The 144179-nt window shown below is 41.2% G+C and overlaps 6 protein-coding genes across 8 annotated transcripts; 5 read left to right on the top strand and 1 right to left on the bottom strand.

Moving 5' to 3' along the window:
- Nucleotides 1-11006: 11006 nt before the first annotated feature.
- On the bottom strand, nucleotides 11007-12552 carry LOC148103372 (nuclear factor 7, ovary-like). Its single transcript, XM_087839113.1, has 2 exons — nucleotides 12517-12552; nucleotides 11007-12415 (listed from the first exon to the last, which is right to left on the bottom strand). The coding sequence occupies exon 2, from the start codon at nucleotides 12396-12398 to the stop codon at nucleotides 11007-11009; it is 1392 nt and encodes a 463-aa protein (XP_087695239.1). The 5' UTR covers nucleotides 12399-12415; nucleotides 12517-12552.
- A 34843-nt stretch (nucleotides 12553-47395) lies between these two features.
- cysltr3 (cysteinyl leukotriene receptor 3) lies at nucleotides 47396-56469 on the top strand. The gene is made up of 5 exons (XM_087838101.1): nucleotides 47396-47432; nucleotides 47590-47773; nucleotides 51962-52129; nucleotides 52441-52608; nucleotides 55803-56469. Exons 1-5 carry the CDS (start codon nucleotides 47396-47398, stop codon nucleotides 56317-56319), a joined length of 1074 nt encoding a protein of 357 aa, XP_087694227.1. The 3' UTR covers nucleotides 56320-56469.
- A 9216-nt stretch (nucleotides 56470-65685) lies between these two features.
- On the top strand, nucleotides 65686-101710 carry LOC102776858 (kinesin-like protein KIF1C). Of its 3 annotated transcripts, none has more exons than XM_087832369.1 (28): nucleotides 65686-66264; nucleotides 82399-82524; nucleotides 83458-83534; nucleotides 83637-83715; nucleotides 84059-84159; nucleotides 84270-84335; nucleotides 84411-84589; nucleotides 84928-85039; nucleotides 85127-85204; nucleotides 85312-85377; nucleotides 85476-85551; nucleotides 86129-86207; nucleotides 86339-86487; nucleotides 88664-88783; nucleotides 88884-89011; nucleotides 89351-89430; nucleotides 90670-90745; nucleotides 91372-91451; nucleotides 91980-92074; nucleotides 93904-93987; nucleotides 94168-94348; nucleotides 94480-94552; nucleotides 94622-94720; nucleotides 94805-94966; nucleotides 97202-97522; nucleotides 97604-97693; nucleotides 97765-97999; nucleotides 98171-101710. In XM_087832369.1, the coding sequence occupies exons 2-28, from the start codon at nucleotides 82419-82421 to the stop codon at nucleotides 99058-99060; spliced, it is 3882 nt and encodes a 1293-aa protein (XP_087688495.1). In that variant the 5' UTR covers nucleotides 65686-66264; nucleotides 82399-82418; the 3' UTR covers nucleotides 99061-101710. The 3 variants fall into 3 exon arrangements, with proteins under 3 accessions (XP_087688495.1, XP_087688491.1, XP_087688494.1); XM_087832365.1 differs by having other exon boundaries at nucleotides 85473-85551; XM_087832368.1 differs by lacking the exon at nucleotides 65686-66264 and adding an exon at nucleotides 68756-68786 and having other exon boundaries at nucleotides 85473-85551.
- Nucleotides 101711-104876: 3166 nt separating this feature from the next.
- On the top strand, nucleotides 104877-111076 carry gp1ba (glycoprotein Ib platelet subunit alpha). Its single transcript, XM_006809616.2, has 6 exons — nucleotides 104877-105081; nucleotides 105935-106030; nucleotides 106140-106331; nucleotides 108102-108197; nucleotides 108322-108501; nucleotides 108817-111076. Exons 1-6 carry the CDS (start codon nucleotides 104920-104922, stop codon nucleotides 110131-110133), a joined length of 2043 nt encoding a protein of 680 aa, XP_006809679.2. The 5' UTR covers nucleotides 104877-104919; the 3' UTR covers nucleotides 110134-111076.
- A 10725-nt stretch (nucleotides 111077-121801) lies between these two features.
- LOC148103370 (uncharacterized) lies at nucleotides 121802-128724 on the top strand. The gene is made up of 7 exons (XM_087839112.1): nucleotides 121802-121869; nucleotides 122537-122572; nucleotides 122696-122956; nucleotides 123036-123281; nucleotides 123367-123534; nucleotides 123677-123766; nucleotides 128681-128724. The coding sequence occupies exons 1-7, from the start codon at nucleotides 121839-121841 to the stop codon at nucleotides 128722-128724; spliced, it is 876 nt and encodes a 291-aa protein (XP_087695238.1). The 5' UTR covers nucleotides 121802-121838.
- Nucleotides 128725-136755: 8031 nt separating this feature from the next.
- On the top strand, nucleotides 136756-138605 carry LOC148103369 (E3 SUMO-protein ligase ZBED1-like). Its single transcript, XM_087838100.1, has 3 exons — nucleotides 136756-137011; nucleotides 137565-137907; nucleotides 137972-138605. Exons 1-3 carry the CDS (start codon nucleotides 136759-136761, stop codon nucleotides 138603-138605), a joined length of 1230 nt encoding a protein of 409 aa, XP_087694226.1. The 5' UTR covers nucleotides 136756-136758.
- Nucleotides 138606-144179: the final 5574 nt, after the last annotated feature.

Here is a 144179-nt window from a genome sequence, read left to right as displayed (position 1 = left end):
TTTTGTTTTTCTTTATATTTTTAGACTCTGATTTAAGCCAGATGTGTTAACCTGATCGCTGCGAAACACCAGCTCTGCGTGGATTTTGACCGCGAGTGACCGGATGTTGTTTCCGGCCTGAGGTTGCCTGAAATGCCGTGAGGCTCGTTTGAAAGATTGCGCCCGAGACCAACTCCGCCTCCAAGGCGTGCCTACCTTTAGCTGCCACCATTGAGATATCAGAGCCGGGCTCCACATATCCAATCAGGAGCACGAGCAAGACAGCTTTTGCAGACTCTCCAGAAATATACAAGTCCTTACCAACTGCTCTGCAACCCAGGGTTTCTGGTCCCCTCACCAACATCGCTTTTTGAGATATTTTTTATGAACCACCAAACAAGCAATTTTACCCCACAGTACAGAAGACTGCATCTGGATCTGAGGGCAGCAGCGGGGACAAATGATTGTAATGAAGCGACGGACATTTCATGGCTGGTCTTAGATAATCGTGAGTTATTGTGTCTTATGGTGAAAAGTACATAGTTTTGCAAGAGGCATACAAGCACTGTGGAAAAAGTAATCATAAAACTGTTTTTGTGAACACTCTGCTCCCTACGTTATGCTTTAAAGAATGTGATCATGAAAGAACATGATTTTTTTTTTAAAAAAAAAACCTTTATTCTTATGCTTTTAAAACTATGTCAGATTATCATAAAACACTTATTTGTATGTTATAATGTTTTTCTTACACCATGTGTAATTTTTATAGACACCCTGTTCATTGTATCAATGTGTAATTATGTATCTTTGATAAATAAATAAAATATTTAATCTTGTATTTGTGTACTTTCTGCTGATTTGATAAAAAATTAGTCACACATCGCTCTGATAAACACAGATGTCTGAAATAAATGTTTGATGGGACAAAGGAAACAAGTGTCTCGCTGCTAAACTTTTAAGTCACCATGGTTTAAAAGAGAAAATGCCACTAGGAAACTAGCAGCCCTTTATGTAAAACATGAAAAACTCCATATCAGTGATATCTACAAAGGTGTACTCATTTCTTTGTTATGGTACTTTACTGTTCCAATGAAACAAAAAGAAAATGTCATTTTTAAGGTACATTTTTCGGCCATCCTAACCTATTTCCAGGGGCAAGAATGTTGATGTTAGACTGTGTTTTAAATCAGGTTGTGATCTTAAACTAACTATCACAGCATTGATTTTACTGATTACAGTTGTAATCTCAATTGGAATACCAAACTGGCTTTTCTCCAGTCAGTGTTATGGTGAAATTGAACTTGTTCTTTTGTGTAATTGCACATGGCCCATCACAGGACCCCTTAGTAAGCTGTACAGCATAAGTTTTCAATTCACTTTTGTCAGAAAACTTCACAGTATGAGAAGTTACAGCACAGTTTCTCCAAGTGTGTGCTTCTTTTTCAGTCAGCGTGCTTTTAGAGCATCTACATTAGCTCATATAGTAAAAGTACAATCAGTAAGTGTACTTTAACATTTGAGATTCCAAGTTACTCTTGCTTAGATCGTGTGAACTATGTCATGAGCCTTTTTCTTTTTTGTATAATGCATCAAACCTGTTCAAATCAGTTTATTTTCAATTTATTTCAACTAATCTAGAGGCAAGCAACTCCTTTTTAGCTTCTGCTATGCATTTACCTCTCACACGTTAAACCAAATGTTAGTGTTCTCAGAGTTAACATGTCTCATGTTGTATTTCTAATACCCAGCCTCAGTGTTTCGCCCTGTTGACCCTCAAATCCAAACATCATTGATCTAGATACTCACAAAATTCATCACGAGATTCTTAAGGTCATTTTACTCCACACACACACAAACACACATTTGGAAAATCACATAGTTTGACCATAAAAATTCCCAGAATAATTAGTATTTGAGATTGCTGAAGCAACATCACTAAAGAAAAATATCCTTGCATCCTAACAACAAAAACTTAAGACCTTAAGAATCTCGTGATGAATTTTGTGAGTATCTAGATCAATGGTGTTTGGATTTGAGGTACTAGGTAACCAGTATTCAGGAGTTGAGCCAGGAGCGAACAGGCAGGGAATATTTGTGCTCTGGTAGCGGATCGATTAAGAGCAAAGGGAGAACTTAGACTCTGTGTTAGAGGTAGCTGGTAAGAGGGGTCGTTTTGAAGAAAACAGACTAAGGACTTTTCAGGACTTTTTCCCTGGTTATTTAGTCTAAGGATCGGGGTGAATTTGAGACAAAAGACTAAGGTTTTTTCAGGTGTTTTGGAGAAAACGCAGAGGATTTTTTAAGGAGTTTTTGCTTTTCCTCCGCGGAGGATCGGGGTGGGAGGGGAGACAAAAGACTAAGGATTTTTTCAGGATTTTTCCCCTGTTTCCGAAATATAAGGTTTTGGGGAATAGAGGGGTACCTATCGGGGTTTTTTGGAGAAAAAGAGTTTTTTATGTTGGGAGCCGCGGTGCGGGAGTTTTTGGTTTTCCTCAGCGGAGGATCGGGGTGGGAGGGGGGACAAAAGACTAAGTATTTTTTCAGGATTTTTCCCCTGTTTCCGAAATATAAGGTTTTGGGGAATAGAGGGGTACCTATCAGGGGTTTTTTGGAGAAAAAGAGTTTTTTATGTTGGGAGCCGCGGTGCGTTTTTCGGTGGAGTTTTTTTTTTTTTTTTTTTTCACGATTCTGAGTTTTATTCTAAATCTCCTTGTTCGGATTAAACAAATACATATAAATTGAAATAAAGTTTTCCCCCAAGGCATGCAGCCTGTATTTTTGGCCATACTGAACGTTACAAAGCACAAGTTTAACTAAACAGTTTCACTATTTTACTATGTATTAACACGTTTTTCACACATAAGCACGGAGCCCGAAAAACACAAAGTCCGGAGACACACGCGCGCGCCCTGACGCACAGCCTCGGGCACGCGCCCTCGCACACACGCTGAGCCACCACCAGATGGCGTTTTTAAGCATAAAAAAAATAAACTTTTTTTTATTGGATTAAAAAATAAAAGAATGCTATTTGATATAAGAAACTTAAATAATCAATTAGTTAGGGTTAAGGGGAAAGAGCTATGAACTAGCATATTTTTATGAATATCATATTTTTATGAATATCATATTTTTATGAATATCATATTTTGATTACTTCCTTTATTACTTTATTACTTCCTAGGGCCATAAATCACTCTAGGGGGTCATAAATCACTCGGTTTGACATAAGGGGTATAATATCACTCTCTAGCCTGATTTGTTTTTCATGTCTGTTATCAGGAGAGCAGACAGCAGGGGCGATTTTAGCCCATTTTTGGGGGTGCTTCAGCACCCCCAAAATGAATCAAAGCACCCCCAAAGATTTCTTACTTTTTTTGACAATATTTGCTGTTTGTGTGACACACTACTAAAAATATAAAAAGCATACAGTACTGTACTTGTTTGAGACGTAACATTTTAACAACAAAAGTATAGATAACCCCCCCCCCCCCCCTCCTCCCAAAATGGTTTGTTCCAGCTCGCCCCTGCTCTGGCTCTAGCGCTCTTGCTGCCAGAGCGATGGTGGCTGAGACACAGCGGAGCGGAGGTGTGAGTACCTGGCTTAAAACAGGACATATTAGCTGCATTTAACCTTCAGTTACTCTTTATATAGTTAGGTAGGAGTCAGACCATGTTTCGTTTTAACTGAAAAACATTACACCAGGTAACCTGCAGTGTTGAAAACGTGTTTTCCGACAATGTTTGCTACCCTACAATCCGTCCTGCTTTGTAGTAAATTCAGCGACATTTCACCGTCCTGTTCCTCCCATTGAAATGTATACAGCCTATTTAAAAATCTAAAACTTTAAATTTTCCGTAGCCTAAAGTTGTTACCACTGTCCTGTTTTAAATGGATACTAACTAGCTAACTGACTGAATGCCCATTAACCTTATAACTCCTGTTGTGTGTGTGTGTGTGTGTGTGTGCGTACAGAGACAGCCAGGTTCATAATGAATATGAGGAAGTTTTTTCAAAAAAAAAGGAGCCACATTCAGGTAAAAGTGTAAAATCAAATGATCCGTCAATCAAGAATAATGTTGGATCAGTGTTTCAATATTTATGTTTTATTAGATGTTCATGTGGTTTGGTTATTTGCCTTTTGGTTGAAAGTACACTGAGAGAGGACTTTTTTATTAGTGATCTTAATAGTATTTTTTCATATTAATTTAATTTTCATCTAATTTAATACAATCTATTTGTGTATGATTGTCAGTCCAAAGAGGGAGAGAGGAAAGAGGGGAATGTGAGGAGAAAGTACAAGGTCAGGAAGAACCAGGTAAGAAAACAGACAGGGAACAGTGACAGGCACAACAGAAACTCACACAATCTGGAAGTTGTGTCCTCCCTATATTAAAGCTGCTATACAGAATCTGCAAAACAAACTGGGTTGAAACATTTTTGACCCTCTTTAACAACATTCCAACATAACATTATAATTGATTGGGGAGATTAAAATTAATGATATATTTTTATGTGGTTCAGCCACAACTCTTCTAAAACCTCAGCCAGTAATAGGTAGGCCAGCTTTTGGACCGTCCAGTTGTCTGTATGACTGCTGCAGTACGTACATCACATTTGCACACTATCAGAAAGTGCCAAACAGCCCTGGTGGAGTGAGGAGCTGTAAAGAGAAGCAGAGTGCTCTGTTTATATTCTAAAAATGTTTTAAGCTTGTTTCAAAGATTCTGTACAGCAGCTTTAAATGTTTTCCAAAAGCACACATACACTTCTCAGTGTTTCTCAAACCTTTTACAGTGTGTACCACCTGATAAAATGTCAAGCTCTCCTAAGTACCACTATGAAAGCATGAAACTCATAAATCTTACAACAGAAAATTAGTATTATTAAATTAGTAAAATTAGTATCTGCATACATTGTACACATTGTATACATTCTACCACAGGCAAAGTTGCCTCCATTTTTATAGTTTTTATTAATATTATGTAATAATTTATTTGTAACAATTTATTCTGTTTCGGGAGTGTTTTTTATGTATCTGTATTATATTATACATACACATTAAATGTGAATCTCTGTCCAAAAAATGCACTCAGTTTACTTCTTACTCACTATGAGCATCATTCATTATTCTCACCCAGTAATTAAGGTTAGGATATGTATTTTTTTTATTCCAATCCATTCTTCTTTAGCAGCATTTAAATAACCTTGATCAGATTTGATGGTTTTGTTACAGACTTTTCAAAAAAGTGTTTTGCTTTTCTTTCACAAATGTGGGGATTAAATTGTGTTAAAATGTACAAAACAGTGATGTCATGTTTTGTGACGAGGACCCAGGCACAGAGAGACTTGATGAATTTAAGAATCTTATGATTTAATAAAGAAATTTGCAGACTTACACAGAGATGGTAAAATTATGATGACTGATAATGGAGATGAAGACAACAGACGATGAGGACAGGGAGGAACAGGGGTTTAAATGCACCAAAGTGACAGTCAGAGAGAACTCGGGACAACATTTAAGGATGCAGGGACTGACAGAGACAGGTTTATCTTGCCTGGCTGGGCAGCTCTCTGGGTGCTCAGCACCCCCAAAGCTCTGATTCTAGAATCGCCCCTGGCAGACAGTCAAAGTACAAGAATTCAAACAAACACAGAGATTCTACTTACAGAGCAGACACAGCACAGATGTTTCCTTCATCGTCCTTCTCACTCATTTGAGCTTTTTTTCATTTCTCTCACTGACACCAAGTAAAGCCCGCCCTCTTCCTCTGAGTCTGTGGTTGATCTATAAGTACAAAGACTGTGGGTGTCTCACAACATGTGATAAAATTATGACATGCATGTATATATTTCTGTCACTGTCACACCAAGTAAAGTCCTCCGTCTTCTTCTGAAGATGTCCTGTTCCTTTCTTAGTACAGACACGGTGGTACAACTGATGCCCCGGAAGTAGTGGTGAATATCCGTTTCATTAATGAATCTATTCTTAAATATGTCACATTGCAATGCCCATGTATTATAAAAAAGAAATAAGTTTTATATGAGGATCAATAAAGAACATTGTACTCAGTGAAACTTCACAGTTTATTCACAAACTTTAAAGAGGATCTAATGTCCTCTGCTCTCAGTGATCTGTAGTTTGGTTAATGAACAAATCCATGTCCATGTAGTGGACGTCCCCCTCAGTGAGAGAGGCAGATATGAGCTGAAACACAGGAATCAAACCAGGGACGCTGCTGTTATGGAGCTGAACTGGAACCATTCAGACACTGAGGCCCTCTGAACACATTTTAATTACAGCTGTGCAGAGACACACTGATGACTGATGGGAACACTATGATTTACATTTTACATTAACACCATCCTCACACATGTTTATATATGACCACTAGAGGGAGATATTGGACTTTAAACACTTTAATGAATACAAGCAGATCATCAATGATGCTTCCTCAGTTTGTTCTGAGGAATAAACGAGCTGATCATGTGCAGTTCCTAATAAAATGTCAGTATTTTATTCAACTCGTTATTAAAAAAATATGTTTAGTTAATTAAGTGTTCATAATTATGATGATCAGACTAATTTTTAACATGTATGGGCATCCTGATCAGCTGTACAGTACAGTGAACATATTTAATAATCACAGTCAGAAGTAAAAAATGCTTTCTTTTTGCAGACTGCAGACTGTTCTTTGCTGTTAATGTGCAGCCACTGAGTTTTAATGCTTGCTTAAAAGTTGCAGCACTGCGTGGATGCATTTATTTGTTTGTTTGTTTAAAGAAACTAATAATGTCCAATATAATGTGATCCAACACTGATGAAGATTAAAGTACACTAAAGTACATTGATTCTGCAGTAAATGCACCCTAATGTTTAAACACATGATGTCTGTGATGCACTGTGATATGATGCACTGTCTTCCAGGTAACCTAACAGTGAGCAACACTGCCACCATGAGGTTCAAGTAAAACATTACATGATATAATTCGGCAAAAAGACATTTCACTTAAAATTTAGGGAACTTTAAATTGTTTAAAGTTTAAATAAATGAATAAAAAACGTTATGAATCGGCTTTAAATAATTTCACTCTTATATTAAAATCTCTGACAGATTAAACGTGTTCTGTGTGATGTGGATGACTAAATATTGACATTTCAGAAGAATCTGTCACTCAGTTTTAAAGATTAATAATGAAAAATGAAAGTCTTCTAGTTTTAATAGTCAGCAGGTACGTTCACAAGAGTGATGTAACTGTTTCAAATGTTTTATAAGTGTAGAAAATGTGTGTCTGAGTCTGCAGAGGAGCACTGGGCCATCAACGCTCAAATATTGTTCTAACATATTTTGTTGGTGGACACAGGCTGAAGCTGGTCCAGATGCAGATCATTGCATTCTTTTCTTTTCCCACTGAGAGAAAACTGCACAACAGTGGGGTCGAAAACAAATTTTAGTTTTTAATAAGTAACCTTTGACACCTAACCTGTACTTTGTTACCTCTTAAATGAAGCCCCTGTATCAGGTGTTTATCTTGCTGTACTGAGATGTTGTCATGGTAATTTCATTTTGCAGCTGTGACAAAGATGGACGAGGCAGGTAAACACTACTCAGATGTGATGCCATGTGTGAAATTTAAGAAAATTAAATTATAAAACCATCACAATTACAACAGAGTTCAGTGCATGTTGGAACTGTCCACCCATGTCAACATACTAATAGAAAAACATCAAGCTAGCTAAACTACAGCCACATCTTAAAGATGTAAAAGCCTGGATGACTTTAGTTAGAGAGGAAAGGTTATGATGGTTTGGACGTGTGCAGAGGAGGGAGAGTGGATATCCTGGACAAAGGGTGGTGAAGATGGAGCTGCAGGCAGGAGGAAAAGAGAAATACAACAGAGGGTTGGTTAGAAGGAGGAGGATGCAGGGATGGAGGCTGACGAGTCACTATGGAGACCAGTAAAGTGAACATCCAAAAGAAAAGGAAGGAATTCACAGAAAACTGAGGTTACTGTAAAAATCTCAACAACTAAACATGATGCACAGCCAGATACTTCCTCTGGATGCAGTAGCGGTTTTAGATACGGGCGACATGGGCGGTTGCCCGGGGCGGCAACAAAAAAAAAAAATGCTCGTACTCTTGCTGCCCCGACATCAGCCAGCGCATATTGGGAATGGCAGAGGCACAATCAGAATCAGAATACTTTATTAATCCCTAAGGAAATGAATGTGCGTTACAGTTGCTTCAAGAAGAAATGGTAAAAATAGTAACAGTAACAGACTAAACTCCAAACATTATGTTACAGATTTTAATATTAATTAGTCATTGTCAATTGTTGATTTGTCCTGTTCTCATTGTATGACGTATTATGATGGCTGTTTGGTAGCTGTTTGCATACTATGTATACTCTCTCTCTTCATATGTGTGTGTGTACAACAGCTTTATGTTAATGTACTATCCTTAATATGTTTTGCCTGCCAAACAGGCTAGGACCGCCACTGAACACAGTCATTAAGTTGTCGTCACATTGTGAATGTTGAAACATGCAGAAACACAGACAGGTGAGTGTGTCACCTGTGACAGTGATCCAGCTGTTAGTGAGGGGAGGGGCTGTGTGTCTGTGAAGGTGTGTCTCAGCTGGAGGAGCCAAAGATGACATGATGTAGTGATGGTAAATTTGATTCTTTTTACTGAATCGAGTTTTAATGAGTCACTCACCAAAGTGAATCGGATTTTTTGAGTCATTTGATTCACTGAGTCAGTTGACCAGAGAGTGCAAAAAATTTAGCACAGGAGGGAGGGGGTGAGTTAGTGAGTGAGTGAGTGAGTCATTCGCTCGCTCTATGATTCAGCACAGGAAGGGAGGGGGTGAGTAGCTCAAATGTGCTGTTAGCATGTTAGCAGAGTGATGCTACTGTGAACCGAGGAGCTATTTTCTTGATGTGAGCTTCTACTCAGGGTTTTTTCTTCCAGTTCAGAGCAGACATTTTTTTGTTAAGAAACTAGCTGTTGTTTCCCCCCCACAATTTTAATTATAAGCTAGATATATTTCTACTAAGCAAATTAGTTTGCTAACAGCAACAGGGATGAGTCAGTGAGTCAGTTGGGCTTGTGAATCATGATTCACGAGTCAGTAAAGTGATTCTCGAGTATTGAACGATTCGTTCACAAATCGAACATCACTAACATGATGGTGTCCACATTGTTGCAAATGAAGATCTGATCTTATATTCATTTAATATTGATTTATTTTCAGAACCAGTGTGAGTCTGTTTATATTTTCAGTGACTAACAAAGAAGCCACATGCTGATTAAACATATGTTGAAGAACTAAAAAATATTATAGACATATTAACTTTCAAATGAAATCAACAGATTTTGCTCATGTGTGTCAGCTTCACACACACTTGAAAATAAGAAAACAATTATTTAAATTTTTTTTTAAAAACGGTCTAAATTCTTTCATCTTTAATAAAATCATTAGTGTTGCTGCTTTACCAGGTGTAACTATGAAGTTTAACATCCATGAAAACAGAAGTTGTTAAATTTAACGGAGTTAGAAGTTAGCAGGAAGTTAGCTCGCCAGTTTACACCTAAACATTTCATACCATGTTCTGACTGAGAGATTTTTGAAACTAATTCAAACGTACAGCTCTGCTATCACTTCTAACATAAATAAAGACAGAAAACTAAACAGCAGTGGCGTTTGCAGGGTTACTGAAGTTGGACTAGCTGGTATATAATGTTGTGCTACGTGATTGCTAGCGACACAGCTATGTTAGCATAACATTAGCACAGTGAAGCTGGAGGATGAACGCCAACTTTTTTTCCACTCGATAAAAGTTAACGACATAACTGCATACGTTTCATAACTGCATAGTTTTAGAAAAGTTTAATGTCTCACTTGAGCATGTTAGGCTTAACCATTCGTTTTCTTTGTTATCTGGTGTTCATTTGTGTTAAACTTTGTTAAGCATTAATTTTGAATTAAAACTAAATTAATTAAAACCACAGAGCATGAAGGAAACATGCATGACCAGTGTTATCAGCCAAACCCAAACACACTGCAGCAAGAAGCTCCATCAAGTCACTGATGGATATAAAGGACGTTTTATCTGTTCAGTCTCTTCATATGTCTCATGTTCACATGTTCCATATCTTAACTGTGTGTGTACCGACAAACACGCATGTGTGGGCCTCGTCTGAGCCCTGACACTTATGGCTCAGTCACAGCACTGCTGAATGTGATGTCATCCAACAACAAATACCTGCTGTAGAGCTGCAACAAAGTCCTTCTAGAAGCAAATCCACCCACTCTGTCTACGTGGCTGTGGACACAATTTAAACACTGAGGCTTCAAAATGCAGCATCTACAACACTGTCACTCTGCCTCCATCCAGCCTTTATTTAGATTTGATGCATCAGTCTCCATGGTGATGAGTACAATTGGCAGCTGAAACTGTTGTGAACTTCTCCATGAGTCATATTTCCTGTTTCAGAGCTGCTGATTGGCTCTTTGGGCCCTTTACCTTCAGAAGTCATGGACGAAGCACTGAAGTCGTTCACAGAGAGAAGTGTGAACTGATCAAGCAAAGAAACTGAAACATTTCAAACGGAAGAAACTGAACTGTTTCCTAATTCCTGTGACTCTGACCTTTGACCTGTGTGTTTATTATCTTTATTATTTTTTAAATCTTTGATGTTTGATGTTTCTGCTCCTCCCATTCAACACATGTCAGTCCATATCCCAGCAAACTAAATCATCTCCATTTACACATCAAATAGAAACATGAATCACTTGTAATGATTAGAAACTTGATAGAATTTCAAATCTAGTTTGGGGAGTCATTCAGTGAGAAACAGTGAAATGATTTTCCATGTGAAAAGGTGGACAGCAGAAACAGAAAGAAACAGTGAGAACTAAAAGAGAAACAAAGAGCTTTGGAACAACGAGGCAGCAGGAGGACAGCTGCAGTTTAACAGCTTCAATTCACTGACAGGAAACAACATTAGAAATATCATCATCCTCAACTCATCTGCTGCACTGACACTGACACCTTCAACGGACACACCTTCACTTTAACACCAGTGTAAATGTATGGAAACATCCTGTGAGTGAAAGTGTGTGTGAAGGTGTGTATGTGTGTGTTAGTATCAGGATCAGAGAACGACAGCTTTCCTCTGTTCCAGTCCAGATTCACTCTGATCCTCTGGAGCTTCTTCTGGACTGAGAGAACAGTGAAACCAGCTGATGGTGAACATTCTGAGTATTTACCTTCATAGAAACATATTCCCCATAATCCAGACTCTATGCTTCCCTTCCTCTGCACAGACTCTGCTAACACACACAGTCCCCACCCTGTACTGTCTCCAACATCAACATCCCAGCTGTGAGTCCCTGAGTTAAAGCCCTCAGAGCCCAGGACAGAGAAGATCGATCCATCAAACCTCTCTGGATTATCAGGAAGCTGCTGCCTCTCTCCTCCTCGTCTCACACTGGTCAGATCTTCAGACAGGATGAGGTTTGGATGAGCAGTGTTTGGGTCCAGAATGAGAGGAGTGTAGGAGACCATGTCCTTCATGTTGTTCCAGATGTTGAAGGTCAGGTTGCCCAGGTGTTTGGCCTGGTCTATCAGAGCTCCTGAGGGCAGCTGTGGATCATCCAGCAGGGGGCAGCGCTGGACTCTTTCCACTGCAGCCTTGTAGTTGTGCAGGAATGAGACGTCTTCAGCTCTCAGCTCCTCCTCTGTGGCTCTGACTGTGTCTGAAAGAGCTGCTATCTCTCTGCTCAGAGCCTCCATCTTCTCCTTCATCATCCCACTCTTCTGCTCCTCTTCCTCCCTCAGTGCAGCCAGCCTGGCCTCCTCTTCTTCTGCTAGAAACTGGTGAAGCTTCTTAAACTGCTCCTTAATCTGCCTCTCTGTGTGTCGGGCCTGGACCTTAATGTGTTCTGCTGTTTGATCAAACTTCACTTGAACTTCTTCACAAACCTTTAACTTCTTCTTTAAGAGCTCCAGAGTTTCCTGAAGTTCCTTCTTGTGTTGTTGTGCAGCTTCATCGATGGGTCTGAATCTGTGATTGGTGTGTTTTTCTGAGTCTCTGCAGACGAGACACACTGGCTGCTGATGGTCCAGACAGAAGAGTTTGAGTTTCTCAGAGTGCAGACTGCAGAGAGCCTCTGAAGCTCTCTGATCTCTCTCCTGTAAGAACGAGTCACACAGGTTCTTTAAAGCCAGACATAAAGGTGGATCCTTTGAAGATCTTCTCTTACAAACTGGACAGTCGTGTGTTGGTCTCTCTCTCCACCATCTCTTCAGACAGTCTTTACAGAAGCTGTGGCTACATGACAGAAGAACAGGATCTCTGAAGACCTGCTGACAGACCGGACAGCAGAGATCCTCCTCTGATCTGGAAGCCATTGAGTCTGTGAGTGAAGCTGAAAAAAGCAGACAGGAAGTACAGTCAGTCCTGGCTCCCCTCCCTCCTCTACCACCTTCACTGAAACTTCCTTTGAGTCGTGTTTTTGCTCAAACTCACATTCAGTGTGTGGAGCGTCAGCAGCTTGAAGCAGCAGTGTTGGAGTTTTCCACTTTTCTCTCCTGTAGCTGGACTCACTCAGAGGAAGCTGCTAGTTTGGTCTGAGCTCAGTCTGATCGTCTGTGCGTCTCTCTTTACTGAGGACGAACAACTTCCTGTTTCCTGGTTTGTCACATTTGAGTGACGTGAGGGGAGGAGACAAATGTTGCTGTTTGACTTTTAACTAAGGTGTGTTTCAATCCTGCCTGCAGCTCAAAAACTGTGAAACAGGTTTTGTGTCTTTTCACCTCCACAGGTCACAACATGAAACCTGTTGTGAAGTTTATAAAATAAAGTGTCACTCGGTGGTGCAGCTGTTTGTCAGCTTCTATTTCAGACTTTGTTCTGGTTCTTGTTCAGGTTCCCAGCAGTGGGAGTGTAATGCAGTCACACACACACAGGTGGTGTTAAGGTGGATTCACTTAGTTACAGACAGTGGTGTTATTTCTTGTAACTAAGGGTGTGTTTCACTCCAAAGTTCAGACATTAACCTGCCAGAAGTTGTAAAAGTTACTAATAAAGAGCTTTTATCTCATTTCACATGCAGGTCAGAGCATGAAAGCTGTGATGCAGCAGTTTGAGAGAAATTGCTGCTGATATAAAATATTTTTTGTGGTTTTACAAAATATATAAAAGAGCAGAAAGAAAAGAAATACGTGTAAAGAGTGCAGCAAAATGCATGTTTTAGTGTGAGTTGGTTCATCTGATCTGGTTGTGTAAAAGTCACTGCATGACACTGAGTGTTACTTTTGTGTTACTGACACTCATCTCTGACATCTCTTTCTCTTACTTTCTTTTTTCTGTTATTTAGTCAAAAATCTTTCAAAGAAATAATGAATTCTCCACACGTGTTTGAAGGTTGCTGATACGTTCATCTAGCACAGACCCCGTTGCTGGAACGCCAAGACAATTCTACTACAATGGCAAAAACAAGACGCAAGTCACCAGAGCTCTTTGTGTTGCTCGTGCATGAGGGAGAGAACTGTGACGAGCATCGTTCCCTCCAAGTAAGCAAATGAATGTTAATAGTCAAACATAGAAATTAACATTTGCAAAATCATTCCAGCTATGTGGTGCATCTCCTCCAGGTGTGTAAATCACACATGCAGAGTGGTTTGAGTTCCTCAGAGCTTCATAAATGTCTCTTCCAGTTGTTTCTATCACTGTCCATATGACCAGAGTCCAAATGTATGCAGACATGGGTATAACAAACATACCAGTTAGTTTTGCTGTTTGTCAATGTGGCTTTCAGTTATCTTCAAGGCTGCAGGCCTTTGTCAGCACTCCTGTTTTATGGCCTCTATCAACCCTCATCACCTCATTTCATGCATTCTTCCTGTGGGGGGATACTTATGACTCCTCTATATACTTATGACTCCTTTCGTCTCTGCAGAAAACCTTTTTTGGAAAGGGTATTGGATTCAATTATTTTACTGCTGTTATAACCCCACCTGTTGAGTCACTTCAGCAGTCTTGTTCATGATGCAAATGACAACAACAATGACACAAAGGAAGACCCTCTTCAGAGTGTCAAAGTATGCATAGCACAGTGACACAGCATTAGGTGATGTTCATAGGAAATTGCTGTCAGTCATTCCCCGTCACCACCATAGCTTCTGGTTTCTGTTCACAGAATAATGATGCCATCCTTGAACTTCCTCTCTGCACGGTCGATTGGAGCTTGGAACGCTCCCCTCATCCTTCAGATCTCCATCTGTTGTCCACAATCTCCTCGTGATTACCTCTGGAAAGCCCCGTGGCACAGCTCTCCATCCAATGCAGCTTTATGGTCATTGCTGTGGTTCCAGAATCTTCTCATGATGACCAGTAGGTCCCCAAACAGCATGACCTTTGACCTCAACCCCTGCCTGGGCTGTCAGCTATGGTCCCTACTTCTCGCTGGGTCTCTGAAGATTTCTCAGGAGATTCCACGCTTGGGATCATTTCTTCCAGCAATGCTCTGCTGCACCTGTATCTCCTTACTAGAGGAAAAACTTCTATTTGGAAAACATGTCAACCATCATCAAACCAAATTTTCCTTTCAGTTCAGTGAACTTCACTTATCAAAAAAATATAATTATTTATTATTTATTAATTATATTATTCATTTATCACGTTTTCACTTTCACTTATAGGCCATCAAAGTGTTTCTTATCTTTACCCAAATAATTGGAGCAGAACTTAAAATCTATAAGCTGTAAAAACTTTATATTTGAAGACTGAAAGAGACCCAGGAAGTGGTCACAGGACGAGGGTGACAGACTGTCTGAAGTAGTTAGAACAAGACAAGGCTGTTGGACCAGGTGTGCTTGCTTTTGAAACTGTGTCTTAATTCCACCTGTTTCACATACAAGGGTCAGTTCTACAGGCAGGAACATGGGTGTGCCGTGGGCTCCCCAGTTTCACCCATTGTGGGTAACTTGTATATGGAAGACGTGGAAAAGAGGGCTTTGCTATCCTACCCTGAAACACCACCAAGTCATTGGTTCAGGTATGTGGATGACACCTGGGTGAACACACAAACCTCCATCTCTGGTTTCTTTGACTGGAGGGTGTTGATGATTTGATGATTTCACAACACTGTATGTGATGTCACTGGTGATGTCATCTTCTCCATCTGCTGAAATGAGTTAAAGTAAACACTTTTATGATTTAAGAATCTAAATGGACCAAATTATGATGACAGAATGGAAACAAAATACCACAATGAATAAGAATGAATATGTACAAACCTTCAAGTTTCCTGTGAACACATCGTCTCACCAGCAGAACCAGTAACACCAGTAGAACCACAACATAGACTGATCCAACAGGCAACAGCACAGAGAGAAGAGGAGGAGAGATGGAGGTAGAACCAGGAGGAGGTGTGTTTGTCTAAAATAAAGCAAACACTGCCAGTAGCGGTTTTAGATACTGGCGACACGGGCGGTTGCCCGGGGCGGCATCGTGGTGGGGGGCGGCATCACGGGCATCGGCAAAAAAAAAAAAAAAAAATGCTCGTACTCTTGCTGCCCCGACGTCAGCCAGCGATTATTGGGAATGGTACAGGCACCGATCGGTTTTCTATCGCCCATTTGCTGGGAGTAAGAGCGCCCTCCGTTTGCGAGGTGCGCCTGCTGCTTGCAGCACAGGGAGGAGAGGTCGGGGCGGCGGGGGATTCTCTGCCTGGCTGGAGCAGCGTCAAATAACCAAGTCTCAAAATAAAACAAAATAAAAACAAACCAACAAACACGAAAACACCAGACATTATGATACAGACTTATAATTTGCACCGATTTTTTTTTTCAAAATTCTATACATGAAAAGTGAGCGCGAGAGCCCTCGGTGCGCCTGCTCGCTGCTGAAGTCAAAGTAAACTTTATTGTCATCTCCGCTACATACAGTCCAGTATATAGAGAGACGAGACGACGAGGCTCCAGTTACAGCAGTGCAAGTAAACAAACAATAAATATAAGAAGAGTAAGAGAATAAATATAACTTTAGGACTCGGGGTAAAGGGATCAAAAACAATTTATAATTTACAGTTTGATGATTTAAAGTCTCACACACAACCCGTCGAAAGGGGAGGGGGGCCGGCTGCTTCCAAATAGAGCACATTTCATTCATAATGTTGTAAATCCAAGCCCATTATGTATTCATGATTTGAGTCCTGGGTTGTGTGAAATCTCAGAAATAAACCTTAGACAAAGTGAATCTGTGAACTAAGGTGTAGGTGTGTTAGATCATGTTGTGGTGATCCTGGGGTTGAGGGATGGGTGTTCATACTGGAGTGCAAAATTAAAACCAAGATGGACAAGTAAAGTTCAAAGCCATCAGGTCCTCAGTGTTTCTACTCTGGTCGAAAGAATCCACGCTTCGTACTGATGTCCACAATTCTTTTATTCCTCTCACAATCATGGAGCACCGTGAAAACTAGAAACAAGTAAAATAATATCAATAGCACATATAATATTCATCTCAGCCACTTATTTCGTTTCACAAAGTGCACAAGTATTAAACAAATAACAGCATAATGATTTTTACCGTGTACGCCTTGAAAATCCAGCAGTAGAAAAGTTGTACATTCCAAAAAAAGTCCGCCGTGTTACTGTTCTGTCTTGTCTCTCCCGCGCACAACTTCCGGTTCCCGCGACTCACAGGAAGTGACTACTTCACAATAATTTTTTAACAGAAACATTTCTTATAAGAAAGATGTATCACTGGATTCATAGATTATCTTTTGCAACTGCAAATGTACACAAGCATGAGAAGCAAATAAAGAAAACAAATAGAAAACAATAACGATCTCAGACGCGCTTTGGTGTTGTCATGGCAACCCACACAAACATTTCAGCGTCAGCTACACTCCCACCAATTACCTTTGATTATTACAACTGTGAACGTAAATACACTGGCATTGCTCATTAAATCAATGGTAATTCCCAAGAACCATGTTGTTGTTTTAAAACACTCTTGCATTGACATAAACAATATTCTTTTCTCAACAAATGAATTCAACAATATGAACAGTAGAATTTACATCTCCATAACATGTGCATGAAGTACAGCATAATGACAACTTCTATTTTAGAAGGGAAATCTAATCAATGAATGGCATTTTCCCAATTTTAGCTGTTTTTCAACAGGACCACTAATTTCTGAATGGGTCTCTGAATGATGGAGGGTTGGACGAGGCGTTCGCCTCCCTTTCCTAACTTCCGATCACCAGTCTGGATTGTCACCTTCCGTACAAGTCCATCATCATCCTCATGTGCTTCCACAACCCTAGCGAGTTTCCATTCATTGCGAGGAATATCTTCCTCTTTGAGAATCACAATGTCACCCACCTCCACATTACGTCTTGGTGTATGCCATCGCTGTCTCAGAGCAATATTGGCCAGGTATTCCTTTCTCCATCTGTGCCAAAATTGCTCAGTCAGATACTGGACCCTTCTCCACCGTTTCTTAGCATACAGGTCCTCCTTGACAAATTTACCTGGAGGTGGAAGTGGGATTGAGGATTTCATGGTGATCAAGTGGTTCGGTGTGAGTGGCTCCAAGCTTTTGGGGTCATTGATGTTATCAACAGTGAGAGGGCGGTTATTCACGATGCACATGGCTTCATAAAGGAATGTCCTTAATGAAGCATCATCCAACCTTCCCACACTGCAGGCAAGGACTGTGCCCAGTACGCTTCTCACTGTCCGGATTTGACGCTCCCATGCGCCTCCAGCATGACTAGAGTGGGGCGTATTCATCTGGAAGTCGCACTGATTTTCTGCTAGGTATGCAGTCACTCTTTCCTTATCAAGTTCTTTCAGAGCCTTTGCCATCTCGTTTCTTGCCCCCATAAAGTTAGTTCCCTGATCAGACCTAATGTGCCTAAGAGCTCCACGAAGGGCAATGAAGCAGCGCAAAGCGTTGATGAACGCGTCAGTCGTCAAATCCTCCAACATCTCTATATGCACTGCCCTTGAGCAAAAACATGTAAAGAGGAGGCCGTACCGTTTTTGGTCTTTGCGACCTTGTTTGGTGTGAAAAGGACCAAAGCAGTCCATACTAGAGATGGACCGATCCGATATTACGTATCGGTATCGGTCCGATACTGACCCAAATTACTGGATCGGATATCGGCGAGAAATAAAAAATGTAATCCGATCCATTAAATATCAAAAAAGCACCTCACAAAACTTGCTACACTGCGTAACTCGGCTCATAACCGTAGCACGTCACAGCAGTATGCATCACGTGATAGAGCAGCTGTGTGTATTTGTAGCCTTGCTAGCAAACCAGCATTTCATCTCCAAGGACGTTATCCCAGAGAGAAGTAAAGCAAGTGTGTAAGTTCATCTCTGAATGTTTGTAAAGCATTCCCGGTAAGCTTAACAACCGATATATAGAGCAACTGCCTCTCTCTCTCTTTCTCTCTCCTGCTGCTACTTCAATCATGAAACTGATCAATGATCAGCTGATCGCCTTTTCTGTCACGAGTCCGTTTCTCTTCTTAGTTTTTGGCCCACTTCTCACCAGAAAGAGGAAACCAGCGGCTGAACAACAGCAGCACGTTTAAGCTTGATAAGCTGTTGTTAGAATTTATTTATTATTACTTTCTACACCAGGATCTTTTTCTACGCAGCTGACGGCTGGTAACTGTGCAGGGGCGGATCTAGCAAAGTGTAGCCAGGGGGGCCGATAGGGGATGAACAGGGAAAAGGGGGCACAAAGACATACTTTTCTTTCTTATTCTCATTTAAAATGTCGAGCTTTTAATAAATAATTATCTGAATCTTACACCCAAAGTTTTAATCTGATGTAAAATATATAGAAGTCCATTACTATATATAGTAACTGTTAAGTCTAATATACCCTAGTAAGCTACAGTACTTTTTCCTTTGGGTACCATCTGTGCAGTCTGCAGTTCTGTAGAAGAAAGATGTTGAATCTATTTAATTATTCTTGAAAAATAATTTATTTCTGTGCATTTTCCCCCTGTACCAAATTAAATTAGATTACATCAATTAAGCATCATGAGGTGGAGGGTGGTTCCCTATTTTTTTTTTTGCTGGGAGTTTGCAACCCTATTAGTTGGGTTGCTTAATATTTCTGCTAAGTACTCTTTAAAATACCAGAATAGGGAGGATGGTGCAGGTTTAAGTTTATTAGATTGATCAGTTTTGCTGAACTATGAAATATAGTGCAGTGTATTTTTTACATACAGGTATAACAGAATTGCTTTAGTGTTGTTATTTATTTAAACTTGAGTATAAACTTATACAAAATGCAGCAAGATATTAAAAAAACGTTTTATTGATTAAAAAACACACTATATCGGATTCATATCGGTATCGGCAGATATCCAAATTTATGATATCGGTATCGGTATCGGACATAAAAAAGTGGTATCGTGCCATCTCTAGTCCATACCACAATAAGTGAATGGTGGTGTGGGATCAACACGGTCACGGTCTGCCATCCGTTGCTCCTCTGGTGGCGCGCGGGCTCTCCTGCACTGTACGCACTGCCTGATGTATTGGGCTACAGCCTTACTTCCACCAGCGATCCAGTAACCATTGGCTCTCAGTGCATTGAGGGTTTGTCCTCTGCCTTGGTGTTGTATCTTGGTATGATGGTGTGCAATGATGAGGTTTGTAACAGCACCATCTTTAGGAAGGATCACTGGGTGTCTTAACTCGAGAGGCACAGATGCCTTCCTCAGTCTTCCTCCTACTCTCATTATGCCATCTTGGAGAAATGGGTCTAGCTGAAAGAGTTGGTGGTTGCAAGACAGTCTTCCTAGTTTCTGGCTGAGCGTGTTTAACTCCTCTTGAAAAGCATCTTGTTGTGCAAGCTTGACGAGAGTCTGTGGAGCTTGCTTTCTCTCTTCCACGTTTAAAGGCTCAGCAGTCCTGATCCTCTTTGCCAGCCGCTGGATACAAGCAATGACGTTGACAGCTGTAGTCCATCTTGAGAACCGCAGCAGATGCTTCTGGATGTCAAACTGCCTTGCTACATCAACCTTCAACACCTGAGTAGTCCTCACCTCTGGGTCCCCCACCAGCAAATCTGAAGTAGCCTGTTTTGTGGCTATCTCTCTTTCCCATAGAAAGCTGGGACCAGAGAACCAATTTGACTTGATGAGGTCAGCTACTTTGAGGCCTCTCGAGGCATGATCAGCAGGGTTTTCTCCTGTGTCAACATAATACCATTTCCGTGCATCGGTGGTTTCTCGAATTCTCTGCACGCGGTTTGCCACGAACACATGGAACCTTCTTGCTTCATTATTGATGTAACCAAGCACGACCTTTGAGTCTGTCCAAAAATATTCGTCATCAATCTTGAGCTCTAGCTCCCCCCTTAACATGCTGCTCACAGTTGCCGAGGTTACTGCTGCAGTTAACTCAAGTCTCGGTATGGTAACTATTTTGGTTGGTGCAACCCTCGCCTTGCCCATGACCAAGGAGCAGAATACCCTTTCTCTGCTTACCACTCTGATGTAAGAGCACTGGCCGTACCCTTGACTGCTTGCATCGGAGAAATGATGAAGCTCTGCTCTCTGAATCTCACCAAGGCTGTCAGGTATGAAGCATCTTTGAATTTCAATTCTTTCCAGGTTCTCCAAATCCTTCATCCAAGTCTCCCACCTTAACTTCAAGCCTTTGGGTAGTGGCTCATCCCACCCTGTGCCTCTCTGACACATCTCTTGCAGCACTCTTTTCCCTTCAAGAATGACTGGGGCAAGAAACCCCAAAGGGTCATACAAGGAGGCCACAATTGAGAGAATCCCTCGACGCGTTGCTGGTTTCTCCCCAAGTGACACCTTGAAGGAGAAGCTATCATTTTCAATGTTCCACCTTATACCTAGCACTCTTTGAACTGGTAAATCATCGTGATTAAGATCAACATTCTTTACCTCCGTAGCACGCTCTGCAACATCAACAGAGTCAAGGACCTCTCGGCTATTGGAGAGAAATTTGTGAAGGTGCAGCTTTCCTTTGGCACACACGGCTTGGGCTTCTTTGACCAGTTCAATTGCCTTACCCACCGACTCTACACTTATGAGACCATCGTCGACATAGAAATGCTTCTGGATGAAGCTAGCTGCGGAGGGGTACTCTTTCTCACATTGGATGGCAAGGTGTTTCATGCCATAATTGGCGCAGCCAGGGGAGGATGATGCTCCAAACAGGTGAACCTTCATGCGGTACTCTCTGGGTTCAGAGTTTGTGTCTCCATTTTCCCACCAGAGAAACCGCAGGTAGTCTCTATCATCCTCGTTCACATGAAACCTGTGGAACATTTTCTCCACATCACACATGACTGCAATGGGATGTTTACGGAAGCGGCACAGCACTACTGTTAGGCTATTTGTGAGGTCAGGTCCTGTTATCAGATGGTCGTTTAAGGAGGTGCCTTCATACCTTGCAGAGCAGTCGAAAACCACTCTGATTTTGCCTGGTTTTCTGGGGTGGTAAACTCCTTGATGTGGGATATACCAGACTTTCCCCAGCTCTGCTTGGTTTTCCACTTTCTCTGCATCTCCATCCTTGAAGACACCTTCCATAAATCTCACGTAGTCTATTTTGAATTTGGGATCTCTGTCCAGCTTCCTCTTTAGATGCTTCAGCCGTACTAACGCCAGCCTTTTGTTGTCTGGGAGATGCGGACGTGCTTTGAAAGGGAGAGGCATCTCCAGGTGACCATCCTTATTTTGTTGGATTCTGTCTTTCAAGATCTGCAGGAAGGAAATATCTTCTTGAGATATGCTTCTGTCACCAGGTTTTGTGTCTGCAAAATCGGACTCCAGGGCCTTGATGACAGCAAATGGTGTTATGGGTGGCACCTCTCTGACAGACACTCGATGGCAAAAACCAGTCACATCTTTAGCCTGCACACACTGTGGTGCGCTTCCCACAATACTCCAACCAAGGTCCGTCTCAATAGCATAAGGCTCATAGATGCCCCCAGTGATGACCCTTCTTGGAATTAATGCTCTGGAGCAGTCGTATCCAATCAACAATCCAACACCACAGTCCATCAACGGGGGTATCTCCTGGGCCATGCTTACAAGATGTTTCCATTTGTTGGCTGTCTGGCAAGTGGGAATATGTGTGCGGTCAAGAGGAATGAAGTCCCTTGTGTAGGCAGGAGGCAAACTGATGGAAACATTAGAGGAAAATCCTCTAACTTTGAGCTCGCATACTCTTTGACTCTTCACGACTGAGTCTCTCCCCATCATGGTGGAAAGTTTAAGTTTCACTGGTTCCATTGTTGCTTGTAGCTTTTCGCACACCTCCTGATCAACAAATGTGTGACTGCTTTGAGTGTCCAATAGTGCATACACTAGGGTTTCAGTGTCCGGAGCACTAAGTGTTGAGATCCACACTGGGACTATCATCGACGTACTCCCACCTTCACCTCCACTCACACAACATGATAATGACGACGTACTTTCTTCAACTGCGCCTTGTGTTGATGCTGCTGTAGAACGATCTTCATGCAATGGCGTTGGGTGACTCTTTCTGCATATGCCACACATGGCCCTGTTCCTACAGTCTTTAGAATTGTGACCCTTTCTTAGACATGCAAAACACAACTTATTTTCAAGTATGCATTTTTTCTTATCCTCTACAGACATGTCCATAAGCCTCTTGCATTTATGTATGGAATGGTTCTCACTACAGCAAATACACTGGCCATTATTGGAATTTTGTGTTGGTGTGGTCCATTTCTTTGGTTTCCCTGCATCTCCCAACTTGATTTCACCAGGGTCAGATTTGGCGGTGGAGCTTGATGGAATTGGGGGTTTCACATTTGTGGCAAACGTGTTTGCTTTTGAACGCTTCATCTCTCTTGGTGGTGCCTCTGCAGAGTGCCTTAAGGCATGTAAGGATGACACTGGATTGCATGCTATGCGTGACTCCTTAGAGATAAAGGAAGCAAACTCATGAAAGCTTGGATAGTCGTTGCCCCGATCTAGCTGCTCTGTGACATAACGGTTCCATCTAGATGTCACCCAATCAGGAAGCTTGACTAGTATTTTCTGATTCTCCTCACAGTCGTTAAGAACCTGTAAGCCCTTTATGTGAGGCATGGCATTACTACATGTTTGGAGGAAATCACTGAACTCTCTTAACTTCAGATATTCCTTTCCACCAATCTTCGGCCACCCATTTAGCTTCTCTCTGAAAGCCCGCTGCACTACAAAGGAATGGCCATATCTAGCATTTAACCTATCCCATGCTTGTTGATAGGCTTCTTCATCTTTTCTGTAGAAGCTGCCTTCAAGAGAGGATTTTGCCTCACCTGCTATGTACCTTTGCAGGTAGAATAGCCTGTCTGCAGGGTCAGAGCATCGTCTCTCTATGAGGGCTTTGAAGCTTATGCTCCATTCTGTAAACTTCAGAGGATCGCCCAAGAATACAGAAGGTTCTGGAGTTGGCAAGCGAGTGAGAGCTAATGACTCTTGTAGCGATTGGACCAATGATGTCTCGTTTTGCACAACCTGCCGTTCTTGATCTGGGATGTGGTGAGTGAAGGGGTGAGCATCACTCACTTTGCTGAATGGAGGACTGCGTGTCCCATCCCTTCCCTCTTCTTCAGTGTAGACATTTAGCTTTGCCTGAATTACATCAATGTCCCTCTGATTTTCAAGTTTTCTCAACTGCTGACGTTGAGCTTCGATGGCAGCTTCCATATCAATTTCGGCTCTCTTTGCAGCCAGCTGAGCAGCCACTTCCGCCCTCATAGCTGAAATGCTAGGTGACTCTGAGAGATGGTTAGAATTGTGACAGCTGGGTGCAGTAACTCTGGAGGCTGTGGATCCATATATGGACCTAGCGTATTCATTATCAAGTAGCATGCGTAGCCTTGATCTTTCTGCCACCGTGTCAAACTCACCTTCGTCTTCAGTCAGACGCACTCTCATCAGCTGCAGCAAGTCGGCCGTCACGGCTGAGCATGCATCGATCTTTCTTCGAATTTCTTGACTTGGTGAGGTTTGGAGTCGAATTCTGTCATACTGTTCCTTTAATTCAGACTCTATCTTCTCAGCCTCATCCATCATATCATACATGTCACTCTCAGAGCATACTTGCTTTAACCTTGTGCGAATGTCTCTTACGTTGCTTTTCCATTTCTCATATGTTGCTTTGAACCTCTTCTCCTTTTGAGTTAACGCTTGATCTTTCAGTTCCTGCATTTTTGGCGTTAATCGCCTTTCACGAGAGGATTTTCTTGTTTTTGTCTCAGATTTCTCGGACACTACACTTTTTTCCTCTTCCAAATCAACTGCATCTTGTACTTCTGACATAACATCAGGGTGACTATGACCATCTTTAGACATTTTCAGACTTTAAAGGGGGTATCTTATGAAGAAGACAAGATATCTAAGGTAATTACAAGAATGGAATGGATGTAATAGGCGGAGAATTATTAAAATTAACACAAAGGCACTTAGATTCTTACGTATGACAGCAAATAAATCTTCAATTTCAGCCTTCATGAAGCTTGCAAACAATAGGTAAGAAAACAACAATTTCCAGAACTTTAACAGATTGCCCCTTTTTTTTTTTTTTTTTTTTTTTTTTTACACAGTCTGAAATTTGAACACTATTAATTTCTTGTCCATTATAGCAAATTTGTAGCTCATGTTCTATCCATCAACTCATAAGGTATAATAACTGCGCAATATAGCCTGAGGACTCACGCTTTAGCCTGAAACCGCTTCTTGGAGTGTCCGCTGAATCTGCAGCTCCCGATTGGTTGTTACAAAATGCAAAGCAACGTGTCCACTGAAGCCTGTAGCTCGCTGCAGGATGAGAAGCAACCGATAATTGTAGCTTGCTGCAGGATGAGAAGAGCTTTGCACACGGAAGCCTGTAGCTTGCTGCAGGAGGAGAAGAACTTGCACACCGAAGCCTGTAGCTTGCTGCAGGAGGAGAAGAGCTTTGTACACCGAAGCCTCCAGATGGATTGGGCCACGTTTTCACTGATTCTACTCTGGTCGAAAGAATCCACGCTTCGTACTGATGTCCACAATTCTTTTATTCCTCTCACAATCATGGAGCACCGTGAAAACTAAAAACAAGTAAAATAATATCAATAGCACATATAATATTCATCTCAGCCACTTATTTCGTTTCACAAAGTGCACAAGTATTAAACAAATAACAGCATAATGATTTTTACCGTGTACGCCTTGAAAATCCAGCAGTAGAAAAGTTGTACATTCCAAAAAAAGTCCGCCGTGTTACCGTTCTGTCTTGTCTCTCCCGCGCACAACTTCCGGTTCCCGCGACTCACAGGAAGTGACTACAACACAATAATTTTTTAACAGAAACATTTCTTATAAGAAAGATGTATCACTGGATTCATAGATTATCTTTTGCAAATGCAAATGTACATAAGCATGAGAAGCAAATAAAGAAAACAAATAGAAAACAATAACGATCTCAGACGCGCTTTAGTGTTGTCATGGCAACCCACACAAACATTTCAGCGTCAGCTACACTCAGTTTAGAAAAAAGAGAAAAGAAGAGGAAGAGAAACGAGCAAAAGATGCAGGTAAGCAGATGTGTGATTGGATAATGGCAGGTCATCCTGAAACAATCAGAATCAGAGTACTTTATTAATCCCTAAGGAAATTATGTGGATTACAGTTGCTCCAAGAAGAAATGGTAAAAATAGTAACAGCAAAAGACTAAACTCCAAACATTATGTTACAGATTTTAATATTAATTAGTCATTGTCAGTTGTTGATTCGTCCTGTTCTCATTGTATGACGTATTATGATGGCTGTTTGGTAGCCGTTTGCATACTATGTATACTCTCTCTCTTCATGTGTGTGTGTGTGTACAACAGCTTTATGTTAATGTACAATCCTTAATATGTTTTGCCTGCCAAACAGGCTAGGACCGCCACTGAACAGTCATTTGGTTGTCGTCACATTGTGAATGTTGAAACATGCAGAAACACAGACAGGTGAGTGTGTCACCTGTGACAGTGATCCAGCTGTTAGTGAGGGGAGGGGCTGTGTGTCTGTGAAGGTGTGTCTCAGCTGGAGGAGCCAAAGATGACATGATGGTGTCAGCTTCACACACACTTGAAAATAAGAAAACGATTATTTAAATTTTTTTTAAAAAACGGTGTAAATTCTTTCATCTTTAATAAAATCATCAGCGTTGCTGCTTTACCAGGTGTAAACAAAGTTTAACATCCAGGCACCCATGAAAAAAGAAGTTATTAAATTTAACGGAGTTAGAAGTTAACAGGAAGTTAGCTCGCTAGTTTCCACCTAAACATTTCATACCATTGTTACAGGCATGGCCCTTTAAGGGTGAAGCCTGATGGGAAATGTATTTTGGGATGTGTGTAGCGGGACTGCTGGTGTGGGTGTGTGGAGAGAGAGCGGAGAACAGTGACAGCGCCACCCTGTCGGTGGCGCTGTCACTTGGTGTTCGCTCGCTCTGTGGTATAGTATCACTTCCTGTTCCTGCTCAAACACAGTGGTGTTTCTGAGTAGCTTATTTGCTTAGCAGTTTAATTAACAACTTCTAAATACATTCTTTTTTTCACAGTATAATCTTCACGTGCTTCATCCGAAGCACACTTTCTGTGTACTCACTACCTAATTTATAGCCAAAGTATTCACTCACTGTCACTCACTGTCTCTGTACTGTTTCGCTAGCTTAGCTCGTAGCCGACCCGTTAGCACCATGGCTACTTCACCTGTCCCTTCTGCACTTTCTTGCTCATTGTGTCAGATGTTTAGTTACTCCTCGGCCTCCTTTAGCGGTAATGATATCTGTAACAAATGTAGCATATTTGCAGCTCTGGAGGCCAGGATTACTGATCTGGAGACTCAGCTTCGCACCTTGCACTCACCCTTAGCTAGCCAGGCCCCTGTAGCTGGTGCAGCCGAAGATAGCGTAGGCCCCGCTAGCTGTTCCCCGGCAGATCCCAAGCAGCTGGGGAAAGGCTGGGTAACGGTGAGGAGGAAGCGTAGTCCTAAACAGAAGCCCCAGGTACACCACCAACCCGTTCATGTGTCTAACCGTTTTTCCCCACTCGGTGACACACCCGCTGGGGGTCAAACTCTGGTAATTGGTGATTCTGTTCTCAGACATGTGAAGCTAGAGACACCGGCAACCATAGTCAATTGTCTTCCAGGGGCCAGAGCAGGCGACATTGAAGGAAATTTAAAACTGCTGGCTAAGGGTAAACGTAAATTCAATAAAATCATAATTCACGTCGGCAGTAATGACACCCGGTTACGCCAATCGGAGGTCACTAAAATCAATATTGAATCGGTGTGCAACTTTGCCAAAACAATGTCGGACTCTGTAGTTTTCTCTGGTCCCCTCCCCAATCAGACCAGGAGTGACATGTTTAGCCGCATGTTCTCCTTAAATTGCTGGCTGTCTGAGTGGTGTCCCAGAAACGATGTGGGCTTCATAGATAATTGGCAAACCTTCTGGAGGAAACCTGGTCTTGTTAGGAGAGATGGCATCCATCCCACTTTGGATGGAGCAGCTCTCATTTCTAGAAATATGGACAAATTTATTAAACCCCTCAAAACATGACTATCCAGAGTTGGGACCAGGAAGCAGAGTTGCAGTCTTACACGCCTCTCTGCAGCTTCTCTCCTCCTGCTACCCCCCCAAAAACCCATCTCCATAGAGACTGTGTCTGCTTCCAAAAAGACAAAAAACAAACTAAAAACCAGCAACAAACAACTTAAACATTTACAAAGAAAGAACAATACAGTATCCACATCTGAACCAAAGAGTAAAACAGTGAAATGTGGATTATTAAATATTAGGTCTCTCTCTTCCAAGTCTCTGTTAGTACATGACTTAATAAATGATCAACAAATTGATTTACTCTGCCTTACAGAAACCTGGTTGCAGCAGGATGATTATGTTAGCTTAAATGAATCAACACCCCCGAGTCATTCTAACTACCAGAAATCTCGAAGCACAGGTCGAGGGGGCGGTGTGGCAGCAATTTTTCACACCAGTCTATTAATTAATGAAAGACCAAGACAGACTTTTAATTCATTTGAAAGCCTGATGCTTAACATTATCCACCCCAGCTGTGAAACTCAGAAACCAGTCTTACTTGTTATCATCTATCGTCCACCTGGGCCTTACACAGAGTTTCTGTCTGATTTCTCAGACTTTATATCTGATTTAGTTCTGAGCTCAGATAAAATAATTATTGTGGGTGATTTTAACATCCATGTAGATGCTAAAAATGACAGCCTCAACATGGCATTTAATCTGTTGTTAGACTCAATTGGTTTCTCTCAAAATGTAAAAGAACCCACCCACCACTTTAATCACACTCTAGATCTGGTTTTAACATATGGCATAGAAACTGAACATTTAACAGTGTTTCCTGAAAACCCTCTCCTGTCTGATCATTTCTTGATAAAATTTACATTTACAATAATTGATTACGCAGCAGTGGAGAGTGGACTTTATCAAAGTAGATGTCTTTCTGAAAGCGCTGTAACTAAGTTTAAGAATATAATCCAGCCACTGTTATCATCGTCAATGCCCTGTACCAACACAGAGCAGAGCAGCTATCTGAACGCTACCCCAACAGAGGTCGATTATCTTGTTAATAATTTCACCTCCTCACTACGTACGACTCTGGATACTGTAGCTCCAGTGAAAACTAAGGTCTCTAATCAGAAGTACATGACCCCGTGGTATAATTCTCAAACACGTACCCTCAAGCAGACGACTCGTAATCTGGAGAGGAAATGGCGTGTCACAAATTTAGAGGATCATCATTTAGCCTGGAGAAATAGTTTGTTGCTTTATAAGAAAGCCCTCCGCAAAGCCAGAACAGCTTACTATTCGTCACTGATTGAAGAAAATAAGAACAACCCCAGGTTTCTCTTCAGCACTGTAGCCAGGCTGACAAAAAGCCAGAGCTCTTTTGAGCCAACCATCCCTTTAACGTTAACTAGTGATGACTTCATGAACTTCTTCACAAATAAAATTTTTATCATTAGAGAAAAAATTACCAATAATCATCCCACAGATGTAATATTATCTACAGCTACTTGTAGTTCCATTGATGTTAAGTTAGACTCTTTTTTTCCAATCGATCTTTCTGAGTTAACGTCAATAATTACTTCCTCCAAACCATCAACGTGTCTTTTAGACCCCATTCCTACAAAACTGCTCAAAGAAGTTCTGCCATTGATTAATTCTTCGATCTTATATATGATCAACCTATCTCTAATAATCGGCTATGTACCACAGGCCTTCAAGGTGGCTGCAGTTAAACCTTTACTCAAAAAGCCATCTCTAGACCCAGCAGTCTTAGCTAATTATAGGCCAATCTCCAACCTTCCTTTCATATCAAAAATCCTTGAAAGAGTAGTTGTCAAACAGCTAACAGATCATCTGCAGAGGAATGGTTTATTTGAAGAGTTTCAGTCAGGTTTCAGAGCTCATCACAGCACAGAAACAGCTTTAGTGAAGGTTACAAATGATCTTCTTATGGCCTCTGACAGTGGACTCATCTCTGTGCTTGTCCTTCTTGACCTTAGTGCAGCATTCGATACTGTTGACCATAATATCCTATTAGAGCGATTAGAACATGCTGTAGGTATTACAGGTATTGCACTGCAGTGGTTTGTATCATATCTATCTAATAGACTCCAATTTGTGCATGTAAATGGAGAGTCCTCTTCACACACTGAGGTTAATTATGGAGTTCCACAGGGTTCAGTGCTAGGACCAATTCTGTTTACATTATACATGCTTCCCCTAGGCAGCATCATTAGAAGACATAGCATACATTTTCACTGCTATGCAGATGACACCCAGCTCTATCTGTCCATGAAGCCAGATAACACACACCAATTAGTTAAACTGCAGGAATGTCTTAAAGACATAAAGACTTGGATGGCCACTAACTTTCTGCTTCTCAACTCAGATAAAACTGAGGTCATTGTACTCGGCGCTGAAAAGCTTAGAAATTTGGTATCTAACCAGATTCTTACTCTGGATGGCATTACCTTGGCCTCCAGTAACACTGTGAGGAACCTTGGAGTCATTTTTGACCAGGATATGTCCTTCAACGCACATATTAAACAAATATGTAAGACTGCGTTCTTCCATTTGCGCAACATCTCTAAAATTAGAAATATCCTGTCTCAGAGTGACGCTGAAAAACTAGTTCATGCATTTATTACTTCCAGGCTGGACTACTGCAATTCATTATTATCAGGATGTCCAAAAAACTCACTGAAAAGCCTTCAGTTAATCCAAAATGCTGCAGCAAGAGTACTGACAGGGACTAGAAAGAGAGAGCATATTTCTCCTGTTTTGGCTTCCCTTCATTGGCTTCCTGTTAAATCCAGAATTGAATTCAAAATCCTGCTCCTCACATACAAGGTCTTAAATAATCAGGCCCCATCTTATCTTAATGACCTTGTAGTACCATATCACCCTATTAGAGCACTTCGCTCTCGCTCTGCAGGCCTACTTGTTGTTCCTAGAGTATTTAAAAGTAGAATGGGAGGGAGAGCCTTCAGTTTTCAGGCCCCTCTTCTGTGGAACCAGCTTCCAGTTTGGATTCGGGAGACAGACACTATCTCTACTTTTAAGATTAGGCTTAAAACTTTCCTTTTTGCTAAAGCATATAGTTAGGGCTGGACCAGGTGACCCTGAATCCTCCCTTAGTTATGCTGCAATAGATGTAGGCTGCCGGGGGATTCCCATGATGCATTGAGTTTTTCCTTTCCAGTCACCTTTCTCACTCACTATGTATTAACAGACCTCTCTGTATTGAATCGTATCTGTTATTAATCTCTGTCTCTCTTCCACAGCATGTCTTTATCCTGTCTTCCTTCTCTCACCCCAACCGGTCGCAGCAGATGGCCGCCCCTCCCTGAGCCTGGTTCTGCCGGAGGTTTCTTCCTGTTAAAAGGGAGTTTTTCCTTCCCACTGTCGCCAAAGTGCTTGCTCATAGGGGGTCATATGATTGTTGGGCTTTTCTCTGTATCTATGAAGCGCCTTGAGGCGACATTTGTTGTGATTTGGCGCTATATAAATAAAATTGAATTGAATTGAATTGAATAGAAGAAAAAAAGTAACGGTTAGCTACAGAAGAGACGGAAAGAAAATAAATTAAAGGAATATAATAACTCCCTCGACAGCCAGAGTTGTGTCGGCGATGCTCGCTGTGAGTAGACTGTTTCAGCCCACTGTACGCGGTGTTCGTGCCTTGGAGAAGAAATAAAGTTCGGTGAAGCAGTTTCCTACGCCTCCTTCGATCTTTTTGCTAGCAGAGTTGACCTGTATAGTAAGCTGTTACTGGCTACGAGCCAGTTACGGAACTTTCAAGTAACTGCCAGAGTTTCTTTACTACGGTTCGGGACCGTGGATCTGGCGCGGTAACACCATGTTCTGACTGAGAGATTTTTGAAAGTAATTCAAACGTACAGCTCTGCTATCACTTCCAACATAAATGAAGACAGGAAACTAAACAGCAGTGGCGTTTGCAGGGTTACTGAAGTTGGACTACCTGGTATATAATGTTGTGCTACGTGATTGCTAGCGACACAGCTATGTTAGCATAGCATTAGCACAGTGAAGCTGGAGGATGAACGCCAACTTTTTTTCCACTCGATAAAAGTTAACGAGGGATTCTGGTGGTCAGGGACAAATGCAATCGCATAGCAGGATGCTATACACGGGCCAATTTTTGGTTTTTGGCTAGATAAGTAAGATAAGTAAATATAGTTTGTTTCCTGAGCGCAGAGCTCCTGGAGCTTGTGTTTCATTCAGAGTGACTGACCTGTGTTAAAGATGACAAACGAGATTTAAAAGGAGGTGATGGACACTGAGAAAACTAGAGTACTCGAACCACGGACCAACTTTATCAGCGGCTGATATCCGGTCACCGGCACACAGCTTTAAAACCTCCGCTGAGTTTTAGCTCTCAGTGATTAAACACAGGACATAATTCACTCAGGTTTTGTCTGTTGGGTCATGTTTACTTCGCTGTTTTATTTACAATTGAGAAAATCGGTTTGGCTGAGGTTAAAGTTACGTTTCATAACTGCATAGTTTTAGTAAAGTTTAATGTCTCACTTGAGCATGTTAGGCTTAACCATTCGTTTTCTTTGTTATCTGGTGTTCATTTGTGTTAAACTTTGTTAAGTACCCACTAAACAACGGCCACCAGGCAAAAGCAATGGTTATGACTCAATCAGTGTGAACCCCGCCCCCTGACTTGGCCACCTGATGGGTGAGGCTGACAGATAAAATAAATTCTTGAAGACAGCCGCAGGGCCAGGACTGCCATAATGAATTAAATAAATACATAAATAAACTTAAATAATTAAGTAAATGTGTCAATTTATTAAAATTGGAAATAATTGAATGAATAATTTATTGACATTTTAAATGAAATCAATGGGCATTTCATTAATTATTGTAATGTTTATTTAATTAATTAATTCATTCCAATTTTAATTAATTAATGTAACATTTAATTAATTATTTAATGGTGGATTAACTTAATTGATTTTGGTACTCCTGGCCCACCACACTACGGCCCCTAGAAGACTGTGGTTACTGGTGTCTCTAGCTTCACATGTCGCAGATCAGAATCACTGCTTTGATTCCCGGTGGGTGTGCTGCTGAGTGGTGAAAAACTGTTAGACACATGAACGGGTTGGTTGTGTACCGGGGGATTCTGTTTAGGACTACGCTTCCTCCTCATGTTCCCGGCTGTCAGGGACAATCTGCCAGAGGTAACGCTACCTTCGGCTGCACAGCCACAGTTTTTTGTGAAGCCAAGTGTTCAGTACAGAGCTACAAATAGGCTAGATTTATTAAAAGTGTCTTTATTGCTAAAGAGGCCGAGGAGTAACTAAACATCCGAAACACTGAGCAGGAAAGTGCAGGAGGGACAGGTGCAGAGGCCATGCAAACCCATATGGAAAAGAGAACTTATAAAAGATTTGCATCAGATGTGGCCTACTTCATATAGTGAATCATATAAGGCTTACATGATTCACTCATGAAAGTGGCCACTTTCTCATTACTTTTATATATTGTTTTAGTAAGTATCCAAAACATTCAAGTTTCATTATATAATTTTTCAAGAGATCTTATATCTGTTTTCACTCTTGTATGCTTTTCATACAAGTTTCACACAAGACAGATACAAACTTTATCAGATTTATATATATCTTTTCCATATGGGTAGAACTTGACTGCATGCAGAGGTGGAACCCCTAACCCTACTCAAGTAAATTTGAATAAATGTATGTCAATGGAAGTGTTTGGAAAAACGTACTTCTAAAAATACTTTTATTTAGTTCATTCACTCATGAGCTGCTGTAACATGAATCAAAAGGGTGATTTGACACCTCAGCATGCAGTCACGTTCTATAGAGTTTTGCTAATGACCTAATCATTTTATTCAGGTGTGTTGCAGCAGGGACGCATTCAAAAGTTTCAGGACACCGGCCCTTGAGGACTGCAGTTGGAGACCCATGCTCTTAGTGCTTCTTATGGTGTGTTCACACCGAACGCGATAGTCGCGAACGAAAACGCCCCAAACGCCCCTAATTTGACGCGTGCACATTCGCACCTCAACGCGTGTCCAAGAAAAATCCATCGCGTCTCAAAATTGCATATTTTGACGTGCGTGAACCGGAAATGTGGGAGGAAGTTGTGCCAGACCGGTATCTTTGCTAGATGGCAGCTGTGGAGCTAGCGTTTGAAGAGAGAGTCTCCCTTCTCCCGTTGTGGTCCTACAATAAAGCTGCCTTTTCAGTTAAATTCCCATATGAGAGTCCTGCATTTGGGTCCGTCCTCCTGCCAGCCACACAGCCAACTGCGACAATCACAGACCAAATTTATCTACCGGCTTGACTGGTGGCTGCAAAACATTGCAAGATAATCTTGGTCAGGTATTCTTCCAGTCCACAACTTTACCACGAGTGTTGTTATATCAATTTGGAGGGATGACTCTATTATCTATATAGTCCACTTTGGATGGTCTGATTTAGAAGAGACGATTTCCAAGAGTTGAAGTGGGGCTTCCTGACAGAAACACAATTCAAAATCTATTTTATTTGACAGGGAGATGATGGATTAAATATCACAAGGATAGAATAATCCTTTAATTGTCCCACAAGGGGAAATTTGGGTGTAACAGCAGCAAGAAAACACATATACAAACAAACAGTACACAAGACACAGAACAGAAACATACACAATTCTTACATATTTACATGAAGGACAATGGTTACCAAAAACTGAGTACCATACTGTTGTTAAATTAAATACAATTAAATACAGATAAGAGGCAACCCTGGTTATAGTGTGAATCGGTTGATAAAATAGTGCAAGAAACAGCGCTGATGTAAACATCTGTGTTTGTTGGGAGCAGTTCTGATTGTACAGTCTGACAGCTGCAGGGAGGAAGGACCTGCAGAAACGCTCCTTCATGCATCGAGGATGCAGCAGTCTGTCACTGAAGGAGCTCTGCAGTTCAGCAACATCTACATGCATGGGGTGGGAGACTCTGTCCATCAGAGATGTTATTTTGGCCAGAGTCCTTCTGTCTCCCACCACCTGCACTGGGTCCAGGGTGCATCCCAGAACAGAGCTGGCCTTCCTGATGAGTTTATCCAACCTCTTCCTCTCAGCTGCTGATAAACTGCTGCTCCAACATACAACACTGTAAAAAATGACAGATGCAGTTCTCACTGCTGAGTAGACCACAGCTGAATCAGTCTCTGTGCAATAAACACATTAAAATTACTGCAACAGTGCTGTGATATTATTACACTACAGCGATGGAGACATTTCATTCTGTTCTTTTAAGCTTATTAAAAGCATTAAATGGTGTCTTTTTATAAATTTATAAATAGCAGCAACTTTTCACAGTTTTTATTTTTAATCTTAACACCTCTGCAAAACAGTGAGAACAAAGAAATCAGGAAGTTTCTGAGAAAAAGAAGAAGGACGACCACAGAGCTGCAGACTGATGCACTTTTACCAGAGAGCATGAAGGAAACATGCAGGACCAGTGTTATCAGCCAAACCCAAACACACTGCAGCAAGAAGCTCCATCAAGTCACTGATGGATATAAAGGACGTTTTATCTGTTCAGTCTCTTCATATGTCTCATGTTCACATGTTCCATATCTTAACTGTGTGTACCGACAAACACGCATGTGTGGGCCTCGTCTGAGCCCTGACATTTATGGCTCAGTCACAGCACTGCTGAATGTGATGTCATCCAACAACAAATACCTGCTGTAGAGCTGCAACAAAGTCCTTCTAGAAGCAAATCCACCCACTCTGTCTACGTGGCTGTGGACACAATTTAAACACTGAGGCTTCAAAATGCAGCATCTACAACACTCACTCTGCCTCCATCCAGCCTTTATTTAGATTTGATGCATCAGTCTCCATGGTGATGAGTACAATTGGCAGCTGAAACTGTTGTGAACTTCTCCATGAGTCATATTTCCTGTTTCAGAGCTGCTGATTGGCTCTTTGGGCCCTTTACCTTCAGGAGTCATGGACGAAGCACTGAAGTCGTTCACAGAGAGAAGTGTGAACTGATCAAGCAAAGAAACTGAAACATTTCAAACGGAAGAAACTGAACTGTTTCCTAATTCCTGTGACTCTGACCTTTGACCTGTGTGTTTATTATCTTTATTATTTTTTAAATCTTTGATGTTTGATGTTTCTGCTCCTCCCATTCAACACATGTCAGTCCATATCCCAGCAAACTAAATCATCTCCATTTACACATCAAATAGAAACATGAATCACTTGTAATGATTAGAAACTTGATAGAATTTCAAATCTAGTTTGGGGAGTCATTCAGTGAGAAACAGTGAAATGATTTTCCATGTGAAAAGGTGGACAGCAGAAACAGAAAGAAACAGTGAGAACTAAAAGAGAAACAAAGAGCTTTGGAACAACGAGGCAGCAGGAGGACAGCTGCAGTTTAACAGCTTCAATTCACTGACAGGAAACAACATTAGAAATATCATCATCCTCAACTCATCTGCTGCACTGACACTGACACCTTCAACGGACACACCTTCAGTTTATCATCAGTGCCAATGATTGGAAACATCCTGTGAGTGAAAGTGTGTGTGAAGGTGTGTATGTGTGTGTTAGTATCAGGATCAGCGAACGACAGCTTTCCTCTGTTCCAGTCCAGATTCACTCTGATCCTCTGGAGCTTCTTCTGGACTGAGAGAGCAGTGACAGCTGATGGTGAGTATGCTGAGTACATACCTAAAGTGCACCCTATTCCCCAATATCCAGACTGTATGCTTCCCTTCCTCTGCACAGACTCTGCTAACACACCCAGTCCCCACACTGTACTGTCTCCAACATCAACATCCCAGCTGTGAGTCCCTGAGTTAAAGCCCTCAGAGCCCAGGACAGAGCAGTAACGATCAAACCTCTCTGGATTATCAGGAAGCTGCTGCTTCTCTCCTCCTCCTCTCACACTGGTCAGATCTTCAGACAGGACACACACTGGCTGCTGATGGTCCAGACAGAAGAGTTTGAGTTTCTCAGAGTGCAGACTGCAGAGAGCCTCTGAAGCTCTCTGATCTCTCTCCTGTAAGAACGAGTCACACAGGTTCTTCAAAGCCAGATTTAAAGGTGGATGTTCCATTGAAGATCTTCTCTTACAAACTGGATACTCGTGTGTTGGTCTCTCTCTCCATCATCTCTTCAGACAGTCTTTACAGAAGCTGTGGCTACATGACAGAATAACAGGATCTCTGAAGACCTCCTGACAGACCGGACAGCAGAGATCCTCCTCTGATCTGGAAGCCATTGAGTCTGTGAGTGAAGCTGAAAACAGCAGACAGGAAGTACAGTCAGTCCTGGCTCCCCTCCCTCCTCTACCACCTTCACTGAAACTTCCTTTGAGTCGTGTTTTTGCTCAAACTCACATTCAGTGTGTGGAGCGTCAGCAGCTTGAAGCAGCAGTGTTGGAGTTTTCCACTTTTCTCTCCTGTAGCTGGACTCACTCAGAGGAAGCTGCTAGTTTGGTCTGAGCTCAGTCTGATCGTCTGTGCGTCTCTCTTTACTGAGGACGAAGAACTCCCTGTTTTGTTGTGAGTCTCTGGAAGGATGGACACATTTTATTGCTCTGAGTCATTTTGTAGGCCACACTTAAGTTATAGTTTGTTAATTCCCAGATTGAATAGAATTTTTTATAATTTTGTCACAGATCGTAAAACAACCTGTAGCTGCCCTCCAAGGTGCTCAGGAACTTTTACTCCTGCACCATAGAGAGCATCCTGACGGGAAACATCTCAACCTGGTTCTGGAACAGCACCATGCAGGACAGACGAACTCTACAGAGGGTTGTGCGATCAGCTGAGCGCACCATCCGCTCAGAGCTCCCTGACCTGCACTCAATCTACAGCAGGCGGTGCTGGACCAAGGCCAGGAAGATGGTGAAGGACCTCAGCCATCCCAACAACAGACTGTTCTCTCTGTTGAGGTCAGGAAAGCGATTCTGCTCCCTGAAGACCAACACAGAGAGACTGAGGAGGAGCTTCTTCCCGCAGGCGATACGGTCTCTCAATCACACCACCACACAGTACTGACCCACACATATGGTTCTTACACACACACTGGACATTGTTTTCACTTCATCACTTAAATCACTTTAAGCATATTTGCACTGCACAAGACACTAAATAATGTGGATTGCACAACACTGGACATTATATTTTTCATTTCCATTTAATACTTGTACAGCTGCTGTTATTGTGTATATATATTTATATTTCTTCATACATTCTTATATATTTCTATACTGTGTATTGTGTATTTTGTTGTACAGTTATTTTATTTTCAACTTTAATTTATATATTTTATTTATTCCTTCCTAGTTAAATTGACCCTTTTTAATTTTCATATTTATTTCCTATCTTATTCATAGACTTTTCTTTTTTTCTTTAGGTCACGAGCAGTTGTGTAAGCATTTCACTGCATATCGTACTGTGTATGACTGTATGTGACAAATAAAAATTTGAATTTGAATTTGTGATCCATGCAGAGAAGGGCGAGGACCATGGTTGGTTGGTTCAAAGATCTGCTTCCTTTGGTCGGCTGTCAGTCTGAGAACTGCCTTGTTTTAAACGTAGGTCAGGTTTTATAGAGGTCCGACTGTCTGACTTATCTGAACATGTAGAGAGCGTCGCTGCAGCTTCCTGTTTGGCCCCTGATGAAAACACCAGAACAAACGTGCTTATCGCAGGAAAAAAAATCTTTTCCTCTTTGATAAAGTTTTTGTGAGAGCTGGACCGGAGGGGTTTGAGGTTTGATCAAGAATCAAAAGTATGTTAATTGAAATAAAAGGAGAATAAAAGGAGTGCGACCGTTGTCTGTTAACTCCCAGTGCTCATCAATGGGACCAATGACAGGAAGGTAAAAAGATAAGATTACAGCCAAACATCCAAGTGCTTGATGATAGTTTGGAAAACTTATGAATAATGTGAGTCCTGAGCCACTCCTCGTGTCCAAACATTAATGAAAATACAGCATAAAAGGCAAAACCAGAGTCAGGTTAAGAGTCCATATTTGGTGTGCCCACCTTTGTTCTACAGCACAACCTGAACTCTCTTAATCAGATCTCTTGTAATGTCTTTAAGTCGTCTTTAGGAATAGTTCTCCAGGTGTTTTAAGTGCTTTTTGTTCTCTGTGAAGATGATCCCACGCTGCTTCGATAAAGCTCCGGGTTCTGGGGAGGCCAGTCCATGACCGATAGTGTCCAGGTATTTTATTGCATTGTTAGTATGTTTAGGTTCATTGTCATGCTGAAAAATAAAGCTGTTTCTTTGCAGAAGGTATTACACGGTGGCTCAAACAACGACCGTATGTTTATTCATTTATAATTCTATCAAGTTTATCACGGCCTCCAACCCCTCTGGCTAAAATGCAACCATGCAAACCATGACGGAGCCTCTACCATGTTTTACTTGTGTAGTTTGGCATGCCGCATTTCCTTGACAACTTCTTGGCAGACATTTTTCTACTGAGACCATTTCTGATGAGGCTTCAGTTTACAGTCAGGTCATGTGTCAGCTGTTTGCTGGATCTTTGCCTACTTCCTGATAACATGACTTTCAGACACTCCTCAGCAGTGTTAGGAGCTGGTTTTATGCTTTAATGATTCATGGGACTGGATTCTAGGATTTAAGGACTGGACAGGAAATGTAAAAAAAATAAATAAAACAAAACAAATAACACTATTGCTCAGAATAAATTTACAAGAAAGCTTCCAAAGAGATTTCAGGCTTTGCTGAAGAATAAAATACTGACGTTGTAGCTTGTTATAACTGTACAAACTCTCTTTTTGCCGTACAAGCTGTATTCCCATATGTTTCAATGGATCAATGCATCTTTTTTCCATTTTCCTAATGAAATATAAAAACATGAGGGGAGGTTTGAGACTTTGGGGCATCTCTGTAACTACACAAAATGTTCTCCGCTCCATTTTCTTTTTCTCACTTCCTTTTCCGTTCTTTATTAAGCCCTCATCCCAACTTTTGTTTTAGATGTGTGGCTGCCATCGAACTTAAAATTAAGTAATACGTTTCCTAAAATGATACTGTTCTCAGTTTGTACATTTGATATTGTCAAGTCCGGCTGTGTGGCAGGATCCAGTAGCAGGACAAAAAGCTAAACTAAGTGCGGCAGCTTTATTGCTGTAGCTTGAAAACTCAACAAAATACAAAAAAACAAGAAGTCAGGCAAGAGGGGAAAAGCCTGAGTGAACGACACAACAAGGAATCGAGGGAAACTGAGGACATAAATACACACAGGCTCAGGAGAGGATGGCCAACAAGTGGGACTCATTACAGAGTAAAGTGACACAGGAAGCAAAACTGAAGATGATGCTGGATCAAAATGAAACAGGAATGAACAAACACAGAGAGCAGGACTAAGACATGTGAACGTGACCCTGGGGCTAAGGATGGACAGACAGAAGACAAGTGGGATGACATATGGGACAAGAAGGGAGAAAACACAGGGAATACAAACATAAACCTAACCTGAGACTGTCATGGTCCTGGGTCATTTTGACCGTGTTCTCAGTTTTCCTGTGGTTTTGTATTTTGTTCCTTATGTTCATTGGATTGTTTGGTTTGGTATTTGGATCCCCCCTGTGTCCATGCTGTTATTGTGTTCTGTGTTCTCCTCATCCCCTCGTGTATTCATCCTTGTTCTCTGCCTCTCTCTCTCTGCTCATCTCTGTGTACTGTGTTGTGTTTAAGGTCCACATCTCGGTGTCAGTATTTTCAGTTTCGTGTCCTCCCCGCTCGGTCATGAGTAATTGTCCTCAGCTGTGTTCCCACTTCCCTCATTACCTTCTGTGTATTTATGTCAAAGTGTCCCTTTGCTCCGTGTTGCGTCGTCCCTCTAGGTTGTGTGCATTTCCCGTGTCTTCCCAGCGCCTCAGCTTCAGTTTCTCCCAGTATAGTTTTGTATGACTTCTTATGTTCCTGTTAATAAAGACCTGCCTTTGAGTTCATCCCCGTGTGTCTAGAGCCGTGCATTTGGGTCCTCTCTTGCCTTCACACAGCCGCCGCATGACAGAGACAGGACAGGAAATGCAGAAAGACACTAACATTATGAGGAACCAAAGGACTAGAAGCAAAGATAAACTCAGAAAAAAATATTATACTTTATACTAAATAATACAAACTGAACATAAATCATCACTTTAATCCAGAAAAAGTCAAAACAAAAGTCTAATTACTGGGTCAGAGGACAACAATGTTTTTATATGTTTTTATTTATATGTTAGTCAGCAACTAGTTATTCTTCATAACTACTTCCCTGAATCGGCAGTGGGTCATTTATGCACCTGCAGCTTTCCTCGCATGTGGTCATTTCTCACGGTCAAGAAGAAGAGAGAGAGCCCACGGCCCTCATAGGAGTCGTCTTTGAATAACATCACTACTGTTAGTCAAACACATTTATAATTTTGCTGCTTAGCAAATTAGTTGGACTCAAAATACAGAAGAAAGAGGAAGAGACATTATTACAATCAAAGGGATGTTTCATTTTGGAAAGTGTAACTTTAAAAATTCTGTATTTTTTTTAACCAATTTACATTATTTGGTATTCATTCAGGTGTTGGGTTTTTTCAGGAGAAATATCACACTGTGGATGTGGAGGTGAGGACGACTGAGTTGTGTGACGTTTTTCTCTAAGATGCCTTCAGTTACAGGTAATTCTCAGAGTGGATTTCTGGTTAATCTTCACTCGGTCATGTAAGCAGTTTGGTGCTTTCCCCTAACTAAAATGCATTTCCACTTTTAGAATTGGATTTCAGTTTAAAACTGGTATGTGGACCCACACAGGTGTGGAGCTGCAAAGAGGAAGCAGCTTTAAATGTAAGTGAGTCTATTTTTGTCGGCAGATTCGTAAGAAGTCATAAAAATAAGAAGCACGTTGACTGTGTGTTGGCTCTCTGCCCAGACTGTAAATGTGTGTGTGTGTGTGTGTGTGTGTGTGTGTGTGTGTACACGCCTACTTCCAACTAAACCCGCACGACACACCCACAAACTCAGTGACTTGGAGAGCGGTGCAGTGCAGCCGTGAACACACACTACAGGACAGACGGGTAAACGATGAGCCTGTGACGAGATGAGCGGTGAGTGAAAATGTTCAGTTAATTAATGGAGAAATTAAAAAGCTGGAAGCAGCGAAGGGTTAAAAGAAACTCTTCACCCAACAGGCTCAGATTGTGCTTTCCTTCACAGCCTTACATGGACTTCAGTAGCGTTAGAAACTGACGCTCTGTGTTCTGTTTCCTGACACATCAGCTGCTGTCTTTGAACTTCTGCCTTTAATTTTAACTGGATCAGGTGGAAACCTGTGTCATCTCTGTGTCTTAAGTTTGTACTTTATGTTTTTAAGACATTAAAGAAATGACAGAAAAATGTAAACAGGAGCTCAAAGATGTAAAAAAAAATAAGAAGAAGGAAAATAACTGTGAAAAAAGCTTTTCTATAAGAAGAAACCTTTGAAATGTAGTAAGTCTCTGTGATTTAAAAAACCTCCTTTCTCCTTGTCATCATGGTGAAACAGAGCTTAAGCTTTTGAACAATGAGTTATGCTGAAATCGGTGAACCTGATCTGAAATCCTCAGGTGCAGCTATGTGAAACCTGATGCGACAGAGAATAAACGGGAAATAAAGCAACATCAAACATAGAGTGCTTCCAGATGGGCTCTTTCATAACATTGAGAAAGTGGCATCCTGGATCCATTAGAGGGGCCGTAAAGGTGGGCAAGGTTTAAAAAAGCATTTTATAGTCTAACAAAAATAACTCAGCACCTACAGACAGAATGATGTAAATGATAACAAAGCAAACAGAAGAGCCAAAGGACTTCAGGAAGATGCTAAATAACCTGAAGGAGACACAAAACGACCACATGAAATACCACAACGAGCTTTTATGTGACTGCAAACTCAAAGTGACGACAGTGAGAAACACAACAGGTTGAAAGCAGCCAGGAGACAATAAAATCCTAACATAACATGATCACAGAGCCTGTTTTTAATCACAAATCACTGCTTTTTTACAATTGAATAAGGTTTGCTAAAAAGGGTAAAAACACACTATAAAAATAAGACTCAATAAAACATGTTTGCCTAAAAACGTCTTCATTATTAAACAGGTTGTAATGAAAATGTTTACTCCACTGCTCTCAACCTGGTTGTGAAAACAAGTCTGGGTGTATGGCAACCTGTGGGTGCGGTCGAATATTCAGTCTTGCTTGGGAAGTTTCCCAGCTAAGACAAGTGGCCTGTTATTAGTTGGGTGGCAGCCATAATGAGAGCTGTTTGAATTGTCCCAATGCCACAGAAAGGTGCTTCAGTGCTTATGTCATCCTTCAGCAGAGGAAACAAGGCTTCATCCTTTTTGACGGAACAGGAGGCAACTGCATCCTATGATTCATAGCTGTGCACCATTTTTTAAATGATTGTGTGTATATTAATAATACGTTTTGTGCTGTAACCTGTAGATCAGTTTAGAATTTGTGGGCGACCGTGGCTCAGGGGTTTGGGAAGCGTATCTGTAACCGGAAGGTCGCCGGTTTGATCCCCGGGCTCTCTGTCCCGGTCGTTGTGTCCTTGGGCAAGACACTTTACCCTACTGGTGTTGGCCAGAGGGGCCGATGGCGCGATATGGCAGCCTCGCTTCTGTCAGTTTAATTTAATTTTTTTATTTAAGACCTAAGATTCAATTTAAGACCTTGTATGTGAGGAGCAGGATTTTGAATTCTGGATTTAACAGGAAGCCAAAACAGGAGAAATCTGCTCTCTCTTTCTAGTCCCTGTCAGGACTCTTGCTGCAGCATTTTGGATCAGCTGAAGGCTTTTCAGGGAGTTTTTAGGACATCCTGATAATAATGAATTACAGTCGTCCAGGAAGTAATAAATGCATGAACTAGTTTTTAACGTCACTCTGAGATATTCACAAAAAGTTAGTCAGTGGTGCTAGTGTCATTATATATAAATTATATAAAAATGTACTGTTTATAAGGTTGGGGAGACGGAGAAATAACTTGGATGAGTGGCAAAGCATTTCCCCCACTGAAAAACCTACATCCAGATGAACAAAATCTCTTTGCCTGTATGATTGAGCACGCATCAAGGCATCTGAGACAGGATGTTTCTAATTTTAGAGACACAAGAAAGCAGTCATCCATATCTGTTTAAAACCAGCTAAGCCTCAAATGGCTTGCTGAGATTCCTGCTTGAAAATGACATGCACAAAATGAATAGAGTATTTCTCTGCAATAACAAACTCTGTGTAAACAGTCTTGGCATAAAAATGAAGCTTGTGAAATTTCATCAGAAGTGTAAATATTAAGATGAGATGAAATTATACTTTGTTACTGAACTTAGAAGAACAGAAAAAGTAAGTAGATTTTTTCCTCGGCTAAACTTTTTTTTTTTTTTGCATATAATATTACATTATTAGTACATGCTTTAGTTCACATTTTAATCCAAGAATTCAATAATCAAAATAGAAACATAATCTGAGCAAAGATTTATGCTAGCAGAAAGTTAGCAGCCATCCAGGTCTTTATGTCTTTAAGACATTCTTGCAGTTTAACTAATTGGTGTGTGTTATCTGGCTTCATGGACAGATAGAGCTGGGTGTCATCTGCATAGCAGTGTAAATGTATGCTATGTCTTCTGATGATACTGCCTAAGGGAAGCATGTATAATGTAAACAGAACTGGTCCTAGCACTGAACCCTGTGGAACTCCATAATTAACCTCAGTGTGTGAAGAGGACTCTCCATTTACATGCACAAATTGGAGTCTATTAGATAGATATGATACAAACCACTGCAGTGCAATACCTGTAATACCTACAGCATGTTCTAATCGCTCTAATAGGATATTATGGTCAACAGTATCGAATGCTGCACTAAGGTCAAGAAGGACAAGCACAGAGATGAGTCCACTGTCAGAGGCCATAAGAAGATCATTTGTAACCTTCACTAAAGCTGTTTCTGTGCTGTGATGAGCTCTGAAACCTGACTGAAACTCTTTCAAGGATGTTTGATCATAGTGTGGCTTATTGTGTATATTTGGTGCGTGTGCTGCTATGTCATAATGACCAGAGAGATCTCTATCATACACAGAAGAAGCTACGCCTTTAGCCCTAATGTTTCCTTAGTTGAGATTATCATCAGATACAGAATGACCACACAACAAAATCATTTGAGGGAGCAACTGCAGAGCTTTGAAAGTAACAGAGATGATTTTACTGTTGTTGTTTTGTTGTTGTTGTTGTTGTTTTTTGTTTTTTAGCAGAGTGCAAATGAAAGCAGCTGTGAGACCTTCTATCTGTAGCCAGTCACTGTGGGCCAAATGCAGTAAACTATTTTCCAAAGAGTCAAAGGTCGCAGCAGTCAGGCCGAGCGGTGCTCCAGTATTTGTATTCAGTGGATTAAATATATATGGGGCGATCAAAAGTAAACAATGTTCAGAGTTTGATGCTGAGAAGAGAAGAGTCAGAGGACAAACTGTTTCATTGTTTAGGTGCTAAATGATGCTGAAGTAATGAAAACTAAACTGTATGTAAATGATAGATATTTCACAGACACAGAGAACAGAGTGAGTGGGAAACACCAACGCTTACTTTGGCAGAGGTTTTTTTTTTTTTCAAACCAATGCTATGTGCATGCTTTGGAAAGGATTGCTGGCTTTTAACCTTTATTATAAATGTGTCAGTTTATATTTAATATTTAATGGTATTTTGCAAAGCTCATATAAAAGCTACGTACTCGTCTTTTGATGAAAGGTCATAAGCATGTTAGCTGCTAGCTCTGTTAGCATGCTCATAATATGGATGTGAGGTGGAAATTTTAATGATAAATTCCATCTAAATACAACAGGCGAGTGAATGCTTCTCTGTTGACTTTCATTGAAGTTTTAAAATAAGATCAGAGCTTTTAAATCTACAACCTTTTTTCCTGAGGTCTCTACATTGGCCTTAATTTCTTCTCATTCATTCTCGCATCAAAACACTTGATTGGAAATATTAATCTTTTTAAAGATTTTCTATTGACTCTCATCCATTTTCAGACCCAAAACACAAAACCACTCATTTTCATTCAACATAACCTATTAGCACCAAAATTATCAATGAAATCTCTATTTGTATGAGATCTCTGCATGAGTTTTAAGGTATAACATCTGAACCTTTCTGAAACTATGTGTGTTTAGCATGTGGCTAAAGGGCAACTGTTGGGTTTCAGTTTTATTTGAGATGAATAAAATCTTTAGTTTTTTACTGATAGAATAATTACTTAGAAAGCTGTAGACATATCAGTATAAAAGAATTTGTGGGGGCAGCTGGAGACACGATAACTGGCGCCTGATAACGGTCATGGCCACCAGTACCTGCAAAACAAGCAGCTTGTTGCACATTCTCTACCTGCTACTTTCATTTTAAAAAAAGCATAACTCAAACTGTTGTTGTTCATCTTTTTATATATATTGTCAAAGCTGCTGGCTTTTACTCTAAAAGCATACTAAAGGTCACCAAGACACAGGTCTGTCTTAGCCAAGTATGTTAGCCTGCAACATTCTTCTTTTCCATTGGTATTTTCTTGAATGTAGTCACTGATCGTTAAAGTGCTGCTTGTTTCTGTTTTTGTGGACACACCTTAAAAGGCTGGTGTAAATGCAGTCCAAAATGCAAAGGTTATATTGCAGTAGGGAAATGCTCTGGGAAACTTTTCATGAGAGAGGTTTTATTACAAACTCCAGAACATGTTTCAGCTCTATAAGGCTACAAAGTCACACTTTCACCCCATTATAAGCAGATCTCTGCCAAACTTTGAGTTAAATTTAAAAGGATGAAATATAATCGTTTATGCCGCCTCCTCACAAACAGTGGATTTCATAAGCTATTTAAGTCCATCATTAGATCATTTTGCATCAACAATTTACATTTCATGAGATAAGCATCCAGCTGGACAGCCTGAATTCAAATATAGAGTGCAGGAACAAACAGCGCTTTTTTCCTGCTGGACCTATTAATAAAAGCAGCTTTATTTAAAACAGGCTGGCTGTTTTGGTTTTGTATACCTCATATAGATGCACAAGAGTGAACAGTTTCCTGGTTGTGCCTTTTTTGTTTAGGTTCATTCAGACATCTCAGCTCTTATCACAAAATTATCTTCAGTTGATTGGCATCTGCAGTCTGACCAAAAATTCACCCATGTGCTTTAGCCCTGAGATAACAGCTGCACGAGGAGGAAATAAAGCAGTATTTTCCTTTTAGCTGGATTTTAATAGAAGCAAACATTAGACTAAAAAGTCCGTCTTCTGTGACCTGAAACTTAAAGGTGAAAGAAATGCATAATGTCCCCATCACCAAAGTGTTCCTAACTGTTTCTATTAACCAAAGCTTTTGCTCTGAGGGCTGCTGACTAAAAGCGAACCAAATATTGTTTTTGTTCATTTACAGAGCCACTAAATATTTATCCTGCATAAAAGGAGACTGTACATAAGCCACCTGCTTCTGAATTTTTGGAGTCTCATTATTAGCATTTTGCCACAACAATATTAGTGTGGTGAAGCTGGATTTGAACCTATTTCGATATTACATACCAGCTAAAACAAACTAGCTTAGTTAGCTAAAAATGGGTATTCCAGTATTTAGCCACATCCTGTCCATTACCATCAAACTTGACAACAATACTAATTTAAATAGCGTTTCCAAAGAAAAAAGAAACACTTTATTCAGTTCTACAATCTTTTAAAGACACTTAGCTGGGCCTCAGTCATGCTGAGCTTTGCCCTGTTATTTGAATACACTAATGGTATGTATAACACTTCTGATTAATTTTGTATTAAATGGTGCGTTAAAAATTAAATTCTATTGAGATTACAGATGATTGTAATCAAAAGTGTTCGTAACATTCACATTTCTGACACAAAAAATCGTCTTCTGCTAAAAATATTTGTGTGTTTCACCAGCACGACTGACGAGCATGACTGTTGCCACGAACAACAACGCTACAAAGTCCCACTTGGAATGTTTCTACAAAGATGATGCCTTCAAGTACAGCGCGTACAGATACACGTATCTGCTCGTGTTCCCTGTGGCGCTTATCTGCAACATCGGGGCGCTGGCGGTGTTCTTCAGGCAGAGCAGCCGCAGGTCAGGACATGCAAACACACAAACATGTACCTCTTTTTTCTTGGTTCTATGCATTGACTTATATTCAATTTACTTTATTCATATATGTTTTATTGTATTTCATATATATGTGTGTGCAAACCCACAAACACACATCAAGTTTCTCCTGTTCTCATTGTTTACCATTACAATAAGCAATTAGCAAACAAAAAGCATGTCTCTATCTCCTGAGCACTGAGATTACTGTAATTTGTTCTCATTATATAAAACTACTATGAACATCCCCGTGGTGAGGTGTGCGCACACCCAAATACAAATCCCAGAGGCCAACTTAAACATAAAAAAATCCCTTTACTGAGGTGTTACAGGCCATCTGGAAGGCAGTAAATAATCATACATCTAGGGGGAGCTCATACTAGGGAGGGCAACAAGTATGCAAAAACAAATAGATGCAAATTGAGGCTCTAATAGACACACAAGGTAAACAGGGAAAGGACGGCTAAGTGGGGAGGTGAATAGGACCATTGTCTCACAGCAGAAGACCAGGATTTGAATCTAGTGCTGGGCCTTTCTGGCATGTTTTCTATCTGGTTATGTTCCCCAGTCCAATTGCATGCATGGGGTTAGTTTAACTGGTTATTGTAAACTGGCTATGGATGTGAGTGGCTGTCTGTCTCGGTGTCTTAGCTCTGCAGTAGATTGACAACCAGTCCAGGCTGTAACAGGTGTGATGCACTATGACAGCTGGGATAGGCTCCAGCCCAACCACAACCCTTTGTCTGACAAGTGGAAGAAAATGGATGAATGAGTAATCAGGGACAGTGAAAATACCAAGTTGACAGTTGAAACTAAGACATTAACAAAAGAAGTAAAAGTAATAAGCCCCAAAAGACAAACACTTCTAAGATAATAAACAAAATCAACATAAAGAGGATCATTACAAAGATGAAGACATCCAATGAGATCCAAGAAAACATTAAGGAGGTTAGACTAACTGGTAGTCTCAAAACTAAAGAAAACCACACTGTAGCAGAATCACTTCTTGCTAGAAAAGTAGCAATGACTAATAGTCTGGACCGTAAACAGAAACTGGAAATGATAAGTGCAACCATCATACGTTTACTATAATTACAGAATTCAAAGAAACGTTAAATATAAACTTAGAAGTTCCCACAGAAAACTCAAAATAACCCCACAGATCCCCACAGGCTGCGACACTGTGACTTACAGCCATCGTCAGAGCGTTGTGTCAAAGGGGGTAAACAAGAATCAAAGGGTCTTCTCCACTGACATCCATCCAACTCAATGGGTGGATGTCAAAACAGACAAACATGTGTCTGTAACTGAGATCTAAGCATCGGCTGTAATCCGCTGAGGTTATTGTTGCTGTTTATCATTAAAAGAAGTAAATATTTCTGTTATCTGCACTTTTGCTCTCAGTTCAACTTTTTTTTCACCCAGCAACATCAGAAAACTCAAGTATGTTTATCTTTGAGGACTTCAGTGACTTCCATCAACTGCTAAAATTTTAAAACATGAGACTTTTACTGTTTAGTATTAAAATATTTTGTGTTTATTCAGCCAATCCCAGAGGAGCACTTTGGTGTCGTACAGTGAACCATTGTCTAAAAAACTCCAAGAATCTGAAGCAGAAAGACGTCATTTTTTATCTACGGATTCATTTCAGGAGCATGAAGTTCTTTTTCCTCGATGTTGGCGGAGGACTTTCTGTTTACTCCGGCTGCTGTTTAACTGATGGGCTTTCATTTTTTTATGGATGCGGAAGAATGTCGTTGAACTTTCACGGCTTGATGGTATGCGGGTGGTTCTTTGTCTCGTACTGCTCAGCAGTGCGTTGAAGAAAAACACGTTTTTTGTCGACAGGTTTGTTCCTATTTCACAGTACTGAAATACATCACACAGCAACTTTTGCTTTTAAAACAAAGATACACCAGTAATAAAGTAAGCTTAAACCTGTAGTTCCTGTTTCATTACATCAGAATTCCAAGTGCAGAAAACAAACCGGTGGCTTTCATAACAACGTCATACTGGAACTGGCATTTTTCCATTATTTTATGGGCAAACGTGTTTTCCTAGCTCGCATCAGGTTTACTGTAAGGTAACCAACCTGCTGCTCTTCCTCTAACAACTCACTGCATGTGCTCCTTCTTGTTTTTCACATCCCTCAATTTCTCATGCAGATCCTCTCTCGACAAAGGGTCCAAGCCAGACAGATATTTACATATTTTCATATTATATTGTTACAGCCCTGCTCACAAGCTGCAGCAAGTAAAGAGACCTTCTTTATTTGAAAAGAATTAATCATTTAGATGTAAAACAAAAAAGCAGGTGGCAGAGAGCAAGAAGTGTTGCCTTCATCCACACTTGATATATAATGTAGACAGTTAAATCCAGGCAACACCCAGAGAAACTTGCACTGCCACTGCATGACCAACTTCTAAAGCAGAGCTGTGCATGCTAGTGTAACAGAGAAACACCAATAAGTTCCTATAAATACTTCATCAACGCAACGCTGCAATACTTCATCGGAAACATCACTGCGTTACCTCATGTTGGACCTTGATAGACTTTTATTGAATCCTTGTGTTCAGGTCTGTTTGACCTGTTTTCATAGTTTATCAAAAGAAAAGTATCCAATTATTTATTATTTGAAACTCTGATTTCTTTCTTTTGAGTTATTTCTTACATAAATAACATATTCATGTTATACACTAGGTGTTTGGGTCTTTGTGTGTATGTGTGCCGTGTCTTTCTATTCCAGCCTTGCCTACACAAAGTTGCAGTACTATATCCTTGCATTACATTTATTGCTCCCACATCCATACCACACACATTTCTTCTGGTACACAACGGACAAGAATTCCCTGTGTGGTTGTGCAGGGGCGTAATTTCCAGGGTGGTATATATAACCCCCCTCCCCCTCCCCCCAATAAAATTCTGAATTATCTTACATAAATAGGCTCTTGATTGTCTTTACTGATTTCAGGTATTAATAGCATGTTTAACCATCTGGGAATTTACCCAGATTTATTTATTTATCTATTTATTTATTCAGAGATCTTGACACCCCCCCCAATTTTCAGCACAAAGTTACGCCGGTGTAGTTGTGTATAGCCACGAGCTTTGAGACAAGCAGGAAGATGATGAAGAGCTTCAGAGCATGAGACCTTTTGACTTCACCAGAAAAGATCTAAATCTCTAAAAAGTTAAAGAGTTATTAATATCTAACAGTCTGTGATCGGGCTTCCCTGACACGTGTCGGCGTGCATGCTGTACTGAAGGCCGACCTCATACGACTGCGTGAAATGTCTGTTTACTTTTTGTTCATTTCGTGCTCGTTGGGTTAATTTGCTTATCAAATTGCATACAAATTAGGGGCAATATCATCGCTAGCAGCTTGTTTATGCACCATGCAAACATGATCTCATGATAAGATCCAAACTTGGGATAACCGTCACGCTCTGTAATTATGTGCAGGTGCGTTCACAATAAGAGTTTTATGTAGTTAACAGTTACCTCCATGCAGCCTTGCTGTGCCTGTGACTGACACCTGACATATGTGAGTGATGAAGCCTGCCCACATAAAGGCTCAGCTCTTCATTATGCAATGTGTGAAACTTGCAAAGTCACAATATACACAAAGATATCAGTAAAATTCACTGCTGTGTCTGCTGATGAGATCAGCCTGGAGTCTCAGTGGATGATGACGTTTGTGAGCAATGCTGTGATCTGTAATGAGTAGGGAACAGGTGGAGGAGAGCCTGGAGAGGTGGAGGCATGCTTCAGAGAGAAAATGACTGAAGGTCAGACAGTCAGGGTTGGTTTGGAGACAGTGGCACTGACAGAAAGAAAGGAGGCAGCAAAGCGGAAGATGTTCAGATCTTCATTGGAAGAGAGCAGGATGGACAAGTTAGAAATAATGCATCAGACGAACAGCTGATTTACGCATTTCCCCTTAGAGAGCCCCTCTCCTGTTCTCTGTTAATCTACTGGCCTACAAAGCTGTGAGGTAACACAAGCCTAGTTGCCTAAAACCGAACCTCTTATTAAAATCCACATCCGGTTGCTCTTCAGCTGTAAGTGCTTCAATAATTAAGTGAAAATGTCAAAAAACAAAACAAAAAAATGACTTTTTTTTTGTCCCTTTAAGAGACTTTAAATCATCCATCTTTTTCCTTGTCCCCTCAGGAGGTCGGCCTCCTGTGTGATCATGATGAACCTCGCCATATCAGACGGCAGCTTCTCCCTGACCCTCCCGCTGCGATTGGCTTATTACTTTAATGAAGGGAAGTGGTTCTTCCCAGACTGGATGTGCCGACTGTGCGTCTTTGGCTTCTACGTCAACCTGTACACCAGGTAATTCACATTCACTGATCGTCACATCCCTTTAGGGAGCATAATTAGGTTTATTTGTAGTCCCCCAAAATATGTGTGAAATCATTATGTTCAGAATATGAGTATATATAAAAGTAATAAAGTATAATAAAAGTAAAAAACAATCATTTAGTGACATCAAACAAACATTTGCATTATGGGGACGTTACGTCCTCAAACATAGGATGAGTCCATGTGTAAGACCTCACATCACCACCTATACCAGTAGACAAACACACACACTTAAAACAAACGACAGACCTTTACTAAAATAACCCTCTTCCGTCCTTCAGCATCCTCTTCCTCACTCTGCTGAGCGTGCTGCGCTGGTTGGCTGTTGCTCAGCCGCTCCGTCACCGCTCCTTAGCTACGCCTGCTCGAACCTTATGGATCTGCCTGGGAGTCTGGGTGTTTGTGGGCGGATCCTCTGTGCCCTTCCTGTCCAATGGGGTTGTACATAGGTGAGACATCCTGCAACATGTTTTGTTTTCTTCTTTGTTTGTTTTCTTTTTTACGAGACTTTTTAATAGTTTAACAAATACTTTATTTCATGATAATATCTATGAATTGTTTTTTTCATTATTTTTTTTAATTGGATTTAAAAAAATGTTTAGTGAAGGTTCATTTTAAATGTTTGGATTTGATATTATAACTTTTTTTTTCAAATTTTACATATGTAGATCCTTACAGCTGAAATGGTTTGATTTTCAGGTTTTAAATTAAGGGCTCAGGCCTGAAAAATGTTTATTGTGATAAATCCAGTTGAAGGTGTTTTCCCTTTTTTGCATGCCGTTGTTCATTGGATTCACTGGACGTTTTAGAGAGATATAAAAAGTTGCGTCCATGTGGTTTTATCCTTGATTTGGCTTTAATGCTTTCGCACAAACTCAGGAGGAACCTTGTTGGAGTGTAATCAGATTAGCTGCTGACTGATCCCATACTTCCTGCTTTGTCTCATTTTTTTCAATGACAAAATTAACTCACTCTTGAACAAGTTTTACAAGGTCTGAAAACCTTTCCCTGACAAATGAACCCCGCCCCAGGTGTTTTCATTTGTTACAGTTCTCTCTCACATGTGAAATGAATAAGAGAGCAGATTTAAGCACATCCCAAGGCCTTAAAACCATTAAACTGGTTTCCGTGTGGTTTATTAGTAGGCATTGTGTCTTGTGTTTGGATTTCCAGTAAAATTAACTGTGATTTCACGCCTGTGATCAGTTTGTGTATACTTATCATGATAGATTTCGCCCGATATTGTCACGGTTACTGGAAGAACTTAAACAAACAAGGAGGCAATGTTTACTATTAGCAACAGTACAGCAAACCTTCCTCACATATTTTCCAACTGAAAAACACAACATTGTCATTAGTTACTATCTCTCCTCTGCACAGCCTTTTCATAGACTCGATGGAAAAGACAGACTAAGCTTTCCTATCTGACAAGGGCTGAAAATACAGACGTGTCTTGAAATGCCTGCAATGTGCTGTCTGATAGCATCAGAGTCTCAGAGCAAATTCTTTTTATAATATGAATATAAATAAATACAGATTCTTTTTGGATCATTAATCACATAAAACTGCTTTAGTAGAGTCCTAAAATAGAAGTGTATAACTGGAAATGAACTAAATCGGCCCACTTTCCCTGACAGTGGTCTTTGTCAAATTGGTCTGAGGTGCAGGGAATGTATGTCTTCCTGTGTACAGGAAAACTAACAGTCCTGATGTTGAGGGGAGATGATAAAAACATCAGGGAAATGTCTCCTCTGGGAGGTGATGATAGAACCGAGTTCTTGTCCACCTGAAGATGCAAGATTCCCAAATGAAACAATCGTCTCTTTAGACAAATGTCCCCCTGATCAAAAACTGACTGAAGATCTTTTTTTATCTTTACAATATTGTGGTATATCATAAATTTCTAATCTGTAAAGTAAATTTGCCTTTGAAAAATAACTGAAAAAGAGTATGAAGAAAAAATATTTAATTAGCATATTTACCAACTGTTGGTTCTCATCACTTGTCAGCCAGTCAGACCATTTCCCCAATATTGGAAACCTTAAGTCTTAGCACTATTTAAACGAGTGAAAATGTAAAAAAAAAAAAGTGACGGCTGGTGGTAAAAATTCTTTCTGGGGTGGGGGCACCATTGGGTCTGTCGACTTTTCATTCTTTTCTTTGACTGAGTGCCTTAAAAATGTTGCAGTAAATAAACAATCAAATTTTACTTTTACCGTTTCGTTTTTGAAGTTGCCATCCTCAGTCAAAAACTAGCTAATGAGTTAGTCCTTGTTCTTCTCCAGGACAAGAGTTCCTGTGCTGTGGCGATGTGTGAATGTGTGAATGATGCTAAACTGTCCAATCAAATTCTTAAACAAGGCAGTTTTTAAGGCAAGTGGTCAAGGACACATAAACCAACTCCAGACTTCCATTTTGCGGCTTCCATGGAAGGAAGTCGATATATATGAACTATCATGGCTCAAGAGTTGGGAGTTCGCCTTGTAATTGGAAGGTTGCTGGTTCGAGCCCCGGCTTGGACAGTCTCGGTCTTCACCTACCACCTACTGGTGTTGGCCAGAAGGGCCGATGGCGCGATATGGCAGCCTCGCTTCTGTCAGTCTGCCCCAGGGCAGCTGTGGCTACAACTGTAGCTTGCCTCCACCAGTGTGTGAATGGGTGGATGACTGGGTGTGTAAAGCGCTTTGGGCTCCCTATGATTAGTAAAAGCGCTATACAAATACAGGCCATTTACCATTTAATGCATAATCTAATGAAGTTTGACCACTACACAACTACAGATGTTATTTAAGCAAACTGTACTTATTTATAACGTCGTAAGTTTGGAATGAATAGATTGTGTGTGACGAATGTTACGTCCCCTAAATATTTTTATGGGTTAGTGCCCTAGCATCTTCTATTGACAAGCTTCCTTTGCTCTACACATAGTTTCTACCACTGAGACCGAAACACTTTTTTAATATGAGACTGTAAACATGTTTATTTCTGCTGTAAAGTTGCCATTTTAACAGGTGAGTCTATGGACCCCCCCTACTTTTAGAGTCAGCCTCAAATAGACACCTGAGCTATGGCTTTTTTTTTTTTCTTTCAGCCACTGCACACATGGTGTCACAGCTCACACACCAAGATGCTTATTATTTTTAATGAGCAGAGTTGTTTTATTTATTCAGTGTTAAGCTTCCCTGCAGGACTCTTAACTTAACAGTTGAATGTTTCTAGTTCAATAGACGGTGACTTATGTTGGAAATCTTTGTGCCAGTTTATGATTTTCTAACCATTTGTGAGGTGGTTCAGTTGGATTTCAACACATTAGCTTTATCTGGTAATTCTGAAATATATAATAAATATTGATACGCACTAACGCCTATAACACTGCACTGCCGTAGAGTGATTGAATAAATAAAGTTCAAAAAGGTGGCGGCTGGGCTGTGGGGTTTTTATTCATGCCTTTCCTCCTGTCCCCTTGATTGTATTTGGAAACAGTCTGACATGCTGCAACATGCTCAAAGAAAACATGTTCAATACTCGTGCCAATGTTAAAACAACAAAAATAAATATAGGTTATGGTGCTTCTAAAAGGTGCTTCCTTAAACCATAACATATGTCAAGCTAATCCAAAGTTAATAATCTGTCTCTCTCTCAGGAACAATGCAACTCGCTGCTTTGAGCCAGAAACCCCAAAGTCCTGGTGGATTATCCTGGTGTTAAACTACGTGGCCGTGACTTTTGGTTTCCTCATACCTTTCCTCACCATCATCATCTGCTACAGCAAAATCATTCGACAGCTAACGGCCGACTCGAGCCCCAGCGGCACCAACCTGGCCAGCAAGAATCGCACTCGCAACCGGAGGCGCTCGGTGCATTTGGTCAGCATGGTGACAGCGACCTTCCTGCTCTGCTTTCTGCCCTATCACCTGGTCCGCTCGCTGCACCTGCACGCTGTGTGCAACCGCTGGAACTGCAACATCTTGCTGGCCCTGCAGCGAGGGGTGGTGGTGACCCTGTGTCTGGCAGCGTCGAACAGCATGGTCAACCCGCTGCTGTATTACTACTCTACAAGGACGTTCAGGGAAAACTTGAGGGAAGCCCACTCCTCACTGCGGTCCAGCAGAGGAGGGTCCATCAAATCGGCGAGCATGAAACGGAGGAACACCAGCTGAGGAGGCTGTCGAAGTGAGGCTGCTAACAAGGTTCCTCATAAACGCTTTGAGTTAGACTTTGTTTTATCTACTCCAGTGGAAATATAGATAACATTCCACTAAAGCTCTGAATCTTCTTTCCTAATATGGAGAGAAAAGCCGGTGGAACTACATGACTGAACTTTTCACTAGGACTAAGAGTCCCTAAAGGGACAAACGGACCAAAAAGCTACCAGGAAGGACCTGAAGGACTGTATGGAGTTGAGAATGGTTCATGAGTTTTAATGGACTCCTAAACCCTTCTCAAAGGACTTTAATGGGTGCTTCTGAAGAGGTCTTTGAGTTCAAGGGTTACCCAAGAGTCTGAGAGGTTGTGAAGTTTCAGGAGTTGTTGAGAAATTCATATCAGATTGATAAGAATAATTCTGTTCAAATGTTGCTTTTGCCAAACTGTAAAGTACTTCTAGAAGCAACTCTTGCCATTCTTCACATTCCTCTGAGCACTTATTTCACCAGTTATTTTGAAGCAAATTCCGTTTTAATTTTATTAAACGTGGGTCCATAAAAACTGCATGTAAAGAATCACCTGTCAGATCAGGTAAAATTCAGCTTCTTTCTTTTTATTGTCCTCTCGTGTGTTTGGTGTAAAAACCAGAACATGGAAAAGTTGCAGAGTAAAAGCAGCCCCCATTTCTTGCAGAGTAACAGCGCCCTCTTCAGGCATTAGTGAAGTGTTTGGAGAAGTTACTGAGTCCTTTTCTTAAATTAAATTAAATTATATGCAGCAGGAGACTGCAGACCATAAGAAGCAACTCTGAGCAATTTTGACTTAGGGAGAGGCAATTAATTACATTTTGATTAAAATTACGAGTTTGGGTTCATTTGATCATTTTCATTGGAACATTATTAGAACAAGATAACTGGCATGAATGCATTTATTTTTTCTTTGCGATATAAATCAAGTGGACCATTTTGCTTTCCAGTGGTGCATTTTTGTTCCTTGCTAAGCTCAACCTCAGTCGCTTTTTAGTTCAGCTCTACAAATATCTCATCTAGGGGTCTTGAACCCACAACTATTTTGGCAACGAGTAAACTCGATCAATTACAAATGAGAAAAATAGTTTTATGAAGTTTATGAAGTCCATCACAGGCAACCAAAAGTTTGAAAATCTTTTTAATTACAGCAGCAGGTGAAATATCAAGTTAAACACCACAAATGTAGCTTAACAACAGGATATTATCATAGCAAGACTTGTTTGTGGCTATTTCGTGGGATTCCTTGGGTCTAGAATTGCTTAAAATATATTTTTTTGATAATGAAGGTTGCTCAGGTGAACCAGTGGAAAGATTATATATATATATATATATATAGATATATAGAGAGAGAGAGAGAGAGAGAGAGAGAGAGAGAGAGAGAGAGAGAGAGAGAGAGAGAGAGAGAGAGAGAGAGAGAGAGAGAGGGGGGGGGGTTAAAATACACTTTTCATAAGTTTAATGAAAATCTATGGAAGGTTTCAAACTGTGAAACAGCTTATACTGAAACACTGTTGTTTATTACTTCTTCCACCTCTGACTTCATCTTTTTGAGGACTTTGGATGACATGATATGTACTAACACTGCGCTTTGTTCCCGAGTGTGAGATATTTGTTTCCGTGTGTCATTATTGTTGAAACATATGACGCCGTTTCCAGTGAAGAGTTGTTGTTTACATGTTTATTTATTTGCAAATAAAAACTTCAGGGACATTTCACATGAAATGGAAACATCTCTGTTCCCTCCTTTCCCCCAAATTCATCTTCCTGTTTATTTTCCACAGAACAGAATTTGTTTTCTTTGGATTTACTACATGACTAACTTACAATACTAACGCACAATAAAATGTGTGCTCGCTTTCAGTTTTAAGGTTTTAGATATCAGAACATAATGCAAAGTCTGTTCATCACCTCAGATTAACAAAAACATCCATATTCCACCATGTCCTTGTTTATTTAACATGCTAAAGAGCTGCTAATCAAATGCAGTTGATTAACTGATGATCAGTGAGATGATGGTCAGATAACCACCTGTATACAACCAGAGTCACAATATTTATTGTCATTGTACAAAAGCTAAAACCGAATTGTATCAAGTCCCACTGAGTGCAAAGAGAGCTGGGTGGGATGTGTCCTTTGGGAGACTTTACTGTGGCAACTGTGATGATCTCCTGTGCATTCAAAAGAGCATTTGTAGAAGAACAAGTGTAGCCGCTAAACTGGTGGACCTAACTCTTAACCACCACGTCCGTATATATACAAGCGGAAAAGGGAGTGAGTGGGTCAGCGCTCGGAGAACAGAAGCTAAGCCAGCTTTAAACACACCATTTATTTTCAGGGTAAAACACAGTCGGAACCCCCAAATACAGGCTAAAATCCCCGCTAAAAGCCCTGCCGGCAGGAATAACTATACACTAAAAACCAAAACTAAATAAATGTTTTTTTTGTATGATAAAAACTTCCCCCCAGAGTCCTATATTCCCTCTTGTCCAGCCACACACATGCGGGCAAATGTTCCTTAGATGGAGACGAGACAGGAGAGGAACTCCTCTTCCGGGATGGTAAAACTCGCCAGCAGCAGACCAGGGAGGAGGCTCCCATCTTCGCCTGACGGTACGCGGCCGCACAGTCCAGCCACTCTCCGCACCTGCACACGGCCTCCCTCGCAGCCCCGCCCTGAGACAACAGACACGGGCCAGCAACGTTGTCGGCGCAGCCGCTGTTATCCTCCCCCGGCAAAGCTACGCTTAGCGCCCAACAGTGGGAAAGCGATACTCACAAATGCAGGCAGAGGCGTCCCCCTGCCCTACTGTGGATTTCACGCGTTGCCTCCCACTGTTGCTATTTTGTCCGTCTGGACTGGATCGCCGGGTTATGCTGGCCGATCGTCGGCTATCTCGTGCCGTCCCACAGGCAGGCCGGTCTTTCTTTGCAGGTGCTGGGCTACACATGTTTTGTTTCCTGCTCCTCGTGTGTCTCTCCTCTCCTCTTTGTGCTCCCCATCTCCCTTAAGTCCGTTTGGTGGCTGATAGGCCACCTCGGGAAACGCCCCCACATCACAGGTGCCTACAATTGTCCGCTTAATACACAGTGGAAAAAAATACTATACAACACCAAACACGCACTATAAATATGGGGATAAAATCATGCAATAAAAATATCAATAAAACATGCAATATCCCTATTACAATAAAAACATGCAAATAAAATCGACACTAAACAAAATATAAAAACACAATTTTCCACTGTGTGACACAAGCAGCTCCTCAGCTCGGGTGATGTTTTACCTTCTTGACTAGTGATGTGATTTTAGTTTTCCAGAATAGATCATCATGCAGGTGCAGGCCCAGAAATCTGAAGTCAGAGACCCTCTCCACAAAACTGCTATTCATGTATATAGGCTGAGGGTCACATCTGTTTCTCCTGAAGTATTTCCGTAGTTTTTTGTGGCATTGAGGACCAGGTTGGTGTTACTAAAGAGTGTACAGTAAGGATTCAGCATCTGTGGGGAGCCAAAGTGTAAGCTGAGTGTTGGGATGAGGTAGGGCCCTACTCTGACACTCTGGGTCGCTGAGGACCCCATTAATTCAGAAGCAGGTGTGTAGCCAAGGTTGATCATTTTTGTAGGCAGTTTGTTATGCGTTAAACATCTGGCTAGAGTCAGTGTAAAGAAACTCAGTATAATTGTATTCCAGATTCAATTCAATTCAATTCAATTTTATTTATATAGCGCCAAATCACAACAAAAGTCGCCTCAAGGCGCTTCATAGATACAGAGAAAAACCCAACAATCATATGACCTCCTATGAGCAAGCACTTTGGCAACAGTGGGAAGGAAAAACTCCCTTTTAACAGGAAGAAACCTCAGAACCAGGCTCAGGGAGGGGCGGGGCCATCTGCTGTGATTGGTTGGGGTAAGAGAAGGAAGACAGGATAAAACACATGCTGTGGAAGAGAGACAGAGATTAATAACAGATATGATTCAATACAGAGAGGTCTGTTAACACATAGTGAGTGAGAAAGGTGACTGGAAAGGAAAAACTCAATGCATCATGGGAATCCCCCGGCAGCCTACATCTATTGCAGCATAACTAAGGGAGGATTCAGGGTCACCTGGTCCAGCCCTAACTATATGCTTTAGCAAAAAGGAAAGTTTTAAGCCTAATCTTAAAAGTAGAGATAGTGTCTGTCTCCCGAATCCAAACTGGAAGCTGGTTCCACAGAAGAGGGGCCTGAAAACTGAAGGCTCTCCCTCCCATTCTACTTTTAAATACTCTAGGAACAACAAGTAGGCCTGCCAGATGGGTAAAAGCAGTTTTGGGTTGATGAACCTTTCAGAACAACACAACGCCAAAAGGAAAGATATAATCTTGACAGAAGCAGCTATTGTTGCGCGTCAGTCTCAGAATAGTTATAAATCCATTTCCAAATAATCTACGGTCCATCATCTTGCAGTGAGATAGATTATTCTCAAGTGGAAAACATCCAGGAAAGTTATCAGTACTCCCAGGAGTAGACATTCCAGGATTTAATCCCATGGTCATAGCGTGCAATGCTCAGAGAACATGCAAAAGCCCAAGAGCTACAACTCAGACTCTGCAGACCTCGATTAGCATGATAGAGGTTAAAGTTCATGACAACACAATTAGAACAACGCTGAATACGTTTGGGTTGTTTGGAAGGGTTGCTAGGAGATTGGCTATAAAAAAATAGGTTCTGTTGATCTGGACGTAGCGTTTCGTGGGAGAAACTTTTCGTCACTCATCCAAGTGACTTCTTCAGTGTCAGCTGACTGCAGGTTTCCCCAATCTTATAAACAGTAATGTACATGGCTACGTGGTGGCAGTTTGATGATTTAGCTTGTTCAGCAGTCACAAGACCTGGACACCGTCAAGCCATTCAGTGGACCATGAACTCCTCTGTATGCAAAGGTATTCTAGAGTCAAACATGAGGCCATTTGTACACCTATTGGCTCATGCTACAGGACAATGATCCCAAATGCAGCAGCAAATCTACAATTTGATGGCAGAAAAAGAAAAGGATCAAGGTGCTGCAACGAGCCAAATTCCAGATCTCAGTCTGATTGAAGTCCTGTGCCAGGACCTTCAGAGAGCTGTGCAAAAACAGATGACTGCAAACTGCAATAAACTGAAGCAAAGTTGTAAAAGTGAGAGGGCAAAGATTCCTGCATCATGATGTAGTGACTGCTAAATTTGTCCTGGACAAACTTTAAGTTGCTGCTGCTAAAGGTGGTTCTACAAGCTAATGAATCCTGAGCTATTCTCAGATTTTCCACACACACTTCTTCATTTTGTCTTTGTTTATTTTTATTTATTTTTTAAATAATTTTAGAACCTTTTAAAGAGCAGAATGTTTTTCTAATATGTCCTAAAACACCGAAACCTTTTCCACTGCTGTATTGTTGACTGGATGATTGAAACAGCTCAGTTAGTTTGAAGCATTACTTCAATTAATATTACTTTCAGAGATCATAGGGAAACTGTATGGAAACAATCAGCTGTCAGGGCTGGTGAAGTTCAGTGCTTACTGCTGTGTGGCTACGACATGGAGCGGACGAGACGCTGCAGAGTGAAAGCTGCTCTTTTTCCTGCAGAGTAAGAGCGCCCTCTTCAGGCACTACACTCAAAAACAAACTCTGGAAAGTCTGATTTCCTTTGCTGCCTGTTAATCTGGTTTTATTTGAGGCTTTTAGCTTTATGAACAAATGTCAACATCAAGAAAATATTAAAAACACCTCGTCAGACAGGCAGTAGATTTATTCAACTTAAGATAATCCATAGGTTGCATCGAACACCGCAACAATTGTATAAATGGAACCTGGCCTCTACGGACGAATGTTGGAGATGTGATGGTCAAAATGCTTCGATTTTACATATCTTATGGAGCTGTTCGGCACTTCGGGATTGGTGGGAAAATATAATGGAGGTAATTTTCAGTGTTTTAAAAAGGAGATTTGGTATCTCACCAAAACTGTCCATACTTGGTATAACCACAGAACTTTCTGATGGAGATTTTTCCAGTTATACAAAAAGATGGATTATTCTGGCTCTTACTACGGCCAAACGGGTCCTGCTAAGACATTGGCGGAAAAAGAACCCTCTCCCTATGAAGAGTGGCTAAAGACAATGGCTAAGTTGGCGTCTTACGAAAAAGTGACTTATGGTTTATTAGACAAATTGCATCAATATGATTGTATTTGGTCCCCTTTACAAGCTGGCTTTCTGTAACTTGAAGAACAGAAGAGTAATGGCAGAGTGGTGGTGTGGGGATTGGTGTGCGAAGAAAGAATAGGATAACTTTCCTTTGTTTTGGTTTTTGTTTTGGGTTTTTTTTTGTTGTTGTTGTGTTTTTTTGTTTTTGTTTTGTTTTTGTTTGTTTGTTTTTTAAACTATTTATCCTTAAGTTCTGTTATTGAAGTTTAAAATGAAATAAATAAAAATTGTTGATGACAAAAAAAACTCACCTCTGTCAGTACTTTATTATTATTATGAATATTATCATTGTTGTTGTTGCTTTTGAACTGTTTGATCCTATACTTGTATGGATATGTTGTGTCTTAAAAGCAGAACCAGGGGCAAGACCTACAAATTAGCTTTGGCTACAAATCCTGTATGCACTGCATCAGCTGTATACGTGTTTAAATGCTGCAATGTTAATATGTGCCATCAAATAAACACAAATACAAAGCTATATGAGTCTCTGTGGTGGCTCTGAGGTTGGAAAACAGCAACAAAAACGAGGGGAAAAAAACAGTAAAACCTTTTAAAATATACTTTAAAGTTTGTGTAATGATAATAATGATAATATTTCACTTTGTGAAAATGTTAGGGGCCAGGTTTTGTTTTTGTTTTGTTTTTTTCACATAAAGAATAGTTGATGCAGAACTCTAAGAAGCAATTCTGAAATACTGAGGAAGTGGCCATGAAATGGATTTTGATTTAAGCCATTTGAGTCTTCCTGTGATCATTAAAACAAGATAATTAGGATTTTTAATAAAAGTATTTTTGCTCCGGTTCCTTTTGACTTGTGTTAAATGAAGAGCACTTATTTACTTTCTGGAGATGCATTTTCGCGCCAACCTAAAAATCCACTCACTGTTTAGTTCAGCTGCAGCCTCAAACATCTAGAACATCTCAAACCTCCAGGTCCATGTGCTTTTTTATATCAATAAGAACAAAATTTAATATGTCATATCTGAGGCCATTTTTAAATAATGTAATTCTATAATTTAGCGAATAATTTAATTTAATTTAAATAATTTTAACCCCTCATTATAAAACATGAAATCCAGAGAGTAGGAGTTCTATAAAGTTTCATGTTTTGATTTTGACTGTATCAGTAGTGATGCAGACACTGTGCTGTAATGTTCAGTGGTGTCCAGCAGAGGGCGCAGCAGCTGTGGGGATTTTCCCTTTAACTCGGCAAAGTGTTGACCTTTGACCTCTGAGCTCCACCTCAAATTTATGACATCACAGGACAATCCCAGGCCTTCCTGAAGGAGGCAAAATGTGGACCAATCCACATTCAGCTATGCTATGAGTCACAAGGAGGTCAAAGGTCAGGCACAATCAGCAGCATGTTGACAGAAACTCTGTATGTAATGTATATGTGTGTGTGTGTGTGTGTGTGTGTGTGTGTGTGTGTGTCTGTTTCCTGACTTCCAGGTGTTTCCTGACTCCACCTTCTCTTGTTTTATAGACACACACACACTCAAGCTCGTACTGCTATCTTTGTGAGGACCCTCCCTGACACAATAGAGTCACATGTCCTTGAAAACCAGAACTGACCCCTCCAGCAGTCCTTTAAAGGTCCCAAAGGAGGACTGCCCACAGTCCTCACAAAGACAGAGAAACAATAGACACACAAAGTAGTTTTTTGTTTTTTTTTTTCACTTCAGAGGACGTCACACAACTTTCCCGGGACTCCCACCCTAAAGTCCTCACCCAGAAACGGAATAACCTGTCTTATGGGGATGTGCTTTTTGTCCGTTAAAGGAAGTCAAGTCGCCACAGCATGACTGTGTAAACAGCATAAAACACACACAGGCACACTTGTGATGTTTTACCTTAAACACACATACAGAAAGACACAAGATAAGAACGTGTTTACTCATCAAACAGAGACGTTAATTTACTTTAATCACACTGTGGTGCTGTTCACTTTTAAGCATTACACAGAGATGTGTTTCTTAACACAAATACAGTCCTGTATTTTTCAGACTTTTCCAGTTGTTAAGGATAGCTAAATTAACTATCAGTAGCTCCTGTGTGCAGTAAACCCATGAATGTGCACACAGCTCCCACTACTATACTCTGAACCTAAAAACTGACAGATTCTTAATGAAGTTCTGCAACATCTGCTGAATCTAATGTAATGTATGCATTTTTATTATAGTGGACATCAAAAGCGATGGTTTCTGTAAAAAATGAAGATCACATTGATCGTATCTTTGCCGGAGGCATGATGCTGCACGTTTCCCACAAAACACTAATATTTGACATGACTCTGTTCAAGTGTGGCTGGAATTTATTATCTTGATTAAAATGATAAGAGAGCAGTTTTCCTACAGTATCTGAAGCGCTGCTCAGAAGTCCCTCTTAGATTGAATCACTCAGTTTGGATTGCATCAGTTATAACAGCTGATTAACTCTCAGGGTGACTGTGGTCTGGGAAACAGACGGACGGCTCCTTTAACTCCTCCACCATCAGGGGACAACATGGCGCCAGAGATCGTCTCGGAGTAAGATGATTCACTCCAGCAGTCCTTCAGTTAGCGATCCTGTAGACTCAGAGTTCATTACCGGCTCATGCCTGTACGTTCCCCACTAATCCCAGAGCAAGTCACCACTGTCACGGCAGGACTGGACGATTTTCAGCTTTTAATTAAATTATGTATGTATTCTGAATTATGTGCGTTATTTATTAAACATAAAAGTTTTTAGTTGAACACAAAGAGAAGCAGGTTTAAAATGTAATGCACTTTTTTATAGAGAAGCTCAGATCAGCTTCATTTCAACATGGAAACACTGGCATGACGTGTTCAACCATAATGTAGCTCCTTGTTCCGGTTGTCATGTTGCTTGTGAGCATCTTTAATGATGAACGCTTTTACTAGTTTTTTCATCAGTGTTGGTAAAAGTAACACTTTGTTACATTTTTGTTACAAAGTCCCGCGCGGACAACTACAATGTAACTAAAAGTATCATAAGTCACGTGTGCGAGCAGAGTGAGACCTCTGTCCGTCTGTCTGTCTGTGAGCGTCCCAGCTCCGTCACGGGGACGCGCCCCAGCTCCGTCACGGGGACGCGCCCGCACTCACACGCACTCACCCGCCGCGCGGCCAGGCCACCGGCCAGCCTCTCCGCCTCTCTCCCCTTCTCTTCTCTCTCCTTTTCCTCCATTTTTCCGTTCAAACTCTCCGCTCACTCCCGGCTCGCCGCTCGAGGCCCGCTCCACGCGGACAGGAGCGCGAGGAGGCGGACTGACCACCGGATTAGCAACTTTTTCCAGCGACGGGCTGTCCCGGAGCTGCCGTGATTCACCGCCCCAGCAGCCAGCGGCGGGCCTCAACTTTCCCCAGCCTGGACTCACCGGACGGTGACGTCAGCCCGGAGAAAAGTTGAGCTCGAGGCGCCGGTGCGGCCGTTATTCCCGGGAGCAGCTCCGGTTAGTGTACGCTGGAACTTTTCTGTGAGGCAGCAGCGCCCCCACCCAAATCCCTCCACCCCCACCCTCTCTGCCCGGCTGTCCCGGTACCGACAGGCCCGCACCGGGACCGGAACCAAGAGAGGCTGCTGCCCCGCGTGCCTTTGTTTGTTTGTTTGTTTTTACTGAAGGTGGACATGGAGAGAGAGTGAGCGGGGCATCGTGTGGCTTCCACGAGACTCACGGTTTCCTCCGGTCCTGTACAGGTGAGTCATCTCCGGTAACGGGATCCAATCAGAGCGGAGCACGCGCACACATAGTAATTAATGCTGTTATTATGACTGAGGTACTTTTACTGCACTTTTCCACCTTTATGTGTTATTAATTCATTTAAGCGTAAATTCTTCTTTTCATGTATTCATATTGTCGTTTTTATTCATTTGGAAAACAGATTCGGTTAGTTTAGAAGTTCAACTTTACAGTAAATAAAAGTTTAGAAACTTAAGAACAGTAAATACAAATAAACAACCTGTGGATTTAGTTCATTTCAACTCATTTTTATTCATAATTTAAAGTGTGAGGGGTTTCTTGCCCCCATTTTTCATTATTTTGAGCACAGATGTCACCATTTGTTTCAAGCACAATCCTGTAAAGAATGCAAATCTCTGCGGATTTATTTATTTATGCATCTGAAAAGGAAGACCTGCTGATTTATTTCCTCTTGTTTTATTATAAAGTGAATAATGGGGCTGGAGCTAAGACTAAATGAGATGCATCACCTTGAAAGCGGCACCATGTCTCAGAGTTAAAGCTGCCCGCTGATAATGAAAATGATAATAGTTTGCAGTAGTGCTCTGTGAAGGTCAGGCTGTGATAATCAGTGTCATGTTTTTTGGTATTCTTGGTATTCTCAGGTAATCTGCAGTTTTATTGCTAAATGTTAGTTGCAGCTCCATCTGTGCTAAAGAACATTTTCATTATTGATTAATGTGCAGATTATTTTCTCGGTTAGCCGTCTTGTCTGAATCAGATAAAGATTATCAGAAGACACAAAGTCTGTGATGTCAGCAGGGATTGATACAAAATATTAAACATTACATCATCAAATTATAACAAAAACTAAACTAAATCTACTTTAAACACATTTTCATTCATCAGAACCAAAGCCTGTATATAAAAGATGGACACAGCTACTGCGACATCGCCCACTGGTTTCTGGATCCAGAAGTGATGTCTGTCACTAGAACATATGCACCAACTTTTTCTAAACATTGGCAAAGCGGGTTTCTTCCCGTTCCTGCATTTCACAATAAAAGCCCTCAGATGCATTTCAGCACTTTTACACTCACCTAATTGGTCGCTTTGTGCACAGTGATGTAACAACAGCTTTATACCAGTTAAATAAGTGCTGAATAATCTGTGACTCTTGGGGTTTGTATTAGTGTTAGAACTAGGGCTGTGCGATATGACCAAAATCTCATATCCCGATATAAGACATCTATCATCCGATAACGATATAAATCACAAAATGTAACATTTTCTGTAAATTCTGTGAATCTCGGGCAGCTCGTCTTGCGTGAAGTGTTTCCAGCTGCGCGTCATGTAGCTGGAGTCGAGTGTTTTAACAGATGCATGAAACGATACTTTTTTAGACATAAGTTGTAACGGCCGCCGTTTTCTTTGTGAGTATTTTTTACACAGCGTGCTGCGGGGAAAAGCCTGTTCTAACGTTTGAGTCTAAGGTTTATTTTTTAGCACCCGACGGCTCTTTTTTTACTTCTCATCCGTAAACACTCTGCATTTTTCACGTGATTCAGTTTATTTTGAAAAGTCTCAACAGGATCTTGAGCTTTATTGTGAAAGGTTTATGTGGAACATAAACAAGCGGACACAGGATGGTTTTACCGTCGTTGTTGCTAACCACAACGCATAAAAAAAGCGCTTGTCCGTCTGTAGTGTGGTTATATTAAATATAAGAGAAAGACAGAACTTTAAGAAATAATATAGCCACTACAGTGACCATCAAAACATGAAAAAATATTGCCGTAAACAGTTTATTTTGCAACACCACGAAACAAACGATAGCATAAAATGAAACGATAGACGTTTTTATATCGTCATCCGATATGTATCGTTATATCGAACAGCCCTAGTTAGAACATATTAAAATAATAATAATTTACACATTTAGACCAAGCTGAACAAAAAACAGCTCTTTACACTGGTCATTGTGCATTATGTGAGTTTACATTAAGGTAATTTACATTAGCACAATGCTTCTGTGCATGCATGTGCATCGACACAAACATACAGATGACAGCTTATTTCATCCGTTCGCTTCTCAGAAACAAGAGAAACAAGGAAAAGCTTGATAACTCTGAACTGAGACCCTGAACTGGTCGTTTGCTACAAATCACTAAAGATACAGCTCATGTGACTCACTCTGTTCAGGTATTTACTTTGTATATACGCATTAAAATTGTCTAATGTTCATCATACAGTGTAAAGCAGTTTCTCTGGGAATACATATTTGTTTTAACGTGTTTTATTAACACAAAATAACAATGTTAACATTCGTCAGGCCTTTGTTTACTGTATCTACATCAGCCCGAGGGAGAAAAACGTTGCCCTCATCTGCTTTTGTCCGTCCTTCATTTTCACTTGTGATTAGTCAGTTACTGAGTCAGTTTCCAAACAGCCGCTAATATAATGTTTCTGCATTGAGAAATCACAGCTGAGGCTCGTGTTTCCAGTTTCTGCCGCTCAGTCCTGCGCCGAGATGATCGAGGTGATCAGTCGGGGCCGTCTGCGTGCTTTCAAGTGCATTTCTCAGCTTTTATTTTCAATCTCGTGTTTACTAAACTGCCAACAAACCGGCTCTTTCAAAGAACTGCTGTTATCTCAGCCTCAGGTTGTTTACTCACCGTTACATCAATATCATAGCTGTTCATGTGACCATAAGTATGTGGACGAATGGACTTACTTCATCCCAGAAGCGGGAGCGTTAATCTGCTCATTGTTTACAGATGTAGTCGGCTTAAATCCTGCTATTACCTGCTGAACTTTGCCCTCAGCATGAGAACAGGTATGTCCACATACTTTTGGCCCAGCAGAGTTCAGCATATTGAGACTCTCCTCTGCCGCTGCTCATGTCGGCCTCGCTAAAGTTAGCCCAGGAGGCTAAAGCATTTCTCAGCTGGCATCTGAGCTATCTCTGTGTGTGTGTGTGTGTGTGTGTGTGTGTGTGTGTGTGTGTGTGTATTTTTAGCTGCATGCTGTTTGAATTCTGCTCTGACGTTATTGGGTAACGCCACAAAACCTTAAACAAACCGTCTCCTCGTCATGTCAGTGTGGATATCTATCTTTGTTTGTGGTTTAGATGAGGGAAATAAGGACTATTTCGCTGGTCCTCACTGTCTGAGAGAGGAAGTGTACACATGTCAGAGGCTGGGTGGTGCTTCTCACCCATAGACTGTAGATAAAAGATGGATGTAGTTGTATGTATTCAACCTAATAGGTCAAATGTCGTTTTTTGAGGACTTCATCTGAGCTTTTTATCCTTTGCTGTCTTGGTGTTTGATGACTGAGGGGAGGACCTGATGGAGAAACTGGTGACTTGTCAGATCCCCCACCCTAAATCTTCACTCCTTTCCTTCACACCTCTGTCATCCTGTTTGGCTCAAACCAACGACTAAGACCATAAACTCATCAGAAATGTTCATAGAGCTCAGAGTTCCCTCATTTTATATATTTAAAGGTAATTTAATTTTAAAATAATCTGTCTTTCAAAAAAAACCCAAACTGTTTTCCAAAGTCTGTGGGTAGTTGTGTAAAATAATCGTGACCGAAGATGTTATTTATTATGATTTTGGCCTCCACGGACTGTATATAAAAGACGGATGCATTGTTGCAACGGATGCAACAGAAATGGTTCTTTAAACTCTTTAAACTCCAATCATCAAACACTACTGGGATGCTTTAACCCTTTAAGACCTACCATAGAACCAAGTCCGCCAGAGCTTATATTATATGTTTACATGTTGTGGAGCCATTTTTGGGAGCATTTCAAGTTGATATACATCAATACAACCATTACAGCCTAATTTAATAATATGTCTGTATTAAGTGCATAGTAATTACATAAATTGCAAAAAAGTGCAATAAACTACAAAAAAATTGAAAATCGTTTTTGTTTTTTAACATATATTTCTAGTTAGAGAAATTTAAGAGGCTTATCCCTCAAAACTGTAAATACAAAAAAGTTGCACAAAATAGTTTCCCACCACAGGAAATTTATTTTGAGTGTCTTCATAGTTTTATTTTTGAAATACACCAATTTGTATATACTGCAGGAAAAACAAAAATAAATATTATGATGCAAATTTGCAAAAAAGCAGCATATGCATCAAAATAAACTATTTCCAGCAGTGCAATATGAGTCCTAAGCATCCCAGAAACGACACAGAAAGTCATAAAGTCAAAGATAACTTTTAAAAACACCAGTATAGGCTCATGGTAAAAAACTACATTTCCGCGAAAATGACGTCACTTCCAGTTTTGGGCAGGTCATGGTGGACATGTGATAGTTCGCGCTGATGGACGTAGGAAGTGTTATGAACAGCTGATCGGATCGGCAAGGCGTGTTTCTGGAATATTATGTTTTTGTTGCTGCAAGTGCTTTTTATGCAGTTTTTGCAAAGCTATATGTGGAAGGAAACTGTGACCGAGGACAAGCTGATGGCATAAGATGTAAGTACAACTCCTCCGGTTTCATATGCAAAAAAAATTATTGCGCTAGCTCACGTGGTTGCAGAGCTACCGGGATTTAAAAATAGTTATGCAAAACGGAGCGTGCCCGCTCTGACCGGTTTTAAGGGGTTAATGCTGTGAAATTTCAAAATAAAAGCCCTCTGGTAGTTTAACGAGTTAATGGGTATGTTTTAAGAGACCACTGTCTCCATTCAGGTTTTGTAACCAAACTATTCACCTCCAGCTTTTCAGCTGAAAGCTGCAGACCGAGTCTGCCATAACAACAGTCTCACTGCAATTTCTCCACAAATTATAAAGTAAAGTTTGTTTGTTTTCCCCCAAGACCAAGAACAGCACATTTCAGTGTTTCCTAACAAAGAAAGAAGAAAGCAAAATTAAACTAGCTTTTTAAAAAGCTTTTGTGACCCCAAGCGTTCCCTCGCTGAGTTGTCTTACTGTTAACTGTTCCCTGAAAACAGCAGGACGCTTTCAGGGAACATTTGATAATTCTTCTTTGTGGGTTTGCGGTCAGAAAGTTGAAATGATTCCTGGAAGCTTAAGATCACAGTCAGAGTCAAGCTCATTAGTCACCACATATACGATACACATAGAAACTGGGAGGAGTGACTGGGAAACCGGAGACTGCAGGTGGATGCTGAGGCGGAGGAGGGGTTAAAAAAAGCAGTAGGATCTGCCTAACCTGCAGATCCTGCAGGTTACACCAACACTGGGAGGGTGTTTGGTGGAGAGGCAGGAGCTGTCTGTGCAAACAGCTGCTTGTAATGTGGATGGTGAAAGAAATGAGCTGCAGCACTGCCGACGAGCACATGCAGAGCTTATTTTCATAATGCAGTCTTCTAGGAAACGTGCTGGATTACCAAATAGAGTCGTTCCATGCATGTATGAGTCTCTGGTCCTCAATGTGAGGCCTGCAGACCAATGGTGGCCCCGCCAAACATCCACATTATGTAAAGCAGCACAACATGAGACTGAAGGAGAGTCTCTCTTCAGGTAAAGTTCTTCTGTTTGAGCCGTCACCAGTCCAAACCTTGCTAACATAAACAAATTCATGTGGCGTTAAGAAATACCGCCTCACTCATGGCGACACCATCAATCAGTACAAAGCTGACAGCCACCAGCCTGAGCCAGCATTATTGTCTGAGCAGACATTAATCATACGCACATGGCATCCTGAAACTGGCACTCATTCAACATTTTTGCAGCAGAGCGTCACTGCTGCTGGTTTCTGATGGAAACAAATACGGCTGCAGCGGATTGTGGAGGTGATTGGAGATCAAGCATGAGCCTGACTGCAAAGCGGTAAAGTTCAGCCTCCTCCTGCCCACCTGTGTTTACAGGTTTCCTGCTTCACAGAGAAGAGAAAAGCTCCTTTATGAAGACTGAACACTGAAACACCATTTAGATGTTTCCTTATTCATATGGAGAGGAGAAAGTTTGAGGAAAAGAAAGAAAACTAATGATTGCCGAAGCTTAATTTGCATTGATGACTTTTAGTCTGACCGGATAAAAAAAAATGATGCTTCAGTTATGATGTTTGGACTTGTTTTTCCTCTGAACAGACATCAAACTGCAACCTGACAAACAGGACAGGACGTTTGGTGCAATTAGTTAATGACTTTATTTGGTTTGTCCCATTTCCTGTTTTGTCTTCTTCTGTCTGAGGCTGTTGAAAGCTGGAGTCTTAAACTACAAATGTTGTTGTGTACATATCAGGCTGGTCTGCTCCGCTGCTCCATTTTAAACTTAAAGTGAAACGTATGTTGCTCTGTGGAAGAAACTTTGAAACCAAACTGTTCCCAGATGGCTGAACTGGTTTCAGCTTCATCTTTTGTCAATCCGGCTCAAACTGACCTGCCACAACCTGTCGGGGAGTGAGTCTGGGGCTTTTAGAGAGAGGGCTGGTTTTATAACATGAGACCAAAGGAGAAAAGTTTGCAAAAAAGGAATGCAAGCATTAAAAGCTTTCTTTGGATTGGCTTGTTTTTATAGTCATTAGAAGCCAGTGGTTCTATATTTAGAGTCGTTGCACAGCTTGTCAGAGTAAAAGGACCTGTTGTTTTGATTCAACTCCTCAAACATCAGGACTCAGTGCTGTTCTCTCTCATCTGCAGGATTTATGCCTATGTTGGACCAACAAATAAAGCCATGTAAATAGAAGCCCTTTAGTTTAGTGCAGCTTTTTGAAAGTGTTTGAGGCCTGATGGAAGAGGGAAGTCATTGACTAGTACTGACTGTAAACTGATGTATTCATGACCAACTAAAATCATAGACAGTTATAAAAGATGCCAAAGCTACCATGTTGGTTTGTTGGAGTCGGAGCTGATCGTATTTGGTTGAGAAGGTGGTCATCAGCCATCTTTGTTATCAGTCAGGATCACAACTGCTACTTAGTGTTAACTAGCATCCATCCATGCATCCATCCATGCATCCATCCATCATCCATCCATCCATCCATGCATCCATCCATCCATCCATCCATGCATCCATCCATGCATCCATCCATGCATCATGCATCCATCCATCCATGCATCATGCATCCATCCATCCATGCATCCATCCATCCATCCATCCATGCATCCATCCATGCATCATGCATCCATCCATCCATCATCCATGCATCCATCCATGCATCATCCATCCATCCATCCATCCATGCATGATGCATCCATCCATGCATCCATCCATCATCCATCCATCCATGCATGATGCATCCATCCATGCATCATGCATGCATCCATCCATGCATCCATCCATCATCCATCCATCCATCCATGCATCATGCATGCATCCATCCATGCATCCATCCATGCATCATGCATGCATGCATCCATCCATCCATCCATCCATCCATCCATCCATCCATGCATCATGCATCCATCCATCCATCCATCCATCCATCCATCCATCCATGCATCATGCATCATCCATCCATCCATCCATCCATTCATCCATCCATGCATCCATCCATCCATGCATCATGCATCCATCCATCCATCCATCCATCCATCCATGCATCATGCATCCATCCATCCATCCATCCATCCATCCATCCATCCATCCATCCATGCATCATGCATCATCCATCCATCCATCCATCCATCCATCCATCCATGCATCCATCCATGCGTCCATCCATCCATCCATCCATCCATCCATCCATCCATCCATCCATCCATTCATCCTACCAGTTCAGGGGTCAGGGGATCACTGTAGCCTATCCCAGCAGTCATAAGAGAGAGGCAGGCTGTGTTGAGGCAATTTCACCTAACAATACCGGAGCTCAGAGTCTTGGACAGCTTGATCATTGTTTATTCTGTAAAGTTGGAAATCGCAACATGGAAGTCTATGGGGACTGAGTCACTTTTTGGAGACTGCCTCAAGTGGCCACTAAAGAAACTGCAACTTTGTTTTCCTGCTCTTGGGGGGTTTGATGAGCCTGACTGTGTGTAAGTGTGAGGTTTTCATTATCCACGCTGAGTCCGCACTGTTAATATCTCCCACTGCACTGAAAGCAGCACGGGGTTCCAGGTCATGTGACCAGGATGCAAAGCCAGCTCTGATCAAACAGTGTAAAAAGTTTTGTGCAAACTGGGCGTCGAGTGCAGCCGATGGCTATCTTTAGCTTTCTGTGTGTATATGTTACCATAGGACGTGTGTGTGTGCGGTATGAAGACCATTCATTATCACATTCCTCCACAGAGGCCGGCACATGGGAGCGGAGCTGTGGGAGTCTGAACACATGACTGTCAGATGGTGATGATGTCTTTACAGCAGATCAATAATCAACCTGTGAGATGTTTTTCTCTGCGGGATGATCCCACAGAAAACTGAACGGTGTCCTTTAATCTGTGACGTTTTTTATGGAAACAGCGTTTATGAATAAACTTCAGTAGAGTGAAGAAATCCACACGTTTCCAATTAACTCAGGGTTTAATGTCTGAAGTTAATCGAGCATAGACGCGCTTTAAAGCCACAGAAAACAGCCACTCGTTGCATGTGCAGAAGTCACCTGAGAATCTGTCAGTTTTTAAGTTGTCTTCAGTATCACATTAATAAAGTGAACGGTGTCCTTACATTTATGACTTCACTGCATAGAGGTGCTGTTCAGGCCTCATTCGGCTTTGTTTAAAGTGGTTTTTTGCATCATTTCTGTCCTGCTTTACATGAACACGTGTTTAGTTACTGGCTAAAGTTTGCATTTGTCCTTCACTCAGTGATCTGAGGAGACTGCACGGCGGAAGGAGTTTGTTTCCTGTATGCTGAGCTGTCGTGTTGTTGTCTCAGGGTGTCACAGCGATATTGCAGCTGTCGTTTAAAGGACTACAAAGTCTGAATCAGGATGTTGGAGGGGTCAAAGTGTATTGACAGCAAGGTTTGCCTGAAATGTGACGTCGGGGGAGAGCTGGCCTCCTGCTGCTGTTACCACTGTGACTCCCAGCATCCATCACTCCTGGTTGGCCTGAGCTCCACTCCTGCGAGTCCATACCTATCAAGTTTTTGATAAATGTTTAAGAGAACACCTACTGTCATCCTTTAGATGTTTTTTGAGGGAACTGATGACAGCAGGGACCTGAAATTTTGCATGTTTCCCACTAAAAAGTGAATTTTTCTTCTGGAAGATTTTCTCGAACCCCTGTGAAGGTTATGTTGGAGGCTTCTGATCCAAATATTATTCTGGAGTTCTACTTGAGATCAGATTGGTGTCTTGAACTTGTTCACCAAAGGCTCACTTTTACTCACCTTTAAGTCCCACTCACACTGACCTCATAGTAACCACCTGTTGCTAGGGGAAAATGTGCATGCCCCAGCTGTGTGTGTGTTGCTGACGAGTCTCCAGGCTTGTGTGACTTTGGCCTTACTCCACCTACAGCACGCAGCGAGTTTACTGACTGTGTTTACAGACGACTGCTCCTTTTATTGGTTTCTCTTGCTGACCGTCCTTTCCCTTACGTTCTTGCTGTTGTTCAGAAAGCCGAGTCTCTCTAAGGTTACCTGGGAGCGCGCAGGTAGCGTGAGCAGGTAAACACGAGCGAGCGCGGGACTTTTCCAGTTTCCCGTCAGTCGCTTGAACTCTTATTGGTGAAGTTTCCCAGGTCGTGTTTACATCTGCAGATGCAGTTTCGTGTTTCAGGCTGAGATGGTTATCGTCACATGACGCCATCAGAGAGGCATCTGATCGCCCCACGTTCGTCCTCCTTTCTTCACCACCTTTGTGTGAAAACTTGTCTTCGGGTCTGAGCTGCTGCTTCAGTGCAGAGAGACAGATGTTGAGCCTGAGACGGATTCTCTGCGAGGCTGCGGCGGCCTCTGTTTCCAGACTCCTGCTCATGTGGTGTGACTCTGTGTGTGTGTGTTGTGTAATTCCTGTCTGAGTGCGCTCTGTCTCTGTCTGAGAGGTAGCTGATTGGCTGGCAGACGATCCAGCTGGTTTAGCTGTGAGATTAAAGGCGAGAGCCGCAACAGCGAGCACGGCTGGATGTTTTTTCCCGTGAAGCTGGAAACCTCTTTGTTTCCCTGCATGTTTAAACAGCTGGTTAGTCTGTCCAACAGCAGCTCGACCAACCGGGCCTGTTCCACCACAACGCTCTGAATCACTCCCTGTGTGTGTGTGTGTGTGTGTGTGTGTGTGTGTGTGTGTGTGTGTGTGTGTGTGTGTGTGTGTGTGTGTGTGTGCTGGGATGCCTGTGGCGTGAAGTCAGCGTTTCTGCCGGGCTCTATGGTATGAAGGCTGCTTGCTCACCTAGACACACACACACACACACACACACACAATCCTGTATCTGTGTCCACCATCTTGTCTGTTAGCAGAGTAAACACACACACACACTGCAGTTGCTGGTCTGTGTGTATGCTGCATTCACTGTCCCCTTACAGCAAAGGACATTTACAATCATTAGGAGTTTAGTTTGAGTCATTAAAGATTAAAATAACTCACATCTGTTCACATCTGTCTGTGATCAGCTGTTGGTAGAGGAGAAGCCACGAGAGATCGACAATAATCTTTAAAATAATGAATTATTAACGGTGTTGATCGGCACGAAATATGTACGTTAAAAATGTCAAATAAATATTATCGCTGGAAATTTTAAATAATGAAGAATGAAATAAAGTATTAGGAAAATAATACCAGATATTACTGTTTAAAAATTGTAATTGAAACTGGAACTAATTTATTTAAAAGGGCAAAAAAATGTATGGGAAAAACAAAAAATTATTACAAATATTGAAAAATATCTTGAAAATTAATAATTTAATGTCACAAGAAATGTCAGAGCAGTCTATGAAATGTTAAGAAAATGTAAATAAGGTGTCTTACACAGGAAATAAAGGATGTTTTAACAAGGTAATTATGGAAATTTCCTATAAATAAAAGATAATGTAAAAAATTTAGTTTTTTAAATTGTGAAAATTGGAAATCCCTTAGAATTTCTTATGTTATTTTTTTAATTAAAATGAAAATTTTTATTGTAATATTGATTTACAATTTCAATACATTTAAAAATAGAAAATAAAAAAAGCTTTATATAAAAGTTCATAAAACGTTTGCAAAAACAGAAAAATTGTAAAGTATAACATAAAATCATTTAAATGTAGGGTTAAAAAGTATTTAAAGGTTTAATACAAAGTCAGAAGCAGAGGTGCTGAGGTGCTGCAGATGTTGATGTAGCTGTGTGGAAATGTGCAGCGAGACTGACGGTGCTGATCAGAGCGATGATGTCACAGTGTGTGTGGAGAGCTGTCACCACGATTTGAGGTCCACTGCCTGCGTTTGTAAATGGCGTCTGGATTTGTGATGCTTGAGGAAACTCGTGATGTTTCATATTAATAATGATCACATTACTCAAACATAAAAACCTGTAAAATCACAGAGTTAAATAAAACTGGCTTCACACTGAGCCAAGTTGACCGCGGCCCTGCAGAGGGAGGCGACGAAAGTTGGATTAAGAATCAGCGCCAAAAAACCAAGGTACTCCGAGTTGGCTTTGCACATGCCCGCATTCCTGTCATGATTAACCAACAACGTGCTGAAGAGGTGGAGAATTTTACATATCTTGGCAGCATCATCTCGAATGACGGGGTCTCTGATCGGGATGTCGACGCCAGAGTAGGAAAGGCAGTTGGTGTCCTGCGACGTCTCCAACCTATTTGGAACTCGACCTCCCTGAATGTTAGGGTCAACATCAGACTACTGAACTCTATCGTCGTCCCTACTGCACTTTACGCTAGTGAAACCTGGCGCTCAACAAGTGCAATTATTCAACACCTGAACGTGCTTCAACAACGTGGCCTGCGGCGCATCCTGATAATTTCCTACTGGGACTGAATAACAAACGAGGAGGTCCTACGTAGAGCAGGCACCCGCCCATTAGCCGATGTTGTTGCAGAAAGGCGCTTCCGCTTTGCGGGCCATATTTTACGCCTACCCCCTCATCGCCCAGCTAAGACTGCCATGACATGGCGTCTACGCACTGGCAAGCGAAAGCAAGGCCGACCAAAGACCGCATGGCGTCGAACATTCATGGATGATCTGAGAACTGTCGACATTGCCTGGGACGAAGCTGAAGCAGTCGCTGCTGACCGACATCGATGGAGATCACTAGCTGCCCGATGCGCCGCCTGGCGTAGGAGGAACTAAGTGTACTACTAAGTCACACTGAGCCTGAATAAAACCAGTCCAGCATGAAAGGAGCTTGTTTGAGGTTTATTAGTCGTTTTCCTGCCGCGTGTTTTTAAATAAATGACACAACTGTAGCTTTCATAATGTTGAGCTGCTCTGTGTTTAGTGTTAAACATTCCTACGTGTTTGCAGGTTCCACCATTTGAAATAACAGTTTCATAAATATGTTTTTAAATTTTTTATTTTATCATTTTCATCGCTTCATATTTCCTCTCTTATTCAGGACTGATTACATAATTTCCGAGCATTTAACCAGTGCAGGCAGCAGATAAATATCAGCCACAGACGTCAGTGGATCGCTGGCATTTCTAATAACTGATGAGCATTAAAGTTTGTGAAATATGAAAGGGGGACAAATGTGTGGTTTAAAATTCGTGTCAGCAGAAAGAATAACAAACGCGGTCGTAGTGACGACTGATTTGTTGTTTGCTATATTTCACACAAGCAGAGAGAAGAAAAAGTGAAACGCTGTTTTTGTTGCTCTTTAATGCCGTCCTGTTGTTCCTGTGAAGAACCTGCTGCCAGCTTTGCTTTCAGTATCTCCGGGTTTGATCTGAGAAGCGTCACCTCTGTGAGATGAGAGGCTGAGATGGAAATGAAATCAAAACCGCAGCAGATCAAATTTACAGCAGGAACGTCAAACAAACTTGAAGTAAAACCGTCCGTCGGTCCTCGGAGTCGCGCTCCGGTTTCATCTGTCTCACCTCACTGAGACGACACACAAAGATGATTCGCTGATGCTTTGGTTTAAACGTGTGTGACGCTTCAGTGCAGTCAGCGAAGGCAAAAGTCATGTGACTTTGTTGGGCGCCGCTTCATTTGTTTCTCTTTGCATGAGCATCCCCATAGTGGCATCTCACTCAACCACAGAGGAAACAAACCAACCTGATCTGAGACGGGACGTCACAAAGACCCAACAATCGATCCCCCGATTCCTGCGCTACACACTCCAACAAAGTCTTATCGTCATTAATGTCGCTCTTAGAGTTTTTTATTTAACGTTGAGGAGTTTACGCGTAAGCAGGGGGAAAGGTGTGTATATCAGGGACTAGTTTTAGTGGCGGATTAATCCGTGTTTGTTTCTAAACCTGCAAACGAAGCTGTAGTGTTGTTTCACTATTTTCCTGAATGAAAAAGGGAACAAGATACAGACAGAGTTAGGTTTACTCATTAGTAAGGCTGAGGGTGGTTTTGTTTTTTTATTTGAATAAATTGTTCAGTAAAATCAGTAATTTGTTCACACACAAGCGTCTCCAAAGATGGAGTAAATGGACTGATGTTTATATAGAGTGCGTTTCAACTTCAAGCACTCGAGGCTCGTACTTACTACAAGATTCAGTCACTTATTCATACAGACATACAAACATTTTTCTGTTTTATTCTAACATTCACACTCACACTCGGGTGGATGACTCTGAGACAGCTCTGGGTTCAGAAAATTTACCATGGAGGATTTGACATTTAGGTTGGAGGAGCTGCTCCACCACCTGAGCCACACCCGTTCGGCTGATGTCCATTGATGTTCACTAGTTCAGTCATTTGCTATAGTGAACGGTGCTGTTGGAGCTACCACACAGTTAGCCCTTATATATTTTTGTAGGTGGGTGGTGAAGGGGCCTAAAATGCTCTGGTTGAAGCTGGAGTCTGATTGGAGGACAGGGTGGAGGTAGAGCAGATCATCCACTTGTTGAAAGGTTGGTGGTTCGATCTCTGGCTACTCCAGCGTGTGTGCCAAAGTGTCCTTGGGCAAAATACCGAAGCATTAGTTGCTCTGTGTGTTTATCGAAGTGTTAATGTGAGGTTAAAAGTGCTTAGAGGAAAGCACCTGTGTTCCCCACTAGGGCTGCTCGATTATGGCAAAAATAATAATCACGATTATTTTCACTGAGATCTCGATTATTTGACGATATTTATTTAACAATAACAATGTGTTGAATAATGACTTTAAAGATTGTCAAAAATAATATAAAATAGTGCAAATACTGATAACAGTGCAAATGTTTGCAATATAAAAATAGATGAAAAATGTAAACATCTATGTTTAGTGAACTTTGCAGTGTTGCTCTGTGGTGCAGCTACGACACTGTAGCAAAGTTTACACACTGTGTCTACTTGATCCACGTCTGACTGAACCCATAATGTTTCCACACCACTGAAGTTTTTTTTACCTCTTTTCGACCAACAGCAGTCACTCTCCTCTCCAAATAACTTCTGCTTAGCTTTCCGAGCTTCCCTCGGGTCCTCTTAATCAGCGGTCCCCAACCCCCGGGCCTCGGACCGGTCCGTATTGTTTTAATTGTTGTGACGTGTTTGAAATGCAGAGAGGTGCGCTCGATTTGCCACACGGAGCAGCGCGAGAGTAAAGCACGAGGGAGGGGCTAATAATCGGCTCAGTCATTTTTAATGATTGTTGAAAGCCCAGATCGTAATCGTGATTAAAATTCGATTAATTGAGCCCTGCCTGTGTGAAAGAGACTCGTACTCAGGGCACGGGATTAGAAAGCTCTGTAAAACACATACTCAGAGAAACTGAACATTTTTCGGCTGACACTCTTCTTAAGCCTCAGAACGAACTAAAACGTGCTTGCTGTGGATTCATGTGCTGAACCAAAGGTTGTTTTTACAGAGGAGACGTCCACGCTGTAGCGTCACGGCGCAGTCGTGTCGCCTTTCCGTGGTTAATCAGAGTGAGACGACTCCTCTACCAGAGGATCACGCACTTTTCATCCACGTCAGATCATTTTCTCTCGCGATGGAAACATTAAGTGCTCAGGACTTCCCCGAGTCGCCGCTCCGTGAGCTTATGTTGGAATGTCAGTCATGTGATTATTACAGACCGCCGAGGATGAAATTATAGAGCAGCCGCACACACATGCCAACACATCAACACCAGCAGATCTGACCAATCGCAAACAGGCTGATGATCATCCCACTCTGATAGATGATTGACTGTCAGATCAATAACCTGCTCACTGTTTAACAGACCTCACACACACACACACACACACACACACACACACACACACACTGACTGTAACAGTATCTGATGAGGTTCCTTCCCACGAGAACCCGACTGGAGTGTAAAAATGCCCGAGGCGAGGGAGATCGGCATACACTGGCACACAAAGAGACATAAAGGTTTGGGAAAAAGAGGAACAATAAAAAGGAAAAAAGGAGGAAAACGGGTGAAAAAGAGCCTTGTGGAGACGAGGAAGAACAGGAATGTCAAGAGAGGGGAAAGAATGAAGGGAGGAGCTCAGGAGACGCTAATGAAAGGGGGAGAGAGGAGGAAACATTGTTTGAATGCTTTGGATGAGTTAGAGGTAAGAAAGACGAATAAAAGCACGAGAGAAGCTGGGAAACAAAAGCAAAGGGAAGAGGAGAAAGGCAGAAAGATGAATAGAGGAAGTAAGAAAGTGCATTAACAAGAAAAGGAGGAAGAAAAGGAAAGATGGAGATGAATGGGAGAGGATAAGAAAGGCAGAAACCGTAAGACAGAAAAGAAAAGGCAGTTTAGAGAGTCGAGGAAAACTTAAGGACGAGGGGAAAAGTAAGCGGTGAAAACTGTATGGAAGAGGACAGAAGAGAAGAAGAGGAAAGGAAAATGTGTGAAGGAAAAAAGGATGACGGGGGAATGGAAAACTGAGGACTGGAAAAAGAAGAGGAGGGAAAGAAAAGAGCGGGAATGAGGAAAAACCCGGCTCGTAAAATGAAGGGAGGAGTGCTGGGAAAGAGGAGGAAAAGTGGTTGAGCAGGCTGGAGGTCCATGGAAAAAATAGATATTAAAAAAAAACCCAATAAAAACAGTAGAAACACGACTAAAGGATCAGCAGAAAGACACTAAAATTGACAAAAGTAGTGAAGAAACCCTCTGTGTGCTGTGTGATTTGGATTTTGTTCTGTGTGTTTATGACGATTTTTTAAACCATGCTTTCTCATTGGCTGTCCTCAGGTGGTGGGCGGAGCTAAAAAATGGCGGGTGCATCAGTGAAGGTGGCGGTGCGAGTCCGCCCGTTCAACTCCCGAGAGATAGGACGCAACGCAAAGTGTGTGATCCAGATGCAGGGAAACACCACCTGTAAGAATGACACACACACACACGTTCTGTCCTTTAGGATTTATGGGGCCCCTCGCTGAGACAGTAACCTGAAGACGTCCTCGCAGGATCTGAAACATACAGACGTCCTCAAAGAGATACAGAAAGACAAATAAATTAGAAACCATAGAAATATATTACAAAGGTTTTTAGATAACGAGAGGCCTGTCACTGTCCTCATAATAAGACACAGCATGATGAGGACACACCACTGGCTAAGAGAACAGAACAGAGTTTTTATTATGATGTAATGAGGATTTTTATTGTGACCTTGAATCATAAACTGTGTATAACATGGATATAGCCTCTACACATATTAAAGCCTCAGGTGTAGCATTGTGGCAGCGCCCATTTTGGTGTTTTGGAGGTTAATCTTCTGTCACGAGCGTTAATGAAGTTAAAACTGACCTTCAATATAAATGCTGTGAACCTGCTCGTCGCAGAATTAGCTGTGACATCACACAGAATAAAAAAGTCCCTGAACTGGAATAGAAATAACAGCATTTAGCTTGAAGCTAACAGTCACTATTGATTTTAATAAATAATGCTGATGCTCTCCTTACCTAACCCTTCTGTGGGTTAGGGGTTTTTATGGCCTCAACGTTCCCATGGGAACGTCATGTGACGTCTGATCCTATTGCTGCATAAACTGACGGACACACACAGGCTGTTTATTAATAGACTTTGCTGCAGCAGGGCTGTTATTAGCAGCTGTGTGTCCATCTGACAAATACTTATATGCCGAGCCCGTCATATATTCTGTGAATGCTGGGAGTGGTCACATGCAGATGTCCCCACTTCAGCAGTGACACTTTGTTGCCTCCACATTTGAAAGTGAGGAGAAAAGAAATAAAACTGGAGTGTGTCCACAGACAGTCATGCAGTGAAGGTTGTTTCTTTTATGATTCTTTCCAGGCATCTCCAACCCCAAACAGCCCAAAGATGGAGCCAAGAACTTCACCTTTGACTACTCTTACTGGTCACACACAACGGTGATAACACACTCTCTCTCACACACACACAGACACACAGAAAACATCAATATTATAACCCAAAATCAGTGATAACAGTGCCATGTGTTTGTGTCCCTGCAGCCCGATGACCCCGGCTTCACCTCTCAGACACAGGTGTATAAGGACATCGGAGAGGAGATGCTGCTGCACGCCTTCGAAGGTAAGTCTGAACGCCCTCTCAGATGTCAAAGAAGAGCCCGACCTCTATCTGCTAAAATGGAAATATTGTTTTTATTAAATTCTAAATTATTTTGGCAGTTTCGGTCCTCCATAGTCCAGCTCCAACTATGCAGCTAATGAGACTAATGGTGACCAGTAACAATGCTGATACAATGCTACTGATACTGATGTGTAAAATGATACTGTTGTTGCTGATGATGATGCTGATCATGACAACATGATTATATTCTACACAGGCTGGCTGATGGTCTTAATGTCTAATACAGGAATGAGTTATTTATAATTTTACAGTAACTTGTAATGTTGTGGTTGTTGTTTTCCAGGATACAATGTGTGTATATTTGCTTATGGACAGACGGGTGCAGGGAAGAGCTACACTATGATGGGCAAACAGGAGCCTGGTCAGGAAGGGATCATACCACAGGTAAATACAGTCACATCATTACTGCATTAAAATGCTGCTGTTGCTTTAATGTTTGCTGATTCAAAGGGTGATGAAGAATTAAATTAACGTGTGTCTGTCTGTGTGTTCAGCTGTGTGAGGACTTGTTTCAGAGAACAGGAGAAAACACAGATCCTGACCTGACCTACTCCGTCGAGGTAAGCCCTCATCTAACCTAGATCAGTTTTAGTTCAATCAATTTCCCTGATTAAACATCATCTTCTCCATCACAGGTGTCCTACATGGAGATCTACTGTGAGCGGGTTCGGGACCTGTTGAACCCAAAGTCCCAGGGCACCCTTCGGGTCCGGGAGCATCCCATCCTGGGGCCCTACGTGGAGGATCTGTCCAAACTGGCTGTGACTGGATTCACGGACATCCGGGACTTGATGGACGCCGGCAACAAAGCTCGGTCAGTTTTCGTCCAGATAATTTCAGAGGTCGAAGTTTTAAAGAAAGTGCAAAAGGCTGCAGATGAGGAAGTTTGAAAAACATAAACGGTTTCCTACTGGTAACCAACCCCATAATACATCAGCTCTGTAGACTTGTTGTCTATCTTTTGAGCCAAGATCAGATTGATACCCAATCAGTCCATCACTGGTGATATGTTAATCGCCCATTAGCCATTAGCCTTATTCTAGTTAGGCCTGGTTAAAACATGCAGATTTGTTATAAATATATATTTTTTTTATTATTGTAAAGAATGAATTGCAGCAACATCAAAATAATCAAGTTCATTTCTGATTGCAGGACGGTCGCAGCTACAAACATGAATGAGACGTCATCCAGGTCCCACGCCGTCTTCACCATCGTCTTCACCCAAAAACGACGAGATCAGATGACCAGCCTGGACACTGAGAAAGTGTGTCTGCTTCTCTATTTGGTCCCCGCAGGGCATTTTCTTCCAAATGTCAGGTTTTTATTTTGATTCTTGAACTTTTCTCTTCAGGTCAGTAAGATCAGTCTGGTCGACCTGGCTGGAAGTGAACGAGCAGACTCCTCTGGGGCAAAGGGCACGCGGCTCAAGGTTGGAGATAATGTGGCACAATCACATTATGTATCTACTCATGTGCTGCTCATTTTCATGTATCCACTGCCAGATTCATCATGTATTCACTGTATGTTTGCATGCAGGAAGGAGCAAACATCAACAAATCTCTGACCACATTAGGAAAAGTGATTTCAGCTTTGGCTGAAATGGTAATTCAACACTGTCCATATTTACAAGTCAAATAATATCAGATGTGTGCAATGTGGGAGATGATTGCTGACTGCCTCTTGTCTCTGATCTGCAGCAGAGCAGTAAAAAGAGGAAAAGTGATTTTATTCCCTACAGAGACTCTGTTCTCACCTGGCTACTGAAGGAAAACCTGGGTAAGTAGAGCATTGGTAGGTCCAGTGTTAAAGGAGAACAGTAGAAAGAGTCATTTAAGGCTAACAGCCATTAGTAATATTGTCAATACTAGGACCGACGGCATGTTTCTTTAAACAAACTATTAATAAGACTTATAGTACATCTAAACCTATCCGAACTAATAGTACACCTTAACCTGTCAGGGCTAATAGTACACCTTAACTAATCAGGGCTAATAGTACATTTAATCTATCAGGACTTATAGTACATCTTAACCTATCCAAACTAATAGTACACCTTAACCTGTCAGGGCTAATAGTACATTTAATCTATCAGGACTTATAGTACATCTTAACCTATCCGAACTAATAGTACACTTTAACCTTTCGGGGCCAGTAGTACACCTTAACTAATCAGGGCTAATAGTACACTTAATCTATCAGGACTTATAGTACATCTTAACCTATCCAAACTAATAGTACACCTTAACCTGTCAGGGCTAATAGTACACTTAACCACACAGACATGTATAGAGTTGCAGAGTTAATATCAGACTTAGTTTAAGTACCTTAAAGGTTTAATGTGTGCTTCTTTCAGGAGGAAACTCTCGCACAGCAATGATTGCTGCGCTAAGTCCTGCTGACATCAACTACGAAGAAACACTGAGCACTCTGAGGTCAGTTACTGGGTGTAATCTGTCTATGAGGCTTTTTATGGATCAGTTAATGTGTTTTTAGGCAGTAGGTGTGTTGCAAAGATGATATAGTCAGATTAATATAACCTTAATTCTCTCCGGTTCGGTTCCAGGTATGCTGACCGTGCCAAACAGATTCGCTGTAACGCTGTGATTAATGAAGATCCAAACGCCAAACTGATCCGAGAGCTGAAGGCTGAAGTGGAGCGACTGAGAAATCTGCTGTTTTCTCAGGGCCTGCAGGAGCTGCTGGACAATGCTGGTATGCACACATTTTATACGGAATAATGAACCTTATCTGCTGTTCAGTCTGACGCCCGGGTCCAAATCCTACTTCTTCCAGGTCTTACAGTAAAAGTTTAACATCAAAGTAAGCATGAGAAAAAGAATGAATGAGGCGATGTTCTGACTGAAATATTTGTAAAAATGAATCTTTTCAGCTCTGCTATTACTTTGAATGTAAAGAAACATTTAGTTTAGTGAAGTTGGGCTTGTTGGCTAATGATGGTGGGAAGCTACACAGCTATGGTGATTCTAACACTTCATTCACACAGGCCTAAAAACCTGTGAAAACCTGAGAAATGTCACAAAGAAGGTGCTGACACCCAAACTTTCCTTGCGATTGCTTTGGGTGCTGACAGATTACCTTTGTCACCAATCCGATTATTAAGTGATGACGTGACAAATCCTACTTCCGGGCCTAAAGTAGTCTGTGTTTAATATGGCTTTTGTGTTGTTAACATGTTTAATGTTATGTTTTTTCTTCTATTTAATCTCAAAAAGCTCCTAAAACAGTCAGTGATCACTGTTGACCTCCCTCGGCTTTTATTACCGCTAATCATTTATTTAAGCTCAGTTTTTAAAACCTTAGGATGTAACTACAGCCCAGCCCATGCAGCAGTATATGAATGACTAACCTCGTATTGTGGATGGATTATCTCAGTTGTTCTCCTGGCTGAAGTTTGGTCCTTTTACAGCATCTTGCCATGCGATTACATTTGTTCCTGATCACCGAGAACACTCATGTTAACTTTTATCGAGTGGAAAAAAAGTTAGCTTGTTTATATTATGCTAACATAGCTGTGTCGCTAGCGGTCACGTAGCACATCATTATATACCAGCTAGCCAAACTTCAGTAACCCTACAAACGTCACTGCTGTTTAGTTTTCTGTCTTCATTTATGTTGGAAGTGATAACAGAGCTGTACATTTTAATTTGTTTCCAAAACCCCGCAGTCAGGACATGCTATATTGTATTTAGCTAGAAGCTAGCGAGCTAACTTCCTGCTAACTTCTAACTCCGTTAAATGTTATAAATTCCGTTTTCATGGATGCCTGGATGTTAAACTCAGTTGTTACACCTGGTAGAGCAGAACGCTGATCATTTTATTAAAGATGAAAGACTTTAGACAGTTTTTCAACTCTCAGTAATGCCATAGTGATCGTTTGATATATGGACCTGCAGCGGAGTTTAGGCCCAGACACGGCTAGTGACATCAGACTTAACGACCGGATAGCTTTTATGGAAGATGCAGATTGGTCAGCATTTATTCACAGTTTACTCTCTCTGCTGTTGTGGAACTTGAACTACAATATAACAGCCTCGCTACTGAAACCAGCACATTTCAAAAGATACAGATTTTTCAAGGCAAACGATCTCTGCTCATGATTTGTGCCACACATTTCACAGCTTCACTGCATCTTCCAAACAAACTGCTGGAGACCAAGGCAATCTCTTAAAGAGCAAAGCAGTTGCAGATCTTTGGTGCAGCTCTGTAAATTTCTCTGTAACAGGTTTTTGTGCCAACAGCAATCATTTGGAGAATACGAGTTTTTCAGTTGCAACAGGTGGTTGTCAACGGGTCTCCAGCCCTGTGTGACTAGAGCCTAATATAAATGCATGAGCAGAGGGAAGGAGCAGGGCTATAGCTCATAATCTTTAACTTCAACCAAGAGAAAATGTGATGTTGTCTATCCACAACATGAGGTTAATCATTATCTTGCTGCTGCATGATTTTGATCTCTCCATGTCAAAAAGTGCATGTGCTTTTCTATTGTGAACACTATGCATTGCTAAACACAGAAACGCTGTGCATGTTTATATGATACTGTACTTCATATAAACATGGAATGCAGTCTGTTTACGACCTAATAAACTGTACACATCACATGCTGTTGTTCTTTCATTTGGACCTGGTATGAACGGCACGTCTATGTGCAGCATGCTGTAGAGACGGTTATTTACAGACAACAGCAACTGTCTGTGTGTCTGTCTGTCTGTGTGTGAGTGTGTGTGTGTCTGTGTGTGAGTGTGTGTGTGTGAGTGAGGATATTTACAAGCTGTCGTTGCATAAGCAGGATTGCTGAGATGCCAGCATGTTAGAAATTAAACCTCCTCCTTTTCACTTTTTTCTCCCCTGCTCTCTTTCTGCATTTCAGTCAACAACAACAACAACATCAACAACGGCCCCGGTGGTGTCGCAGGTGCGCCCCCCTCCCCTCTCCAGCTGGCTCTCACATCCAATGGAATCACGCCTGAGAATGGCCCCGCCCCTTCAGGTCACCCTAAGACTGTGCATTTGTGTTTAATCACTTAATTAAAAAAAATACAAAAGTGGTTCATTATGTTTTTATAATAAATGTTTTATTTCCTGTGCAGGCGCTGAGCCGGTATCTGAAGGGGACACACCCGCTGACCCTGATCAGCTGATCGAGGATGGAGAGGAGAGGGAGGAGGGAGAGTCCACAGAGAACATCAGCAAAGAGGAAGCAGCTGAGAGACTGATGGTAGGGCGAGACGTTTTATCACCTCGCACTTTTCCGGGTCATAATTCCATCATATCTAAATTTGTGAAACATGTGACTTCCACTGTCAGAAAGATATATTATTTTTTGTATAGTTTTCTGGAAATCCAATGAAAAAACTGACTTAAAACTTTAGAACGTGTCTGGGAAGCCTCAAATTTTTAGATTTTCTCTGTTTAAAAGAAATCCACGAACAGTTTTCTGTACATCTACGATTAAACTGCAAACAGGAGCTGCCGTTTCACCTTTTTTGAATGAGAATGAAGAAGTTTTATTGTCATGCGTTTATAGTACGATACGTTTGTGTGTTTCTGCTTTAAGGAAACAGAGAAAATCATCGCTGAGCTGAACGAGACCTGGGAGGAGAAACTGAGAAAAACAGAATCTATTCGTCTGGAGAGGTTCGTTTTATTTGACTCTGAGCTTTTTACATGTCTTCAGTTAATTTAGTCGATGTGTTTTGTTGTCACTTGTAAAAGTGCCAGCGCTACCATGAGCATCAGCATTTATACCAGTGCTGTGGGCTCTTTTTCTCCTGAGCTGATCAGATAAAACCTCAGGGCAGGTGTAGGAGTAGAAAAGGTCTCTTCTCAGCTGCTGCATCTTCCAGGAAGTCTTGGAGCGTCAAAAACTCTTGTCTGTAACCCGGCAACAGCAACCACGCAAGGTTTAAAACTCTAGAAACCCACCAAAGCGTGGTTTATGTCAGTCGAGTGATGCGACTTTTGGTATTTCACACTTTTCATAAAGACAACAACAGGCTTAACGACCCTTTATTCACCAGGGCACACGAGGCTCATGGGAACTGTAGTGTTTAGAGCACAGCTGGAAGAGCTGAGTGTTAGGGATACCAATTTTTTCAAACCGATACGATACCGATACTTGGATCTGAGTACTTGCCGATACAGAGTACAAAAAAACAATACTTCTAACACACACACACACACAAATACAATTAATTGGAAGACAGGTTTTATTATATTCCCTGCCGATAAAAAAAAAAAAAATCTTAATAAAAATGACCACAAAAAAATTTGAAGTGAAAAATAAGCACTTCTGTTAAATTATTGCAGAGTCTCCACATTGTAATTTAACAAAATATCACTGAACTATTGGCACTGTCTCGAGCTTTCGGAATAATAAATAAACACTTCTGTTTGGAATAAAATAAATGCAAATTAGGTTTGAGAATAAAATAAACTTTTAAATTATTGCAGAGTGTCCATATTGTAAACAAACAAACAAAATAATTATTATTAAATAAATAATAAAATATAAAAAATTATAAAATAAATAATAAATAAAATAATAATTGGCCCCCTAGAATATATATATATATATATATATATATATATATATATATATATATATATATATATATATATATATATATAATAATTGGCCCCCCCTAAACTACAACAGAAATGACCAGCCACCCTCTGATTAATGAAATAAGTTGGTATCAGTTAACTTTTACGAGTTTGAGTACACACACATTTTACAGTATCGGCCCCGATACCCGATACCAGTATCGGTATCGGTGCATCCCTACTGAGTGTGTTTGTTCAGTAACTCACAGGTGAAAACATTTGGAAACATGGATGATGATTGATGTCTCTGTTTCTCACTCACTCCCTCAGAGAGTCCCTGCTGGTGGAGATGGGCGTGTCCATAAAGGAAGATGGAGGAACGCTGGGCGTCTTCTCTCCTAAAGGAGTGAGTGTATATTTAACCTTTCTCTCTGGTTTAGTAATACTTTAAGTTTAGGATTGTGCGATCACCTGCTGACGCACAATAATGCAGGTGTTTGTTAGCAGCTGTAGTTCCTGCTGGTACTTTAAACTGTGTATTTATTGTTTGGATTCCCCTTTATGTCAGGTTAAATCTACTCTTTGAGTTAGTTGTTGTTTTGTTAGAACAGCTGATAAATGGGTTTTACTTCATGCCTGGGAGTGTTTGTCAAAGTCAGAGCCGAGTGTCTGCTGCTCATAAGCACCTGTGTCGAGTCACACTTAGCTTTAGAAGTGATGATGTCACTGTTTGCTTTTAAGTCTCTCTGGTCTTTAAAACTCAGAGATGATCAATCATGCAGCACCAACACTTTTAAATCTTTGCCTCATAAAGACATCTGACAGCCTCCGCTCTGCCCTTGATGACCAGTTTTGACAGCTCAGCTCAGTAAAAACAACCTCGACTCAATGTCAGCATTCACTTTAACTGTGTTGTCTTCATTCATGCTTCACTTTGGTAAATTATGCTGTTTATCTTTCACTTTCACTTTTAAAGGGCAAATAAAGATGTCCCCATCAAGCAAAACTAAATTTTGTGTGTATGTGTTTCAGACGCCTCACCTGGTCAACCTGAATGAAGACCCTCTGATGTCTGAGTGCCTCCTCTATTACATCAAGGAGGGCGTGACCAGGTCAGCTGTGATTTCATCAGTTAATCGATCGCTTTGCTGGTCTTTGCTCAGAAAATCTGATAAATTGAGTCTAAAGTTAGAAATAGTTTTAGTCGTCCTGTGAAGAGACCAGAGGTCAGAGACGCCTCAGCTCACCTCCGTGTGAAAGCAACAAATTACACACAGACACAAGTCTATCACTCGTTTAGCTGCTTTACTTCAGTAGTAGAAGTAACGACACGGTTTACAGAAATCTGCTCGTGCAGAGTTACCACATCAATAATGATCCACAGAGTCCTTGTTGAGAACAATGACAATGAGTTTCATTACATATCATCTTATCAGACACGAGACTCGCTGTTATCTAACAGCAACACGCAACAGCTTTATGATCTTGGACACCAGAAGCTCCTTCGTTAGTTTTATTGCAGGAGAAGTTGCACCTTCATCTTTATTCCTGGTGGAGTTGTATAACTAACTTGGCAGGTGTTTACATTAAAGTTTTTTCTTCTGTGTGTGTGTGTGTGTGTGTGTGTGTGTGTGTGCCAGGGTCGGGCAGCAGGACGTGGACATTAAGCTGTCGGGTCAGTTCATAAAGGAGATTCACTGCGTTTTCGTCAGTGAGACCAACGAGCAGGGAGAAGGTGAGATTTTTACTCCTTGTATAAACCTTTGGTCACATGTCTGACACTCTGATCCCTGATTGGCTGACTCTGCTCTGCTGCGCTGGTGTTCTGTGATCACACAGCTTCATTGTGCAGAGTTTAAGTAGCCTCGGTCCTGTGCTTTGAGCGCCCTCTGCTGGTATAAACTGATCCGCTCCTGAAGTTCACTGCATGATAACCTGAACCACGAGCCGTTCAGTACTTTACAGACACCAGAGAAACATATTCAACACTTTACCTGGAACTGTTTAACATCTGAAGTTATAAAAGAATAAAAGTGCAAACTACAGTTGTAATTGTTATTTATTAAAATCCGCTTCATTATTACCACCTGGCCTATTCTACAGTCTGCTGTCGTAGACTTCCTGCACAGTGCTGGAAGTTTTTCTTATCATCAAACGTGGAGTGAGGTTGTAATAATGATGTAGTGAACATAGCTGTCAGCAGCCTGCCCTACTCACTCTGCACAGTTTTTGTTTCTATTATAGGATCTGTATGATGTCATAAAGAGGTCATATCACTAATATAGCCAGCTGTGAGCACACCTGCAGTCTGTTTGGGGGGATCTGCCTTCAAAGAGAGGAGCTCCAGCAGCTTGTTTCACACAGAGGGGCTGCTCCCAGGGTGATAGATAATGATGATTTTGAACGGTTAGTCATGCCGTGCTGCTGTGGCAGTGTGAGGATAACAGAAATAAAATGAAAATGCATTTTTAATCAGGTTTGGTTTCCATCACTCCTCAAAATAAGCTCCCTAACATGTTTCAGCAGCAGCTGGGTTTAAAGTCAGACCTGCAGACAGCTGAGTTAATCATTAACATGACTCATGACTCGACTAAGTCACCACGGCAGACGAATGTGCTCTTGAGTTCTGTCACATTACATCTCCTGATTTCACTGGCTTATGTTCATCTTCAAGGACTGAGAGCACACTCAAACCTGTCTGTGAAAGTTTCTTCACAGTTTAAGACAAGAAGGAATAAAAAGCTTCTGCAGTACTTTTCTTTAACACATGATGGCGCCACATGCGTATGTATGATGTGTGAATTTAGAAACCTTGCAGCCAGGACACGTTGATTAGAAACGTTTGAGTGTGTGTTTCTATATATATCTAGCTTCAATTGCGTACTGACTAAAATATATTATGCAAATGTGGTATTACATTGGGCTAATTTGCATAAATGTACAGTAGATTATGGCATTAGATGTTTGTTCCAGGAGCGTGTTCGAGTCTGAAGCTGTGAAACCTGCAGCTCTGTTTCTGTTTGCATTGAAAGCTTGAAAAACAGCCGTGTGTGTGTGTGTGTGCGCTCAGTGAGTGACTCTTTCTTCTTCTCTTTCTGTGAAAGCTGCCAGGAAATCTGTCAGGTATTAGTCACTGTTACTTGTTGTCATGGTGACATCATCCTCATGTTCACGCCCATGTTTCCTGTGCCCCCCCAACCTCCCTACACCTGCCCTGCTCACCCTCTGTGTGTGTGTGTGTCTGCTGTTGTTACCCTGAGCGATCCCTGGTTTCGCTGCATGTCTCTATGTGAGACCGTGAGGCCTCTGCAGTTGTGGCCACACCACTTTCAGATCCAGGTCTCTGTCTCTGGATTGTGGATCAACCTTTCTGCTAATGTTACAGGAGGAAGCCCAGATATTAAAGTCTTTGATAAAGCCTCCGTAAAACCTCCATCGCCGCTGCTGATTCCTGCCTTCAGACTGTTTCATGCTCATGAGTCATATCGTGTTTCACAGTGCTGTCTTTCATCTCCTGATGAGTTTTTCTTCCTTTGCTTGGACTCTCTGTGTCTGCCTCTGCAGTGGTGGTCACTCTGGAGCCGTTAGTCGGAGCAGAGACCTACGTTAATGGGAAGCAGATCACAGACGCCGTCATATTAAAACAAGGTACAGAAACACGCTTTAAACAAACAGGAAGCACCTGCCGTTACTGCTGCAGCTGTTACATCAGGTTTCACTTTAGTCTACAGCTTATTATGCATCACATGAAAAACAAAGAAGGTTTGATCGACGGAGTAAACCTGCAGCCGGCCTCAGACTCCGCTTCCTGTCTGTTTCCGTCTCTAGGTAACCGCATCGTCATGGGGAAGAACCACGTGTTTCGATTCAACCACCCGGAACAGGCGAGGCTGGAGAGGGAGCGCAGCGCCACGATGGAGCAGCAGGAGGAGCCGGAGGACTGGAACTACGCCCAGAAAGAGCTGCTGGAGAAACAAGGCATCGACATCAAGCTGGAGATGGAGAAGAGGTAGACGTAGCTTTACTACGCCCTGAAGTTTGGGTTTCAGATAGCATCTGTAGACACACTGTAAACCACGTCAGATATCAGAGCTGTTGCCTGATTATCATCTCATTGGTTGTTTGGTGTGTGTGCTGCAGACTGCAGGACGTGGAGACTCAGTACCGTAAAGAGAAGGAGGAGGCCGACTTGCTGCTGGAGCAACACAGACTGGTGAGTTTCTCCTCCACGTGAGCTCGTGTGGTGAAAGCTTCTGGTGTTTAACCTTCTCTGTGTGTGCAGTACGCAGACAGCGACAGCGGGGACGACTCGGACAAACGATCATGCGAGGAAAGCTGGAGGCTCATCTCCTCCCTGAGAGAGAAGCTGCCGGCCAATAAGGTACCAGCTCCTTCATAGCTCCTAATGCAGCTGTGACTTCACCTTCGTGGCTGTTCCCCGTCTCACCTGTGTGTCTGTGTCCAGGTGCAGTCCATAGTAAAGCGCTGCGGTCTGCCCAGCAGCGGGAAGAGGAGGGAGCCTCTGCGAGTCTATCAGATCCCTCAGAGGAGGAGGATCAGCAAAGACCCCAAACGGGTCACCATGGAGGACCTCCGCATGCAGGCCGTCAAAGAGATCTGCTACGAGGTCTCACAAACACACACATCAGTGTTTTCTGACTGGTTTCAGAGGGACAGATAAACATTTTTGAACGTTTTCTAATAGATGCTCCCACATCTGTGCATTCAGGGGCAAAGAATTAAACCTTTACCTTGAAAAATACACTGGACATGTCCTTTAAACCATTAAACCCTCCTGGAGACGGCTCCACTTTAGACTGCTCTGTAGTGTTGGACCGTTTTGGTTTAATCCAAGATGCAGTTTACCAAAGATTAAGGACTTACTTAGACAGACTCTTAATTAGTTAGACTCAATTGCTCCAGTCAAACACAACATATGAGTGGTAAATCATGAGGATCATATATGATGCATTTCCCATTAACCCTTTAAAACCGGTCGGAGCGGGCACGCTCCGTTTTGCATAACTATTTTTAAATCCCGGTAGCTCTGCAACCACGTAAGCTAGCGCAATACTTTTTTTTGCATATGAAACCGGAGGAGTTGTACTTACATCTTATGCCATCAGCTTCAGCCTCAGATTCCTTCCACATATAACTTTGCAAAAACTGCATAAAAAGCGCTTGCAGCAACAAAAACATAATATTCCAGAAACACGCTTTGCCGATCCGATCAGCTGTTCATAACACTTCCTACGTCCATCAGCGCGAACTATCACATGTCCGCCATGACCTGCCTGAAACCGGAAGTGACATCATTTTGCGGAAATGTAGTTTTTTTACCATCCGGGCCTCATGAGCCTATACTGGTGTTTTTAAAAGTTATGTTTGACTTTATGACTTTCTGTGTCGTTTCTGGGATGCTTAGGACTCACATTGCACTGCTGGAAATAGTTTATTTTGATGCATATGCTGCTTTTTTGCAAATTTGCATTATAATATTTATTTTTGTTTTTCCTGCAGTGTATGAAAATTGGTGTATTTCAAAAATAAATCTATGAAGACACTCAAAATAAATTTCCTGTGGTGGGAAACTATTTTGTGCAACTTTTCTGTATTTACAGTTTTGAGGGATAAGCCTCTTAAATTTCTCTAACTAGAAATATATGTTAAAAAAACAAAAACGATTTTCAATTTTTTTGTAGTTTATTGCACTTTTTTGCAATTTATGTAATTACTATGCACTTAATGCAGACATATTATTAAAATTTAGGCTGTAATGGTTGTATTGATGTATATCAACTTGAAATGCTCCCAAAAATGGCTCCACAGCATGTAAAAATATAATATAAGCTCTGGCGGACTTGGTTCTATGGTAGGTCTTAAAGGGTTAAAGCCAGCATAAGTAGATTGTTAGACTTTGCTGCGTTACCATAAACTCTGTATAACAGATAGTCGTAGCTAATGCCACATTACCTTTTCCTTTCCACATTTTGAAGCCTCGGCTATAGCATTTTGGCTGCCACTGTGTTGAGTTCTCAATCCATAGACTGTACGGAGCGTCACACTGACACTGGTATCAGCTAATTAGTGTAAAAAATAAGTCCACTGGAGCCCAGAGTTCTTGGATGGTCTGTAGTATAACTAGTACATACCCATGATACAGTGTGGATTGGTCTGTTCACCCTGTGTGTGATAAATTATGTGACTGTCTGAAGATATCAAACCAAAACATAGAGAGGCAACTTACAAACCTGAGTGGGTCCAGATTTGCCCATTTTCGTGGGCTCTGTGCGACGCTCAGGCCCTGCTTTACTGTGTAAATACCATTGAAGTCCATTGCTGTGTGGCTGTCAGGCAACCTGACACGTCATATTGTGCACTGTACATTTTATGGGGTGTTTCCGGAGCCTTGAGACTAAAAAAGGGTTATTGTAGCCCATTGATACGTGGTTCCAAGGCCATGTGATGATGTCATTGTATCTGATGTAGATAAGAACCTGCAGGAAAAAGAGTCTGTGGACAAATTTGGTGGATTAACAGTAAATCCAGAAAATCCAGGGGCAGGCATTGCTCAGTAGGTCGAGTGGTGGCCCCATGATCGGAAGGTCGGGGGTTTGAATCCACTAAACGGCTACTCGTAGGTATCCCTGAGCAAGGTACCGTCCTGCTCCCTGGGCACCCACTGCTTCACTGAATGAATGGGTTAAATTTTTATGGGAATTTCCCTATAGAGATCAATAAACTATATATTATTATTACTATTAAATTAACCAGCACAAACAGTCCAGAGGACATTAGAGCATTTTGATGTTTTCTTTTTTTTCTTCTTAAACTGTTCCTCTGTGTGTGGCGCCCCCCTCAGGTGGCTCTGGGAGACTTCCGTCACTCCCGTCAGGAGATCGAGGCGCTCTCCATCGTCAAGATGAAGGAGCTGTGCCGCATGTACGCCAAGAAGGACACCAACGAGAGGGAGAGCTGGAGGGCCGTGGCCCAGGACGTCTGCGACACTGTGGGCATCGGAGAGGAGAGGAGCCCTGCCGCTGAAGAGGGAGGAGGAGGAGGAGGTGGTGGTGGAGGAGGAGGAAGTGGTGGTAGTGGAGGAGGAGAGACAGTGGAAGGTGGAGAGAAGAGAGGCGTGTACGACTTGAAGGCTCACATCGATAAGCTGACAGATATTTTGGAGGTGAGTTATGCTACGCTTGTTTTGTTCACAACCTGAGGATGGCGCTAGAGGAGCGGAGCTAAACGTGTGCGACTCCTGCAGGAGGTGAAGCTGCAGAACAACATGAAGGACGAGGAGATCAAAGCTCTGAGAGACAGAATGATCAAGATGGAGAGCATCATACCTGTTCAGGTAAGTTCGCACCTCCCGTCAAACCATCGTTGCCTCCTCCAGTGTTAACTTTTGTTCGACTTTTTTACCAGGACGACGACATGAACGGTGAGGGAGGAGAATCCCCTCAGAGAGAGAGAGACGGGGACGTGGACGAAGACGACGACTGCCCCAACCACCCGGAGGTCAGAGTTCAGCGGCTGATGGATGAGGACCCGGCATTCAGGAGAGGACGGCTCCGCTGGATGAAGAAGGAGCAGCAGCGGCTCCTGAACCTGCAGCAGCAGAACATCACCAAGAAGCTGCGAGGACAGAACCAAAGCCAAGGTGAGCACGGGGGTGTGGCTGTACCGTTATGGCGAAAGTCCCCACTATTGATCGTCATCGATAAACCTATCAAATGATCTGGAATTAGTTGAGTCGGTTGCTTGCGCTGTGTCCATCTTTTATTTACAGTCTGTGCCCTGACCCCAACCCTTGCTCCTCCAACTCTTCCAGGTCAAAACACCCCCACTGTCCCGATCCACCTCCCGGGAACCGGCCGCTTCATCCCTCCCCAGGAGTGCAAGCTCAAGTTCCCCTTTAAGAGTAACCCTGCCCACCGGCTGTCCTGGGGACCCGCTAGCGCCGCCCTGCAAGCTCTGGGTCTGGGCGAGGGAGGAGGAGGAGGAACTGATGCTGGTGAGCAGAAGGAGAACAGGGGAGGAGAAGCTACAGGTTCTCCCTCACCTCCGCCTCCCCCACAAGGTCAACTCCCTGGTCTCTTGCCCCTCCCCTTCCCAGCTCAGCCTCCTCGCATGCGCACCCCCAGCCCTCATCGTGCCTGGCAGCAGCGTAACCAGGGCAACCAGGGTGGCTACCACTACAACAACCAGGGCAACAACCAAAACCAGCAACGTCGTTACCGCCGAAACTCCCTGGACAGCTCGCCACAGGGCAACGGGAGCTACGACAATGACCAGCACTTCAGCGGCGGTGGCAACGGTGGTCACCAGGGGCGACCAAGACAGAGGAGGGGGTTTTCCCCTGGGCCAGGGGGGGAGAGAGGAGGAGGAGGCAGAGGAGGAGGAGGAAGCAGAGACGGGGACAGAGACAGAGACCGAGACGGAGGCTTCCCTTATAATCAACGCCAGCACCATCAGTACCACCACCACCATCCCTACTACAACCCCCACAATGCACCATTCCAGCCTGGACCTCACCCTCACCCCCATTACCACAGCCTGCCGCGGTCAGGGGCCCCGGCCCTTCCTGCTGACATGCTACTGGGCATTGTGCCGCCGCCAGGGGTGTGGGCTTTCAACACTCCGCCCAGGATGAGGCGGCAGTTCAGCGCACCGGACCTCAAAAACAACAACAACAATAACAACAAGGAGACACCAATCTGACCTCTGACCTCCTGAACATGGAGGCTCCTGATTGACTGCGGGACATGGGGTGATCCTGATGCTGTAGAGAATCGGCTGAGAGTGTGGTTGTGTGTGCACGTGTGTGCATTTGAGCACTTTTACACACCCTGTATCCTCTGTCCTGCTGTGCGTGTGTTTGTGCGTGTGTTTGTGAAGCTTTTAGCTTAGCACAGGTGAGCTGTTAGCGACGCTGACGTGCAAACATTTAATTTCAATTTGTTTTGTTCTGTTTTATGGAGTTTGTCGTTCTGTCAGACTTTGATCACGTAATGATTTAGCTTTTTTTTTCTTTTTTAAATTTCACCGATGGCTGATGTTCGGGCGTTGATCACTGTGTTAACGAGGTGCCTTAAATCCGACGTGTCTGCTGGTGAAGCTAGTTTTGTTTTTAAAGATAAAGGACGTCAGTTAGCAGGGTGGTGTTTCTGTGTTTGATGAGGGGGTTTTTTTTAGCTTTTAGTGCTAGCAGGTGAAGAATAGGTGAAATTGTGAGCTTAGCCTAGCCTACGCTGCATTCAAGTTCCATGGGAATTACAGATTGTACAGCTTGTTAAACTCACTTCAACCCTCAAACTGATAATTAGGAATTTAATCAGAAACGGTAAACTTGTATTTACATCTTCTCCCATGTGATTTGAATGCAGCATCGCTGAGTGCTACAAACCAAAGAAAGCGGCTGTGCGGCATTTGCTAGTCAGGGTAAAAGCATCAGTGCAGGAATAATAAGTGCCAATGGGGCATTTGCAAAAACAGCAAAACAAAAATGGAGAAGTTGAGGGCGAGAGCGGCGAGTGTAAATGGGCCCCTGAGGAAGAAGAGGTGCAGAGAGGAAGTGTAGCAGGCGCTGCGCTTGTCTTACCTGTCAGATGTTTGTTTTTAAGAGCTGTGTGTGTATATTTGAAGTGTTAAATCTGATTTTTCAACACGTGAAATGTCCTGACGGTAGGTTCACCGTCTCTGGCAATCGTGGGAAATGCAAGTGATGCGTAACACATGACGATGTCCCAAGGTGGGAGTTGATGTTGGAGCTCAGAGACATAGTCATGAAGGGATGGATTTGTTTATGTAGGGCTAGATAAGCAAGGAATTCTGGGAGATGTATTGAGAAGGAGAAGGTTTTGAGGGAGAGAAGAAGCTGATATACAGTAAGCGTTTTGTTTTTGAAGAAGTAACAGACACTACAGCATGTCAGGTGTGATACAAGATTCCTGCTGTAAGGATGTGACACTTTTTACATTATATCCAATTGAAGAAGGATGGGAAAATTCACTGCTGCCTTCCTGGCACGTAGGGATCCTGGAAATTGTGGCCTCCACCTGTTTCAGGTTGCTTTTAATTTCTTCTCTTTTTCAAACATGACATTTACACACACATATATTTGCTGGTGTTGTGTTCACTTCACATCTTTAAGATAGGAAACAAATTTCCAGCTTCCTGCGTCACAGCGAACGCAGCGTTTTACGTGCGTTTTATTCGCACTGAATCAATGAAGACAAGTTTACTGCCAAGAGGGGCTGGGAGAGTTGGCGATACTGCGCACACTCCGCCCACTCAAAGCAGAGGATTCTGGGAGTTACCAAGTGGAGCAACGATGAGGTCTGTGGCTTTTAAGGCTTTTTTCATAAAAAGATTAGAACCAACCAATGGCAGCGCTCCTTCCTGCTGCAAGAGGGAGTCAGTGCCATGACGATGACGATAATTATGATGAAAATGAAATGATTGCAGTTGGCCTGAGAAGCATGATGTCAGCAGAATCTCTGGAATTGACCAATCACAGGACAATCTCTAAACCTGCTTCCACTGCCGGGCCTGATGGGAAAATTAGTTTTTTGTTTTTTAATTATTATTTTTATTTTTTAGATTTTTTTCCAGCTTGGGCCTCCGATTGGCTGTTTGTTTTTCATTTGTGTATCACATCATGTACTGCGTATTTTAACCAACCTCCATGTTTGACCTTTGGTTTATGATGTCATCAGTCATCATCACTTATTAATATAATTATCCTAAAGTTATACGTGTCATTAATATTTGGTTCTTGTGGATGCTGCTAAAGGGAGTTTCTTTGCCCTCACGCAAACCGTTGAGTTAGTGTATGTGTTTGTGTATGTTGAGTGTGTGTGTGTGTGTTGGGCGTCTGTTTGTGTGTTTGTGGGTTTACTTAGAATCAAACAGTAAAGTTTGTTTTACTTCATAAAGCTGATTTTAGTCATTATTCTTTTTCTTTGGTTAGTTGTGTTGTTTTTTGAGGTGGAATGGGGGAGGGACTTGGAGGGGGTGGGGTGTTGCCATAGCAGCCATGACTCAGCAGAATTCCAGAACATTCTAGAACTCCCCTCACTGACAGGCTGTGCCCATTCCCTGCACCTCTGCTCTAATCATGACCTCAGAATCTGTGACATTACGGCGTGTTGCCGCTTCAGAACTCGAAACACGGATATGGATATGATGACATCATGGTGTAGCCCTCTTCCTGTTGGCCCAGACCCCCTCAGTTGCTTTTTTGTTATTGTTGTTGTTTTCTCTCTGTATGTGTTGGGTTGTCTTTTGTTGTTGTTTTGGTTGTATCAGGAACCAATCTCAGGCTCTACCTGCAGACAACATGATGGCAATAAACTGTCTCCAAGATTCAAAATAAGTACGTCTTGTGTTTTTATTGGGTTTTCATCCATGAAGGATGGCTATGGAAGCTGAGAGGTGTCAGTGCACTCAAACAAACAAACAAAACAAAACATTAATGTGGGTGTAGTTTCCAGGTCTGAGGGGAATGCTCAAGTGTCTTAAAACTGCATAATTTCTAGTGGCCTGCAGGGGGCATCTTCTGGTTGTTAAAAGATTTCCATGACAAAAATGAGCCTGCTGTATACTGGTCCAGATCCACTGCCTGTTTGAGAAAATAACTTTTCCTATTAGTTTGTGGTAGTAAGTGAAAATTGTTAAGTAATAACCCAGAAGTTTAATTTATGGATGGCAACAATGTGTTTTTCCAGGGTGCAAACAAGTTTCCCCATTTAAGAGTTGCTTTAAATGAGTCCTAGAATAGAAACGATAACTCGGATAGAATAGAAACGACAAAGCAGAAAGTATTTTTCGTTGCAAAGATCACAAGCAAAAAGAGCTGTTCATTTATGCATTTTTTGTGTGCGTAATGTGACGTAGAATTCATCTGTATGTTAATGATTTCCCCTTTAAGGCAATGTCACAGTGGCAGTGGACTAAGCACAGTCGCTCTTAGGGGATTCCCAAGAGGGGTTTCAGACCAGATGGCATATAGAAATTTTCCAGGTAGCACTTAATGCATTTATATGAATTTAAAAAATGCAAGCTAATATAAAAACAAGATAACGGAACAGCAGCTGCCAGTCAGAAGCAGGAACCTTTACCTGGAAACAAAACACTAGTTTAGATCAATGCAACTTTGTATTCTCTTGTAAAACAAGCTTTTTCAGGTGTATCTTCTAATCTGCAGTAGTGTTTGTCATGTTGGCTGATGGCTGCTTTGTTAGAAGTCAAATCCATGTGCTTTAAATTTGAGTCCCAAACTCACAAATTCAATTTTTTTTTTCATTTTAACTAAATTAAAGTCAATTCTATCAACCACTCCAGCTTTTCCTGTAGCTCCAGAAACTACCTGAGAATCTCTGTTCTCTGTTGTGAAACCAAAGGTTCCTCGGTTTACCCTGGGGTCTCTTCCTTTCCTGTCTGGAAAATCACTAATAGAGATTGACAGACCACGTGACTTTCGCGCATTGCATGCCGGTAACCCGTGGCAAAACAATCCAAGTACCACATCAAACGCAAGCATTTGCAGCACCGCAAAACGTTCATTCTCCGGTTCCAATACATTCTTGCTTTTTCTTTGCCCCCCAAAAAAGTTATGTACAAAACGAAGGAGAACAATGCCGGACCGTACAAAGACAGACTTGATGAAAAGTCAAAGAAAAGATACGAGGAAAAAATTAAAGGAGTGAAAGGTTTATACCCTTACGAGCACACAGAGGGACAAAATACGTTAGCGTGCTGCCCAACTTTCACCACGCTCATATTTATAATTATACGGTTCTTGGAGTGAGTGCAAACACTCATGAAGTTCAGTAACTTCAGGTCACTGCAACAAGCCCAGGTACAGTTTACGGACGGATGGGTACAGGACCATGAAATGCACCGTGTAGAAAGAAAGACCATCATACGTATCATAAGTTTACCAGTCTCACAAATCGTCTTCATAAATAAACGTCGTTAACCGTTTATTAATAGGACCTTTAAGCTCAACGGTAATTTATTATTAGTGGAAATAATTTATGGTTCATCACAGAAATGTAGCAGTGACAATAATACTGTATGCTGTAATCGTACTGGGCAATTAGTGATACAAAAAAACTGTTTTATCCTGTGAATAAAAGTACATGTTTTTGTCAATGTACCATGGTAATAAATGAGGCGAAACGCAATATTGTGTCAGGACAATTCACTATTTATGCACAATAAACAAAGGAGCATAGCGCGACAATTTCTGTTCAGCGCCAGACTTGCTTGCCACGAGTTCCCAGAATTCTTTGCGGTTTTACCCTTGAATGACGTCACATTTTCAATCTCTATTGGAGGTGCCCAGGAGGCAACCGAACCACTTGGCCAAATCACCTCAACCTCACCTGCACCTCCGTGCGGTATCCTGGCTGTTTTCTTTCAGTGGACCAGGGAGGTGGACCCCATCCAGGAACGTTGGCGTTATGGATGCAGATCCAGCTTAGAAAGTTACAGGGTCAAGCTTGCTGAAGAGACCAGGTGAACAATGTTCATGTTCTTTAGCTCCCTGCAAAAATATGTTACATTTGGGCCTGATACAGCTACTGAAGTGAGTGTATGACTGTGTTTGTGAATGGGTGAATAAGGCCTGTATTAGTCAGTTTACCTTTTCGTAGACACAGGCCTCATAGCCATAAATGCTGACAGCATTTTTACCTATTTAATACTGCAGAATGGCCACTTCAGTTTTCTACAGCTTCAACTATTCATAGATTCACATAAATGAAGCGTAGTGTTATGAATACTGGTAAGGTTGGGTTGCCTCTATTTTAAAAACTCAATTTTCTCTGTTGCCAGGTTGACATGTCTTTGTTAAACTGTGTTAACAGCGGTCACAAAGTATCCTTCTACCCATTGAGCCATCATCTTTTCCTTGTCCAGCGTTGGGTATTCACAATGTCCTGACACAATTTGACACTCAGGACGAGCAGCTCTACTCCGAGGCTACATCAGTACTGCCTTTGGGATAGATGTGAAGAAGACTTTCTCCTTTGCTTACATGGAGGAGATGGGGTTCATTGCAGCCATACACGGTGTTTATTCACTTTAGCAGATCCAACTTTACTTCAGCGAAGTTTCAAATGTAACACACCTTATTTTTTCACCCCGCATCAGTTGGATTTAACTGAAACAGAGACCGCTTGACTCAGCAGATTTCCTGCAGTAAGCCACACATCAGTGCTGGCAGCTCTGCTGTCAGAATGCTTCAGAACATCCTTATCGACTCTGGTTCACAACAGCAGGAAGTTTGAACATGCAAGTAAACATTATGTGAAACACACAAAGAGGAAGCTGTCGAGAAGACTACATGAAAAAATCGAAACACACATGCCGTGAGGCTGGAGAGTCAAACATACACAATCTGTCAACTGAACAGTTATCACACTTCCTCCTTCAGCAGCTGTCAGTCAAAACACACACACACGTACACAGGAAGTGCACACTTCCTGTTCTACCAGGCATCTCCTCCTTCACTTTCTCCATCTCTTCTCTAAGACTGAGACATACCGACAGTCTCTGAGAGTCTCAGTGAAGATGCGGCACCTCCTCCTCCTTCTCATCCTCCTGTCCTGTGTTTCCATGGGAGTAGCAGTGGCCGGTTGCCACAGTGACCGGGACAAGGACCACTGGCCCAGGGAGAACTGCACAGCAGCCGGCTTCAGCGCCATCCCAGTGGGGCTTGAACGTACAACAATGGTAATGCCACAAACCACAGGAAGTCAAGTGTGGAGGAAATAACTCAGTTTAATTTTTTTTAAAAACTGTGAGTGTGAAATTATATTTATAGTTTCATTCTGTAATTAGATTAAACCATTTTAAGACATCAAATTTAATTTAAACAAATTAGACTGATGATGAATGAGTTAAAAACATGTGACTAAGAAACAAACATGTTTATTATGACAAACATAAATCCTTCGATTTTTTTTAAATTTTTATTATTATTATTTTATTGTAATTGGCTTGATGTTGATCTTTAAAACGAAATTTCAGAATGAGTTGAGTTTAATTAATTTCTGCAGAGAAATGTCTTTCTTACAACTGCTTAAACTAGTAATATACTAATGATGACGAATTAACATTTAGTGAATAGAAAAGATACACCTGTAAATATTAATAATAATTTGATAAAGTAGAAAATGGACAAAGGACATGAATGAAAATGTAGGAAGTTGTTTTGACAAACTGACCATTTTGGATCTTTGTCAAGAAGCAAATGATTATCTGGGATTTGCAGACTTTCCGCTGTGACAACTGCAGCTAAGCCTGACAGCCAATATCAAAAACATTTAGCTAATCTCTCCATGCAGCTAGACAATTACCGTACCCTTACACAGCTAAACACTCTTTATTTTAACACATGCAGTGAGGAAAATGAGAAAATTTTGTTTAAAGTGTTGAAAAAAAAAGTTTAAATCCCATAATGGATGAAGTGTTTGACTGACAGGAGGAGACCAAAGCGGAGACACAAATTTCCTGTTTAAGAGATGACACTTTACAGGAAACCACCACAGCTCTAAAGGCTTCCACGTTTTCTGTCTATCTTTAGGTCCTGTTGTTTCCCAGTAACCTGTTCTCCAGTCTGTCCTGGTCCTCCTTCCAGGTCTTCCCAGAGATCTATGAGATCGACCTCACAGGAAACAAGGTTTCTGTCTGCCTGCACAGTGGCCACAAAGTCAACAGTGGTTGTAAATGAATCTTAAAAAACATGAAGTTAGTCAGCTTCTAATACAAAGGGATGTTTTGTTCTCCAGGTTCCAGAGGTAACCCCGACTGCTAGTCCCATTCTCCCCACACTTAGTGTCCTCAGGCTGGGGTCAAACCGTCTGACCTCCCTCCCTGACGGCTCCTTCTCTGCCTGCCCAGGTCTGACTGGACTCTACCTGGAAAACAACGCTATCAACTCTCTGAGTGATCACACCTTCTCTGGACTCACTAAGCTGGAGGTCAGTATGTGCAAAAATCATAAAGGAGGTTTAGAAAATACAGACAGTCAGTGTCACGTCATCAACACTTGAGAATTGAAGGTAGTGAGAAACATAACTGATAAGATTCAAGAAGTAAGAGTGTAGCAAAGTGGTCTCCCTTTCATTATGGCCAAAACTTGATTGGACTTGAAGTCGTTCATTTCCACTCACCAGCTAATGTGTTAACCCTTTAAAGCCGGTCGGAGCGGGCATGCTCCGTTTCGCGCAACTATTTTTTAAATCCCGGTAGCACTGCAACCACGTGAGCTAGCGCAATACTTTTTTTTGCATATGAAACCGGAGGAGTTGTACTTACATCTTATGCCATCAGCTTGTCCTCGGTCACAGTTTCCTTCCACATATAGCTTTGCAAAAACTGCATAAAAAGCACTTGCAGCAACAAAAACATAATATTCCAGAAACACACTTTGCCGATCCGATCAGCTGTTCATAACACTTCTTACGTCCATCAGCGTGAACTATCGCATGTCCGCCATGACCTGCCTGAAACCGGAAGTGACATCATTTTGCGGAAATGTAGTTTTTTACCATCAGGGCCTTATGAGCCTATACTGGTGTTTTTAAAAGTTATGTTTGACTTTATGACTTTCTGTGTCGTTTCTGGGATGCTTAGGACTCATATTGCACTGCTGGAAATAGTTTATTTTGATGCATATGCTGCTTTTTTGCAAATTTGCATTATAATATTTATTTTCATTTTTCCTGCAGTATATAAAAATTGGCGTATTTCAAAAATAAAACTATGAAGACACTCAAAATTAATTTCCTGTGGTGGGAAACTATTTTGTGCAACTTTTTTGTATTTACAGTTTTGAGGGATAAGCCTCTTAAATTTCTCTAACTAGAAATATATGTTAAAAAAACAAAAACAATTTTCAATTCTTTTGTAGTTTATTGCACTTTTTTGAAATTTATGTAATTACTATGCACTTAATACAGACATATTATTAAAATCTAGGCTATAATGGTTGTATTGATGTATATCAACTTGAAATGCTCCCAAAAATGGCTCCACAGCATGTAAAAATATAATATAAGCTCTGGCGGACTTTGTTCTATGGTAGGGCTTAAAGGGTTAAATACACACATTCAACTGCTTGTTAATATAATTATAGAATCAGCCAATCACATGGCAGAAACTTGATCCATTTAGATCTGTATGGTCAGAATCGGCAGAATCAGCAGGATAACATGCCATGTCTCAAGTCTCAGATCATCTCAAGCTGGTTCCTTGAACATGTGAATGAGTTCTTTCTACTCATACGGTCCCCACTGTCATCATATGTAATGCCAGTAGAGACTCTTTGGGATGTATTGGAACTGGAGAGTCACCTCATGGATAAACAGCTGAGAAATCTGCAGCAACTGTGTGATGCTCTCTTTTTAATTGGACCAAAATCTCTGAGGAATGTTTCCAGAACCTTGTTGAATCCATGCCATGAAGAATTAAAGCAACTCTGAAGGCAAAATGTGATATAAGAGGTGTACAAAGTATAAAATTGATCTCTGGTGTGAGTGTCCACGTGTGGATTATTTTCTTTTAAATAAACTTTTTGCGTATTTAGACTCAAACCAGTAGAAAGTGCATTCATGTAAATTAATAAACAGAAGAAAATTGAGCAAGTAGATTTTTTGTGGTTCAGGTGCATCAATCAGCTGATTTTTTTTAAATTTTTTTTGTATTTCAGTAGTTTCAATGTCACATTTTTTTTCTTTATTTCCCTCTAGACCCTGGACCTGTCATCTAATCACATCAAGGTGCTTCCTCAAAGTATGCTTCACCCCCTCCCAACCATAGAAACTCTCTACCTGGAGAATAACAAGGTGGGAAATACACACCAAGGAGTATGTGATGTGAATACAAGTTTAAACCTTCTCTCAGCTGCAGCCACTCATGGCACAGCAGTTATTTGTTTCTAAAACTGTTAAAGTTTCTGTTCCATTACAGATCAGCGTGATGCCCGATGAATGGTTCAGCCAAAAGGAGGAGGTACCTTATCTCTACCTCTCAGCCAATCCCTGGTCATGCACCTGCTCCCTTGGTTATTTGCGCAGGTACCTTGATGACTATGAATTCAACGTCTATGTGCGGGATGGTCCCGAAATCAAGCCGGGTGTAGAAAGAGTGGTATGTACTACAAACAGAAAAATTAAACAAATACAGACACATCTAAAAGAACACAAAGACTGTGGGCATTTTTGGTTCTGCACAGCACAAGTCACTGGTAAACCACTTAGGGTTTAGGTTATAGAGGCTACTAAACATCGTTTCTGAAACTTACCTTTCAAATCAAGCTGCTCACATTTTGGCCTTACAGTTTTTTCTGTTTGGACATTTCTATATAAAGATGTGTTTGAGTGTGGTGGGGTCATCGGTAATGGTGGAGATTATATATATTAAAACTATACCTGAAGTATTTTTAAATGGTCGCTGTCTTTTTAGGTGTGTGACTCTCCCCAGCAGCACAAAGGTACACCTGTAACAAGTCTGGAAAAATCCGATCTGTGTTCAGCATCTCGTGAACGAGGAGATTTCTACCAGCCAAATACTCTGTACTCTTTTCATCCATCAACCTCTCCTCCAGACCCTGCTCCTTCTACTTCTTCTCCTCTCGATTCCACAACATTTGTAGATTTATACACAATGCAAGCAGCAATCACAAGTTCCTGGTATGAAGTCATCACCAGCTTTATTGAATGGTCAGAGTATCCACACAAAGAGATAACAACAGAAACATCAGTTGGGTTTCATGACTTGACCACTCATTCTACTACATCTACTGCCAGACATTTGACTAAAACTCAAACAACACCTGTTGAAACAACCACAACTGTTGCTGTAACTACAACACTTCCAACAACAACAGTGAAACTAGTCACAACCACCACCACTGAGGCTACCACAGCCTCTGAGGCACTCACCACCACTAAATCCAGCCCCGATGAAAAACAGGAACGTGAAAAACCTATTTCTTCCAGGTCTGCAGGGGTGTTCTGCATTTGGCTGTTTGTGGGCTGCCTGGTGCTCTGTGTGGCATCAGCTGCATGTATATTGGCAACTCTAGCTAGTATGGTCATCTGGTACAGGAGAGTGTATAAGCCTCTATGTTTGCGGTTAGCGAGGAGAAGAGGAGGAAGTGAAGGACTGATGCTGTTAACATACAACAGGGTGGAAGGGAAGGGAGTGGGAGGCGAAGGAGTAATGGCGCTTTATCGCTCTGTTCTTTTGGTCCACAGAGAGGCAGGAGAAGGTATGCAAAGCGAAGATGTAGGTGAAGGAGGGGAAGGAGACAGGAAACAAGGGCAGCTTGTCATTCTAAAACCCGCAGGTGGAGGAGCAACAAGGGAGGAAGAAGGAGAAAGAGATGGGAAGGAGGAGCGAGCAGTATATAAGAAGACTTTGTACCGTCTGTTAAGCAAAGAGGAGGAGATAGAGGGATGGAGGGATGTGGTGGAGGAGTGCAGAGTGTCTGAAGAAGATGGAGGTCAAAAAGGATATCGGGGGATAGAAAGAGAGAGGAGCAGAGGTGGAGAAGGAGTGTCCAAAAAGCGCTACAGTGTGATTCTGAGGGAGGAGAGACAGGATGTGGGGGGCGGTAAAGAAGAGCTGGACTGGGTGGTGGGAGGGTGGGAAGTGAAACGAGGAGGGGCGGAGACAGAAGAAGAGCCAAGGAGCAGCTGGGGGGAGTGGCTGGCACACTATTTACCCAGCATGCCGTGGGGAGTTACCACACCTCCTGAGGCCGAGGCAGCCCTCTGATGTCATCAGTGGAAAAGAACCTCTAGTGCTTTGAAAAACTTGTATGCTAAATCAACTGATACTTGAAATATTCAAGTTTTTATTCACTTTCAGTCCCCTTCTGCACTCCTGTAGCTCAGTCCAATTCTTACGTTCATTTTTCAGGTCTTCAGTGTGCATTTTTATGCTGATGACACCATCTTTTTCTGCCATCTGACTAAAAATACTCAAAGAAGGCTTCACTAAATATGACATGTTTGGATTACCTGCAGACCCCGCTGTTAATTAAAACCACCAACAAATTGCGCTGAGTTTCCTAATCCAGTCAAACTTAATAAATACTTCTTATTTGACTAGCAAGCAAAAAGACCTACAGATCTCATGCTAAACATTAACCTCGCCTTGCTTAAAAAGAACAGCTTGATTCATCTTTAACTCATTATCATTATTATACAATTCACTGTACTGTTGCCAAAATGAGAAATTAATTAGAGATGTCAAAGATACAAAGAAAAGGGTCAAACGAGGTTCAAAAGTGAAAGCTCAGTAGATGAAAAGCACTTTGACGTTATTTGAATGTCATTTTAATGAATATGTATTTGTACAACTGCAACTTTAGCCATAACATACATACAGTACAGTAATATACTGTTGAACAAATCACCATACCATTTATCATCATGGTAAAATTGTTAGAGACTATAACCTCCAGGCCAATAAAGATAAGCTCACCATGTGCCACAAGATGGGATAAAAGTCCTTTAACATGTGAACATTGCATCGCCGTCTGACCACAAGAACTATCAAATATTGATGTAATCTACTGAAAAGAATGAAAATAATTCATAAATGAAAATACATAAAAATGTTTATTAATGCTATGCAATTATTATGTATACACGACTTCAGAATTGTTTATTTGTCTTAAAATTATGTAATAAAGACATCATGTTGTGGTTTAAAAGTGACCTTTATTTAGTCTGAGATCTTATGGCTGTATGAGAGCTACACAGTGTTGGGGAGTAACGGAATACATGTATCGCCGTTACGTATTTAAAATACAAAATATGAGTAACTGTATTCCGTTACAGTTACCGTTTAAAAAGGTGGTATTTAGAATACAGTTACTTTGTTGAAATAAATGGATTACACGGCGGTACTTCCCTGTTTCATATTGTGGCGGGTCAGGACTGTTTGGGTTTTGTTTGACAGCTACGTTCTGTTGTTCCAGGTGGCAGCGTTACGGTTGCCATGGTTACAGGGTGACGCTCTCTCTCTCTCTCTGTGTGTCCTGGGTGAGAGAGGCCTTTTTGTTGTTGTTGTGCTAAGCTAACAGGCAGAATGCTACAGGTATAGCTCTAAAGAATGTAGCATCATAGGCAGTGTAGTCCGTGCTGCAGGGAGAATGGACTGCCATACACGTTATGTGTCTGTGAGCGAGGGAGGGAGAAAAAGGAAAAGTACGAGCTGTCATCGAGCAAAAACGGGAGCTGGAAGCATGTAAATATAATAATAACCACTGCAGCCAAGAAGAGTGCCTGACGAGCCCAGTTGTAAGTAAGCTATTAAGACTCGACTGTACACCGTGTTCGTGTTTTCCTCCAAAAACAATAAGTTCTGTTGGAGCAGCCTTTCAATGCCTCTCTCTGTCTCTGCTAGCAAAGTTGACCCAGACAACAAAGTAAAGCTAGTTTTCAGCTACGAGCCGACACAGAACCCACCGTATTAGCCAGAGGTCCCTTTACTACGGTTCGGAGCCGCGGACCTTCAGTAACAGTAATAAATCACAGCAATAGTACATTCATGTAGTTGTAAACAGCATGATAAGTAATCCAAAGTATTCAGAATACATTAGTCTCATTGAGTAACGTAACGGAATACGTTACAGAATACATTTTGGGGCATGTATTCTGTATTCTGTAATGGAATACATTTTAAAAGTAACCTTCCCAACACTGGAGCTACAGCAAACGTAGCTTTGAAACTGGGTCAACTACTCAGCGGTATCGGTGATTTCTAGTTTGTTGTTGCTGCTGTTTAAAAGCATTACAAAATGTAATTGCACAAGACCACCAGATTCAGCCCTATGATTTTTGTAAAGGGATAATATTGTCATTAATGTATCAGCAGAATGTATCAGCAGTCCTGTTTGGTCTTTTATGAAGCCTTATTTTTTTAGGTTATCAAGATCTTTATCATCTTTAGTGAAGTCAGAGCTGAAACATATGAAATCAGACATTAGAGTGGAGAATATATATAAAGCGCCTTGAGGCGACTGCTGTTGTGCTGTTGGCGCTATATAAATAAAATTGAAAAAACAAAAAGAAAAAACAAAGAAGAGTTTCTCTCCACAGTGAACATTCAGAGTATGTTGGATGTGTGGAAAGCTTCCTCACATTGGTCTCATCTGTAGGGTTTGAACACATAGTTCATTCGTTCTCTTCGTATTCAGAACATTTGATCACACTGCTGGTGTTTCTGCGGTTTCTCTGCAGTGTAATGCTTTCAGTAGCCGCCTGTGACTTTTTCATGGTGCAGATGTAAGTAAATCTGTACCGTTTTTGAGCAACTTTTTACAGTTTGTCTGCTACCTAATGCACAGTTACCATCCCAGAGAGAGACAGAGAGGAAAAGCTCATCAATGTGGGAGATCTAGAAAGATGTAAGAAGGACAGGACAAGAGTGGAAGACGAGAGTTTATTTTTAAAATGAACTACTCAGTGACATCTGATGAAGTGGATTCTTTTTTTATTTTTTGTGCAGTATCTTGTAAAATAAATTCTTCCAAGTTTTGGAACAAAGTAAAATAAGAAACTAGTCGGATTTCTTCACTTGCAGAAAAGATCTGCAAGTAAAGAAAAGATTGTTGTTGTTTCTGGTACCAGTTTCAAGTGAGGATGCCTGAGCTTTGACAAAATAGCAATATCTGATACCTCGATTTATAAGGATATTTTTTACATTTGTATCTTTCTTTTTTTTAAGTTTAATCTTATAAATTAATGACTTAAATAATATACAAATGTAAGATTAATAATGAACAGATAGCAGTTATGGTTTGTAACAGTAAATTAATATTTACTAAAAGTCAGAGTCAGTTTTTTAGCATTGGTTATGGGCAGGAGGAGTGAAGGCGCCTTATTGATGGGGCCGCCCAAACTTTAGGATTACCCCTGGTGACAGATTGCCCACAGACGGTGTGAGAGAGTGGGGGAAAGAGCAAACGAAAGCCTAATCTGTTCCACCGACTCATGTCTAACGCAAAGATCTCGACACTAAAGTGTGGGGGAGTAAGAGCAGACGACAGGAAAGACTCTACAGCCACATCTTTACGCTCACACTCTCACCGAGAGAAACTTTGTTTTTGATGTTTGCCTTTTACCTGATGATCAGTCAGACACGTTAGAGTCGGTCCTTCCGTCTCTGTTTGAGTGGCAGCGATGGAGGAAGTCCGGAGAAAAAAAAACGGCTGATTTTAAGAAGAAAAGGCCTGAATTATCTCAGTAAAACCCGTGTCCGGTAATATGTAATAAACATGCAATCACACAATGTTTTTATCTCATTTTCTTCACATTAGCATGTACCCATGTGCCAACTACTTTAAGGCTAACGAGAGATCAGGTCACGTGACTGGATTTTGATAATAAGATTAGGACAAAGTATTTTATTTAAACAATGTGTCATCAGTATCATAGTATCACACCAGAAAACACCGTAAAAGCAAACAAACATGATTTATGCTTGGCGTAAGTTACTGACCTCTACACTGCTTCATTTGGATTTTTATTTGAAAATCTGCAAAATAAGAAGTACGAAAAGCTTTAAAATTCATGTTTTGGAGTAAAGATGGGGACGAAATTCCATCCAATGTTTAGAAAGCAGCAGAACATAGAAGTACTTTGATCAAAGTACAAGTACATTAAAAGTGTACTTTAGTAGTAGAGTAAATAAGCTACGTTCCACCTCTAACAGCAAACCTACCTTTGCTGACTTTTTCAGACATACTCAGGATGATCTGTGAGGAAGTCAGATGGTGTTCAGTTCATGAAAATAAGTCAGGAAGTCAGAGGCCCCGATTATGAAGCCTGATAATGGGTTTAATATTTACTGCCCAGAGAATCCCTGCAAACTTCAACAAGACTTCAGAACTAGATATTTCAAGGATCTTTAAAATCTGATCTGGTAGTTTTCATGTGTAAACAGGCTGTTTCAAAATTTCAGCAAAACTAAAAATGGCAGCAAAAACGATAAAAACCTTCACAGTCAGCATCCTGATCCACGGGCAGCTTTTTAAGAAGCCGCCGAAGACCAGCAGACTGCATCATCACTGAAACTCAGGGAGCCAAATAAGAGCGAGCAGCAGATCCTCTGCTTTTACACGAGTCCCAGAAATATCACTGCTCGCTGTCACACGCATTCCTGACTGTCTGCAAAGCTTCTTATTTCAGCTTGTCGAATGGGCTGAAACTGTTGTGACAAAAAGATCAGCCGACCCTCCTTCTCTGAATGAATCAGAGGTTTGAGCATGTCACACAGGCAGTGAGTCATTTTCTCATATTCACTGAGTCTCAGAGCCTCCTGTTGATCAGCTTTGGCTGCAGAGATGAAGCTTAAAGAGAAGTGATGTGCTGCAAACAGGAAGCTGAACAGGAAATGGAAAAAAAAAACTCAGATGGTTTCCTGAGTCTGACATTTATAAAGATGCTCTGTTGTACTGCTGCACTTTGAGACGGTTTCCTATTAAATAACAAGAAGAAATCGAGAAAATTGTTGTGTGAGAGCAACAAAAGGTGAAAATCAAATCTCAGAAAGGTAAGAAATGACAGTAAAAAGGAGCTCAGTTAAAGGGGAAATAGAGAAATATGAAATGAAGAAAAAGCCAAAGATTGTGTGGTTTCGGTCCATAAGAGGAGAACACGAGACTGAGAATAGCACACAAATAATTCATTTGTTTTGCTTCTAAATAAAGACATTTAAAGGTAAATGTGGTGGTGAGATCTTTAATTTCTAATTATTTGTAGTCAAAGTTCACACTTATTCTCAGCAGTGATATTAAATACACTAACAGCATTTACAGTCTATAGGCCCAGCTTGATTCCAACTCCCCATCATTCTTTTCTTAAATCGCCCGTTTTCAATTGCAGAAGGATTTCTACAAGTTTGCCTGTAAAAGACTTTTCATTCTTACCAAACGAGGAACGAAGACTCAGACTCGACTGAATCTCTCGTCTGAAAACTGGCTCACTTCTTCCTAAAGGTGGAACAGAAACAGCCTCAAACTCTGAGATGGCTTTTTCCTCGTCTCTCAGCAGCCTCAGAGACTCCAGGCGAGCGTCTGAGTCGATCTTCGTGGTAATGAAAACTCAAACACCTCGCTGTTTGAGGTTTGGTTCAGGTCGCTGCAACTTCCTGTTGTCAGACTCGGTCTTAACGTACAGGAAGCAGAATGAGAAAAAAACACGTGAACAGCAGGCTCAGCTTGTCGTTCTCAGCGGGCTGTTCATCGGAAAGGAACGAGCACAGTGTTCACACGCTGGTGGGTGTTTCTTCAAAGTCTTCAGACGTGGAGGTTTTCACAGCTTCTTTTGAATTTCCCACGAACGCGTCGACCAGAGCTTTAGGACGTACAAATATGCAACACCATCACAAACCTTCATTTCTGTTATTGCTTAGTTTAAAGATGAGCAGGAAGGAAAAGCCGCAGGTTGATCTCCCTCACTTTGTCTCTCAGAGCCACGAATACCTCCTTCCTTCTTTCTCTTTTTCTGTCTCATAAAGAAAGTGGATTTTTCATCAGTTTCATGCAGCAGATTTCCGGTCGCATCACCCCACAAACCCACTGGCACTCTCTCAGTTTCACCCAGAGAGTCACACAGACACACTTTATTCACATACTCTAATTTAGCTGTAAATACACGTCTCACACATGGTTCATGCTTCATCAGCCAGACATTAAAGTGAAAACCAGGCTGGTTTAAAACTTGGGGCGGCACGTTTTACACGTGGACCGCTCACATCTCCTTTTTCTTATCATCGCTGTCTTGCGTTCATGCATGTAGACACCAATAAAGTTGTAAAAGGGAAACTGAGAATAAACAAAGTTACATATTTAACTTCTGATTATGAATTATTATTGAACCTGATGTATTTCTGATGTTTTTTCATGTCAGTTTAACCCAGTGCACACTAATCTGTCAGTTTGTATGTGGTGAAGTTGGAGATAATAATGAAGTGAAGGACTCGAAGGAGCTCGGTGCTTGGAGAATCAGCCTGCTTTCACACTCCTCTGGTTCATTATGTGATGGTGGATGTTGGTGATGTGGGTCTGTGACAAGAAAAGCTTGGATACTTCACAGGAGAACCATGAAAAACACTGTTTCAGTTCAGAGGCTGTGATTTTAAAGGAAGGAGTAAGAAGAAAGATGTTTGTCACATCAGGTGCTCATTTGTCCTCCTGCTGCAGAGATGATCCAGTGTAACTCTGGACAGAAACGTTTCGTCATCATCAAAGTGACTTCTTCTGTCTTACAGAAGTAAAACTCCAAAATAAAACAGGAAACATACCAAAGACAATTTTTTTACAACAAAAATAATCTATTCAAAATACCATGTCAGGGCTTACCAGAGCACCTATGATGCACGATGTAGAGGTGTAGCATGGAGGAGACGAGGAGGCTTAAAACATGAGAAGAGCTCAGTAGGGAAATCAATGATATGCACAACAGGAAATAAGAAAGGGGGAAAGAAGAAACAAGCAGAGAGGGAGGAGTCATCACACTGAGGAAGCATCACTGATGATCTGCTTGTATCCATGTTAGTGTTTAAAGTCCAACATCTCCCTCTAGTGGCCAAATATAAACCATGTGTGAGGATGGTGTTAATGTAAAATGTGAATCATAGTGTTCCAGTCAGTCATCAGCAGAGATGGGCAGTAATGCGTTATAAGTAATGTGTAACTGTAATCGGAGTGTCTGTGACAATGACGTATGAGCATGCGACGTTCGTGGCAGCAGCAGACGTGTGCAGATCAACAATGGATAATATGGAGTGCAGGAGAAAGTACGACCATGCAGCGTTTAAGAGACTGAATGCACTTCTTGAATTATGTTCGAAACAGTGTTGGAGTCGTGTTCAGAATTACACATTACTTGTTACTATTCTTAAAAAAAACACACTATTTTGACCTATAATTACTAGCTGGAGAAAGTAATTTGTGACAATACTCGTTACATTACGTTCTGTTTCTGAAACGCATTATGTCATAATTACCAGTTAATTAGATTCCCATCAACAAACCATATACTACCGCACATCTCTATTCTAATGAGGACACAAACGTGATCTTTTAGTTTTTAGGTACAAAGCCGAGAGCACAAAGCAACGATTCTACTGTAGATACGTGAACAGGTAGAAACAGAGGCTTCAAGACTAACTGTTCATCACTGCTTTACTGTCTTTCAAATATTAAAATAAATAAAAAACTCCATTCTCGAATATCAGATTCTCCTTTATTTTACTGATATTGAAAAGTCTGTTAACTTAGTCACCATTTTTGTGCCTTCTTTCCAGTTTTCACATAAACCTAATTAATATAGCAGCGCTTTCAAAATCTTTTGCACCGCTTTTAATAATAAACTGCTGAACGCTGATTGTCCTGCGATACCGCTGCTTTATGACGCTTTCACTGTGCTTTGTCCTCCTTTGTAAAATGAGTGAAATCAGTGTACATATTCATGTTCTAATTGGTCAGAGTTAATAACCAGCTTCGTGTGACGCCTATCCCAATTTTAGGATGACTCCAGATAACAGAGAGACAGGCTGGGCGTGCCGAACTCACTCAGCACAAGGATCTGTGCTCACAGTCAAAGACTTTCAGCTTTATTTCAACTTTAATCACATTTGAAACTCTGTTATTCACTGCAAATACCAACACCGAGTCGGATTAAAACTATACACGATAATTGGATCAAAACTGCACCGTAACACCAACATGTCTGCTGGGACTGCGGCGCTCTGCTCGACTTTCCTATTTGTCTTCGTGTCTGCAGGTGAGTTTCCCTCTGAGATCAAGAAACGCATACTCAAAAATGATAAAACACAAAGATTGAGCAGAGTGCGCTCAATAATAATAATAATAACAATAATAATAATAATAATAATAATAATAATAATAATAATATATTGTGTTTGTTTCCTGCAGTGTCAAAGAGATTTAGCAGCCGATTAGAATCAAGTATAAAAATATTAATATCACCAAATGGATCCATTAATTTTCCTTTGAAAAAAAAAGTTTGCGCCTCATTCAGTTCTTCAGTATAAACTTTACTTTCCCAGCAGAGAAACTTCATCAAACTTTAAACATGCTGTGAATGAAATACTCAGAGGTGCTTCCAGACGATTTTAAACTGAAACTCTAAATATAACCAGCTGCCAAAGTTTTAGTGTTTCTCCTCTCAGCTGCAGACTTGGTGCCGTTTAAGGGTTGGAGAGTAAAGATTAAATATAGAAACAAAATTCAGATATAGGTTTGCACTGAGTAGCAACAAATTTGATATGAGCTTCGAAAATACAGCGTAGGTACCTTTTTTCTTTTCTTTTGCTTCTTTTAGGATCAGATAAAAATACTTTAAGAAGGAAAAACATATATAGGGGAGCGCAAAGATTGTGGGGCAAGTCCTACTGCAGACACTTTAAGAAGAGTGTGTGAGGTCCAAAGTGTCTGCATGAGAGTGCCCACGGTTTAAAAGTACAGTAATAAATCGTGCTCAGGCTGATATTGTTTCCCTGAGACACTCAACCACCTCATGTAGATAAAGGACCAGAATTATCACTTTTCACCTGTTTATAAAACATGAAAACGATTCTAAAGTGCCTTTAGCTTTAATTTGAACAGCTTCGTTATGATTGGTCACTCTAACGAGCTGAGTGCCAGCTACTGTTTAACATCTTGTGACAGTTCGGTGTGATATCAGGCTGACACTGTGGTGTTTTAAACATGTATTTTTGTGGGGAGATAAAAAAAAATGTTATGTTTGTTTGATTCGTAAATAATTTTGGTGATTAAACCTTCTTTGTCTACACCTCACACCCGTTTCTCACCTGCAGGTCAAACTGTTGGACTGATCGTCGGTCTGAGTGTTTCTGCTGTGCTTCTTCTTGTTGTTGGTTTCTTGATCTACAGAAGATGTCAACAGAATCCTGTTGATCCAGATAAAGCAGAGCATCTTCAGCCTGAATGTGAGTCAGATGAACAAACACAAAGAAAGATAAATTATCGATGATGAACATCCAGCAGACGGCTGTAGAAAGCTGGATGTTCAGAGTCTGATGTTATTTCTCTGATTATCATCATGTTCAGACTCAGACCAACAGTGTGTGTCTGTGCTGTCTGTCAGTGACTCTGGACTACAGTTTATTCATCTTCTGTCTACATCAGCGGTCCCCAACCCCCGGGCCTCGGACCGGTACCGGTCCGTGAGTCGTTTGGTACCGGGCTGCGAGAGTTGAGGCTCAGGTAAATGTATAGTTTTCAGGGTTTTTATCGGTTTTCAGTTATTTTGTTATCGTTTTTATCATTAACTCGGTTTTCCTGGGTCTTTTCACGTGTGTTATGAATAAATCTTCTTTTTTTCGGTACCGGTACTAGTTTTATTTTGTTGTATTTATCCGCGACACCTTAAAGGCCGGTCCGTGAAAATATTGTCGGGCATAAACCGGTCCGTGGCGCAAAAAAGGTTGGAGACCGCTGGTCTACATGAACACAAAGTCAAACTGTGTTACAACCATGTGATATAATCCCTGAATCGATGAGTGTTTTTGTGTTTTAGCTTCAGCAGCTGTTTGTAAGAAAAACTAAAGATCAGCTGTTACAGTTTAATTGTTTAATTTACAGTTTAATTGTTGTTCTGTGAATAATAGATGATTAATAATCTGGCTCATTGTTCAGCTACAACTGAATGATGTTCTCAAATCTCATTGTAGTTGACATTACTTAATTATTTTTCTTTCTTTTTTTGTATAAAATTTAAAATTTTACACCTTTCAAAGTTGTATAAAAGTAAAGATTCATGTAGATGCAGATTGGATATTTCTCTCCCTCTAATCCTGAACCTTTCCAACTTCTTTCATTAAACTTTTCCTGCAGTGAATCTATGTAAATGCAAATTTATTCATCATCATCTTTGTTAATAAAGATTTTAATTTATTCCTGCTTTTGATTTTATTTCCGTTTATTTTTTGTTACAAACTTATCATCAGTTAGAAACTTTCTGAGTGTGTAATCAGTTTAAACCAGTTTAAATCTTAAGTTTGTTTCTCTCATCCTCAGTGTCATGTGGAAATCTCTAAACGTAGCATATGATTTCCAGCTAATCATATCTCTCTCTGTGTTCATAGACTTCTCTGTATTGAATCATATCTGTTATTAACCTCTGTCTCTCTTCCACAGCATGTCTTTTATCCTGTCTTCCTTCTCTCACCCCAACCAATCACAGCAGATGGCCCCGCCCCTCCCTGAGCCTGGTTCTGCTGGAGGTTTCTTCCTGTTAAAAGGGAGTTTTTCCTTCCCACTGTCGCCAAAGTGCTGCTCATAGAGGGTCATATGATTGTTGTGGTTTTTTCTATATTATTGTAGGGTCTTTACCTTAAAATATAAAGCACTTTGACTTTACTGTCTTTTGAACTAAATTGAATAATTGAGAATAATTGAATAAAGTGACGAGATGAAGGCAACAGAGGTAATAAGGAGCTTCTTTGTTTTTGTTGTTTTTTTTGTTTTTTTTAAGGAGCTTTTTTGGTAGACATGGTGTTAATTGGAGAAAAGCAGGACAGATGTTGATGGATTTTCATCTGTCCTGCTTTTCTCTAATTAACACCATGTCTGCCCAACACCTCCTTACCTCTGTTGCCTTCACCTACATGTTCAAATCATCACTTCCCCCAGCAAGGACACTCTACCACTTTCTACAAATTAATCCAGAATTCCTCTCTATTCTCTTCCCCAATGCTTCTGGCTTACTTGTCCTCCACCCTGTCTCCTGCTCACATGCCTATTGTGTAAGTTAGAGGTCAAAATGGTTCTGTAGAAGAACCTGTTGAAATGCTAATATTTCACCACTAGGTGGAGCTCTTGTAATGCTAATGTCATTAACGCATTTTATTTTTGCATGTTTTCATTTTTATGTTTAACATGTTTAACATTTTCCTATCTGTATACAGGATTAGTTAATTTGAAATGTGGAAAATGATCGATTAATTTAGCAGGTTTAATGTAAGGTCAGAGGTCACTTCCTGTTTAGAAAAGGGGACTTTAGAGAAGCCGCTCATGGCCGTTCTAGCTAAGGAAGAAATAAGAAGTCCTAAGTTTCAAAATGCACCGGTTTGTCCACTTGCAGGCCAAAGTGGTACGTTTGTTTATATTTTGTGAATTTTATATTGTAATATGTTTTAATGTATATTTTTATTGTACATTTGTGTTCACCAGTTCTACAGTGTACCGGTACTTAAAAGGAGCAGTAAACATCGGTAAAGAAGAACTCTCATGTCTCTCGTGTATGTGTACAAGCCGACATAGAACCCGTGCAGCCTACTGCCTCCTCTGTCAAGGAAAATGTTTGCTTTGAACTTCAGTGTTTGAACCAATAGAAAAGCTGGTGCTCAGAGGAAGAGGGCGGGCTTTACTTGGTGTCAGTGACAGACATGAAAAAAAGCTCAAATGAGTGAGAAGGACGATGAAGGAAACATCTGTGCTGTGTCTGCTCTGTAAGTAGAATCTCTGTGTTTGTTTGAATTCTAGTACTTTGACTGTCTGCTCTCCTGATAGTCAGTGCAAATAAAAATAATTATTTTAATTATTGCTGTTAAAACAATGTTGCTCATTTTCAGAGCTGCTTTTTAAAAATGCCAAACTAGAGGTACGGGAAACAGAATGTTCGTGAGATCTTTCAATAGTTGCTGTTCAGCAACTGCTGTTGAAATGATTGTAGTATTAGAGGCATCATAGCGGTCCAGTTGTTAGTGCTGTTTGTGTGGAGTTGACTTTGTGGGATTTACTTTTTCTGTCATTTGTTCTCCAAACTTTATTGAAACTTGTTGCAGGCTTCAAATAGAAAATGAACAGATATATCAAAAGAAGAGTTTGTGTGTTTGTCAGCTGTTTGTGTGGAGTTGATTGATTCCCCTCAAATGAACCTGAGTGTCTTTAGTGTTATTTAAGATTAGTGGCAAATCCTAACTGTATGAATGAGAGCTATCACCAGCTGTATCTAAGGCTTCCACAATTTTTCAATCTTTTGTCGAACTTCAATGAAACATGTTACATCAAATGAAAATGAGCAGGTATTTCAGGGAGCGACGAGTTTGTCAGCTGTTTGTGTGGAGTTGTTCTTGATGTTCACCTCAAATCAACCTGAGTGTCATTTCTCTTTAGTTCTGATCTCACTGCTGAGCTGCACAACAAACCAAGGTCAGTAACCTTCTTCTGTCACAGTTTAAACCTGAGAAACGCTCACTGATATGACCTGATGGGGTTCATGTTTCAGAATGTAAAGTCTAACAGATCATCATTTTTTCATTTTAACCCTCACAGCTCGTCTGACTGTGAGTCCCAGCAGCTCTCAGTTCTTTAAAGATGACTCTGTGTCTCTGAGCTGTGAGGAGGACGACAGCTCTGCTGGATGGACTCTGAGGAGAAACACAGCAACAGACAACAGAGCTGAGTGTAAGGAATGGGGAAGACTAGGTGGTTCTTCCTGTAACATCAGTTACATGTATACATGGCACAGTGGAGTTTACTGGTGTGAGTCCAGAGAGGGTCCCATCAGTAACATGGTTAACCTGACAGTCACTGGTAAGCTGAGTGTGTGGAGTTAGTGTTGATGAAGCTGTGTGTAAATGGATGAAATGCTGTAGTTTGTCTCTGTGTTGAGGTGGATCAGTGATCCTGCAGAGTCCTGTCCTCCCTGTGATGGAGGGAGATGACGTCACTCTGCTCTGTAAAACAAAGACCACTCCCTCCAACCTCCCAGCTGCTTTCTATAAAGATGGCTCCCTCATCAGGAAGCAGCCTACAGGTCACATGACCATCCAGCATGTTTCCAGGTCTGATGAAGGCCTCTACAAGTGTGACATCAGCGGTCATGGAGAGTCTCCATCCAGCTGGATCACTGTCACAGGTGACACACTCACCTGTCTGTGTTTCTGCATGTTCAACATTCACAATGTGACGACAACTTAATGACTGTGTTTGCTTTATTTTAGGGGAACACACCACCACACCTCCACCTGGTTCCACCTCCATCACTCTTCCTCCATCACTCTCTCCTGCTGTTCTCTTTGTGTTGTCATCTGTTGGATCAGTCTGTGTTGTGGTTCTACTGGTGTTACTGGTTCTGCTGGTGAGACGATGTGTTCACAGGAAACCTGAAGGTGAGACTCAGACTTCCTGATCTTTCATGTCTGAGTTTGTTTGGTAGAATAAAGTTCACATTCATTAAGATCACAGTAACAACTTTATTAAATGTTTAGATATTTAATTTATATTATTGTTCATGTTGGATCATTTCAGCAGACAAAGTTGTGGAAGATGACATCATCACTGATGTGATGTACAGTGCTGTCAAAACAACAATTCATCCACAGCCAATCAGAAGAAGCAGAGGTGATTTCTTCATATAATGGGGGTTTGGGGTCTTTTTTATTTTCCTTTTGGTGGAAATATATAAAGACATATTTGCAAAGTAGGGCTCAAGAAATTAAAATAAATAAATAATTAAATAAAGCCAGAGAAATTATACTGTTAATGAAAACGACTTTGGCTGTCACAATGGTGGGTGCAGACTCAGAAAAATGTTTAACAATTTAGTTACAAAATATGCACAGACTCAGTGCTATATATAAAAGTGTGTAGGGGAGGGAGGAATCCAGGGGTCCTTTGAGGTGGACAACACAACAACCCTCGTCTTCGATCATACACATGAGAATGTCCTCTTCAGTCAAACACCATTCGAACCATTCATGTCAAAACTTCTGTGAAAAATACGGGATAGGACGGATTCAGGGAAATCCATCCATCACAGGCGAGCGCAAATCCTTTGCCAGAAACAGACAACTAGAAAAGTCTTACTTGGCGAGAGCCGGGCAACACTGACGGGAGTCATGCAACGATCCAGCAATGAGAAGCCTTGATCTGCCATCTTAAATGGGCTGTATCCCAATACAGGGTCTGCAGCCTCAACGATCCTCAAGGGCCGCGTACTCAAAGACCGCTAAGGCCGGAAGTGCGATGCTTGTGAAATGGGACGGTGTAGCCTCCGTTGCGCTGCCCAGGTTGCCTAGCAACCATGATACTAACAGCTGGAAACGTTTCATACAGCTTTGTTTGACAGTAATGAAGGAGAAAATCTTTTGTTCATTTGTTTGTTTGTTTCTACATGAGCTTTGATCATTCTCTGATTAAGCTCAGCTATTGAACGGCGTATATTTTAAAGTAAAGGCTGTAAAACCAAGTTAGTACAAACGTCACTAATGTCATATAACTTTGCCGACATGTGGCCAACAGTAATGTTTTAATGTTCTTCGTTAGTAAACATTTGCACATAAATAAGTGACATAATATTCAGTACTTACTTAAAGTTTACTCTTCGGGCGCCCCTCATCCGCCGTTTTTTTTCGGCAAAATTATCCACACCCACCGCCGCGCTATGCATTCTGGGATATGTTGGGCCACGAAGTCTACACCGCCATGTCCTTAAAATTCAGGGAAATGAAGGACGCATTTGAGGGCCGCATTTCGAGCAGCCTTCAAATTGGGACAGCCTTCGTCGTGTCGCTGTGACGTAATCGGCCTTAAAATGTGGCCTTTAAGGCTGCAGACCCTGAATTGGGATACAGCCGTGGACACCAGAACGGCTAGGTAATGAGCCGCAGGTAATGATTTGCAGGTGTTCTGCCTTAGCAAGAGAGAGAGAGAAGAAACAAAAGCAAACACTGATGTGTCTCTAGCCCTGAGAGACGCCAGAAAGGTACGATGAGATTGGCAGGTTTACAATGTGGTGACATTTATCGCAAGTTGAGTATTTAAGGAGCGTGAACGGTGATAGTGTGCATCGTGAGCATAGTTTGGATCATGAGGACATTTTCCTCTTTAGATGTCTCAGACTGAGTTTAGGAGAAGTTAGAATCAGATTTAGGTTCATGAACACTGTTGCTGACTGCATTAGTGTAATAGATGTTTCACAACCAAATGTAACAGTAACTGTCTTCAACTCTGTACTCACTGAGTGTTGTTCACTGTGAGCTGGACTGTGTGTTTGTGGTCTGTGGTTAACTGAAGCTAACAGCTCTGCAGTCGTCCAGCATCCTGTTTCTGATAGAAAGAAAACACTTCAGCTGCAGCTGTTTCAACACAGGAACATGGAGACATCATTTGCGAACTCTGCACACAGACATTTATAATCATATTAAGAATTTCTTCCAGCATTAACTGTTTTCTTTACATTTGACCTTTTTAAAATTTAACTCTAGCTCCCAAAAAGTTGATTCTGTTCATCTGGACGTAGCGTTTTCACTGTTTCGTCACTCATCCAAGTGACTTCTTCAGTCTCAGCTGACTGCAGGTTTCCCCAATCTTATAAACAGTTCATTGCATAATGACTGAAACCAGCCCACTGAAGGGACAGTGGGCTGGGAGGTCAGTTCCTTGATCATTAATATGCAAATTCTCATGATTGGGGAAGCTTCTCTGCTCTGTCTGTGGGTCCTGGTGGACACGTAAACTTTATTCCACAAACTTAATCGCACGGTTTTGTACTGTTTGCTAAAAAAGGTTGATTCAGGATTTCTCAAACAGTAAGTATTTAATTTGCTTACTGTTCTTGGTGTAGTATTTGTGGCAGTGAGATGAGTCAAAATGACCTGCAGTGTATTTTCATTGTAATGAGAGAACAGGTCAGTCTGTCCACATCAGGCTCACCGATGTGTTTTTAGGAGAGTTTGTTGGCCCAAATGCGATCCATCATTTATCTTCATGTTCGTTTGACCACATTTTGTCTGAATTAACAACAATAATTCAGCCGCACAAACACAACAAAGGTCATTAACTGTGTCTTTTCAACCTTTCCTTTAGTGCATCGTTCTTACAGTTCTGAAACTACAGCAGTAACTTCCTGCTGCTGACAGCAGTAGCAGGTAGTCTGAAGTTGAGCCCTCTCATTGCACTATGCTCTGCTTTAGCTAATAATAGTGTTCATGCTATGAAATGTTTCCTTTGTTCTCTGTGTAGTGAAGTGTGTCAGTTTCCACTAAAAGAAGATGGAGACTTTCTTGTCATCTTCTGTTATTTTTTTACAGGAATGTCTCCGGTTATTTCTGCTCCTTCCTAACAGAAGGGTTAAAATAAGAGACCTGTGAAAGGTCTTCATGGTTCTCTGAATGCCATCACTTAGTAGCTTAAAAAAAATATGCATATAGCTGTAGTGTAATAATATAACAATGCTATTGTTGTACCTGCAGTAATTCTAATGTGTTTATTGTACAGAGACTGATTCAGCTGTGGTCTACTCAGCAGTGAGAAGTGAAGACGTCCGTTATGGACAAACAACCATCAGAACAAGGAGGCCCAGGTACAGCTGCTCTTTACCTTTGACAGAGACAGACTAGCTGCTCACCCTGTTTACAGTCACCATGCTAAGCTAAGCTAACCACATCACGGCTCAGATTTCAGTCTTGTGATCGATTGATAGACTTCTCCGTCAGAAACAAAGTGTTTCATGTAAAGTCAACAATTACTTTAAGGAGATAAGAGGAGCAGAATGTGAGGTTGGTTATAAATCTGTGTTCCTCTTGGCACAGTGTTTGAAAATAAAACTATATTGTTTTTAACATAACTATCATATATACTAGTAATATATTTTATGCTACATCAAACACAACTGTTTAGCGGTATTTTTGTTATTCATTTTTTGTCTTTATGTCAACAAATATCCTGCACATTGTCACAAACTGACAAAACGGCTGGACAACCATGACAAAAAGGGAAACAAAAGCTATTTAAAGACATGAGGAGAACTTAAACCGTGGTGTGTGTGTGTGTGTGTTTACGCAGTAATATAAATGAGTGCGTTGACGATTTGTCACCTAGCGTAAAATGTTCCGCTTTGGGAGTGAGAACGTGTTGATTTTGCTCCAGCGGTGGCTGTTCATGTGAAATATGAGCAAACTTTCACATAGTGACTTCACTGTATATAAAACTAACCCCTGTTACCCTAAAGCTCAGACTGCAGATGCTCTAAACACATCCCTAATATGGCATTACATTACATTGGCAGTCAGAAAGGGGCGATGCTGGCGTCATCTGACCAATCTAAAAGAGGCGTTTCATGGATCACATGACTTTTCTCCCACAGAAATAAACCTGATGAGTGCTGCCTCCTCCAGAGACGTTATCAGAGAGTGAATAAAAAACTATAAAATCATAATAAATATAAAAAAGCTAAAAGGATATGTGATTAATGCCAAAACAAATCATTAATCTGGTGATGTAGTGCGCTCTCAGTGCTTCGGTTTACTTTTAAGGTGACGGCTGCATGTCACAGCTCTGGAACTGGATCTATTTAAAGCTGGTGTCCCTCAGTGTAAAAACGGTGATGTGAAAGGAGCAGGCTAGGTTCATAGCACAAGTTAACATGGCGATTGTAGCAGGACTTACTCGGAGGCCCAACGTGACCCAACAGGTGCTTGGTTTGGTGCTAAATTCACTTTTAATGCTCACACAGAGTCTCTGACCGGCTATTTCAGCCATCATACTCTGTCTGCACTGCTCGGTAGCTCATTCCACCCTCGTCTGGTCCCAGCATGCTCCTGTTTGTAAAAAGAGAAGGCATCATTAGACCACTGCAGACCACTGTGTCTGCCAGTCTCCCCCAGCACTACCCCCTGAACCCCTGCACCACACCCACCAACTACACCCTGTTGCCACAGTGATATATCCACGAAGCTAATTGGGAAAGCCAACACTGTATTTTGTAGTACAGGCCCGTGAGGCCTCTGGTGAGGGAACACACACTAATCAGGGAAGTGGAAACAACTAGTTTAGAAACAGTTGAAAACAACCAAGACACTGAGGAGAGAAGTGCAATTCAAAATCAGACACAAGTGCAAACTAAAAGTAAAACAGGAAATAAAGAACAACCCAAACTGAAATCAGGAACAGCGACAGATTAATGCACACAGGGAACAGAGAGAGACGAGCCACAGGGAGGACCGACAGGGAACCAATATTAAACCCACACTAGAAGAAATCATGTGATCAATGTTAAAGATCAGCACTATTTTTCATTACAGTGCTCCATTATACACAAACAGTAACAAAGACAGACAATACACAAACTCAGAATAGCACAATATATACATGCATATATACATAAAAGTCACTTATTAATAAATAATCTGAGCTGGTTCCCAATAAAGTCTGAACTGGGACTGTGTGATGCAGAGAGGTGGAGATTGGAGGTCTTGATTGAACTACAAAGCTTGTAATCATGTTTCCTGTTGTTTGAACTGTGTTTGTGTTCAGACTTTAAACCAGAGCCAGACGTCGTCTACTCTTCACTAAGGTAGTCCACCAGTCCAACCACTGACGTCCAGCTGCTGGTCTCTAACTGGTCTAACAGATTTTTATAGTTTGTATAGTTTTAGTTTTATTTGTCACTTAATTAAATTTCCATTCCTCTCTTTAAAATCTGCTCTTGAGTTTCTTATCAAAGCACTTTGTAAAGTCTAATAAATAAGTTATACAATAAAGCTCTCCATCATTATCATTATTATATTATGTCCTTAGCAACTGTTCCTGTTATCTATATTTATGTTTTCTATTAAAATTCAAATGAGTAACAGATTGTGATACATTGTTATATACTGAGATACATTCAGCTAGTTTCCAATTCTTCTTTCAGCAGAGTTTCTTGTACTTTGTTTATTCAGGACATTCATTTACTTTGAATTATGATTAATCACCAGATATGGAATCAAAAATAAAAGATGTATTGATGGAGGATGAGATGAGTTATCAAGTATTATTGATCCTCGGGAGGCTGTGTGTGTGTGTGTGTGTGAGAGAGAGAGAGAGCGGGTACCTGTTTGAAAGACACTATGTATAAAGATCCAGCAGGTGGCAGCAAAAGAGCTTCACCTACAAACATGCTTCATTTCTCTGACCTGTTGTCATGGTTGATCCTCCCACAGTTGTTCTCTTTATTTCCAAAGATTTCCCACTCTGTGGCAAAGCGAGCAGAAATGCACATATACTTACAGAAAGTTCCCATAAAGCTCAAAATGACTGTTAGAGATCCGTCAGCTGTCTTCTGTTTGACAGCAGGACAGCTCTGATCTCTAATAGGCTGACAGAGACATGCTTCATCTTGAGACCTCGTCAATCATCATATGTTTTACAGACAACATTTAAACAGGACGGACACAGAGGTATGGAGAAAAAACATCCAGTCATATGTCCACTTACATATTGGCCTACGTGTCATTAACAAGGATTTGCTGGGCATGTGGTCACATGGTTTAAAAGCCAATCACTGTCCCTGGCAGTGTCTCCAACAGAAAACCTGGGTGGGAGCTTGTAAGTTTTCATTTAATTCTATTTATATAGCACCAAATCACAGCAACAGTTTCCTTTACGTGTTTTTTTGTGTAAAAGTAAGATAAAGGGCCTACAATAACAGTGAAAAAACAGACAACCCCCAAAGTACTTGGTGACAGGAAGAAATGTCTGGCAGAACCAAGGCGCAGCCAAAATGAAGTGTAGACTAATACAGATAAAATATTTCATTTATAATTTATAAACTTTTTTCTTTTGTAAACCTTTATTAATATATATATGCATATGTTCAGTGTTTATGCAGTGATCAGTTAACAGACTGTGGACTTTAGGTGCTTTAACCCACTGCTGTAAGCAGAAGGCCTCATCTCTGACTCAAATGTTCATCACATTTTGTAAATATGAAAAAAAAAACAACAACAAAGCTCTGGATGTTAGAGCTGTGTTGCTTTACATGACCATGTTGTGTGGAGATACAAGTGGAGTTACAGAGGTCACCTGCAGATTAACTTCCTGAAGCTTCCATCACAGCTGGTCATAGCTGCAGAAGCCTCATATGAGCCCCTTTGTTAATAAATCGAGTGATGCCGTTTCATTGGACATGTGGGCCTCAGTGGGCGGTATTTCATTATCATAAACTAGCCAGCAGTCACATATTACACCTATCCTTACATTCCTCCACTGCTTCTAGTTATTAACATATAAAGCTCTACAGGCTCTACATGTTGTCTTAAAAAGTGCTATACAAATTCAATTTTACTTACTTACAAGGAGAGTACCATGCTCATAAGACCTAAGACCTATTTAGTACAGCCAACCTCTCTGATCCTCTAATCAGGGTCTTCTAACTGTCCCTCTCTATAATTTTAAAACCAGCGGTGACAGTGCTTTGGAAGCTGTTTTAAGCAAACTGTGGAACAGTCTTCCTCAGTCAGAATATATCAAATATCTCCCTCTAGTGGCCATATATAAGTTCAGATAAGATAACCTTTATTAGTCCCACACGTGGGAAATTTGTTATGTTACAGCAGTGGACAGTGCCAAGTTGCATAGAAAAATTAGAGAAAAACACTGGAATAAGATATCAATAAGATACTGTACACAACAGAATAAAATAAAAACTATAATACAACGATGCCAGAAAGAGAAAGCGTATTACACTTAGTGTTATTGCACATGTGTGGATGTGTGTGTTTGATCAGCTGAAGTCTTTGTTGTGGAGTGTGACAGCAGTGGGGAGGAAAGACCTGCGAAATCTCTCCGTCCCACACCGTGGGTGCTGCAGCCACTGAAGGAGCTGCTCAGTGCTGTCAGAGTCTCCTGCATGGGGTGGGGGATTTTGTCCAACACTCACCACCTCCACTGGGTCCAGAGAGCATCCTAGAACAGAGCTGGCCCTTCTGATCAGCCTGTTCAGTCTCTTCCTGTCCCTGGCAGAGATGCTGCCGCCCCAGCAGACCACACCATAAAAGATAGCTGAGGCCACCACAGAGTCATAGAAGGTTTCAGGAGTGGGCCCTTCACTCCAAACGACCTGAGTCTCTGCAGCAGGTACAGCCTGCTCTGCCCTTTCCTGTAGAGTATGTCTGAATTATGAGTCCAGTCCAGTTTGTTGTCCAGATGTACATATATATATATATTTGTGTTTACGTCTTTGTGCAGAATCCCCTAGAGACAAAGCACGTATAAACTTCAAAACACGTACGAACTCTGAAGTACGTACAAACCCTAAAACACGTACAAACTCCAAAACGCGTAAAAACTCCAAAACACGTGAAAACTCCAAAACACGTACAAAACACAACAGAAGCGCTCCAGGATGCTAGGGGCAGTGTTGAGCTTTTGTTACCTAGTGGCTACACAAGCCAGCAAGTACCAACGACCGGATTTAGTTGCTGTGTCCCAATTTGGGGTATGCACGCTTGAAGTACGCATTTTAAGTGCGGTTACGTCACCGCCACACGACGACGGCTGTCCCAATTCGAAGTGTACTTCAAATGCATACTCCAAATGCGCCGTCGATTTCCCCAAATATCAAGCGTGGTCCGGTGCACGCTTCGTGGTCCCATATATCCCACAATTCATAGCGCGGCGGTGGGTGTGGATAATTTTGCCGCAAAATACGGCAGAAGGGAGCGGCCGAAAAGTGAACTGTCAAAAGTAAGTACTGAATATGACGTCACTTATTCATGTGCGAATGTTTAATAACAAAGAACATTAAAACATTGCTGTTGGCCACATGTCGGCAAAGTTATGTGACACTAGTGATGTTTGTACTTTCAGCATTAACTTGGTTTTAAAGCCTCTACTTCTAAATATATATATAGTCGACCTTAATCTTACAGAGAATCTGATGATTTTATGGATAATTAAAGTCAGTCATATATCCACAAACACAACAAGCTGAAAGTCAGTGAGATATATATATATATATATATATATATATATATATATATATATATATAATCTGACAATACTATAATATTGGCCATATTATATTTACATTACCACAGTGAGATGACTTTAGTCTCATGAACAACATTAACTAATTATTATTTACTAGCTAATCTTAAATGACTGTTCAGTACAGAAATGAAGCCCTTGAATCATGTTTTACAGTCCTGTGGTCTCAGCCTCAGATACTCAACTAATCAAAGTGATGTCATGACAAAAATGATTGACCAACAAAACAATTTTCTCCTTCATTTCTGTCAAACAAAGCTGTATGTAACGTGTCTCGCGGTTAGTATCATGGTTGCTAGGCAACCTGAACAGCGCGACGAAGCATATACCGTCCCATTTCAAAAGCCTCTCACTTCCGCACTTCCCGTACTTATAGTACGCACCGTCCGTAGTACGCGTAGTGCGCATACTTCAAGCGTGCATACCCCGAATTGGGACACAGCATGTGTGTGGTAGTGACAGGTAAATGAACTTTTTTTTAAATTATTTGAATATATATGAGTACTTGTGTATAAATATACAAACAATACCCATATGCTTTCATGCTTTCAATTGTGTAATTTAAGCGATCAAGGTAGCTCTGGTTTGGAAGTTCAGTTCATGCTAGAAATGTGTTTTTGAGTTTGTACATGTTTCGTCTCTATATAAACATATATAAATAAACCCCCTTTTTTACATTAGCAATTCCTTTTGTGCATAATTTTATATTATTGTTAATAATAAATTAATAAAAGCAACAAAACAACCCGAAGAGCCGGTTCGGAGCCGAAAGAGCCGGCTTTCTAAAAAGAGCTGGAAATCCCATCACTACTCAGCACAGCTCCTCTCTTTTCCTGAGATCTCAGCAGTTGTCCTCCCCACGATGACGTTTTCATCGAGGCCAAGGAAAAGAGTTTAACAAAAGGAGATTGGCGCTACTTTAAAATAACACTCCACGGGGTTACCTTGTGCTGCTGAGTCACGTGACCGCACAGCAACAAATCACAGCGGAGCCCGGTAAAGGGGGAGGAGCAAAGTGTGTGTGCAGGGGAGGAGAGGAGTCGAGCAGAGAAAGCTGCTTTTTCATGAAACTGGAGTAAAGTAGTAAACTTACAGGAACATATACCACTACCAACGTTTGGATCGATATCTGCATCGATCTGCACACCCTTGTCTCCTGGATTGTAGCTGAGATCAGCGCGAACTACGTGGGTCTCTGCTCCCTGATCTGTTTCCTGTGTTTGGAAAGACTTCCAGCTTCATCACGGAGTTTCTCTCGGTTTGTGGGCTCGTCTAAAGGTAAGCATCGAGCTAAATTTAATGCAGGTTCAGTTTATGTTGAGTTTAGCTCCGTTGAGAATAATAGATTGCTTGGTATACACTGGAGTTAGACAGACTGTAGAGTTTGTGATTGCTTGCAACATCATAATATGGCGGTTGCTAGGGGGAAAGAATACATAAAGAAAAATAGTCTTGGAATATGAACAAAAGGATGGGGTGCAGGGCAGGAGAACAACCAACCCCCACCCCCAGGACATGAAGCCAGATACAAGCGTGGGGGAGCGCAACCCCAGGGTGAGAGTTAGTGATGGGATTTCCGGCTCTTTTTAGAGAACCGGCTCTTTTGGTTCGCCTCACTAAAAAGAGCCGGTGCTTTCGGCTAAGAACCGGCTCTTCAGGTTTTTTTGTTGCTTTTATTAATTTATTTTTAACAATAATATAAAATTATGCACAAAAGGAATTACTAATGTAAAAAAGTGGTTTTATTTATATATGTTTATATATAAATATATGCGGTGGCCCCTAGAGACAAAACACGTACAAACTCCAAAAGACATTTCTAGCATGAACTGAACTTCCAAAACAGAGCTACCTAGATCACTTAAATTACACAACTGAAAGCATGAAAGCCTTTGTGTATTGTTTGTGTATTTATACACAAGCATTCATATATATAGTCAAATAATTTTAAAAAAATAAGTTCATTTACCTGTTATTACCACACACCAAATCCGGTCGTTGGTACTTGCTGGCTTGTGTAGCCACTAGGTAACAAAAGTTCAACACTGCCCCTAGCATCCTGGAGCACTTCTGTTGTGTTTTGTACGTGATTTGGAGTTTTTACGTGTTTTGGAGTTTTTAGGTGTTTTGGAGTTTTTACGTGTTTTTATGTGTTTTTACGTGTTTTGGAGTTTGTACGTGCTTCAGGGTTCGTACGTGATTTGAAGTTTTTATGTGCTTTGTCTGTAGGGGCCACCGTAAATATACTTTTATTTATTCACTCCACATAAAATGTAATAAATAAATCAAATAATACAAAAACCAAGTATTCACATTTCAACTTTTAACTATTTAAATTTTCAGCTTTTTCCTTTTACAAATTTAAAGTGAAACAACACAAAACACTGCAAACCACAACACAATTAAATATAAATTATAATATGAAAACAAAAAGAAGATGCATATTCTCTGTCATATGGACCTGCATGAATAAACTTTCTGAATCCTTTATCATCTGCAACTGAAAATAGTTGTGGATGATTACTATACCTTTCTAATGTGACGTTGTTGTCCCTGCCTCTCTTTCTCTCCCTCTGGCTCTGTTCCTGTGCTACTCCTACCGCCCCTTCCCCCTCTTCCCAGCGTAAAGCACAAGGCTCGCATGCTGAGTGAAACGGAAAAAAGTGCGAGAGAGAGGGTGAGAGAAAAAAAACACTGCTCGCGATAAGGAGCTGGCTCGCGTCGTTCACGTCAAAGACCCGGCTCTAAGAGCCATTTCGTTCGCGACCGACCCATCACTAGTGAGAGTAGTGGAAGCTTGCTGAGAAGGGGGTCAAAGGGCTTTGGAGTGTGATGTCACGGGGGGGTGGGCGTGGAAAGGATTTTGGCCTGATGCACCAAGCATCAAGCGACAGAGGGTCGAAAGCACATGGATAACACCAGCTATGGTTTGTTCTTGCTGTGTGGTTGGCTGCGATGTTTGATTGCCCGACCGGCAAGAGAATAAGCTTGAAAATGGTTTATCTTTTCATTCTTTCCCAACCTGGAAGCAACACGAGGCCGCTCGTGTATCGGATGTTACTGCGTCTAGCCTGGATAGCAGCTGTGAGGTGAGACACATATGTTAGTTAAATGGTTGTTTACCAAAAGTATCACCGTATCATAGGTCCTCATGTATCTCGTACCTAGTGTTTCTTTTTAGGTTTGTTATTTTTCAAGTTATATATTTATTAAGTTATGCAGACTTGTTTGCACAACAAGGCTAAATAATTATATAAACTTTTCTCAATCTAAATATTGTACTTTTGGTAGCATTAAAAAAAATAAGTGTAGTGCAGGTCTGTGATGATTTTTAGTGCTAATATCATCTAGTTCTGATTCTGGTTCTGTCTTGGTTAAATCCTAAGTCAAGCCTATTCAAATGGCGGCACGTGGGCCAAATGCGGCCCAGAAGCAACCTGCGAGTGGCCCTGCCTGTGGTCCTAGCAGAAACACAGAGAAAACGCAAAAAATTAATTCATTAATTAATTTTAAAAAAATTAAATATTCCTACAGCGTAGTGTAGACTGTGAATGCAACACTCCTAGTAGCCTAGCAATATTTAACCCACAATGCTCCGTGATGTAAACATATTAAACAATCATCGTAATATATGATGCGACAACAGCATGTCTTTCTCAGTCCAAAAGTGCAAAATTGACAATGAACCCTGCCTGGACTGACAAATACTTATTCATTTTACCGCCAAATCCAAATGCCAAACCAATGTGTTTAATTTGCAGTGAGTGTGTTGTAGTGCTGGGCGATATATCGATTTTTTTAAAAATATCGATATATTTTTATACAAGACATAAGATGTGACAATATCGTTTATATCGATATAGTCTATGTTGCGTTTTAATTACACTTGCGGAGCCGCTATTTTGCCTCTCTTGGGGTTTGTCTGCCCCGCCTCTCACCCTCACTGAACACAAACCCCCTCCCCCATCGCTACACCTCCAGTTGGCGACAAAATGGACACAGGAGCTAGCGAAGAGGAGCTCGTCGGAAAAAAGAAAACCAATGGCTCAATTATTTGGAGATGGTTCGGGTTCAAAGTGTCAGATGAGCAGCAGAATAATGTATTCTGTAGAGAATGTCGAAAAAGCGTCGCAACGAAAGGTTCGAGCACTACTAACCTTTTCCACCATTTACAACTGCGCCATAAAGTGCAGTATGAAGAGTGTGTGAAATTGCGTGCTGTAGCCCCGACCGCAAAGTCTTCCGAGGTTCCTGCCGTGAAACAGACCACCTTACAACACTCATATACTCGTGCTGTGCCATATGATACAAAAAGTGAGAAGTGGGGGGAAATTACTAAAGCAGTGGCCTATCATATTGCTAAAGACATGGTCCCCATCTCAACTGTGGAACAAGAGGGCTTTGTACAGCTGCTAAAAACTCTTGACCGAAGATACCAGTTACCTAGCCGGAAATACTTCACCAGAGAAGCACTGCCAAAAATGTATACTGAAGTTAGACAGAGTCTCGCTGCCCAGCTCACCAAAGTGTCACACTTCGCACTGACCACCGACATGTGGTCCAGCAGGACGTGCGAGCCATATATGAGTGTGACTGTACATTTCATGGAAGACTGGGAACTGAAAACTGCCTGTCTCCAGACCAGCTACTTTCCTCAAGACCACACCGGAGAGCATATAGCTGAAGCCCTTCAGGATGTGCTCAAAACCTGGAAGCTCAACCCGACGGGACTGGTTGCTATAACAACTGACAACGGGGCTAATATTGTCAAGGCGGTTCAACTGAACAAGTGGCCGAGGATCCAGTGTTTTGGTCACAGGCTTCATCTGGCCATTGGTGAGTGCAATACTGAATTTGTTGATTTGAGAAAAAAAAAATGCTAATAAATGAAAAGTGTATAGAGTCACTTGTAGAGCTAAACATGCCTATGGACCACAAGACAAATATTTTTATAAGTCATAGCCAGCATATACATCTATCGCTTAGAAATCGAAAGTTAGTTGAATAAATAAATAAACTATCCCTATTAAATCCAATAAACGTATTGGGGTGTATTTGTGCTTGTATTAGATTGAGTTGTGACACTAAATGAGGACCACAGCAGAGACAAGACAGGGATACATTTTTAAATACATAGTGAGATTAAAAGGTGTAAAAAAAAAATAATAATAAAAAAAATAAAAATAATCATTTGGTGATCTGGTGATTTTACCAAGATAGTTTAACTAGAATCTAGGTTATACAATACACGACACATTTTGCAAATATTGTTAAGTCTTATGCATCACATTCTATACAACTGAGATGGATATTAATTTGCCTTTGAGTGATTTGCATCTTAACATAACAATTAAAGTGATTTTAAAAGTTTGTATTTTGTGTGTCACAGGACATGCTATGGATGATGCCCGCATTACCCGGGCTATTTCTCTGTGTAAGAAAGTCGTCAGCAGCTTCTCCTACAGCTGGAGGAAGAGAAGAGAGCTGGCTGAAGTGCAAATACAGCTGGGTCTTCCAAGTCACCAGCTACTCACAGAGGCAACAACTCGCTGGGGATCAAGGCTTCTCATGATAGAGAGAGTTCTGGAGCAGGAAAGAGCACTTTCTAAAGTCCTCTCTGTCGACATGAAAACCAGACCTCTAGTCCCTACTTGGCAGGACATAGAGGTCCTGGAAGCAGTTCAGAAAGCTCTCAAACCCTGTCAGGACTTCACTGATGCACTTTCAGGAGAGTATGTATCACAAGTATGTGACCCTGTCATATGTCAGACCTGTGCTACACCTGTTTAACACTAGTCTCCTGGCACCTGGAGAGGAGGATAGTGAGCTGTGTAAATCCATCAAGACCCGCATTGTGGATTACCTCAACAATAAATATGCAGATCCATCCACCAGTGACCTGTTGGACTTGGCTTCTTTTGTGGATCCACGGTTCAGGGCGAAATACATCCCTAGTGAGAAGATTAATGCACTAAAACATAAGCTCATCTTGGAGGCAGAGTCTCTGCTCAGCTATCAGGGTACGTGTTTGTCTGAGCTGACTGATCCAGCCATGCCTGAGTCTGCAGACCGAGAAGAAGCAGCAGTGGGACACACAGCTAAAAAAAAGAGATCACTGGCAAGCTTCTTCCAGCACAGCACAGCCACCAACACTGGTTTCACAAAAAGGGAAGCAATCGAAAATGAATTTTCTAGCTACCTGTTGTCAGTTTGTGTAGAGAGTGATGCTGACCCTCTCAAATGGTGGAAGGAACATGAAGTTGCCTATCCAGCACTGAGCCTCCTGGCCAAGAAATACCTTTGTGCGCCAGCTACCAGCTCCCCTTCTGAAAGGATTTTTAGTTGCAGTGGAAACATTGTAACCTGCCACAGGGCATCGTTGAAGCCTGATAATGTTGACAGATTAGTTTTCCTGGCACAAAATCTGTAAGACGTACAGTTGTTGGCCTTGCCAATTGTTTGTGTTCTTTCTATATTGTTATTGTCATTGGCGAATTGCACAAAGACCCACTGACCAAAGAATGGAATTTTGTTAATTTCATTCAATCTGTTTACATGTTTGGTTTTTTTGCACAAAGTACCAGATGATTGTTCAGGAATACACACAAAGAAGCACTTTTGAAAACTTTACTTCAGTGTAAGCACTTTTTAAAGAGCAAGTTGCCTTTGTTATTTTAGATCTGCATCTTTTTAGTTTACATTTTACATTTAGTTTACAATTTTTAGCTTTTTGTTATGTATGAAAAGAAAAAAAATGGAGCATTATTATTTAATAAATGCTGACAATTTATTTTTGACAATTTTTTCATGTACATCTACAGTTGTATCTTAATAAAAGTTACATGTGTGACATCTGGGACAAGTACCTTTGACCAAGAACTCTCTTTTTGTTCTTACTTTATGGGATTAAAAAAATATCGAGATATATATCTTATATCGCCATCCAGCTAAAAAATATCGAGATATGAATTTTGGTCCATATCGCCCAGCTCTAGTGTGTTGCTGTACTTACGAAGGCCCCACAATGACAAACACCAGACTTTCTACACAAACTTTCCAGAGCAATCTCAGGAGAGGGCTGCAAAAGTACAGTTTAACTGCAAGTTTAATAATCTTACAACTGGAGTTGTACTACCATGGTGAGGGTCCTGTACAGTCCAAGAGAGAGTTGCAGCAGCTTTCCTTCGTGTTTGCTTCTTGACGAAGAAGAAAAGGCCTTCCACAGATTCTGAAACAGTGAAATACTGCATGCTGGCCGTGGTGGATGCGGCGATAAGTGACGAAAAAATTAAAGTAAGTGTGACATCTGCTATTAAAAACGTACCCCTGTCAGACAATTCGTAGAGTTGAAGTTCTGGAGTCAGACGAGTTTGAAATGCTGTTAGATGACCTGAGGAAAACTGATGTAATGTCTATAGCAGGAGATGGGTTCAAAATGTTTTTTATTATTATTATTTCAAATGTGCAAAAAAAAAATAGTTTAGTTATAGTTCCCCTTTTTTAAATGGACCTTTTGGTGTGCATTTGTGAGAGGTCACCAGATTTACAGGGGAAAAAGGAATAAAAAAAATTACTTGTTTTTCAATACAGTTGTGTGGGTTTGAAATTTATCATGATCTGCTGCTTACTGGCTGCAAAAAAATATCTGGCCCAGATAAATTCCTCGGTTTGAAAATCTGGCCCAACTAACTTCTTAGTTGAATAGCCATGTCCTAAGTAGTCCTGATTTTGAACTGTTGTAGTCCTGTTTTAATTGCAGATCAGTTCTGGGTTTGGTTGAATTGGGGTTTAGTCCGCGTGTCTTGATACAGGCCGACTTTGTTCTGCCGACTTTGTTCTGCCTTGCTGCTTAATTAAAAAACTAGTTTAAGGTGTCCTGCATATGTGATATATATTTTCTTTCCTATATGAAGTCATTCTTTTTTGAACAAAATTCATAACAAAGCCTATTAATCTTTCAGTCATTTCTACCATCACTTAATTCCCTTTTGCTGCTCAGCTCTCACACAGTGGCTCAGCTATGCTCCAATTAATCTTTCAGTAATTTCTACCCCCCCCCCCCCCCCCCCCCCCCAAAAAAAAATAAAAAACAAAAAACCCACATGCATACTACCCTTTAGCGCTAAGCCCCGGGTGTTTCAAATGTCTGCCTCCGCCTCTGGTGTGGACTATGAAATACGGCAGTGGAGTAAAGACCTAGAGGACTTACCACCACTGTCCTACCCTGATATATTCACGTATCTTTGTTAACCCTAACCCTCACGTTCGGATTTCGGAGTGCCCTATGTGTAACGTTGGTAACCAGTCTGGATTTGTTTGATTCATTTCATAGGCAGGCTTCCCTACAGTTGTGCGAAAGATTTAGCAAATCGTTACATAGCACGTACGTCTCCACAGTCACTCAATTCTATGTTTGTTCGCATATTTCTATAACCTCCAAGAGCCCCAACGATAATATTATTAAGCTATAAAGAGTGATATGAACATACAGAACTTACCGGGGTGAAAATGTCTGGAGCACACCAACAGATATCTGGAGATGGAAGCAAACTGGATATCAAGCCGTCTCATGGCTGCTATCCAGGCTGGATGCCTTCGTTTTGTAAGGTCCGCCATATAAGTTCCCTCATGATGCTTCCAGATTAGGAAAGAATAAAAAGACAAACCCTTTTTAAGCTTATTCCACAGCCGACCACACAGCAAATACAAACCATGGCTGTTGTGTGTGCCTTCGCTCCTTTTTCGCTTGCACTTTGTTTGGACCCGGAAAATGGCGCATCAGGCCAAAATCCTTTCCACGCCCACCCCCGTGACATCACGCTCCAAAGCCCTATAGCGGTGACAACTCCTCCACAGTAGCAGGTAGGATTTTTCTTTTTTGAGGACGGCTAGTTTTACCTTTCAATACGGATGGTCTGTTTATGTTTTGATCAAGAGACTTTTTTGGGCAGCTGAAGAGGAGAGGTCCATCTCATGGCCAACCTCTGGCTGTATCTTGGTCATATTACCCAGCAAAACCCAGTATGCAGGTTCATCTGTAACAGTCCTTGTGCCACGGATCCGCACTGTTGCTTCTACATTAAACAGAAGAGCAGTGACATGGGTGCAGGTCTCCACGACTCCGGCCATACAGGTGCAGTGGGCGGCTTCAATCTTCCCTGTGTTGCTCACAGTGACCCATGGCTGCAATGCTGGTTCATTCAGTCTTTGAGAGTGCAGGACTTGAAATACACACAGACAAAGTTAATTTAAAGACAAAAACTAATGAACCAAGGCTGACACAAATATGTTTTATCTACTTTATCATAAATGTAACAAAGTGTTTAGAAAGGTAGCACATACATGTAATTTTTTTATGCACCCATCTATAGAACGCTGCATGTTATAGTGTAAATCTGCCTGTTCTCTCTCAGAAACCCGCCTGCAAAAAATGATCCTAAAGTATGTAATGCAAGGATGTCATCACTTTTAAGTGAAGTGACAATTATGAATCACTTAATATGATAAGGAGATTCTACAGGTCATTAATCAATGTATAAAACTAAAATAAAATGTATTTTTAGTGACACAGGATACAAACATGGAAGCAAGATGTGTAATTAGAATTATTTATAATAAATATGAATAAATTATTGCAATTTCTTTAACTGTAGTAGTGCCATTTGTGGGAGCATTTCAAGTTTCCATATATTAATAAACCGTTATAGCCCAAATTTTAATAATAAGTATGCATATGTATCCATTAGGTCCATAGTAACTACATAAATTGGAAAACTTGTAGTGCTATAAACTACAAAAGAATTGAAAATCTTTTTGTTTTGTTTTTTACATATATTTTAGTTAAAAAAAATTAAGAGGTGTATCTCTCAAAACTGTAAATAGAAAAGTTTCCAACCACGAGAAATTTATTTTGAGTGTCTTCATAGTTTTATTTTTGAGATACGCTAATTTTTATATACAACAGGAAAAATGAAAATAGTTTATTTTGATGCAATATAATATTTCCAACAGTGTAATTTGAGTTCTAAGCATCCCAGAAACAATACAGAAAAGCATAAAGTTAAACATGACTTTTATAAACATCAACATAGGCTTATAAGGCCCACAAAAATGACGTCACTTCCGGTTTCGGGCAGGTAATGGCGGACATGCGATAATTCGCGCTGACGTATATGCCGTAGGAAGTGTTATGAACATCGGCAAAGCGTGTTTCTGGAATATTATGTTTTTGTTGCTGCAAGTGCTTCTTATGCAATTTTTGCAAAGCTATATGTGGAAGGAAACCGTGACCGAGGACAAGCTAATGGCGTAAGATGCAAGTACAACTCCTCCGGTTTCACATGCAAAAAAAATTATTTTTGGTTCCAGTTCTACAGGGATTTAAAAATAGTTAGGTAAAACGGAGTGCCTTCTCTGACCGGTTGTAAAGGGTTAATTATATATTTTATGTAATAATTTATAAAATTTGGGTTAGAAACAATAGAAGACAAATGGCACGATAGACACTTTTCTATCATCCACACGATATATATCGTCATATCGCCCAGCACTAACGACTTGTACTCGCTGACTCCACTGACAAGGTACAAAAAAATGTCACGCTACGTCAATAGCGGTAGGTCTTCAGGGATTCTACGTCACGGCTGTATTGACTTCACCGATTCTTTTGATATCCTAGCTGGAGAAGAACGGTCAGATGAGGCTGAAGTATTTTTCATCAAAGCTTTATTACCACTGATCCCACTACATGCAGTCACAGCAAACACCAAGTGGTTCTGAGGAGTACTTCTCATACACACACCTTTATAGGCTGTATTCCAATTCAAGGTCTGCAGCCTTGGAGGATGCGGGCCACGCGGGAATTGTTCTCAAAGACCGGAAGTGAGATGCTTGTGTAATGGGACGGTCTGGCTTCCATGGCGCTGCTCAGGGTGCCTAGCAACCATGATACTAACCGCTGGAAACATTTCATACAGCATTGTTTGAAATGAAAGAGAAAATGTTTTTGTTCATCTGTTTATTTTTTTATGAGCTTTGTTTGATTTGTTGAGTATCTGAGGCTGAGACCGCGGGACTGTAAAAACATGATTGTTGGGCTTCATTTCTGTACTGAACAGTCATTTTAAGATTAGCTAGTAAATAACAATTAGCTAATGTTGCTCATGAGACTAAAGTCATCTCATGTTGGTAATGTAAATATTATACTGCCAATATTACAGTTATTATTATATTAATCATTATTAGTTATTACAGCATTGAACTTGAACTCCGTGTCAAACACTGAGCTTCAGTAAAGATTCAAGTTGCATTTATTTATGTCCTCACCTTAAATCTTCACTCAAAGACAAGTGTCTTTGACAGTGTATATATAGATGTATCATATATAAGATACAAATATTGTTATTTCATTTTGTTGGCATTACTAAATTTGGCTCAGTTCTTACATATATTTGTAACAATATATGTAGCTTAATGTTGTTCGTGTGTAATTTACGTTGAGTAGGCTAACCACGTTACTACATTAATGCATGTAAGGTGAACTAGCAAACACCGTCACATGCGGCTGTCTTCTTGTATGATGGCAGATACTCCCTTCACCCTGGCCAAAAAGGCTAAAATGACCAAAGGAAAAATGGAAAACGGCTAAAGACGAGAGGTTTTTGGACAAAGTTTGTGTTTTTTTCCATTGTTTAAGCACTGCTTCCAGCCAAGAGTGATACCATATATGCCCTATAGCTGCAGAAAATGCTAACATTGTTATCTTTTTACAAAAAAAACAGCTGAACATGAGAGGTTTTTGGACCAATTTTGTGTTCTCCATTCTTTAAGCACCAGTTTGAGCACCGTTTAAGCACTGGCACCGTTTCAAAAGTACCAGTTTGGTACTGGTATCGGATAAAAGCTAAACGATACCCATCCCTACATACAACCACCCTTTACCTTCCCATATGGAAAAGAAATAGTAAAAAATTATAAAAATTATTTGATTCATTATATAATTTTT

This window comes from Neolamprologus brichardi, chromosome 3 (assembly GCF_056152115.1).
Source record: "Neolamprologus brichardi isolate AB-2024 chromosome 3, ASM5615211v1, whole genome shotgun sequence".
Classification (NCBI taxonomy): domain Eukaryota; kingdom Metazoa; phylum Chordata; class Actinopteri; order Cichliformes; family Cichlidae; genus Neolamprologus; species Neolamprologus brichardi.
The sequence above is the reverse complement of the archived record's forward strand: the minus strand, read 5'-3'. Positions and strand labels throughout refer to the sequence as shown.

Excerpts from the sequence above, each read along its gene's own strand:
- gp1ba (XM_006809616.2), top strand. The coding sequence starts at position 104,920 with ATGCGGCACCTCCTCCTCCTTCTCATCCTCCTGTCCTGTGTTTCCATG. Across the intron at positions 106,031-106,139 it reads TCGACCTCACAGGAAACAAG|GTTCCAGAGGTAACCCCGAC; the intron begins GTTTCTGTCTGC and ends TTTGTTCTCCAG. Across the intron at positions 108,198-108,321 it reads TCTACCTGGAGAATAACAAG|ATCAGCGTGATGCCCGATGA; the intron begins GTGGGAAATACA and ends GTTCCATTACAG.
- LOC148103370 (XM_087839112.1), top strand. The coding sequence starts at position 121,839 with ATGAAGGAAACATCTGTGCTGTGTCTGCTCT. Across the intron at positions 122,957-123,035 it reads GGTTAACCTGACAGTCACTG|GTGGATCAGTGATCCTGCAG; the intron begins GTAAGCTGAGTG and ends CTCTGTGTTGAG. Across the intron at positions 123,535-123,676 it reads TGTTCACAGGAAACCTGAAG|ACAAAGTTGTGGAAGATGAC; the intron begins GTGAGACTCAGA and ends TCATTTCAGCAG.
- cysltr3 (XM_087838101.1), top strand. The coding sequence starts at position 47,396 with ATGCTGAGCTTTGCCCTGTTATTTGAATACACTAATG. Across the intron at positions 47,433-47,589 it reads GTTATTTGAATACACTAATG|CACGACTGACGAGCATGACT; the intron begins GTATGTATAACA and ends GTGTTTCACCAG. Across the intron at positions 52,130-52,440 it reads TACGTCAACCTGTACACCAG|CATCCTCTTCCTCACTCTGC; the intron begins GTAATTCACATT and ends TCCGTCCTTCAG.
- LOC102776858 (XM_087832365.1), top strand. The coding sequence starts at position 82,419 with ATGGCGGGTGCATCAGTGAAGGTGGCGGTGCGAGTCCGCCCGTTCAAC. Across the intron at positions 89,431-90,669 it reads GAATCTATTCGTCTGGAGAG|AGAGTCCCTGCTGGTGGAGA; the intron begins GTTCGTTTTATT and ends TCACTCCCTCAG. Across the intron at positions 92,075-93,903 it reads GACCAACGAGCAGGGAGAAG|TGGTGGTCACTCTGGAGCCG; the intron begins GTGAGATTTTTA and ends CTGCCTCTGCAG.
- LOC148103369 (XM_087838100.1), top strand. The coding sequence starts at position 136,759 with ATGAGTGTGACTGTACATTTCATGGAAGACTGGGAACTGAAAACTGCC. Across the intron at positions 137,012-137,564 it reads CAGGCTTCATCTGGCCATTG|GACATGCTATGGATGATGCC; the intron begins GTGAGTGCAATA and ends TGTGTGTCACAG. Across the intron at positions 137,908-137,971 it reads ACTGATGCACTTTCAGGAGA|TCTCCTGGCACCTGGAGAGG; the intron begins GTATGTATCACA and ends GTTTAACACTAG.
- LOC148103372 (XM_087839113.1), bottom strand. The coding sequence starts at position 12,398 with ATGGCTTCCAGATCAGAGGAGGATCTCTGCTGTCCGGTCTGTCAGCAG.